General features: G+C 43.9%; 1 protein-coding gene across 4 annotated transcripts; it reads right to left on the bottom strand.

Annotated features, from left to right (window-relative positions):
• Positions 1 to 32,632: 32,632 nt before the first annotated feature.
• Positions 32,633 to 140,009, bottom strand: LOC145357098 (putative G-protein coupled receptor 139). Of its 4 annotated transcripts, none has more exons than XR_013889250.1 (3): positions 139,862 to 139,992; positions 136,674 to 137,250; positions 32,633 to 32,784 (listed from the first exon to the last, which is right to left on the bottom strand). XR_013889250.1 is itself a non-coding variant. In XM_080210215.1 (3 exons), exons 2-3 carry the CDS (start codon positions 136,846 to 136,848, stop codon positions 132,891 to 132,893), a joined length of 1,086 nt encoding a protein of 361 aa, XP_080066341.1. In that variant the 5' UTR covers positions 136,849 to 137,250; positions 139,932 to 140,009; the 3' UTR covers positions 128,345 to 132,890. The 4 variants fall into 4 exon arrangements, 3 of the variants coding, with proteins under 3 accessions (XP_080066341.1, XP_080066339.1, XP_080066342.1); XM_080210215.1 differs by lacking the exon at positions 32,633 to 32,784 and adding an exon at positions 128,345 to 133,801 and having other exon boundaries at positions 139,932 to 140,009; XM_080210213.1 differs by lacking the exon at positions 32,633 to 32,784 and adding an exon at positions 128,345 to 133,801.
• Positions 140,010 to 144,179: the final 4,170 nt, after the last annotated feature.

Here is a 144,179-nt window from a genome sequence, read left to right as displayed (position 1 = left end):
CACCTGCTCCTCATAACCCTTAATTCCCTTGTCTATCAGAAATCTATCTACTTGTGAGTTAAATATATCCAACGAGGTAGCCTCCACCACTTCAGTGGGCAGAGAATTCCAGAGATTCACCACCTTTTGAGTGAAGAAGTTCCTCCTCAACTCTGTTCTAAACTGCCTCCCCCCTTATTTTGAGGCTGTGCCCTCTAGTTCTGGTTTTCTTTCTAAGCAGAAAGAATCTCTCTACCTTGACCTAATCTAGTCCCTTCATCATCTTGTAAGTCTCTATAAGATCTCCCCTCAGCCTTCTGAACTCCAACGAGTACAGGCCCAGTCTATTTAATTTCTCCTCATAAGCCAACCTCCTCATCTCCAGTATCAGCCTGGTGAACCTTCTCTGTACTCCCTCCAAGGCCAATATATCCTTTCGCAAATAAGGGCACCAAAACGGCACACAGTACTCCCTTCCCCCACTTCAACAGGCATTGCCTTTCCAGTCACAAACAGACAAGGACATTCGGTCATCCATTTCACATTGTTGAAATAAGAGAATTTGCAATGAAATGTGAGGTAATGCATTTTAGAAGGTCTAATATGATAGGAAATATACAGTAAATGGCAGAAACCTTAACAGTATTGATAGGGAAAGCGATCTGGGTGTACAGATACACAGGTCACTGAAAGTGGCAATGCAGGTGGAGAAGGTAATCAAGAAGGCATACAGCATGCTTACCTTCATTGGCCGGGGCATTGAGTTTAAAAAGTCATGTTGCAGCTTTATAGAGCTTTAGGCCACGCTTGGGATATAGTGTTCAATTCTGGTCACCACATTACCAAAGGATGTGGAGGCATGGGAGAGGATACAGAAAAGATTTACCAGGATGTCGCCTGGTATGGAGGGCATTAACTATGAGGAGAGGTTGGAGAAACTTGGTTTGTTCTCACTGGAATGATGGAGGTTGAGGGGCAACCTGGCAGAAGTCCACAAGATTGAGAGGCATGGACAGACTGGATAGTCAGAAGCTTTTTCCCAGGGTGGAAGAGTCAATTACTAGGGGGAACAGGTTCAAGGTGCGAGGGGCAAGGTTTAAAGGAGATGTACGAGGCAGATTTTTCACACAGAGAGTAGTGGGTGCCTGAAAGTTGTTGCCAGGTGAGGTAATGGAAGCGTATACAGTAGTGACTTTTAAGGGGCATCTTGACAAATACATGAATAGGATGGCAATAGAGGGATATGGTCCCCGGAAGGATAGGGAGTTTTAGTTCAGACTTGGAGGCTGAAGGGCCTGTTCCTATGCTATAATTTTCTTTGTTCTTTGAAATAGAAAGGAATTTTCTTCAGGGTAATGTCATAGATCTTGTATGCAGTCAGAAATGTACTTGGGGCCAGGTCCATTTACTTAGGCCTCTATTGCTTTACTCATCCATCAACATTTCTGATTCATTTAAGGATTGGGTGCATGAGCTGTGATAACGAGGTCAATCCTACCACAGTTTCCTCAACAACACTGGGCCATTGGGGTGCCTGAGGAATAGACCATTGAAAGCTTTCCAGCTGTAAGGAGCCAGGCTCTTGCACTGCAATTCATTCAAAGAGATTGAATCTGGGACAGAAACTGGCCCATTTAACAAAGGCAGCAAATGTTTCATTCCCTCTGGGCACCCGACTACTGCAGTGTGCATCAATTCCAAATTTCCTGTGTTTCGTGCCCAGTGATCCCAGTAATGGAATTAGCACCGACTCCATGCAGTCACATATGTCTAATCCCAGGAATTGGGACGGATCAACTCCACATTCATGTGGCGACCAAAGCTCTGCCTTTCCCAGAATCTGCACCCCCTTCAATCAAAATGATTCCCAAGTAAATTTCAGGAAAAGTCCTTCAACCACAGGGAACTGTGTGAGCTTATACCATTTTATGCTGTCACCTCCAATGTTAAACATGCTGGAGGTTATTTTAACATGGACATTAACACAAATGATCCTCAACTTCCATACTTGTAATTTTCAGTCCAGTTCACTCCCACCTTAGACAGGAAACACTGAGCTCCATTGTCACACATGTGACAAGAATGCCAGGAACCGCAAGAAAATACGTACTGTGGATCAGTCAATTGATGGTTTTGGTGTCATTTTTGACATAAATGTAGGCAGGAATGTCACTAGCCTGCTTTCTGTAATAGAGAATACACAATAAGTGTCAGATACAATAGGAATTAGAAGGATCACTCACTCCCTCACTGTTGATTTGTCATTGTCCCACCCAGCACTTGTGAGAAGATTGTTTGGATGATTATCGACTGTGAATCAATCAGGAAATGAAGATTCATTTTGTTTCCCAGTTGACCATGGGAAAGCTGTGTGTAGTGAATTTGAGTGGGTGTGGTGACCAATCGTGAGAGGGTGAGGATGGGCATTTGGAGGCTGGCAGTCATGTGATGGAACCTCCAGGAATACGTTCCAGTGACTGTGTGTCATTGTAATGTTAAGGTGCTTGGCACTGCAAGGGTTAACATGGCACTCGAGGATAGATCCATGCACAGTAAGATTTAAAGAGTTATACAGTAATAGACTGAGAGAACAATCTGGAAAGAACACTTTGGAAAGGACCAACGTGCATGGAGCAGCACCACACATCCCTGGGTTATAGCTGGGATCTGTACGTAGTTAAATGTTAACAACAAATGGTTCATGTTTAAACATAAGTCTCAAGATTTCCTCACTGGAACATCAAACAAACGCATAATGCAACATGATAAGTAACAGAGTTTTGACAAGTTATGGCTACATCTCACAGGCTCCATGTATAATCTCTGTAATAATAAATCAGTGTGGCAATTGACATTAAAATAGTCAGAAAGTGATCCACTTTGCTGACCAGATATAAATCACACATTTGACGAATTCAACCAGGATAAGAATACGGTGAAACTACAACAAAAGGTCATCAGAAATAGCAGCAGCGATAGACCCATTCGGCTTCTTGAGTCTGCTCCACCATTTGATAAGATCATGATGATCTATTGCAGCCTCAACTCTACTTTCCTTTCTATCCCCATTTGCCCTTTGACTCCTTTGGCAATCAAAGGTCTGTCCAATTCAACCCTAAATATATTAATGAGCCAACCTCCACTGCTCACTGGTGAAGACAATTCTGTACACTAACACACTTAGAAAAGAAGTTCCTCTTCATCTCCATCTTAAATGGAAGAGTCTTACTTTGAAACTATGCTAGATTCTAGATTACCTAAACAGCTTCTCAGCATCTACCCTGTCTTGCTGTTCCAGAATTCTCCTTGTCTCAATAAATCATAGAATCATAGAACCTACAGTGCAGAAAGAGGCCCTTTGACCCATCGAGTCTGCACCAAACACAATCCCACCCAGGCCCTACCCCCATATCCCAACATATTATACCCACTAATCTCTCTGACCTACACATCCCTGGACACTAAGGGGCAATTTTTTTAGCATGGCCAATCAACCTAACCCGCACATCTTTGGACTGTGGGAGGAAACCCGAGTACCTGGAGGAAACCCACACAGACACGAGGAGAACGCGCAAACTCCACACAGATAGTGACCTGAGCCGGGAATCGAATCCTGGAGCTGTGAAGCAGCAGTGTTAACCACTGTGCTACTGTGCCGCCCCTCTCATTTCATAAAGTCACCTCTCATTTCTCCAAACTCCTGTGAGAATTGACTCAAACTGTTTAACCTTTCCTCATTAAGACAGCCCGTCCCTCCCTGGAACTGGCTGAATAAATCTTCTCTGATCTGCTTCCAATGTAAATATATCCCTCCTCAAGTAGAGTGACCAAAACAGCACGCAGTCTTCTCGGTGTAGTTTCAACAATGACCTGCATAGTTGCAGCAAGGTTTCTCTACTTATATATACCATTTTCTTTCCAATAAAAGGCAACATTCTGTTTTCCTTCTTAATCACCTGCTGTAGCTGCATGCTGATTTTTTTGTGATACACATAGAAAGACACAAAGATCACACTGCACCACAACATTCCTCACACTCTCCATTTAAATCATCCTCTGCTTTTTTACTCTTCCTGTCAAAGGTTTTCAGTGCGCTCCCTATGGTGCATTTTGCACTGGCAAAGGCAGCCCACTGTTGGCCAGTGACAGGATCTTCCAGTCCTTCCACCTTTGTTCACATTCTCTGCTACTGGGGAATCCGTGGCTGGAGGTTCGCCTTCAATGGGACTGGAAGCGCCCACCGGGGAATGTCGGAAAAATTTTGCCAAAGTGGACAACCTGATATTTTCCTAAATTTCAATATTCCAATATTCTTCCCACTCATTTAACATATATCCATACCTTGCTTTTGACTCTTTGTTTCCTCCCCACAGCTTGTTTTCCCATTACAGTTATTATCAGCAAATTTGGATACAAAGCAGTTCGTCCCTGCATCCAAGGCAAAAATATAGGCACTAATCCCAGTGGCATTCAACTAGTTACATTATCTCAAAATGATCTCATTATCCTGGCTCTCAGTCCCCTGTTAACTGGACTGTCAGCTATCCATTCTAATATTTTAATCCCAACACCATAGTCGGGATTCTCCCAAAACAATGACAGTTAAGAAGGTTTTCTAGGATTGCAATTGGATCTTGATCAATTGGGCCAGTGGGCTGATAAATGGCAGATGGAGTTTAATTTAGATAGATGTGAGGTGATGCATTTTGGTGGATCAAACTGGGGCATAACTTACTCAGTCAATGGTAGGGCATTAGGGAGAGTTATAGAAGAAAGCAAACTTGGGGCACAGGTTCATAGCTCATTGAAAATGAAGTCACAGGTGGACAGAATGGTGAAGAAGGCATTGGCATGCTTGGTTTCATTGGTCAGTATATTGAATCAAGGAGCTTGAATGTCTTGTTGAAGTTGTACAAGATATTGCTAAGGCCACACGTGGAATGCTGTGTACTGTTCTGGTCCCCTTTTGTAGAAAGGATATTATTGAATGAGAGAGTGCAGAAACAATTTACTCAGATGCTACCAGGGCTTGATGGCTTGAGTTATAAGGAGAGGCAAGATAGACTGGGACCTTTTTCTCCAGAATATAGAAGGCTTAGGGGTGATCTTACAAAGGTCTGCAAAATAATGAGGGGCATAGATCAGCTAGATAGTCAATATATTTTCCAAAATGTAAAGTAGTCTATAACTAGAGGTCATACATTTAAGATGGGAGGTGAGAGATACCAAAGAGTCCAGAGGGGCAATTTTTTCACACAGAGTGTGGTGAGTGTCTGAAGCGAGCTGCCAGAGGCAATAATAAAGGCAAGCACAATTTTGTCTTTTAAAAAACATTTAGACAGTTGCATGGGTAAGATGGAAATAGAGGGATATGGGTCAAATGTGGGCAATTGAGACTAGCTTAGTAGTTAAAAAAGGGCAGCATTTATAAGTTGTGCCGAAGGGCCTGTTTCCATGCTGTAAACCTCTATGACTCTATACAAAAACCATTTTAAAGGATAAAATATTCCCTGCTGGTTGGGTTGCAAATTCTTTAGGACTCTCTTGGTCTCAGAAAATGAAGACTTAACTTCTAGAGCCTACTGCAAACAACTATGGACCAATAAAAAAGCATTAGTTTCCTCTCCTTTGAACTCTGTTACTTCTAAGCAGTGATTAGAAATGTGATTATTGATCCGATAATCACTTATCATCCAATCAGGGCACGAAATATTTCTCACTGCCTAATTGATAGTGGGAATTTGGTGTGTCCCGAGGGTAATGAGTTTGGCTATTATTGATTGGAATGTGGGAATGGGTGGACAGTTTGGGAGATCATTTGAAGACACCTCCAGGAATACATTCAGTTGGAATTTGACCAGATGGATAAGTTTACAAAGACACCGAGCTTTATAAAACTGAGCCATACACATCAGGAAAGCCCATGTTTGATCAGTGATGTGAGCTGACTACACTGACTCCAGCAAGTACAGCTGTGCTGACCTTGCTGCTCCTGTGCTGGGAACAGGATAACATCAGGCTTGTTTCTGTAATGCATCTACCGACCTAAAAACCTGAGATCTATGGATCAGTTTAAATCATTACTGATAGTCCTAAATTGCTTGCAGTGGCTTACTATCCAGGCTCACATTGGAAGGAATGATATATCAGAGCCATGGAGCAAATGATGATCCCAGAACCATTTCAGGCCTACAGAACAGGCATAGAGAAAATTGAGAGGGAAACAAAGGAAAGGCAATCAATTTCCAAAAAAAATTGTTACAATTATGTAGTTAATCATCTTATCTTTTAGGACTGTATCTTTTGGTTTATAAGATTATTATAATTTGGAATTGAAGGTTTAATTGTAGGGTAGATGAAATGTGACATATGCTGCAGCCTGTTTTATAGTAACCCTGGGTGGCTTCATTGTCAGAGATGAGAGGAAGACTCAGATTGTTTTACTGAGCCTGAGGTACAAGGTATTAATGTTTGGAGATAACAATGCTAGATTCTAATAAACAGAATGCTGACATTCAGTTTAAAGACAGAGTTCCCAAGGAGTTAGTTGAGGCTGGAAGGTTTTCCTAGCTTGGAGCTCGTGAAAGATATCATTGTGTTACCCTCATAGTGAAAAATAATTTTGGGATCAGAAGCTACCTGGTGGAGAGAGTAAAAAAAGAAGCAACCCATTGGAAACTGTGAATGATTAAACACTATTTGGTATCAGAACTATAATTCCATGGAGAGTGTGATATGTGAAAAATAACAAGGAATTGTGTATTGCTACAGTTTAAAGTATAATTGCCAATGTAAGAAAATAATATTGAGAAAATGGTGTTTTTTCATCATATAAGAAATGTTGACATGCTCAGGGCAGCAATTGTGTTTTTCATTTTCCCAGACACGAACAATTATCCTCTTCGCATTGCTGCTCATTTCCAATATGCATTTATTCTCTTTTCAAATTCCCTGATCTATTCTTAAATATCAGTGTCTTCTTCAATCACATGCTGCAGACTCACAAACCTCTGTTCTATCATATTCTATTATCTTTCCAGAAAACACAGAACATCCACAGCTTCTCTCTGTCCTTACCCATTTTCTATAAGTTTATAAAGTTTATTATCTAGTGCCACAAGTAGGCTTATAAACACTGCAATGAAGTTGCTGTGGAAATCCCCTAGTTGCCACAGTCTGGTGCCTGTTCAGGTACACTGAGAGAGAATATAGCATGGCCAATGCACCTACCCAGCACGTCTTTCAGACTGTGGGAGGGAACTGGAGCACCCGAGGAAACCTATGCAGACACAGAGAGAATGTGCAAACTCCACACAGACAGTGACTGAAGCTGGGAATTGAATCTGGGTTCCTGGCACTGTGAGGTAGTAGCACGAACCACTGTGCCCCACCTTCCGTGTCGCCCATGCTATTGGTGAAACTGCACCTCCCACCCCAAATCCGTCTGTTCTGAATACTGACTCAACTTTCCACTAATCAGAATATTATCACAAAATGTAAGAGCTCACAGTTAGGGCACTGAATCCATCTGCTATTAACTTGTGAATTTTCTCATCTGATCGATATTCCCTTGTGAATTCTTTTGGTCCCCACAATTATTTCCTGTGTCTCCTATTTTATTGTCTGCAAATTTAGAAAGCTTTCAATCGCACTTCTTTTGTGAGCTTTTTAGAAGGCAGAGAGTCTTTACTCAGATGCGCCACTCATTGTAGAAGATCATCTGTCATTCTCTGTAACCATAGTTTAGGTTTGGTTTTTGGGTCAGTCTCGATGATGGTGTATCGCTTGGTGGTGCTGGCAATGTTCATATTGCCCAAGGGTTAGGCTGAAAACACAGTGAGTAACATCAGCTGGGAATTGCAATGGCTCCGCAATACAGAATTCTATCTGCTGCTGGACATAAGGCTATGCTTTGATAGAAAACAATTGGACTGAATGAAGGAGTAGGAAAGAAAATTTGTTTGAATGCAGACAGCAATCTGTGGAGAGGTTTTAGAGAAATTTGCAGATAGTTCAGTGATGTTGAAAAGAGAAGAAATGTGATCTGAGTATGCATTGAGATAAGGACAATTACTTGAGTCTGGGAATAGCAACAAGAGAGCAGTAATTTTTTTTTATTCATTCGTGGGACATGGGCATCACTGGTGGGCCAGTGTTTATTGCCCAACCTTAGTTGCTGGAGGATAGTTGAGAGCCAACCACATCGCTGAGCCTCTGGAGTCATGTATAGTCCAGGCCAGGTAAGGACGGCAGATTTCCTTCTCTAAAGAACATTAGTGAACCAGGGTTTTTCCAACAATTGACAGTGGTTTCATGATCATCAGTAGATTCTTAATTCCAGATATTTTTATTGAATTGAAATTGCACCATCTATCATGGCTGGATTTGAACCCGGGTCCACAGAACATTAGCTAGATGAATAGTCTCGGATAATACAACTAGGTTGTACTATTGGGATAAAGGTAATTATATGGTTGAAGTGAGTGAGGGAGGATTATCTTTTGGAATGCCCCAGAGGCTGGTTTCTAGATCTCTGTGTGTCTAGTTCAAAACAGATAAAAATAATGTTTGATTTACTTCCAGAAAATAATGTGGGTCAAAGAACCAACATGAGAGGAGAACAATTGGGAAATATACATCATTATATTCAATGTATAAGTGGTACTTGCAGGATGCTGGACCTGTTAATCCACAGATCTGTAAGATTGAAGTTAATTAGTGTCGCTGATGAGACACAAAGGAAAATATTAATATATATCTCTGTCAACCGGGCCACTCGACAATGTATTTTTTTTTATTTTTTTTAAAAATAGAAAAGGCATAAAAGATATTGTTCAAAAGGTTTTTTTCAGTCCAGAAAAGTTAATGGTGAAATATAAGATTGGGAATGGCTAGTGTACTCTCCAACAGCTGGCTGTGTTCACTGCTTTGTGAACTGAAGCAATTATTTGAAAATAATTTGTATTTTTCACTATAAATAACTTGCTATTAAATAATTAAAATGCATGATTATGCTTTCAATTTTTTTGTGATGACCCAAGGTCTTGTTTTGGTACACACCTTTGTCAGTCCTTTTAGTGTAACGTTTTAACAAGGGGACTCCAAGCTTGACAGAGCTGAGGGCCTCACCAAGTCTAAATCTGGCACTACTACTGACAGACAAGCTGGGGATCACGGCAAATATTGACACCTTCTGCAATGATGCCTTATCCACAGTGATCACTGTAAATACTGACATACTTCCCAATCATTATTGTAAATGCAGACACACTCGCAATGATTAGGATAAATACTTGCACACTCCCCAGTGATCACTGTACATGCTAACACAATTCCCAATAATTACTATAAACGCAGACACACTCTAAAATGATTCCTGTACTAACATACACAGTCCCCAATGATCACTGAAAATAGTGACATACTCCCCAATGTTCACTCTAAATACTGACGTACTCCCCAATGATCACTGTAAATAGTGACACACTCCCCAGTGATCACTCTAAATACTGACATACTCCCCAGTGAACACTGTAAATAGTGACACACTCCCCAGTAATCACTGTAAGTGCTGACACACTCCCCAATGATCAATCTAAACACTGACACACTCCCCAATGATCACTGTAATTACTGACACACTCCCAGGTGATCACTGTAAATACTGACACACTCCCCAATGATCACTGTAATTACTGACATACTCCCCAGTGAACACTGTAAATAGTGACACACTCCCCAGTAATCACTGTAAGTGCTGACACACTCCCCAATGATCAATCTAAACACTGACACACTCCCCAATGATCACTGTAAATACGGACACACTCCCCAGTGATCACCGTAAATAGTGACACACTCCCCAATGATCACTGTAAATAGTGACACACTCCCCAGTGATCACTGTAAATACTGACACACTCCCCAGTGATCACTGTAAATACTGACACACTCCCCAGTGATCACTGTAAATACTGACACACTCCCCAGTGATCACTGTAAATACTGACACACTCCCCAGTGATCACTGAAAATACTGACACACTCCCCACTGATCACTGTAAATACTGACACACTCCCCAGTGATCACTGAAAATACTGACACACTCCCCACTGATCACTGTAAATACTGACACACTCCCCAATGATCACTGTAAATAGTGACACACTCCCCAGTGATCACTGTAAATACTGACACACTCCCCAGTGATCACTGTAAATACTGACACACTCCCCAGTGATCACTGTAAATACTGACACACTCCCCAGTGATCACTGTAAATACTGACACACTCCCCAGTGATCACTGAAAATACTGACACACTCCCCAGTGATCACTGTAAATACTGACACACTCCCCACAGATCACTGTAAATACTGACACACTCCGCAGTGATCACTGTAAATAATGACACACTCCCCAGTGATCACTGTAAATACTGACACACTCCCCAGTGATCACTGTAAATACTGACACACTTCCCAGTGATCACTGTAAATACTGACACACTCCACAATGATCACTGTAAATATTGACACACTCCCCAGTGATCACTGTAAATACTGACACACTCCCCAGTGATCACTGTAAATACTGACACACTTCCCAGTGATCACTGTAAATACTGACACACTCCACAATGATCACTGTAAATATTGACACACTCCCCAGTGATCACTGTAAATACTGACACACTCCCCAGTGATCACTGTAAATACTGACACACTCCCCAGTGATCCCTGTAAATACTGACACACTCCCCAGTGATCACTGTAAATACTGACACACTTCCCAGTGATCACTGTAAATACTGACACACTCCCCACTGATCACTGTAAATACTGACACACTCCCCAGTGATCACTGTAAATACTGACACACTCCCCACTGATCACTGTAAATACTGACACACTCCCCAGTGATCACTGTAAATAATGACACACTCCCCAGTGATCACTGTAAATACTGACACACTCCCCAGTGATCACTGTAAATACTGACACACTTCCCAGTGATCACTGTAAATACTGACACACTCCACAATGATCACTGTAAATATTGACACACTCCCCAGTGATCACTGTAAATACTGACACACTCCCCAGTGATCACTGTAAATACTGACACACTTCCCAGTGATCACTGTAAATACTGACACACTCCACAATGATCACTGTAAATATTGACACACTCCCCAGTGATCACTGTAAATACTGACACACTCCCCAGTGATCACTGTAAATACTGACACACTCCCCAGTGATCCCTGTAAATACTGACACACTCCCCAGTGATCACTGTAAATACTGACACACTTCCCAGTGATCACTGTAAATACTGACACACTCCCCAGTGATCACTGTAAATACTGACACACTCCCCACTGATCACTGTAAATACTGACACACTCCCCAGTGATCACTGTAAATACTGACACACTCCCCACTGATCACTGTAAATACTGACACACTCCCCAGTGATCACTGTAAATACTGACACACTTCCCAGTGATCACTGTAAATACTGACACACTCCCCACTGATCACTGTAAATACTGACACACTCCCCAGTGATCACTGTAAATACTGACACACTCCCCACTGATCACTGTAAATACTGACACACTCCCCAGTGATCACTGTAAATACTGACACACTCCCCACTGATCACTGTAAATACTGACACACTCCCCAGTGATCACTGTAAATACTGACACACTCCCCACTGATCACTGTAAATACTGACACACTCCCCAGTGATCACTGTAAATACTGACACACTTCCCAGTGATCACTGTAAATACTGACACACTCCCCAGTGATCACTGTAAATACTGACACACTCCCCACTGATCACTGTAAATACTGACACACTCCCCAGTGATCACTGTAAATACTGACACACTTCCCAGTGATCACTGTAAATACTGACACACTCCCCACTGATCACTGTAAATACTGAAACACTCCCCACTGATCCCTGTAAATACTGACACACTCCCCAGTGATCACTGTAAATACTGACACACTTCCCATTGATCACTGTAAATACTGACACACTCCCCAGTGATCACTGTAAATACTGACACACTCCCGAGTGATCACTGTAAACACTGACACACTTCCCAGTGATTACTGTAAATACTGACACACTCCCCACTGATCACTGTAAATACTGACACACTCCCCAGTGATCACTGTAAATACTGACACACTCCCCAATGATCACTGTAAATACTGACGCACTCCCCAGTGATCACTGTAAATACTGACACAAACCCAGTGATCACTGTAAATACTGATACACTCCCCAGTGATCACTGTAAATATTGACACAAACCCAGTGATCACTGTAAATATAGACACACTCCCCAGTGATCACTGTAAATAGTGACACACTCCCCAATGATCACTGTAAATAATGACACTCTCCCCAATGATCACATGTAAATAGTTACACACTCTCCCTGATCACTGTAAATACTGACACACTCTCCCTGATCACTGTAAATACTGACACACTCTCCCTGATCACTGTAAATACTGACACATTCCCCAGTGATCACTGTAAATATAGACTCACTCCCCAGTGATCACTGTAAATACTGACACATTCCCCAGTGATCACTGTATATACTGACATACTCTCCCTGATCACTGTAAACACTAACACACTTCTCCTAATCAATGTAACACTGATGCCATCCCCCTGATCACTGCAAATACTGACACACTCCCTAATGTTCACTCTCAGTACACTCGGGTTCTCCAATGATCTTGATAAATAAAGACACAGTCCCAATGGTCTCTGAAAAGCTCGCTGTGTCCAATACTGTCGCAATAGTATCGGTGGAGTGAGCTTACACTGCTTTAAAAGCAGTTCAACGTAAATCTCGTATTCACACCACACAACATGTTAAACAAACAATCCGCTGCAGCAAGGCAAATAGCAACCGCCTTGTGTCTCTCCAATGGTGCACACAAACACATCTGAGCAAATTCGTACCAAATGCCAAATCCGGAAAAAAAAACTAACAAATCAAAGTATCTGGTGAAGGTTTATCGAACTGCAACCTCCAGTCTAATTCTTCTGTCTTTCACCACACAGTTACTGCTCAACCTGCTGACAAGTAACAGTTACCCCCAGCCCCATTCCCCAGTCTCCAGTGACCGGCCTCACTCCCCTGCCCCACTCCCCAGCCCCTGCCGGGGTCAACTCACAAACAGGTTCCCTAGTATTTAAAGTACGGATGAAGACCACATGGGAAAAAAAGAACACCTGAGTGATCGGGAAATGCTGCAACACTGGAGTCTCACCAGCTTTGGAAAGTGATGACGCCCATGCATACCTGGTATCATTCTCTGATACTGGAAAAGTCATCAAAGACTCGAACATAAATTCACTGCACAAAATCAGCAATGTGAGTGCATGCTACAAACCAAAACATAATTGAAAATTGTCCTATTTAAATTGCATTAACCCCACAAAACGGTCCAGATATTTATCTGACTGTATTTGATTTTGTCCGACTGTCAGTGTGGATGCAAGGAAAGTGAACTTACTGTAGGCAATTTTCCATCAAGAATTAGACAGAAAGCAAATGACAATCATTCCATCATGTTTGGAATACTTTGCCAGATCTGAGAGGGAGGTATATGGAAATGGAAGTAAATCAGATACCCCCAGTCCCAGATGAAGAGTCTGCAAATTCGTTTTGAGAAACTGAATCCAAGCAGATTGAAGGATGAATTACCTGATTGAGAACAACCGACACAAACAGTACTCAGAGAAAACATTTCCCTGGATCAGGAACCAGGAGCACTCCACACTGATAATTTATTAATCACGGTGAAAAACAATTCTCACAACTGAAAATGTTAACTGCACGTTGAATGACGTGGTTTCAATTATACGGTGAAAGGTCCACTGAACTTTCTTCCAAATGGCTGATATTTAATTAACTCTAACTTTCCCACCTTTGAAGCACCTGCTGAGAAGGGGCGGGATGTTGCTGAATGCAATCCGCTTAGGTCTCCATGGTGGCAGCTCTCTGATTCTCTCCCAATTTAACACACACACAAACACACAACACATACACACACAACTCAAATACATACACAGACCATACAATAGTCAGTTTCTGTCCAGCTAAAGTTTAAAATGTATTTATCAGTGTCACAGGTAGGCTTACATGAACACTGCAATGAAGCGACTGTGAAAATGCCTAAGTTGCCATATTCCGGCACCTGTTCAGGAACACTAAGGGAGATTTTAGCGTGACAGATACACCGAACCAGCACGTCTTTCAAACTGTGGGAGGTAACCACACCTGGAGGAAACCCACACAGACACAGTGAGAATGTGTAGATGCTGCACAGACAGTGACTCGAACCCGGGTCCCTGGCCCGCCTGCCCATCCATCCATCCGCCGCCAGCCATCCATCCATTTACCCATCCATCATCCGCGCCTATCCATCTGTCCATCCATCCACCCATCCAACCATCTGTCCGTCCGTCCATCCACCATCCAGCTTACCAATAGCATTAAACATGAAATTGTTAAGTGCCACAGACACCGAGAAAATTTAATCTTGCAGTACAGATTAGGCTTTAAAGGTTGGTAATGTCTAAAGTTTATGTATTAGTGTCACAATTAGTCACACTGCAATGATGTTACTGTGAAAATCAGTTAGTCGCCACACTCCAGCGCCTGTTTGAGGGATAAATTATCATGGCCAACGCACCTAACCAGCACATCTTTCGGACTATGGGAGGAAACTAGAGCACCCGGAGGAAACCCATGCAGATATGAAGAAAACGTGAAGACTCTGCACAGACAGTGACCCAAGCCGGGAGTCGAACCCGGGTCCCTGGTGTTATGAGGCAGCATTGCTCACAGCTGGGCCTCAAAACACCAAAGTTCCCCAGGGTCACATTTCAGGGCAACTCCAAAGATTTCTGGACAAACCCTTCCGGAAGATCCCATGTAATGTTTTGATGGCAAATGCGCATCAGGCATAACTTTGTCAGGACAATTGCACTCGGCTGCAAAGCATCCGACAGAAGCGACTGAAGTGGCTAACTTCGAGTGTTCAGTCAGTTTAATTCTGATAGTTACTCTGAAAGAGTTAGAAGAAAAAAATCTAATCACTACATAGAAACATAGAAAAACTACAGCACAAACAGGCCCTTCAGCCCACAAGTTGCGCCAAGCATATCCCTACCTACTAGGCTTACCTATAACCTTCTATCTTACAAAGTTCCATGTGCTTATCCAAAAGTCTCTTAAAAGACCTTATCGAATCCATCTCCACCACCACCGAACTCAGCCGATTCCACTCACCCACCACCCTCTGAGTGAAAAACTTACCCCTGACATCTCCTCTGTACCTACTCCCTAGCACCCTAAACCTGTGTCCTTTTGTGGCAACCATTTCAGCCCTGGGAAAAAGCCTCTGAGAATCCACCTGATCAATACCTCTCAACATTTTATACACCTCTATCAGTTTACCCTCATCCTTCGTCTCTCCAAAGAGAAAAGAACGAGCTGTCTCAACCTATCCTCATAAACCATGCCACACAATCTGGGCAACATCCTTGTACATCTCCTCTATGGCTTCCACATCCTTTCTGTAATGAGGCAACCAGAACTGAGCACAGTACTCCAAGTGGGGTCTGACCAGAGTCTTATACAGTTGCAGCATTATCTCCCGACTCCTAAACTCAATTCCTCGATTGATGAATGCTAGTACACCACACGCCTTCTTAACCACAGCCTCTACCTGCGAAGCTGCTTTGAGCGTGAATCTAAATCTAATCTAAATTTAAAAATCCAGACTAATCTAAAAAAAAATCTAAGCACCCAGACCCAGCTTCTATAGGGACATCCCAGACAAAATCAACTGCAACCCACCCCAAGGAGAAGCATCAGAGCACCGCTGATATAAACCCCAGACACTTTAAATTGCAGCTTGTTTACTCTCCCACCACGCTGCCCCACCCGCACAAGTGCACTGAGGTTGCGTTGTCCAAACCAATAACCATTGCCATCGAGAATGACAACTGAAGTTGCCGAGAGAGATGAGAATCACCTGCAGATTCCCATCGTAGCCTCTCTGTACTCTAAGTCGGGAATATAGCACTGTCTCTTCACCGCACCTGGTTCAAAATCATGGATCCCATCCCTAACAGCTCTGTTGGTGGACCAGGAAGGACCCTGCTCACTGCCACCATCTTATCGGAAATTTGAAATGGGAAATAAATGCTAACCGAACCACAGACTTTGAACTCCATTATGTAATATCTTTAAAATTTCCAGAGACACGCAGGTATTAAACGTGAAGAAATTCATCTTTCCCCATTCCACATCCAAATATCAAGAGTGACCGATTTGTGCTGTGTTGTCAGTTTTAGGTCCAATTGTCACAGGTAATGCTGAATGCTACGGAGCTGCACACTGTCAGTAACTAACTAGGCCATCTCAGAGGGACCCACCTTGCTATAGTTCTGAACTCACCTGCAGATCAGGCCAGGACAGGCAGCAGATTTCCTTCCCTAAAGATCATTCATTAACCGGTCATTGATTTACTTTAAATATGGAACGGAAATCTCCCTGTGCACAAATTTCCCCCACCATCCTCCTAGCAGAGCTAAACTTAACACCCACCAAACAATTTTGATCAGTGTTCAGATCAATTATGATGTTTTTTTTATGATGTTTAGCTCTTTGAGAAACAAGAGTTAGCGAACAGTCTTGCAATCATGGTGAAATCTCCAGCTCTGACCCATGCAGAGAACCCTCTCATTCTGAGTGTCGTGGTGTGGTCTGGTTCTCTCTAAGTTGTACAATCATGAAGTCTGATCATTAATTTCACTGAGGTGATATTATTGGATTGTTCTCAGCCTCCTCAATGCACATATCTATTTAAACATATTGTGTTTACTTGGTAATGCTCAGAACAGTGAAATTAATACAATTGTATCAGCAGCTAGTTTGAGAGCATGAGGGATTCATAGAACCTTAGTTAGGCCACACTTGGAACAAAGTGTTCAATTCTAATCGCCACACTACCTGAACGATGTGGAGGCTCTGGAGAGGGTACAGAAAAGATTTACCAGGATGTTGCCTGATATGGAGGGCATAGCTATGAGGAGAGGTCAGAGAAAATTGGTTTGTTCTCACTGGAATGACGGAGGTTGAGGGGGTGACCTGAAAGAAGCCTACAAGATAATGAGAGGCATGGAGGGAGTGGATTGTCATAAGCTTTTTCCAAGGGTCGAAGAATCAATTACTAGGGGCCATAGTTTAAAGTGTAAGAGGCAAGGTTTAAAGGAGGTGTCCGAGATAAGGTTTTTAGTGACTTTCAAGGTGTATCTTGTCAAATAAATGAAAAGGATGGAAATAGAGGGATATGGTCCCCGGAAGGATAGGTGGTTTTAGTTAACTCGGACAGCATGGTCAGTGCAGGTGTGGAACAGAAGGGCCTGTTCCTGTAATTTACTTTGTTGTCTGTTGTTTGATGAATGCTTTGTTTTAAAACAAACAATTGCTTGGTTCTTTCCCTGAGAAAACCTCCACATGATGGTCTGAGAATCAGATGATCTTCTGTGGGATTGCTTTGAGTCATTGAGTCATAGACGTTGACAGGATGGAAATAGGCCCTTCGGCCCAACTTGTCCATGCCACCCTTTTTTTAAACCCCTAAACTAATCCCAATTGCCTGCTTTTGGCCCATATCCCTCTATACCCATTTTACCCTGTAAATACTCAGTCAGTGGACTGAGCCACATGTAGTGTGGCTCTTCCAAGCCTGCATCAATGTTTCAAAAATAACTTCAGTTAAGAATCACGTGAAAAAGTGCAATGTTCCAGTGGCGGTGGAACATGACTCCAGGGTTTCAAGCTGCACTGGATTCTGTAATACTGAGTTCACACAGAATCATAGAATTATAAAAACCCTACAGTACAGAAAGAAGCCATTTGGCCCATCAAGTCTGCACCGACCACAATTCCACCCAGGCCCTAACCCCATATCCCTACATATTTACCTGCTATTCCAACTAACTTTGCATCTCAGGACACTAAGGGGCAATTTTATTTTTTAGCAGGGCCAATCAACCTAACCAGCTCATCTTTGGACTGTGGGAGGAAACCGAGCACCCGGAGGAAACCCACGCAGACATGAGGAGAAACTCCATACAGTCAGTGACCCAAGCTGGGAATTGAACGCAGGTCCCTGGATCTGTGAAGTAGCAGTGCTAACCACTGTGCTACCTTGCACCCCTGTGACAAGAATTGGGGCTGGGAGGCGTGCGTAGAAGGATCTGACAGAGGACTTGGGAGCCATTTAAGGAGGGCTTAGGGAATTGGATGGGACTTTGAGGGATTTAACTGAGTAAGTCCTGTCCTGACCTGTGGTGTGTGGCCAGACGGGCCACATAAGATGGTGATTTACAAAGTATGCTGGGATAATTGGCCAAGACAGTAAGAAGTCTCACAACACCAGGTTCAAGTCCAACCAATTTATTTGATAGTAAACCCACAAGCTTTCGGGGTTTGCCCCTTCATCAGGTGAGTGGGGAGTTCTGGCCTCAGACGCAGATAGTGTGACATGAACCCAAGATCCCTGTTGAGACCGTCCTCATGTATGCGGAACTTGGCTATCAGTCTCTGCTCAGCGACTCTGCGCTGTCGTGTGTCGTGAAGGCCATCTTGGAGAATGCTTACCCGAAGATCAGAGGCCGAACGCCCGTGACTGCTGAAGTGTTTGCCAACATGAAGGGAACGCTCTTGCCTAGTGATTATCAAGCGATCTTCATTCATCCATTGTTGTAGCGTCTGCATGGTCTCCCCAATGTACCATGCTTCGGGACATCCTTTCTTGCAGCATATTAGGTAGACAAGTTGGCCAAGTTGCTAGAGTATGTACCATGTACCTAGTGGATGGTGTTCTCACGTGTGATGATGGCATCCATGTCAATGACCCGGCATGTCTTGCAGAGGTTGCTGTGACAGGGTTGTGTGGTGTCGTGGTCACTGTTCTCCTGAGGCTGGGTAGTTTGCTGCAAACAATGGTCTGTTTGAGGTTGTGCGGTTGGTTGAAGGCAAGAAGTGGGGGTGTGGGGATGGCCCCGGTGAGATGTTCGTCTTCATCAATGATATGCTGAAGACTTCGGAGAAGATGTCATAGCTTCTCTGCTCCAGGGAAGTACTGGACAACGAAGGGTACTCTGTCCACCGTGTTGGTGAGTGAGTCTGTTTGTGTGTGTGTGTGTATGTGAGAGTGTTTGTGTGTGAGTATGTTTGAGTGTGAGTCCATTTGTGTGTGTGTGTGTGTGTGTGTGTGTGTGTGTGTGTGTGTGTGTGTGTGTGTGTGTGTGAGTGTGTGTGTGTGTGTGTGCTTGTGTGCGAGTGAGTTTGTATGTGCGTGTGCAAGCGTGTGTGACTGTGTTTGTGTGTGCGTGTGTTTATGTGAGTATGTGTGTGCATGAATGCATGTGTGTGTGCGTGTGTGTGTTTGTGTGTGAGTGTGTGTGTGCGTGTTTGTGTGTGAGTGTGTGTCTGAGTATAAATGTATGTGTGTGAGTGTGTTTGTGTATCTGAGTGTATGCAACACTGACTGTGGGTAAGAGAATTAAGATGTTTGTGGATGGAAGGAAGAGAGTGTGCATATGTATTTTTTGTGAGGCAGAGAGCGAGTGGGGTAAATGGGTAATGGAGAGGGAGCTGGGGTCAGGGATGGAGAGACAGGGGAGAGAGAAGAGATGGGACAAAGAAGGGAGAGATGGATTATTCCGGGGGCTCAGCTCTGACGAAGGGTCATCTAGACTCAAAACATTGAAGCTATTCTTTCCCCACAGATGATTTCAGACCTGCTGAGTTTTTTTCAGGATTTTCCGTTGTCATACCTCTCACAGTATCTGCTTCTCCGTCATCATGCTGTCACTCCCTCCTCCTCTGTCCTTCTCTCTGCTTCCTTACTTTATACTTTGAGTCTCTCAGAATTTTCCTCTCTCGCTCTTATTCATTCATTTTCCCAGGTTCTCAACCTACTTAACTTCAGCCCATATCACGTTGTCTCTATTTCTCTCCCTCTCTCGCTCCACATCCCAACCCCCGTTTTTCTCCCATGATGTGGAGATTCCAGAGTTGGACTGGGGTGGGCGCAGGTTAAAGTCCAACAGGTTTATTTGGAATCAGGAGCTTTTGGACAATGCTCCTTTATCAAGACTCACCTGATACAGGAGCAGCGCTTGGAAAGTTCATGATTCCAAACGAACCCGTTGGATTTTGAACTAAAATTGTGAAACTTCTTACTGTTTCCCTCCCAGGGTAAGGTTGTATATCAGATGTATGGGGCTGGTATCAGCTGGTGCCTGTGCATTACTCATCACAGTTGAACCCACGTTTCTACTGTTCTTAGAGGTGATGTGTTTATATGTGCTGCAGGGTCTGAACTTTCTGATGTGTCCCAATGTTTCTGCATGTTTTCTCAGTTTGAGATTCATTAGATTCAAGGGTAATTTTTTTTTTGCAGGCTCTGTGCCTCATTTAGAATATTGCTTCCGGTCATTGCACTGCCAGAAGGAAATGAAGGCGGTACAGAAGAGGTTTACCATGATGTTGCCTGGTCTGGAGGGTAATGGCTAGGAGGAGAGATTGGATAAACTCAGTTTGTTTTAACTGGAACAATGGAGTTGAGGGGTGACCTGAAAGAGGTTTACAAGATTATGGTGTGGACAGAGTGGATAGTCAGATACTCTTTCCAAGTGTAGAAAAGTCAACTACTAGGGGACATAGGTTTAAGGTGCATGGGGAAAAGTTTAGAGAAGATATGCAGGGCGAGATTTTTACACAGAGACTGGTGAATGTCTGGTATGCACTGCCCATGGAGGTGGTGGGAGCACCAACGATAATGGCATTTAAGGAGAAACTAGACGAATATTTGAATAGAATGGGAATGGAAGGATATGGACTCTGTAAGTGCACACAGTTTTTGTTTAGGCAGACACCATGTTCGGAACAGATTTGGAGGGCCAAAGACTTTCTCTTGTGTGTACTTTTCTTTTTTCTTTGTTAAATAGTTCCAGATTATTGATGAACAGAATCTTGCAATTTATGCTCACCCAAAACCCACTTAAATCAGATAATTGACTATCCATATTTAAAGAGCACAGAGAGAGAGGGAGTCACTAACAATTCAAATTCACTTACTGAAATAGTCACAGATATTACTGAAACCATCTGAGATCTCGAGATGGGACTGATGGTGTTTGAATGGACAGCATCTTTCCACTTACTTTAATTGAAAATTTCATTGGCATTTTTCAGTGCTTGGAAAGAATTAACTCTATCTAAAGATAAATACTATCTATCACTGAACTCAATTTCGTAATCTGTTTATTCATATATTTTAAAAAATCTTCAAACCATGTTGCTACCTCAGTCCCTGAGGTAATTCTGCAGTGTATAAATTAAAGGCTTTGGGAATGTGTAACCTCAGAGTTTAACACAGAGAGATTGCCAGCAGCACGAAGAAGCGCATCACTTCACACTGAAGATGCTGCATCCAATTCAGATAGCTGAGAAAATATTCTGCACAATCATTGCCGTTATTGGTGTTCCTGGTAAGTGACTTTAACCATTGAGGTGGTGTAAATCTGTGTCTGAGCGGCTGTCTGATTTTAAACTCTGAATGAAAATGCTCCATGTTGATCTCATTGTCACTGTTATACAGACTCCAGATATGTGATGTCATTCATTTAAATCAAATGTCTATAAATGTCTTTATGCTGTTAATCTTTTTGCCCATTGACAATGAGCCTCTATGTAACTGACGGGCTCACTGATCAATGAAGATATTGCATTTGGTAAAATCATGTGTAATGTTAGATTGGACCTCAGTGAAGATGATCTCTCTGAAAGAGCATTTAGTGGGAATAAGAACAAAATCAAACATTGAGTGTGGATCACTAACCAGGGCAGAATATCTGACACCTTTGAACAAGTACGACAGCATCTATTTTTCAGTGTACACTTGTACTAATTGTGGTTCATTCACTAGAGTGGAATATCTGACCAAAGTATCCATCTGTTCCGGGCACAATCTGTTATTTGTCCATGTGGAATTGACTTGTGTTTGGGAAAGGAACTGGACTGAAGTTAGTTGGTTCTAATCTGAAATATATATATATATATTAAATTGATGAGCGAGATCTCCAACTGATGGATCTGTCTCTTTTAAGTTTGGTAAAACTCAAAGAGTTGCCTTTCTTTTAATGAAGTTTGTTGGTCCGTGTATGATGTGAAATTTCTCCACAGCTCTTTTTTCCTATCGAAAAGAAACAGGTGTCATCTATTTCCTGATGTAAGCAAACTAACAACAACTGTGCAATATTCCATGTTTTACTTTCCAAAAAATTGTGATTTGTTCACATTTTGATTAATTGAAAATGAATTGCAATGTACCTTTCCAGTTTGTTAATTTTTTTTAAGCTCTGTTGCTGCTTCAAATGAGTTGTGAATCTGATCATCCAAACCTTCAATTCCTTGAAAGCATTCAGAGACTTTGCCGAGTGATTGGGGAACATGTATTATTGTATTAATCATATTCTTCCGCTGTGGTCACTTTCACTCTCAGTTAATATTTGTTTGTGCATTTTGAAATTATCATTTTGCTTCCTGATTCCATCTTGTTGATGTAAATGGTGAAGAAAAGTGACCTCAGCGCTGATCCTTGTGGAAATCCATTTCCCATCCTCCAACAATCAGAGTAAATCCCTTTAACTCATACTCCTTGTATTCCATCTCTCTAGCCAATTTGTTGTTTATTTTGCTGTTTGTCTTCTAATTCCACTTGCTCTGAGATTACTCATGAGTCTGTTGAGTCTTAACTTACTCAAGGCATTGAGAAGCTCAAAATGTCTGACATCGATCATATTAATCTAATCTATCATTCGTAATAATTGCTAAAATAATTCAATGGAATCTGTCAAGAAGGATGGTAATTTTGGAATACGTGCTGCCTCCTCTTTATCATAGTCTGTGTTACTTGATGCTTCTTTTCTCCTATAGAGTTGGTTCAATTATTTTCGTTCATACTTTTGAGATTGTGACTGGACGATTGTTCTTTGGAATTTTGTTTATTTTCTGATTAAGATTCAAGGATATCATTAACTGTCTATTGCTTTCCAATCCTGTGCTTAACTTCTGATGATCAGATGGTGAAGAAAGTAGACACGATAATCATTTTTATTAGCCGTGGTATAGAAGATAGGAACCAGGAGGATATGATGGAGCTGTGGAAAATGCTCATTGAGCCTCAGCCAGAGCATTGTGAGGAATTCTGGTGGCCTCACTAGAAGAAGGATGTGATTGCTCTGGAAAGGACGCAGGCAAGATTCACCAGGATATTGCATGGGCTGGAGTGTTTCTGCAATGATTCGAGGTTGGTGCGGCTCAGTTTGCTTTCCTTAGAGCAAAGAACACTGAACGATGGACTTCATTGAGGTGTACAAAATAATGAGGGACACAGAAAGCATAGTTAACAATGAAGGTGGTGGAGGCAGGATGCATCACATCCTTTAAAAAGTACCTGGATGAGCATTTGGTACAGCATAACATTCAAGGCTATGGGCCAAGTGCTGGCAAGTGGGATTAGGTGAGTAGGTCAGGGCTTTTCATGCATCGGTGCAGACTCAATGGACCGAAGGGCACTGCAGTATTCTGTGATTCTGTGAACATTGGTGAAGCCACATTTTGAATACTGAGTGTGGTTCTGGTCACAACATTCCCGGAAAGATGTGATTGCAGTAGAGGGGAGGCAAGGAGGATTCAACAGGATTCTGCCTGGAATGGGAAATTTCAGTTATGAAGAGAGATTGAGTTGATATGGGTTGTTTTCATTGGAGCAGAGAAGACTGAGAGGCGACTTGATCAACAAGTACAAGATTATTCAAGACACGGACAGAGTGGACAAGGAGCAGCTGTTCCCCTTTGTTGAAGAATAAGACACGAGTGGACGTAGGGGCAAGGTGAGAGTCAGAGGTTTATGGGGATGAGGAAAAATATTTTTACCCAGAGAGTGGTGATGGTCTGGAACGCACTGCTGGGAGGGTGGTGGAGCTGGGTTAGCTCACATACTTTAAAAAGTACCTTGATGAGCACGTGGCACATCATAACATTCAGGGCAATGGGCCAAGTGCTGGCAGATGGGATTAGGTGCGAGTTCAGATTTTTCTCATGTGTCGGTGCAGATTCCATGGACAGAAGGGCCCCCTTTGCACTGCTCAACTCTCATTTTCAGTTTGGGAAGGGGTTGTTGATTCATTTGTAACACTTTTTAAATCCTCCCAGGATTTTACTCCATAACTCAGACTACCTGAGAGGGTGTGATTGGAGCTGTGATTACACACTGGGGATCCACACATCCTGCCTCTCTTTCTCAAATCCTCTCCCTTTATCACCACCTTTGCTTTGACCTTGCACAACCCTGGGTTTCCCCCTGTCTCTCTGTAACCCCCTCTTTCCCTTCTCTACATCTGCCAATGTCTCTCCCAATAATTGTAAATTTGGATGTTCTTATCTAGTTCCTAGTCCCTGCACCCAGCCCCCATCACCTCAAAATACATCCATCACTTCTAGCTTCTTTTCTCTGTCCATATCTCTGCTTATTTTCCTCTCACTTATGTGCTATATGTTAAAGTGAGTGATGCAATATTTCTGACCTCCATTGCCAAAAACCACAAATCACATCGCTGTGAGGGGATGGAAAGAACCACATTATCTGAGGGTCTCCTGTTAGGAGATGCAGCTCCCAGTCTCTGGAGAATAGTCTCAGTCAGAGCCCCTGGGATTTCTGATTTACACAAATCAATCAATAAATAAACAAATTAATTAAATCAATTAAATAAACAAACAAACACATAAATAAATACATAAATACATACTGGGAGATTAATTTAAAAAAAAGTCTATCGAGGAATGGACACAGCTTGTTCCCAGTTCAAGAGGGGGCTTTATTCTTTCTGTCACTGAAGGGACATGTATCCAAGCTCAGTGTACACGTGGTATTGATGGGCTGCTGGGGAGGATTGCACCCCTTGTCCTCTCTGGATATCATCATATTGTTGTACATGGGATCTTGCTCTGATTAAAAGCCACACAATAAAAACTGGAGAAAGAGAGAGAGATGTTAGAGGGAGATACACAGAAAAGGAGAGAAAGCGAGGGAGAGAGAGATAAATGCTGGAGAGACAGAGAGATATCGGGAGAAACAGTAAGAGAGAGAGAGATGTTGGAGAGGGATAGGCAGATGAGTTGAGGAAGCAAGAATCATGTTGAAGAATGGAAAAAGATTGGATGGGAAAGAAATCTAGATAAAGGAGAAGAAAACTGGAGAGAGAGGAAGAGGGTGTGAGAGACAGATACATGAAGAAAAGGGGTAAATGTAGAGAGGAAGAGGAAGAGAAGACTGGAAGGAGAGACCGACATAACAAGGTATCTGGAAAATAGAATCAGAAAAAGGCAGAGGGGAGAGACAGAATGGGGAAGAAATTTGAAGAGGGAAATATAAATAGAATAATTCAGAATTGACATCCAACTCCATCAATCCAGGAAAGTGCTCAGTCCGTGGTAGGCTCTGATAAATGGGTGCAGGAAGGGATGGCAGATCTAATTGCCAATCTCTGGTATATTTCTGTCCACGTTGGCTCTTATTGGAAACCTGCCCGGTCTGAGTTATTCCTCTAAAACAGATCAAATGAGAAATCCAACCTCACATCAATGTGTGAATGATCAGAATATGTAGACTGATTCCATCAAAGTGAGAGATGCATAATCCACACCTTCCAGTCCCACAGCCCATCCTTAACCAGCGGTGTTACATTGGTTACTTTCTAGTCTGCAATGTTGATCTCCAACACGTCTCCTCCAACAACACCGCCACCCCGGATTGAGACTGAAAACCTCTCCTTACTGTCGGTGCACACATCGAGAATGTTTATTCACTAATTTCCTGGCTCTTATCTCTTTTTCTCTGACAGCTAATTTATACACTGCAGAATCACCTCAGGGACATTCAGATAGCAACATGGCTTGAAGTTTTTCTTAGTATTTGAATAAACAGATTATGACAGTGATGGAAAATATCTATCTTTAGATAGAGTTTATTGATTACATTCATTAACTAATAATAAAGAGGAAAGATCTTGTCCACTCAAACACCATTAGTCCCATCTTTCGATCTCAGCTTGTTTCAGCGATATCTACCACTGGACTGTGACCATTCAGTAACTAAGTTCCCATTGTTTACATGACTCACTCTGAGTTTTTTAAATGAGGGCATTCAGTTGTGTGATTTTTGTCGGTTAGGGGTTAGAATAAATTGCAAAATTCAATATCTCGAACAGTTTGACCTGCAAAGAAAATAGTTTACCTGAATCTAATGCAGCTCCTCAAACTGAGAAGACATTTGGAAACAATGGGACATCTCCTAAAATTCAGACCCTGCAGCAGATACAAACACATCACGTCTTGGAGCACTACATGTGCATATTGAACTGTGACAAGTAATGCACAGGCACCAACTGATTCTGGCCCCATATCTCCTATACAACCTTATATTGGGAGAGAAATGTGCCGATATAAGGAGAGGGAGAGAGAGGGTGACAACCTGTGAATGTGGAAGAGATTATAAGGGATCCTGCAGCATTGGCAAAACACATCCTCTCTAAATTCATTTAAAAAATCTTGTTACAATCAGACATGGAGTGGGAGAATAGGGGAATTATTTCACTCCTCCTCACGTAGTCATAAATTTAAGAGCATGAAAAAGAACAGGAATAGGCCATTTGGCTTCTCAAGCTAGCTCTATCATTCAATCAGGTCCGGTCATCATCTTAACTGTACTTTCCCTGTTGGATCCACATGTTTCTCAATTCTGTGATTGTCCAAACATCTATTGATTTCAGTATTGAATATATTCAACAACTGAGTATCCATCACCCTCAGGAAGAGAGTGCCACTGATTCATAAATCTGAGTGAAGAAATTCCTCATCTCATCCTAAACAGTTGACACCTTATCTTGAGACTGGCTCCAGCAGTTCGAGAATCTTCAATCGGGGAAACTTTCTCTCAGCAACTATATTGTCTATCTCTCTAGGATTGAATATGTATTAATAAGATCGTCTCTTATTCTTCTAATCTCAAGAGAACAGAGGTGCTGAGTGGAATTTTACGGCCTCGCTCAATCTGAGACTGGAAAATCCCGTCCGAGATCAACAGACCTCCCCATTGTCCATCCATTGCCTGCTCCTATTCCTGTGCTGGGTGGGAGGTAGAATTCCAGCAACAATTTCTTCTCAGAGGGCATCCCTTTAATCATAGAAATCCACCTCATGAGCCTTCATTGCGAACCTTCTGAGGCAACAGTATCCTTCCTTAATTAAAGTGAACAAATATATTATTTTCTAATCTTTCCCGCAAAGGGAATAATTTCCTATTTTCCCTCATGAAACTTCATTTTCCATCTTTTTGCCCACTCACCAAACCAATCCGTATTCCTTTGAGTCTCTTTAATCATCCTCACAGCTGGTTTTCTCATCTAGATTTGTATCACCATCAAATTAAGAGAGATTACAGTTGATTCCTTCATGTGTGCAATTGATCTAGATCACAATATAACTGAGGCTAAAGACCTGATCCTTTTGACACTGAGAGATGATAACCCAGCAACCTATATTCCTAGTCTCTGTTTGCTTTCTGATAAGCAATCTTCAATCCGAGCTGATATATTAATTACAATCTCATAACATTCAATCTTGTGTATCAACCTCTAGTTTGGTATCTTATTGAAAGTCTTTTCAATCCTAACTATACTTTATTAAATAGTTCACCTTTGTCACCTTGCTGATTACACCCTCAAAACACTTGACTGCGAGTCAAGTTGGAATGCAAGTCTTTACAGGTAATCAAGTCTTAAGTGTTATGCAAGTCTGAAAGGTCCTTTAGGACTTGATTACCTGTAAAGACTCTCATTCCAACCATTATTGTGTAAATTGAGTTTGACTTTCTATGCCCTGTTTGTGAACTGAAATCCCGCTCACCTGATGAAGGAGCAGTGCTCCAAATGCTAGTGGATTTTGCTACCAAATAAACCTGTTGAATTTTAACCTGGTGTTGTGAGACTGCTTACTCTATTTTGTAATCAGTAGCGTTAGAAAGCTCTCAGTCGTGCTTCTGCGATGAGCCTGATGGGAGATGGAGCAGACTTGTCCAACCATTTCACATGGACAGCCACACTTTAATTTCCTTCTCACTCATGGGGCAGTTGTGCAATTTTGGTCAGCTAAGGTTTGTCACAATATTAAACCTGAGTGTAAGAGGGAGATCAATGTCAAAGCAATATAGTCATTTTTTAGAAAGAATAATTAATTAAAATGACCATTACTGTTAAATTCTTTCCTACTGAGGGGTATCCTCAAGAACTCACTCCACAGACAGGCATTTGGTAACACAGATATTTACTGCAGTCTTACTCATTCCGCACTCCAAGCTATAACGACCCACTCAGAGCGGTTCCCAGGCAGATCACACCAAACCCAGGGTCATCTGACCCATTCCCTTAAAGGGGCTACACCCCAACATACAACCCAATTATAAAGTGCAAAATATCAGAGTTAACCAATAACCTTTTCGCTTAAGAAGCAGAGCCAGAGAGAGAGAGACCAGGCCTCAAGTCCTGGTCACCAGGGAAGGGGTGGGGCTGGGACCCAGCTAAGTAGTTGGGTTTAAGTAACACTGACCTTCCCTTCCCCTCTTGTGGTGCACACTGAGTGAAACACATGAAAGCCTTTCATTAATGGGACACCATACATATAACAGCCACATCTCCTTAACTGTGGCCCAAATGTCATATTCCTGGGTGTTCATGTTGAAAAGCAGAGGCTGTGATGTCAAAGCAGTGACTTCTACAGTTGTACACACAGTGTTAGTTACAAGGGCAGCAGATACATGGGAACACCACCACCTGCAGGTTCCCCTCTAAGCCACTCACCGTCCGGGCTTGGAAATACATCGTCATTTCTTCACAGTCGTTGGGTCAAAATCCTGGAATTCCTTCCCTAACGGCATTGTGGGTCAGCCCACAGGACTGCAGCAATTCCAGAAGGAAGCTCACCACCACCTTCTCAAGGGGCAACTGGGGATGGGCAAGAAATGCTGGCCAGGCAGTGATGTCCCATGAATGAATAAAAAAAAACATTTCCATGTTCCAGCACAAGTCATGGGTTCCAATGGCTTCTCAAGGTGGTGTTCCTAATTTCTCAGATTTAACTGAATTGTGGCACTAACATGCCTGAGGGCTCCTTAGTCCAACATTGCACACCTTTCGTTATATCTTCAGAATGGCAACCAGAGACTAGTGCTGTTCCACAGGGGTCAGTGTTGGAACCACAACTTTTCCCTATATACAGTAATGAGCTGGAAGATGTGCAATGATGCACAGCAGCTACAGCTTCCTCCTGATATTTTCCAGCTTTCTCCAGTAACATTGGATCCCATTGTTCCTGTGGGCAACATTCCTACCCTCCCCCTGAGCCCATTACCATTGATGTGTCCATGCTCCCTGTAGACCTCATCCCTTCCCCTCTAGAGGCTGCGTGCATGGTCACCTACAGAGGGGACCCTCAAGACAGTCTCACATACATTGTCCCCACACAAAAATCAAAGAACAAAGAAAAGTACAGCACAGGAACAGACCCTCAGCCCTCCAAGCCTGTGCCAGTCATGATGCCCTCATTAAAAACACCTTTCATTATATTTTCACCAAGTAAGGGCTGCCTCCTATAACCATAACCATCCCATCTACAGACCAGAGCAAAGGCGGAAGAAACAGAAAGGGCCTGAACACCAAGCTGTGCATTATCCCAATTGAACATACAGGTTTGCCCCTCCCTGAGAACTATAACTGAGAAAACAGCGGTGAGGGAACAGACCCAATTCCTCACCAGGTGCAGACTGCCCACTGAGATCCAGTCAAGTCAGGGGTCAAATATCATGCACAGAAAATTCCAGAAAGTCACGGGGAACCTGAGTGTTCTGTTGGCCATGGGGGTTCGTCAATAGCTATCCCCATGAGCCTTGTAGAATACGAGCTTCCCTCTTAGGAGAATGGACGTTCACCCAATCGGGAGGGAGCAGTGAGGGGGTGGGTTTAAAACCAGCTGGTTCGGCTCAGGCCGGCAAAGTCCTTTGGGGCTGACCTCTATACTGCAGCTGGACCTTGCAGACAGACCTTGCATTCATCTTGATCATGGCTGATCTTCAGATTCAATATCCTGACCCCCACCCACCTTCCACCCATATCCCTTGATCCTTTTAGCCCAAGAACTGTATCTAATTTCTTCTTGAAATCAGACAGAGTTTTGGCGTCAACTACATTTTGTGGTAGTGAATTCCATACATTCCCCTCTCTCTGGATGAAGAAATTTCTCCTCACCTCAGTTCTAAAATGGTTTACCCTTTATCCTCAAATTATATCCCTTAGTTCTGGGCTCCCCCACCATTGGGAACATTCTTTCTAAATCTAAACCTGTTAGAATTTTACAAGTTTCTATGAGATCCCTTCTCACTCTCCTAAACTCCAGTCAATATAATCCTCACCTGTCATAATGACCCTGAAACAGAAAGAAATCCCACAACACCAGCTTAAAGTCCAAACAGGTTTATTTGTAGCAAAAGTCGCAAGCTTTCGGAACAGCCTGTCCCTTCGTCAGGTGGCTGGGAGTAGGATTGAGGGTGTTGTGGGATTTCTTTCTGCTTTACCCCAGCCCAACATCATGATGACCTTGTCCACTGCAGTTGGAGGATACTGTGCTCCACTCCCATCTTTACCATCACCTTGTTGCCCACTTGTGGTTCTCTTGATTTTGCAGCTTGCTGATCTCTCTCCAAATCCGGCACTGCCTGTCAGCCTCTAACTTCTTTCTTCATCAAATGTTATTATTTACTCAATTCTCCCACTTACTCTCCAATTCTGCCTCTAAATGGCCTTGCATTGGCTCCCCCCCTCTATGATTCCTTCAGTTAGTTGGTTAGCTTGACCCGTTATTAGCTTGATGAGACTAATGGAAGTGTAAGATCAATCTGTATGTGTTGCCAACGTCCTCTGGGATGACGCTGGTGATGTTTTATTATGTTTGTTGCCTCCCCAGGGTTGCACTGCGCATATGTAACACATTGCTGGCAAAATTGGGTAGTTTCTGTTCCGATTCCCTTCCACCACCAGCCCATTAAATCTGACACTTTGTTCTATTTGGTGTGCCTTGTCCCGTGGTAAATCTCTTGTAAGTCTTCTGCTACTTCTTGGGGCAACCACTTTCCCTTCTTTCCTCCACACTCCTTCACTATTTGGAGATTCTGTCACTTTATCTTCTCTTGCCTTTGAGTGGGGCTATCTGTGCACAGAAAAGTCCACCAGCTTCCTCTTCACATGATTTGTGTTTAATTCTGTTAATATTAACTTGAATGTGGCCTCTTGAATAATTAGATTGATGTTCCTCTGTGCCTGACACTCCACACGTTCAGATTTCCTCACTCAACATCATTCAAAATATCATGAAAATATTCTCCATTTATCATGAGAGCGCTCTCTCTGCTGCCAATCCTGTACAGTAAGAAGTCTCACAACACCAGGTTTAAGTCTAACAGGTGCCAAGCCTGTACTGCAGGGGGTGCGCTAGAGTGCTCTCCTCTGGTGGGGTGCCTGTACTGCAGGGGAGGGAGAGTTAGAGTGCCCTCCACTGGTGCCAAGCCTCGATGTGGAGATGCCGGCGTTGGACTGGGATAAACACAGTAAGAAGTCTCACAACACCATGTTAAAGTCCAACAGGTTTATTTGGTAGGACAAGCTTTCGAAGCATTGCTCCTTCATCAGATGAGTGGGAGTTGTGTTCACAAACAGGGCTTATACAGACACAAACTCAATTTAATGGATGGAATGTGAGTCTTTACAGGTAATCAAGTCTTAAAGGTACAGACAATGTGAGTGGAGGGAGGGCCAAGCACAAGTTAAAGAGATGTGTATTGTCTCCAACTAGAGCAGTTAATGAGATTTTGCAAACCCAGGCAAGTCGTCGGGGGTTACAGATAGTGCGACATGAACCCAAGATCCCGGCTGAGGCCGTCCTCATGTGTGCGGAACTTGGCTATCAGTCTCTGCTCAGTGACTCTGTGTTGTTGTGTGTCGTGAAGGCTGCCTTGGAGAATGCTTACCCAAATATCAGAGGCTGAATGCCTTTAACTGCTGACGTGTTCCCTGACAGGAAGGGGACACCTCTGCCTGGTGATTGTCGAGCAATGTCCATTCATCCGTTGTCGTAGTGTCTGCATGGTCTCCCCAGTGTACCATGCTTCGGGACATCCTTTCCAGCAGGGTGTCAGGTAGACAATGTTGGCCGAGTTGCAAGAGTATGTACCGTGTACCGGGTGGATGATGTTCTCATGTGAGATGCTGGCATTTCTGTCGATGATCCGGCATGTCTTGCAGAGGTTGCTGTGGCAGGGTTGTGTGATATTGTGGTCACTGTTCTCCTGAAGGCTGGGTAGTTTGCTGCGAACAATGGTCTGTTTGATGTTGAGAGGTTGTTTGAAGATAAGTAGTCTCCCGCCATCAATATTTGTTCCAATTTATCATCATTCAACTTGTCTTTCTCTCTCTGTGTTTTCAGCTGTCGTTCAAACTTTCCGTGACCTTGTATGGCTGTGTCCCCAGTGTACGGTGACTGTATGCCAGGCGCTACCAGGCTGCGAGGAGAACATTCAAGACAGTGAGGTATGTTAACAGGAATGTGATAACAGTTTGTGTTTATAGTGGCCTGCGCGGGCTTTTCACTTTTTACCTGAAATGTCCCAAGTTAAAAACCTTAGCCAGTCTCAGCCAGATTAATGCATTTGATTTTGTTGTCCCCACGCTGGGGTAAAGTGTGTGGCTGAGATGGAAACACTGAGCCAGAATTCCCACAGCTGTTCAACCCATGCCCGTGCCTTTTAGAATCATGTGGATATCGGACAAGACTTAGATCTGGGTTATCCCCATGGTCATATAGCTTACCAATACACGGTGGACTCAGACAAATAATTGAATAGCATTTAGATGGATTGCTACAGAAAAGCTTGGCCCTTGGAGACTTGCAGGATTTGAAGTAAAGCTTTAGAGAATGGTTCTTTTCCAAACAAATTAACTAAAGCCTCGTCTCTGTTCTTCCCTCTACCCCCCTCCCCTCTCCAACCAGGGGAAGCAGTCCCTGGTGGCACAGTGGTTAGCACTGCTGCCTCTCAACGCCAGGGAACCGGGTTCAATTCAAGCCTTGGGTCACTATCTGTGTAGAGACTGCACATTCTCCCCATGTCTGCATGGGTTCCCTTCGTGTGCTCCAGTTTCCTCCCACAATCCAAAGCTTTGTGGGTTAGGTTGATTGGCCATGCTAAATTACCCCTTAGTGTCACATGGATTAGCAGGGTAAATATGAGGGGTTACAGGAATAGGGCTGAGGTGAGTCTGCAGCCAGTGTGGATTCGATGGGCTGAATGGCTTCCTTCTGCACTGTGGGGATTCTATGATACTAAGATGTTGGAGGAATAGAGTAATTCCAGTGTTTGCCCGTCTCCTGGAACTGCAGAAATGATTAATCTTGTAACATAGTCTTGAAATGTTTTGATGTGGTGAAGTATTTTATAAATACAACAGTTTTATTTTTGAAGTACAAGACATATTGGTGAAGCTAATTAATAGCCAGGAAACATTTCAATGAAGTTCTAAGCGGGTTTAGTCCAAGGAACTCCAGCTATTAGGAGTTTGCGTTTACAAGAAAACTTCCTCTTCTGAACCGATAGTTCATTTCTCAGCCGCATTTCACTTGATGTTCCAACGCATTATATTTGACTAACTTTTTATAAAGGAAAAGAAAGCATGAAATTTTAGCAAGTGAGCAGCAGTGAAGTGTTGCTTAATCTGAATTGGTGAGATTGGTTAATGGATAAGTGTTAACCGGGTTATCAGGTGTACTCCCCTGCCCTTTGCCTAAGCAGGCAGCATACTCTGCTTAATGTCTCTCTCAAAGTATGGCATCTCCAACAATACATCACTCCCTACTGCTGTGCAGAAGATTCTGTGCTCAACACAAGACTTAAATTTTCAACCCTCTGACTTGGAGATAGGAGTCCTATCGCTGAGCTGACAGAACTTGGCTTGTACAGATGGACATCTAGCTTCTTCTCCTTGGGTAGCTTTGTAGCTAAATGCATGACTCAGCGTGGACTAAATAGACTCATGATTTGCCAGTTTAATTCTCAATTTGTACGGGGACAACCACCTGATTACTCCTAGGGTAAGGTTGAAAAAGTTGTACGAAACAGCTGGGCCTGATCAAAAATTCAACAACTATCCTCCAACTGTTCTGGAAGGGCTTAGGAGTGTCATTGTGCGAGGACAGAATTGGGCTCAGCTACAATGTCTTCCACAGTCTCCACCCGAGCACCCTGTTTGAAGTAATGCATGAACCGTGCTGGAGAACAGTTGGGTTCAAGGGAGTTGAGAACAAACTGTTTCGTTCCAGCTATTTTCTGAACCATATTTTTAAAGGGACTTTCCCTTTTTCCCCCTAGCAGTTGGAGAAAGTACCAAGTTTGGTCAATATTAAACTAGTGTTTGCTGGTACATTAGATTTCTTATATAGGCTTTAGAGCTTGTTCATTGTGGCCAATCTTTATGTTTAACTTTCATCAGATTCCAGTTGGATCCACGACAATAGTATTGGTTTTGCACTGATCCAGCAGAGGCGACAGAGGGACTTCACTGGAACGTTCTGGGAGAAATCGGCAGAAGTCCCACTGAGAAGTGGGAAGCGGAAGATCTGGTGTCCAGGAGGGCACTGTGAGGAGGTAAAAGCAAAGTGTTGTCTTACTCTGCTGCAGTGGTAGAGGATAGAAGGGAAAGAGCTGATTAGAAAGGTGGGATTAGTAATAATTTTATTACTTGTAGTCTGGGGTAATTTCTGTGCTTCATATTCAGTAGTAATGTGGAGCGAGAAAGAAGGGCCCGAGAGAATTGGATGTAATCTGAAATAAAACATCGGGAAAGCTATAATCTGATCTAAATCTGCACTAAATTTAAAAGCTAACTAAGTAGAGATGGCTGGACAGGCGATGAGGGAGTTGGTAGATCCCATTGTGAGCTGCCGGGATCACTTCTGCAGCAAGTATTGACAGCTCGAGGAACTCCAGCTCAGAGTTGCTGAGCTGGAGTCTGAGCTTCAGACACTACGGCACATCCGGGAGGGAGAGAGTTATCTGGACAATTTGCTTCAGGAGTATTAATGGGAGATTTCAACATGCAGCTGGACTGGGAAAATCAAGTTGGTGGTGGATCGCAAGAAAAAGAAATTGGGGAATATCTATGGGAGGTTTTTCTTGAGCAGCTTGTGTTAGAGCCCACTAGGGAACAGGCAATTCTGGATCAGGTGATGTGTAATGAGGCAGACTTGATCAGGGAAGTTAAGGTGAAGGAATCCCTAGGGGACAGTGACCACAATGTGATAGAATTCGTCTTGCAGTTTGAGAGGGAGATGTTGGAATCGGATATAACGGTGCTACAATTGAGTAAAGGAAACTACAGGGTTGTGAAGGAGGAGCTGGCTAGACTTGATTGGAAAGGGAGCTGAGCAGGAAAGACTGTGGGACAACAGTGGCAGGAATTTTTGGGATAATTCAAAAGGTACAATGTAAATTCATTCCAAGGAAGAGGAAGCATGTTAAGGGGAAGACGAGGCAACCATGGCTGACAAGGGAAGTCAGGGATCGCATAAAAGTAAAGGAAAGAGCATAGTGAGGAATAGTGGAAAGCCAGAGGATTGGGAAGGCTTTAAAAGCAAACAGAGGACAACTAAAAGACAATAAGGGTGGAGCAGATGAAATATGAGTGTAAGCGAGCTAGTAACGTAAGATTGCAAGAGTTTTTTTTAGATTATAGAAGGTAAAAGGGAGGTAAGAATGGACCTTGGACCACTGGAAAATGAGGCTGGAGAAGTAGTAGTGGGGGACAAAGAAATGGCAGAGGAACTGAACGGGTATTTTGTGTCACTCTTTACAGTAGAAGACACCAGTAACATGCAGAACTTCAAGAGAATCAGGGGGCAGAGGTCAATGTAATGGCCATCACTAAGGAGAAGGTGCTAGGGAAGCTGAAAAGTCTGAGTGTGGATTAATTACTCAGACTGGATGGACTTCACCCCAGGGTTCTGATAGAGATAAGCTGAGGAGATTGTGGAGGCATTGGTGATGATCTTTCAGGAATCATTTGAGACAGGGAAGGTTCCGGAGAACTGGAAAAAGGCTGAAGTAATACCCCTGGTTACAAAGGGAGGGGGGCAGAAGATGGGAAATTGTGGGTCACTTGGAAATGCATGGTAAAATAGGACTGAGTCAGCACGACTTTGTTAAAGGGAGGTCGTGTCTGACAAATCTGTATGAATTCTTTGAGGCGTTAACAAAGAAGTTAAACAAAGGAGAGCCAGTGGATGTGATTTATTTGGATTTCCAGAAAGCCTTTAACAAAGTGCCTTTCAGGAGGCTGCTAAATAAGCTCAGAGCCAATGATGTTAGAAGATAGAAGATTGACTGACAGAATGCAGAGAGTGGGGATAAGGGGGTCATTTTCAGGATGGTAACCGGAGACTAGTGCTGTTCCACAGGGGTCAGTGTTGGAACCACAACTTTTCACTATATACATTACTGAACCGGAAGATCGAACTGAGGGCACGGCTGCTAAATTTGCAGATGATACAAAGATATGTCGAGGGACAGGTAGCGTTGAGGAAGTGGGGAGGCTGCAGTATGATTTGGACAGGTTAGGAGAGTGGGCAAAGAAGTGGCAGATGGAATACAATGTGGGAAAGTGTGAGGTTATGCACTTTGGAAGGAAGAATAGTGGTGTAGCCTTTTTTTTAAATGGGGAATGTCTTCAGAAATCTGAAACACAAAGGAATTGGGAGTCCTGGTTCAGGATGCTTAAAGTTAACATTCAGCTTCAGTTGGCAGTTAGGAAGGCAAACTCAAAGTTAGCCTTCATTTCTGGAGGGCAAGGATGCAAGAGCAGGGATGTACTGCTGAGGCTGTATAAGGCTCTGGTCAGACCCCATTTGTAATATTGTGAGCAGTTTTGGGTCCCATACCTAAGGTAGAATGTGTAGGCCTTGGAGGGTGTCTAGAGGAGGTTCACAAGAATGATCCCAAGGATTAAGGGTTTGTCATATGAGGGACAGTTGAGAAGTCTGGGTCTATACTCGATGGGGTTTAGAAGGATGAGGGAGGAATCTAATTGAAACTTACAGAATACTGAGAGACCGAGATAGAGTGGACATGAGAGAGTGTTTCCACTAGTGGGAGAGACTAGAACTCAAGGGTACAACCTCAAAGGAAGGAGTGCTCCTTTCAAACAGAGATGAGGAGAAGTTTCTTCAGCCAGAGGGTGGTGAATCTGTGAAACTCATCGTTACAGAGGGCTGTGGAGGGCTGGTCATTGAGTATCTTTAAGACAGAGATAGGTTCTTGATCAATAAGGTGATCAAGAGTTACAGGGAGAAGGCAGGAGAATGGGGATGAGAATCTTATCAGCCATGATTGAATGGCGAAGAAGACTCAATGGGCCGAATGGCCTAATTCTGCTCCTATATCTTATGGTCTTGCATTCTGTGTATTGACGATCGCCGTGAAGGTCTATGCCATTTGCAATATGGAGCCTTTTCCAAAAGAAACTGGTCAGCAAGTGAGGCAATTCGTTAGTTCCCTGGTCACAGACCACCTGATGTGGAATGTTGTACCGACCAGCAGTGCATCCATTTGTTTGGACCTCTGCCAAAATCCCTGTCCAGAAACCTGACCACTTCTTGCTTTCAAACAACCGCACAACCTCAAACAGACCATTGTCCGCAGCAAACTGCCCAGCCTCAGGAGAACAGTAACCATGACACCACACAACCCTGTCACAGCAACCTCTACAAGGCATGCCGGATCATCGACATGGATATCATCATCTCACGTGAGAACACCATCCACCAGGTACACGGTACATACTCTTGCAATTGGGCCCACGTTGTCTACCTGATATGGTGCAGGAAAGGATGTCCCAAGGCATGGAACATTGGGGAGACCATGCAGACGCTACGACAGTGGATGAATGAACACCGTTGGACAAGACTCTTCTCTTCCTGTTGGGGAACACTTCAGCAGTCACAGGCATTCGGCCTCTGATCTTCGGGTAAGCATTCTCCAAGGCAGCCTTCATGACGCACGACAGTGCAGAGTCGCTGAGCAGAGACTGATAGCCAAGTTCCGCACACATGAGGACGGCCTCATCCGGGATCTTGGGTTGATGTCACACTATCTGTAACCCCCACAACTTTCCTGGGTTGCAAAATCTCACTAACTGTCCTGTCTGGAGACAAATCACATCTCTTTAACCTGTGCTAAACCGTCTCTCCACTCACATTGTCTGTATCTTTGAGACTTGGTTACCTGTAAAGACTCTCATTCCAACCATTATTTTGTAAATTAAGTTTGTGTCTTTATTTGTCCTGTTTGTGAATGGAACTCCCACTCACCTGACGAAGGAGCAGCAACTGCTCCAAAAGCTGGTGGATTTTGCTACCAAATAAACCTGTTGGACTTTAACCTGGTGTTTTGAGACTTCTTACTGTGTTTATCCCAGTCCAACACTGGCATCTCCACATCATACAAGCCTGACATCAACAATTCAGCTTCATGGATCACTGATATTTTTCACTGTCAGAGTCACCCATTGAAAGCCACACCAAGGGACAGATTGTGATCTGTCTGTGAACACTGCTCGCAGTCTTACCGTCTGGGACACAATTGTCCTACCAAGATTCTTTAAGAGCCAGCCCATTTGGTACTGTGTTATTGAACATACTTGTGTTCAGGTTGGTCCCATAATGTGTGTGCACTTTATCTTTTAATTGTAGGAACAGGAAGGAACAGGACAGGAAGAGCTAATTCAAGTTTTACTCTTCTGGTCAATGCAACAGATGAATGACCTGCCCTGACTTCCAATTAAACTTTGCAATTGATGAAGAAGTTATGTTAAGGTGGCACAATTGAAACTTATCATGCTACTGTGTAGACCATCCTTTACTTGGAAATGTGGAATACAAAATGCTAGAAGTGGACGGCTGGTCTCGGCCTGAGGAATGAGAAAGGTGCAAAAAAGTGATTGGTCCCAGTATCCCAGTAAAGGGTCTCAAAAGGGGAAACTTGGGTGAATAAAGCATTTCATCTGTATGAATGGCCAGCCACAGAGGGCCTCATTGTTGAATAAATTATTGTCAATAAGAAACTGAAAGGCAAGGTCACCCTGTAAGTTTACCCATTGAGAAGCTAAGCCACCCAGAACAGTTCTGAGACAACAACTGGGATGACCCCACTGAGTGTCAGTGCATCAAGGTCTAAGGAGATGAAAAATAATCCGGTATTTTCACTCCTGATCATTGTTCGGGGATGCTGGAAGTTGCAACGATGAGCAATTTTTTTTAAAGTTTAAAGATTAAAGTTTATTTATTAGTGTCACAAGTAAGTTTATATAGTCAACATAAGCAAAGCATCACTTGTGCTTTAAAGAGAATTTTGAGGAGGATAGGACAAAAGAGCTTGCTTTTGTCATTAGGATTGTCACTTCCCATATTTCTTAGAACTTCACATTTGAATCCCTAATCTGCTTCCTGCTCCTAATTATCCTGCTCGCTCAGCATGTAATCTCAATGTTTTCCAGACACACTGACTGCGTGCAGAATAGAGCTCAATCTGGAAACAGTCTTCTTAAACACATCAAAAAATCTATTGTACTTGCCTACTATCATTTCCCTTTTCATATCAAACATCTCCCTTTTCCGAGCAAGCAGAAGACAATATGGTATGCTCAAAAATGTGTAATTGTGAAGTACCCATTTATACACCCACTGACCTCATGTATTAACAACTGTTTGCTACGTCACTCAGTCTCTGCTGGGTTGAAGACTTCCAGATCGTGCCAGTGGATCGTCACGCTTTCTCATGTCTACGTCTGAATTCCTCCAGGAGTCTTTCAGTGCAACGACTTCTTTGCATACCTTTGCTGCCTGTCGTTCTGCCAGGCTCCACATCTAGTTAATTATTTTCAACACCCACTTTGTTTTAACAACTATGGGAAAGGGGATCATTATTTCCTTTACGTGGTATCTTTGCCTCATTTTGAAATGTGTTTGTTCAGGTCTTGCACAGCCAAACCTCAATACAATCTAATTATCTTGACCCTGTTTCTTGTTTGTTATCTATCCATGCCAATATATAACTGCAACAACTTATGCTCTTATCTTGTGTACTAACGTTTTACGTTCACAAGCTTCATGCTTGTAACCAGAAGCTGGAACATATTTGGATTTCCAGAAGGCATTTGATAAGCTGCCACATAATGGGGAACAGAGAGTCAGAACCATTAGATAATTGCAGTTGGCAAACTATACCTTGTTGAATGCCATTGGGATTAGTGCCTACATTTTAGCATTCTACGACCTAGATTGCAGCCAAATTTGCTGGTGATAAGTACAAAAATCAGAAAACAGGCTGGGAGGAGGATACAAGTGCTCTAGAAACAGAATTTAGATATGTTAACTGAGTGGGAAGAATGTTGGAAGGTGGTGAATAATGTGGGAAAATGTCAGGTTGTCCACTTTGCCCAAATCTTTCCAGCCGTGTCTGTCGGTGTACTCTCCCATTCTGTCCACTAACAGCTGAAGATGTATTTATGTTTTGCAGGAATTGGGAATTACAAGATTTTAAGGTTTTGAATTGTCAGGTTTGTTCAGATAAATTGACCCATTCTGCTCCAAGCTGGATGGATTTTTTTGTAGCAGCGAACTGCAAATGGAACAAGATTTGCAGTAGCTTCAAGATATTTGAGAATTTATTTGCATTTGAGCCCTGGATTGGGCAGCAAGGGCAGTCAGAATAAATGAACCAATTACCGTGCTGGTAGAAATAATCTTGTACACAAAACACACTCAGGCGCAAATTCTGAAAACGGGAAGGTTGAAAATGGTGTTGGATGTAAGGCTGGCTCAATGGGAAAGCCTGCTCCTGCCAGTAAATGGGCTGATTACTATAGTTAGAGATGAGGGAAATAACCCAGTGGGGTCGGTGAACATTGAAGGAAAGGACCATTATGTGATGTGCAGCTGAGATGTGAGGAAGCGAACAGGGTAATAGAAGAGCCATTATAGGGGATCTGATGTGACCCTGTTTGTCAAAGGGTTACAGTAGAGTTAAAGGAGAGCCAAGAACAGGATGGGCAATAGTTGAATGGGGTAGGGCAGAATTAAAGGTGAGATTTATTTGATGGATAATGAGAACAACAACGGTGATCTTTTAAAAACGGACATTTAAAGGGATTCTGAAAAAAAAACGTGCACTTTAGGTGGTAGCAATGGATGCAGGAACAACATTTTTTAAAGAAGAGATAAGATAGGCATCAACGGACATCTGAAAGCCAACAACATTTGGGACAGTTCTGACACAGGAAAGTGTGCTGTTAGCAAGCTGCCTGAAAAATGATGCGACTTAAGGCACAGAATAAGCAATCAAGGTAAGTCACTGCTTGGAATCAAATAGAAAGATTTGATTCTGTCTTAAAGGTGTTATGAAGCAAACTGAATACGATGAAGTAATTGAGGGTGGAAGATAGAGATGGGAAATTAAACAGCAGATGGGAATTGGGATATTGAGTGCAGTTCAGTTCATCAGGATATTTTGATTTGGCACTGATGTACATTCTAGAAAAAGGAAAGTATAGATTGGCTAGTAAACTGATAGTTTTCTCTTGGTGATATTTGCTTACTTGTCTATGTTTATTAAAGAACAAAGTTTGACACCCTAAACAACCGAGGCATCGGGACCATACGTGCAGAGATGAGCAAAGACTTCAAAATCTGTTGATAAGATTGTCTGAGAGTCAAGAAGGTGTTGGCATAATATTGAGGTACTGCATAAATGTTCAGATGAGTTACATACAATGTAACTAATAGATCCATTCAAGAGTTTGGAAATGCTTGCTATTATATATTTAAGAACACATCTCAAACATTCACTCTACTTGACAAACAACATGGTATGAAATGTTAAATGGGGCCAAAGGGATTAAGTCCCCAGCACACACTCAACAGAGAAACCAATTTCAAGACAATTGGGACAGAATAAGAAATAACTCAGTAACTGTCAGAAAAAAAACGAGCAAAATTACAGTGAAAGAGTAAATAATTTGGATGGAAAGAATTAAGCAGCAAATAAATCTTGCAAAGAATATCCATGAGATGAATACAGATAAATGGAGGATATTTTCAGTCTATGCACAATATTTTAAATGATATTGAGTTAGGAAACTGCTAGTGGGGAGTGTCAGGCAGAAAGGAACATTAATCTAATCATTCAAGAGACCACATTCAAGTCGATATTAACAAAATTTAACACAAATCATGTGAAGAGGAAGCTGGTGTCTAAACAACAAGGTAGATCTCCCTGTGCACAGATAGCCCCACTCAAGAGCAAGAGAAGATAAAGTGATTGAGAATAAAAAATAAGACAAGAGTGACAGAATCTTCAGATAGTGAAGGAGTGTGGAGGAAAGAAGGGAAAGTTGTTGCCCTAAGGAGTACCAAAAGACTTAGAAGGGATTTACCACGGGACAAAGCATACCAGACAGAACAACGTGTCAGATTTAATGGGCCGGTGGTGGAAGGGAATCGGAACAGAAACTACCCAATTTTGCCAGCAATGTGTTACGTATGCGCAGTGCAACCCTGGGGAGGCAACAATCATAAAAAAAATCACCAGTTTCATCCCAGAGGACCTTGGCAACACATACAGATTGATCTTACACTTCCATTAGTCTCATCAAGCTAATAACGGGTCAAGCTAACCAACTAACTGAAGGAATCATAGAGGGACAACAATCCTGCCCAGGCTCTAACCCCAACGTATTTACCCTGCTAATCTCCCTGACATAAGGGGCAATTTACCATAGCCAATCAACCGAACCCAAACATCTTTGGACTGTGGCAGGAAACTGGAGCACCCGGAAGAAACCCACACAGACACGGGAAGGACATGCAGACTCCACGCAGACAATGACCTGTGAGGCAGCAGTGCCAACCACTGTGCCGCCCATACAATATGTAAAATGTTAATGGATATAAATCGCTTTGTCATTTTACTGCTCGCTTTTCCAAAGAAATGTGGTCATCAGTCAAAGCTGTGGTTAACACTTTAGTTGCTGATCTACATTTGTGACCAGGTGGAAGGCCCTGGGATATGCTCCACTGAATCCTCCACCCTCCGGGGATTGAGGGACTTGCTCCTGGGAATAAATGTAGTTCAGCAACTGAAGTGTTAACCGCAGCTCTGACTGATGACTACATTTCTTGGAAAAAGGAGCAGTGACTTAATCAGCTTTAATTACAAAACACCTTTCCTCAGAAACAAACTGGCCCCCCCATACAGACGTCACTGCCCCCCTCCCCATGCAGACATCGCTGCCCCCTCTCACCATATAGATATTGCTTCCCGTCCTCCCCATGCAGACATCGCTGCCCCCTTCCCCGTACACACATTGCTACCCCCTCCCCCATACAGACATCGCAGCTTCTCTCCCCATACAACAAAGCTGTTCCCCTCCCCCATACAAATATCTCTGTCCCCCTCCTCCACATAGACATTGCTGCCCCCCTCCCCCACACACAGACATGGTTGCCTGCTCACCCCATGGATCTGGATAATGTGGGTACCCCATCTCTCCATTCCTTGAACATACTGAGCTCACTACTGCCCTGCAGAGAACTTGCTTTGTGCTGACATGCACAACCCCAGCTTGTGAGCATTCCCTCTCTTGAATGGGTTCCCTGAGTATAACACCCACCTCCAGATACAGCAGCTTATCAATTAGGAGCCCTGATATTGCACCCCTTTTGGACACAAGAGCCTGTTGAATGGCAGCCAATCAGCACCCCGAGGGATGTATGGCACTCAATTGAAAACAGCCATCAAAATTTCTCAAGGATTTGTTGCCACCTGGTCCTTGAGGAGCCGAATTCACTGCACCTGTACCAGCCACAGCTGTATATAACCTGCAGGAATGGACACACAGCCAGTCACGCCACAAAGTTGTCTTCAAGGAAAGCAGCCTCCAGATTCAATGAAGCCGATCAGGAGAGCTTATTTGCTGCCGTGGTTAGTTGAACCCAACTACTTAGCTGGGTCCCAGCCCCACTCCTTCCCTGGTGATCCGAACTTGGGACCTGGTCTCTCTCTCTCTGGCTCCGCTTCTTAAGCGAAAAGGTTATTGGTTAACTCTGATATTTTGCACTTTATAATTGGGGTCTATGTTGGGGTGTAGCCCCTTTAAGGGAATGGGTCAGATGACCCTAGTTTTGGTGTGATCTGCCAGGGAACCGCTCTGACTGGGTCGTTATAGCCTGGAGTGCGGAATGAGTAAGACTGCAGTAAATATCTGTGTTAACAAAAGCCTGTCTGTGGAGTGAGTTCTTGAGGATACCCCTCAGTAATAAAGCATTTAACAGTAATGGTCATTTTTATTAATTATTCTTTCTAAAAAATGACTACATTGCTTTGACATTGATCTCCCTTTTACACTCAGGTTTAATATTGTGACAAACCTTATCTGACCAAAATTGCTCAACCGCCCCATGGATGAGAAGGAAATTAAAGTCTGGCTGTCCATGTGAAATGGTTGGACAAGTCTGCTCCATCTCCCATCAGGCTCATCGCAGAAGCACGACTGAGACCTTTCTAACGTTATTGATTACAAAATAGGAGTAAGAAGTCACACAGCACCAGGTTAAAATTCAACAGGTTTATTTGGTAGCAAAAGCCACTAGCTTTTGGAGCACTGCTCCTTCATCAGGTGAATGGGATTTCAGTTCACAAACAGGGCATATGAAGTCACAAACTCAATTTACAAAATAATGGTTGGAATGTGAGTCTTCACAGGTAATCAAATCTTTAAGGACTTTTAAGACTTGAGTAACCTTTAAGACTTGATTACCTACAAAGACTCTCATTCCAACTATTATTTTGTAAATTGAGCTTGTGTATTTATATGCCCTGTTTGTGAGGTGCTGATATTTTGTGGTAAAATCAAAGAATTGGATGTTACAACAGAGGTTAGCAGTCTGTAGCACGGACCACTCAGTGATCGAAGGCGACACCAACATTTATTTGGGTTGAATAGAGAATGTAGTTAAATGGGAACTGAGCAGCCATAGGATGTGGACAATTGCTCAACTCTGGAATAAACACCACTCGGTGATATAATCAGCCCGTTTTGTATCGTTACTTTAGCCACATTTTATGGATGGATTATATTTTGTGGACAAACAGTTGAAATACATTCGCTCGAACTTCAAGAGATAAGGAATTTCATTCTCATAATAAATATTGATCAGCAGATAAAATGTTGACACAGCTGCACTGATAACAATTCCTTGGGAAAAGGGAGCGGCAAAACACAAAAATAATTTGTGAGATTTAATAAAAGTCGACTCTTTTTGGGAAGTTAAGTCCAGACACGGGTTCAATAGTTTTTTCAGAAACAGCATCAAGGATGCAAAAAATATTGTTTACTTTCACAATGGACAGATTATACACACACGGCACAAAAAAATTCTAAGTGTTGAATTCACGTGAAAATCAGAGTAACTCATGCTGTTTTTTTCAGTGGGATTTCAGAGAAGAATCTCCCACACACTCTGCACTCGCATGAATTGTGCTAAAAATCAGGGGGTGGGGCCTATTCCTGCCCGGGAGGCCGGCAGCATAGTGCTGAGTGGGCCATTGCGCATGTACCGATCAGCTCATGCACAATGGCCCCTGTCTGCTGGTCTCCCGATTGCTGGTCAGCCCCACGACCCCTGCAATGCTGGCCCTCTCTCCCACTCCAATAGCCCGATCGATCCACCTCCCAAGCGTGCCGATGCTCAGCCCTTGCTCCCACACTGCCAGACAGTGCTGGGGACACAGGCTGGCACTGTCAAGGTGCCAATGCACACAGCACTGCCCCTTCACCTGACCCTCTGGGGGGGGCAATTGCTCCCCCTTCACTCCCAAGGGGTTGGTCCACCAGCTTCCCGAACGTAGGGAGCTGTCATAATCCCCGCTGGAATGAAATACTCCTGACGAGGAGGTGAGCTAGCGGGTCTGGATCTTTCAGTCCCAGGACAGCTAATAGCATTTAAATTACAGAGAAATGAAAATTAATATAAATTTTGCAGCTCCGGCCTATTTCCAGTGCGGAGCCGACGGTGCCAGAAATCTGCTAACAAATCAGTGCAACAGGATGGGAGAATTCCCCCCACCGTCTCCACATCAACAAACCTGCAGCATTTTTAACATTACAAAATGCGATTTGCGCCAGCAGGATTCCCCAGAGCGATTACCCTGCTACCCCCCGACCCCTCCGCAGGGGAGATGAGGAAGGGTGTGGGAGGGTGAGTGTTGGTGTCCCTTGAAGTGGCAGTGAGTGAGCTCCTTGTGGGTGTGTGATGGGTTTGTGAGTGTGTGAATTGAGAGTTAGGGTGGCACTGTGGCACAGTGGTTAGTACCGCTGCCTCACAGTGCCAGGTACTGAGTTCGAGTCCAGTCTTGAGTGACTGTCTGTGAAGAGTTTGCACGTTCTCCCCGTGTCTGCATCAGTTTTCTCCGGGTGCTCTGGTCCGACAAGTGTCCTGGTAAGGAGTGCAGGTTTGGTATGTTGGCCATGCTAAATTGCCCCTTTGTGCTCAGAGACTTGTAAATTAGGTGGATTTGCTGGGGAAATTTCATGAGGTGATGGCTCGGGGTTGATGGGTGAATGCCAGGGTGTGATTCTCTTCAGGGTGGGGTGTGGGGAAATGCCTGGATGGATGCAAAAGTTTCTGAGAGTTGGTGCAGACTTGATGGGCCAAATGGCCTCCTTCTGCACTGTCAGGATTCTATGGTTCCATAATGAGATGAGTTGCTTACCCTGGCAGGGCGGAGGAGATCATTCATCCTCTCCTGCACTGGATAACCCTCCCCCTCTGTAGGGAGCTGGTGGTCACCAGCGCTGCCACCATGTAGGGTTGGGAAATGTGCTTCAGAGTCTCCTCCCGGTCTAGAGGCACAAGATGAGGCAATACCCCTCCAGGGCATCCAGCAGTCTGTCAAGGGATGTCTGTGTGAATCTTGCTTCTCAGCAATCATTCCTTACCTGGGACCATGGACAAGTGGCTGGGTTGTGCTGGGGTGACCTTTTAATGGACCGGCCCACTGATTGAAGTGCTCAGCTGGAAACAGGGTGGGCAAATCAGAGTTAAACTCAATTTCAAATAGTGGCTTTCAAGATAAATGGAATACTTTCATTCTTCACTTGTGCTGAGGGGAACCTGGTCTCTCTCTCTCTCTCTGGCTCTGCTTCTTAAGCAAAAAGGTTATTGGTTAACTGTGATATTTTGCACTTTATAATTGGGGTCTATGTTGGGGTGTAGCCCCTTTAAGGGAATGGGTCAGATGACCCTAGTTTTGGTGTGATCTACCTGGGAACCGCTCTGAGTGGGTCGTTATAGCCTGGAGTGCGGAATGAGTAAGACTGCAGTCAATATCTGTGTGAACAAAAGCCTGTCTGTGGAGTGAGTTCTTGAGGATACCCCTCAGTAGGAAAGAATTTAACAGTAATGGCCATTTTTATTAATTATTCTTTCTAATAAAATGACTACATTGCTTTGACATTGATCTCCCTTTTACACTCAGGTTTAATATTGTGACAAACCTTATCTTGCCAAAATTGCTCAACCACCCCATGGATGAGAAGGAAATTAAAGTGTGGCTGTCCATGTGAAATGTTTGGACAAGTCTGCTCCATCTCCTATCAGGGTCATTGCAGAAGCACGATTGAGAGCTTTCTAACGTTACTGATTACAAAATATGAGTAAGCAGTCTCACAACACCAGGTTAAAATTCAACAGGTTCATTTGTTAGCAAAAGCCACAAACTTTTGGAGTGCTGCTCCTTCATCAGGTGAATGGGATTTCAGTTCACAAACAGGGCATATAAAGTCAAACTCAATTTACAAAATAATGGTTGGAATGCGAGTCTTTACAGGTAATCAAGTTTTAAAGGACTTTTAAGACTTGAGTAACTTCTAAGACTTGAGAAACAGCTGAGGAGGTGCTGATATTTTGTGGTAAAATCAGAGAATTGGATGTTAGAATAGGGGGTTAGGAGTCTGTAGCACCGACACCGACATTTAGTTGGGTTGAAAAGAGAATGAAGTTAAATGGGAACTGAACAGCCATAGGATGTGGACAATTGCTCAACTCTGGAATAAACACCAACACAGACTCGGTGATCTAATCAGCCCGTTTTGTGTCATTATTTTAGCCACATTTCATGGATGGATTATATTTTGTGGACAAACAGTTGAAATACATTTGGTCGAACTTCAAGAGATTAGGAATTTCATTCTGATAATAAATATTAATCAGCAGCTAAAATGTTGACACAGCTGCACTGATAACAATTCCTTGGGAAAAGGGAGCGGCAAAACACAGAAATAATTTGTGAGATTTAATAAAAGCCCACTCTTTTTGGGAAGTTAAGTCTAGACACGGATTCAATAGTTTTTTCGTAAGCAGCGTCAAGGATGCAAAAAATATTGTTTACTTTCACAATGGACAGATTATACACACACGGCACAAAAAAATTCTAAGTGTTGAATTCACGTGAAAATCAGAGTAACTCATGCTGTTTTTTTCAGTGGGATTTCAGAGAAGAATCTCCCACACACTCTGCACTCGCGTGAATTGTGCTAAAAATCAGGGGGTGGGGCCTATTCCTGCCCGGGAGGCCGGCAGCATAGTGCTGAGTGGGCCATTGCGCATGTACCGATCAGCTCATGCACAATGGCCCCTGTCTGCTGGTCTCCCGATTGCTGGTCAGCCCCACGACCCCTGCAATGCTGGCCCTCTCTCCCACTCCAATAGCCCGATCGATCCACCTCCCAAGCGTGCCGATGCTCAGCCCTTGCTCCCACACTGCCAGACAGTGCTGGGGACACAGTCTGGCACTGTCAAGGTGCCAATGCTCACAGCACTGCCCCTTCACCTGACCCTCTGGGGGGGGCAATTGCTCCCCCTTCACTCCCAAGGGGTTGGTCCACCAGCTTCCCGAACGTAGGGAGCTGTCATAATCCCCGCTGGAATGAAATACTCCTGACGAGGAGGTGAGCTAGCGGGTCTGGATCTTTCAGTCCCAGGACAGCTAATAGCATTTAAATTACAGAGAAATGAAAATTAATATAAATTTTGCAGCTCCGGCCTATTTCCAGTGCGGAGCCGACGGTGCCAGAAATCTGCTAACAAATCAGTGCAACAGGATGGGAGAATTCCCCCCACCGTCTCCACATCAACAAACCTGCAGCATTTTTAACATTACAAAATGCGATTTGCGCCAGCAGGATTCCCCAGAGCGATTACCCTGCTACCCCCCGACCCCTCCGCAGGGGAGATGAGGAAGGGTGTGGGAGGGTGAGTGTTGGTGTCCCTTGAAGTGGCAGTGAGTGAGCTCCTTGTGGGTGTGTGATGGGTTTGTGAGTGTGTGAATTGAGAGTTAGGGTGGCACGGTGGCACAGTGGTTAGTACCGCTGCCTCACAGTGCCAGGTACTGAGTTCGATTCCAGTCTTGAGTGACTGTCTGTGAAGAGTTTGCACGTTCTCCCCGTGTCTGCATCAGTTTTCTCTGGGTGCTCTGGTCCGACAAGTGTCCTGGTAAGAAGTGCAGGTTTGGTATATTGGCCATGCTAAATTGCCCCTTTGTGCTCAAAGACTTGTAAATTAGGTGGATTAGCCGTGGAAATTACATGCAGTGATGGCTCAGGGTTGATGGGTGAATGCCAGGGTGGGATTCTCTCCTGGGGGGGTGTGGGGGGAAATGCCTGGATGGATGCAAAAGTTTCTGAGAGTTGGTGCAGACTTGATGGGCCAAATGGCCTCCTTCTGCACTGTCAGGATTCTATGGTTCCATAATGAGATGAGTTGCTTACCCTGGCAGGGCGGAGGAGATCATTCATCCTCTCCTGCACTGGATAACCCTCCCCCTCTGCAGGGAGCTGGTGGTCACCAGCGCTGCCACCATGTAGGGTTGGGAAATGTGCTTCAGAGTCTCCTCCCTGTCTGGAGGCACAAGATGAGGCAATACCCCTCCAGGGCATCCAGCAGTCTGTCAAGGGATGTCTGTGTGAATCTTCCTTCTCAGCAACCATTCCATACCTGGGACCATGGACAAGTGGCTGGGTTGTGCTGGGGTGACCTTTTAATGGACCGGCCCACTGATTGAAGTGCTCAGCTGGAAATAGGGTGGGCAAATCAGAGTTAAACTCAATTTCAAATACTGGCTTTCAAGATAAATGGAATACTCTCATTCTTCACCTGTGCTGCAGCATTCAGTTGATAATGAGAAATGACCTCCTTTCCTTTCCGCTAAACTCCACTGACAAGGTGGGTTAGGTGGACGGAAAAATAAGAGTGCAGGAGTCAGAGCCAAGCGTCACTTATGGAAGAAAGAAGGATTTGGCCGTCTCTTCTTCCATTCTCTCCAGTTGTTGTTTTTGAACCAATAAGGGGAATGGCACCAAGAAATTAGTGGCAACCTTAAGGACCTATTGGCTCTGGAAGTTATAATGGACACCCTCTGCAGATTGGATAAACCATGGAGATCCCTGCATATAGAACAAAGAACAAACAAAGCACAAAGAACAACCCAGCCCGGGAAACAGGCCCTTCTGCCCAACGAGCCCACGCCGCCATCTTAACACCACCAGTCTCCCCCTCCACCCATGACCCTTATCTAATGTTTAATGGCCATCCACATTGAGGGAAACTAATTTAGGGACAATTTATTACTGCCAATCAGCCTAATAGCTCATTTTTGGGGTGTGGGAGGAAACCGGAGCACCCGGAGAAAACCCACGCAAGCACGGGGAGAATGCGCAAACTCCCACAGACACCTGCCCAAATCCATGTGTCTGCACAGCAATCAGTGCTGGTCACTGAGCTGTCGTCTTGCCCAGTATCTGGTCCAGTTTAAGCACACACTAACGACATGAAGCACTAGGCCAATCTCGAACAACCAAGAGCAGCCCAAGTACGACCCATCGCGTGTATACCCCTCGTTGGACACAAGGCGGACCGACTTAAAACCTGTGAATGAAAAGAGAAAACAATATTATTATTGTACCATATCCATTTACCTTACCAGGGACGCCCCAATGCTAATGACCCTTATTTCAAACAATCTCCTATATCCACCCATCTCCAACCCACTCATGTGCCTGTCTAAGTTACTCTTAAACAACTCTAGCGTGCTTGCCTCCACCACCTTACTTGGCAGAGCATTCCATACCCCCACTACCCTCTGTGTGAAAAACCTCCCTCTAATATCTGTGTTATACCTCTCCCCCCTCACCTTAAGCCCATGTCCCCTTGTCCTGTGTGTCTCTATCATAGGAAATAGCTTACCTCTGTTTACTCTATCTATACCCTTCATAATCTTATATACCTCTATTAGATCCCCCCTCAGTCGACGTCTTTCAAGGGAAGAGAGCCCCAATTTATTCAATCTTTCCTCATACCCCAGTCCTTCCATACCAGGCAACATCCTGGTAAACCTCCTCTGCACTCTCTCCAGAGTCTCCACATCCTTCCGGTAGTAAGGTGACCAGAACTGGACACAGTACTCCAAATGCGGCCTAACCAACGTTCTGTACAACTGCAACATTAGACTCCAGCTCTTGTATTCTATACCCCTTCCTATAAAGGCTAACATACCATAGGCTTTCTTCACCACACTCTCCACTTGTACTGCCACCTTCAAAGACTTGTGCACTTGCACCCCCCGGTCTCGCTGCGATTCTATACTCCTTATGGGCTTACCCTTTTTCATATCACTCGCCCATACATTATTCTGGCCAAAATGCATCACCTCACATTTATCCGGATTAAACTCCATTTGCCAGGTATCTGCCCAATATACCAGCCTATCAATGTCCCATTGTATTGCCAGACACTGCTCCTCACTGCCTACCAATCCAGCCATCTTGGTGTCATCAGCCAATTTGCTGATCACACCACTTACTCCCTCTTCCAAATCATTTATATACACTACAAAGAGGAGGTCCCAGTACTGAGCCCTGCGGCACACCACTAGTAAAAAGTCTGACAACACCAGGTTTACTGTGTTTGCCCCAGTCCAACACCGGCACATCCACATCATGCACACCACTAGTGACAGACCTCCAGCTAGAAAAGGACCCCTCCACTACTACTCTCTGTCTCCTCTTTGCAAGCTAGTTCTCAACCCATCTAGATACCTGGCCACGTATCCCATGAGCTTTAATCTTCTCTACCAACTTACCATGAGGGACTTTGTCAAACGCCTTACTGAAATCCATATAGACGACATCAACGGCTCGTCCTTCGTCGACTGTTTTTATCACCTCCTCAAAAAATTCTACCAGATTTGTAAGGCAAGTCTTCCCCTTTACAAAGCCATGCTGCGTATCCTTAATCAGATCGCAACGCTCCAAGTGCGCATACATCCTATCCTTAAGAATCCTCTCCATCAACTTACCTACCACTGACGTTAAGCTCACCGGCCTATAGTTACCCGGGCTATCCCTCCTACCCTTTTTAAACAACAGTACCACGTTAGCTATCCTCCAGTCCTCTGGGACCTCACCTGTGTCCAAAGAAGAGACAAAGATTCGCGTCAGAGGCCCAGCAATCTCATCCCTCGCCTCTCTAAGCAACCTAGGATAAATGCAATCAGGCCCCGGAGATTTATCGGTCTTAATGCCCTCTAAAAGCCCTAACACTTCTTCCCTCGTAATCAATAGATCTTTCAATCGGTCTACCGCTCCCTCAATGACCGTACTAGACATCAAGCCCCTCTCCTTCGTGAATACCGACGCAAAGTATTCATTCAGGATCTCCCCCATTCCCTCAGCCTCTAAGCACAATTCCCCTCGTCTGTCCCTGAAAGGACTGATTTTACCCCTAGCTACCCTTTTGCTCCTAAGATAGGAGTAAAACGCCTTTGGATTCTGCTTAATCTTACCTGCCAAAGCCATCTCATGCCCCCTTTTTGCTCTCCTAACTCCCCTTTTGAGATCCCTCCTACTCTCTCTGTACTCCTCCAACGCTCTTTCCGTTCCCAGCTGCTTGGATCTGACATACGCCTCTTGTTTCTTCCTAACCAGGTCTTCTATATCTCTAGTAATCCACGGCTCTCTAATCCTACCTTTCCCATCCTTCCTCCTAACCGGCACATGCTTTTCCTGCACCCATTGCAGTTTTCCCTTGAAAGACTCCCACATGCCTAACGTGGTCTTGCCCTCCAAAAGCCTATCCCAGTCTGTATCCCTAAGCTCCTGCCTAATCCGGCTGTATCTAGCCTTCCCCCAATTTAGCACCCTCCCCTTAGGACAGCTCTCATCTTTTTCCATTCGTATCCTAAAGTAGACAGAGTTGTGGTCACTATTAGCCACATGTTCACCTACCGCAACCTCAACCACCTGACCCGGCTCATTGCCCAGGACTAAATCCAGCATAGCCCCCTATCTAGGCGGGCTATCTACATACTGCTGCAAGGACCCTTCCAATACACATCTTACGAATTCCTCCCCGTCCGAACCCCCAGCTCTAGGCACCTTCCAATCCACCCCAGGGAAATTAAAATCTCCCACTACAACTACCCTGTTCTTCCTACACTTATCCAAAATGTCTCTACATATACCCTCTTCCACTGCCCGCGGGCTGTCGGGCGGCCTATAGGACACTTCTAGCATCGTAATGGCTCCCTTCCTATTCCTCAACTCCACCCACAGAGACTCAATTTCCAACCCCTCTATGTTATCCTCCCTCTGCACCGCTGTGATCTGCTCCCTAACTAAGAGCGCCACTCCCCCTCCTCTCTTCAACCCTCCTCTGTCACACCTAAAACACTTATACCCAGGAATATTTAGCTGCCAGTCCTGCCCTTCCTTTAACCACGTCTCTGTCACTGCCACCACATCTAAATTCCTCACGAACATTAAGGCCTTAAGTTCATCCGTCTTACCCGTCACACTCCTCGCATTAAAACAGATGCACTGAAGACCCTCAGGCCCACTCGATCCTCCTTCTGGGAGATTTTCCCATCATCTAGACTTGCCCTGACCTCCAACTCACTCCCACTCCCAGTGCCTGAGCTGTCTGTCTGTCAGCCTGGGATAAATGCCATCAGGCCCCGGAGCTTTATCAGTTTTTATGCTACCTAAAAACCCTAACACTTCCTCCCTTGGAATGGATATTTCCTTCAACTGATCTACAGCTCCCTCCAAGACATCACAAGACACCAAGCCTCTCTCCTTCGTGAATACCGATGCAAAGTATTCATTCAGGTTCTCCCCCATTCCCTCAGACTAAATGCATAGTTCCCCTCCTTTGTCCCTAAGAGGACCAATTTTCCCTCTAACCACCCTCTTGTTCCTAATATAAGAGTAAAATGCCTTTGGATTTTCCTTAATCCTATCAGCCAAAGCCATTTCATGCCCCCTTTTTGCCCTTCTAACTCCCCTTTTAAGCTCCCTCCTGCTGTCTCTATACTCCTCCAGCGCACTCTCCATTCCCAGTTATTTAGACCTAACATATGCCGCTCTCTTCTTCCTGACCAAGTCCTCAATACCCCCTGTAATCCACGGCTCTCTAATCCTGCCTTTCCCATCCTTCCTCTTTACCGGCACATGTCGTTCCTGCAACATTATCAGTTTGCCCTTGAAAGCCTCCCACTTGCCAACCGTGGACTTACACACTAACAACCTCTCCCAATCAGTGTCCTTCAGCTTCTTCCTAATCCGGCTATAGCTCACCTTCCCCAGTTCAGCACCCTCCCCTTCGGACAGCACTCATCCTTTTCCATTTTTATCCTAAAGTAGACAGACTTGTGGTCAGTGTTAGTCACATGTTCGCCTACTGCAACCTCAACCACCTGCCCCGGCTCATTACCCAACACTAAATCCAGTATAGCCCCCTCCCTAGTCGGGCTAGTTACATACTGCTCCAAGGACACAGCACACATTTTACAAATTCCTCCCCATCCGTACCCCCAGCTCTAGGCACCTTCCAATCCACTCCAGGAAGATTAAAGTCACTCACTACAACCACCCTATTCTTTCTGCACCTATCTAAAATGTCTTTACAAATACCTTCCTCCACTGACCTCGGGCTGTTGGGTGACCTATAGTATTCCCCTCGCATAGTAATCGCTCCCTTCCTATTCCTCAACTCCACCCACAGCGACTCAATCCCTAACTCCTCCATATTGTCCTCCCTCTGCACTGCTGTGATGCGCTCCTTAACTAACAACGCCACCCCACCACCTCTCTTCAACCCTCCTCTGTCACACCTAAAACACTTATACCCAGGAATATTCAGCTGCCAGTCCTGCCCTTCCTTTAACCACGTCTCCGTCACTGCCACCACATCTAAATTCCTCACGAACATCAAGGCCCTAAGCTCATCCGTTTTACCCGTTACACTCCTCGCATTGAAACAGATGCAATCCAACCCTCCAGACCCGCTCGGATCCTCATTTCCCCTGATATTATTCCTTTCACCCAAACCTACCCTGTCACCCAACTCCCTCCCGATCCCAGTGCCTGATGAGCTATCAGTCTCATTCTCATCCCCACCCCCCCTCCCTATTAGTTTAAACCCTGCCGAAACACTCCAGCTAACCCCCCCAGCTAGGATATTTGTCCCCCTCCCATTCAAATGTTCCCCATCCCTCCTGTACAGGTGCCCTTCTCTCACAAATACTTCCCAGTGATCGACAAAAGTGAAGCCCTCTACCTTGCACCAATCCCTCAGCCACACATTCAGCTGCATGATCTCATTATTCCTAGCCCTGCTGGTACTAGGCAGCAGACCAGAGAATGCCACCCTGGAGGCCCTGCTCTTCAGCTTGGCCCCAAACTCCCTAAATTGCCTGCGTACATCCCCCCTACTCTGTCTTCCTAAGTTCTTTTCTCCTATGTGTATAATTACTTCAGCCTGTGTCCCCTCACCCTTCAAAATTCCCTCTATCCTCTCTGATACATCCTGTACCCCTGCTCCAGGGAGGCAGATTATCATCCTGGAGTCACGCTTTTGCCCACAGAACCGCCTGTCAATTCCTTTGACCCTCCCATCCCCCACCACTATCTCATTGCCAGCCCCCTTCCTTCCCTCTGAGTCATTCTGGCCCTCCTGTCTTTCCTTTTGTACTCCTGTCGATGCCTTTTGGGGGGCCACTGGGGTGGTCTTTGGACCAGGACTATTCTTCTTCTTCTTCTTCCCCCTCCTAACAGTTACCCACCCATCCTGTCCCCCAGGCCCTGGGACCTCCACCTGTTCATGGTTCATAGCCATTAACTCCTCATTCTCCCGAACCAGAAATGCATCCTCTAAACGCAGCTCCAGTTGCCTGACCCGGGCCCTCAAACGCTGCAGCTCTAAACACTAGACGCAGATGTGGGCCTTCAGGAGACGTGATGCCTCCAAGAACTCCCACATGTTGCACCTGACACAGCTAAAGCGCCTCCCCATAGCCCCTGCCATGTCCTGACCTCCCTTGGAATTATATGTACCGAAATGCAACACAGGAAAGATGGAACCAGCAACTCACCTTGCCCATGCCTGCTCTCGCCTAAGCCCAGCGAGCCAAAGCCCTTATAGCTCTCACTCAGCTCCCACTCACTCCGCTGCCCGCTGTCTATTACTGCCTTCTTTGTATATCCCCCGCTCTCCCTTCCCAACTAGCCCCTAGCCTGACTTCCACTACGGAAATAAAAAGTACTCACAGAAACCTCGTGAACCAGAAATGCAGTCAAAACCTTCCAAAGTAAAATCAAACACTCACCACAGCCACCAGGTACACTGCTCCGGAGAACAATCATTCTCAACCCCTGAAAATGGACTGTGGTCATGGTGGGCATGAGTCACTGAGAAAAGATCCCTCTTAACCCAGTCTGGCAGGCAGAGGACATAATGGTCAATAGTTACTGTAAACTCCAAACTACAACAGTCCAAAACCATCATCGATTGGCAAAGGGGGGTCAGAGTATCAGAGTCATTCCCATAAGTCAATCTCTTTAACAATCTTGCAGAACATTTGACAAAGCTTTGAATTTAAATTAATAAAACTGAATTGGATTGATTTAAAATACTGAGTTTACCTCAAGGACAGGAGCAGATTGAGGTTATTGACTAATGTCATTCAACTACTAAGTTATTAATGCAGCTGAACCCAACTTTTCCACTTCCACGGTTAATCGAGTGTCAGGCTGTCACTCCAGAGAGAATTTTAACATCACCCGCCACTCAGGAAATCCACAATTTTTGTTACAAAGCCTGAGGTGGAAGGAGATGTCTTTTTGATGTACAGCAATAGAGACTGAAGCTCAGCTCGGGGTCAGACTCGATGACAAGACTGTCAGCATTCTGGCTCAAAGTGACCATGGAGCAGAATGGAACAAGAACAAAGGAGGCTGGAGAAACTCAGCAGGTCTCCTGATAGAGGCTGCTGGACCTGCTGAGTTTTTCTCCAGTCCTCTTCTCCTTTCAGATTCCTTGCTTTAAGGAACAGAATGGAATTGATGGTGAGTTCACAGAGTTTGTGGTGGGGTTGAAGGTAAAAATTTTGGTCTTCTCAGTGTTTAACTGAAATAAATTGCAGCTTATCAAGGATTGGATATTGGACTCATTACCTGACTGTACACAGCAAATCTCCAAAGCTGGTCAGCTGTCATACTGGTTAGATAGATTCTGCCTGACTTATCACCACATTCTTAAACAGAAATTCCAGAATGGTGATAAACATTGGCCTTGCCAGCAACACCCATTCTCTGTAAAATTGATCAAAAATAATGTTGAAATTCCAAGTAACTGTACTGTGATTGGCTGAAAGACTAATCCTATTGCTAGTTTGAAACATATAAAACCAGAGATGGTGAGCCTCAGTCTGCACATCAGACAGGAATCCAGAGCCAAAGCATCGCAGCAACACTTCCAGGAGCCAGGTAAGAGTCAAATAATTACTACTTTCTGAAGCATCTCTTCACAATCAGAGTTCAGCTTGCCATAAGATGTGAAATTGCCATCTCCCACATCAGACGTCTGTCAAATACAACACTGCTGGTCGATCTGGCTCCAAAGAGTTTGTGAAAGGGGAAAGTGGCACATTTCCCCTGCCTTCACATGGAAATCCCTTTTTTTTAAACCCCTAATCAGCCTGACTCTTTTATCACCCTTTTATTATTTATCTGCTAATAGAAGAGTTTGGATTCACTTTAATGTGAGCTGCCAGTATCTTTTCCTGCTTTCTCCATGCTTTTCTCATTAGTATTTTCACTCCCCCCGCCTCTCTCCCGGTCGGTGGGATTGTGTTCAGTGCAGACTCGAAGGGCCTCTTTCTGCACTCGAGGATCCTATGATTTTTTTTACTGGCCCCAGATTGCATGCAGCCGATTCTTGCAGATCAACCTTCAATTTCTGAGACTTAAGAATATTCCTGAAGAGTTTGCAACCCTACTATCAGGGAGCATTTTAGATTTTAAAACTGCATTTGTATCTGATGGTAACTTTCTATTCTCCTTTACAGGCTAGCAGAATGGGAAACACTACCTATGTCTTTTACAACAATTTCCATCGTTCTATGCCCACAAGTGACCCACAAACACGCTCTATCAAGGCTGACCCAACGTAAGTATGTCTGGAACATTTAGCTTGGTCCATATCATTGTTTCAAAGTTCACAGCTCCAGGGATCTGGATTCAATTCCTGGCTTCGGTCACCGTCTGCACCTTTTCCCACTGTGTCTGCATGGGAATTCTCTGGGTGCTCCAGTTTCCTCCCACAGTCTAAGAGATGTGCTGGTTAGGTTGAATGACCATGCTAAATTGCTCCTTATTGTCCAAAAATGTGCAGGTTGGGTGGATTGACCATGCTAGATTGCTCCTTACTGTCCTGGGATGCAACAATTAGAGGGACTAGTGGGGTAAATATGTGGGATTTTGAGGTTAGGACCAGGGTGGGATTGCTGTCAGTGCAGACACGATGGGCCACATAGCCTCCTTTTGCACTGTAGGGATTCTATGTTAAAAACAAAGGGTTATTTCAGCTTCATGTGTTGGAACCAGAAGCTGGAGTATATTTTGTTTTCGAAAAGGCTTTTGAGGTGCTGCCACATAAAAAAGTTACCATACTAAGCTATTATTATATTGGCATGGATAGCTGATTGTTTAACTAACAGGGAACAGAGAGTTAGGATAATGAGGCTATTCTGAGAATGGCAATCGTAATTAATGGATTGCCACTGGGATCAGTACCAACTATAACATCAAAAGTGGCCCAATATAAAGCATTACGAAGGTTGACCTAGGGTAAGTATGTTCTATACATTTAGCTTCAGTGTAGTTTCATCCTTTGAAGTGAATAGTAATTGACAAGGTGCAAGTCAAGCTTCGTATGTTCAATTTTCACTGTATCCTTGTCCAGACAGAATTCTTTAAATTAATGATTTATGACAGCAGCAAAACAGATTGCTTGCTGATTTATTTCATGACAAATGATAGAATGTTTTTTGATTTTGCGGAGTTGCACAGATATTAGACCTGGGACTCCTTTATCTAGCAGCTACTTTCCATTCAAGATCTTGCAGGACTGTAGTTATGGGGAAAAAAAATCACAAAGTTTGTTCCAACGAGTTTTAATGTTACTCAGCAGAAACAGGAAATTGCTGATTAAGTATTAACTATGTTCTACATTTAAGGGAAAGTTTATCTTCAATATGTTGTCAGTATAACATTTGGTTTTGCAGGATATGACAAGTGATAAGAATTGCATCCTATGTGAAGCTCACTGAGAAAGTGTTTATATTAAGATACTGAGCTCTGAATAAAGGCAGATTTCCGTCTAAGTGACTGAAAGAAATTCAACAAAATAGAGCATTGAGCGATTCTCTCCAAAAAAATCTTAACGGCCCAACAGACAGGAATAGGAGGGTTTTTTCCACTCATTTTTGGGCGGGCTTAGTTGAATCAATCTCCAGCAGTCTGTGCATCACAGTGTGCCATAGAGGGACGACTGGAGAGACTGTCATCAGTGCACTGAGTGGGCCATTGCGCATGTGTCGATCTGTCAATGGTGAATTCAGTGCATGAGCACTGGCAATCCATCACCGGCCTCTTGATTGCCAGTATTCAATTGCTTCCCTGGACCATGTCCCTGATTGGCAGCCTTTGTGGCCCTCCTGACCAGTAGCCACCATGACCACCCGCCCCAATGCCCAGCCTGAAACTCCCCATATCCATCCTCCTCCCTCCCTCTCCAACCAATTGTTAATGCAAAGTGCCCATCAGGTACCCCTTTCCTCACAATCTTAGTAGGCCCCACCCCCTCAGGACCCACCCCCTTGACATTGACCAACATCCAGTGGGCAGTGCCAGGATGCCCAGTGGGCAGTGCCAGGAGGACAGCACTCGAGCAGTGCAGCAGGCTGGAAGAATTGCCCTCATTATGTAACTTTGAGACCATATCTGAGACCAACTAACTAGTACTGTCCATGTAAATTCCAGGTTCAATTCCTTATCAATGTCAAGCTGCTTGATCTTAATTCGGGTTAAAATATGAAACACATAATTCACCTTCATGGGCTAATTGGGGAGCAGAGATTAGAATGTACTATAGAGTCCATGGGCATCATTTTCTCCATTGAGTCAGGTATAAATGTCAGCATGGACAATTAGTGTCCACAAGCAACATAGTAAAGGAGCTGTCACCACTGTTTTTAGACAATATTCATAGAAATGAATGTTCCAGCACTGATCAATGATTAGCCAGCCAGACTAAGAGCCCGGGCTGATTTTATTCTGCTCCCAGCACTGTTACAGCAAGGACAGTTTTTACACCCTTACACAGTTCTGTATTGCTGAGGTCAATCAAACCAATCAGTTTGACACTTTCATAAATATATCCACCAGATGCATTTGTCAACAATAGTGGAAACGCATTCCTGGAGGTTCCACTGCGTGACTGCCAGCTTCTACAAGATTGATCTTCAGTTCGACAAATCTCAGGACAGTCCCAGAGGGTTAGCAACCCTACAACCAGGGAATGAGTGATCCTTCTAATTTCTATTGTATCTGACACTTATTGTGTATTCTCTATTACAGAAAGCAGGCTGGTGACATTCCTGCCCACATTTATGTCAAAAATGACACCAAGACCATTACGCTGACTGAACCACAGTAAGTATTTTCTTCCAGTTCCTGGCCTTCTTTCCCCTCCTGAAACAATATTGAACAGCACTGAGTAAAATACACTGCTCACATTGGCTCAGAGTCAGACAGACCACTTCTCCAGTTCAGTTCCCTGTCTGCACTCTGCTATCCAATCTCAGCCAGGGCAGTAGGACACGGAGCTCAGTGTTTCCTGTCTAAGGTGGGAGTGAACTGTACGGAAAATTACAAGTGTGGAAGTTGAGCAGACTTGGATCAATTGTATTAATACCCATGTTAAAATAATCTCCGGCATGTTTAACATCGGAGATGACAACATAACATTGTATAAGCTCACACAGTTCCCCATCTTTGAAGGACTTTGAAGGAACAAAGAACAAAGAAAATTACAGCACAGGAACAGGCCCTTTGCCCTCCAAACCTGCACCGACCATGCTGCCCGACTTAACTAAAACCCTCTATCCTTCCAGGGACCATACCCCTCTATTCCCATCCTATTCATGTACTTTGTCAAAACACCCCTTAAAAGTCACTACCGTATCCTCTTCCACTACGTCTCCCAGCAATGAGTTCCAGGCACCCACTACTCTCTGAGTAAAAAATCTGCCTTGTACATCTCCTTTAAACCCTGCAAATCACACATTAAACCCATAGTAACTGACTCTTCCACCCTGGGAAAACGCTTCTGATTATCTACTTTATCCATGCCTCTCATAATCTTGTAGACTTATATCAGGTCTCCTCTCAACTTCCGTTGCTCCAGTGAGAACAAACCAAGTTTAAAGAAACATAGAACATAGAACATTACAGCGCAGAACAGGCCCTTCGGCCCACGATGTTGCGCCGACCAGTTACAAAACAATGACCCACTAACCTAAACCAACCCCTTTTCGTCCATAAACCTATCCACGGATCTCTTAAACGCCCCCAAACTAGGTGCATTTACAACCGCAGCAGGCAGGGCATTCCATTCCCTCACCACCCTCTGGGTAAAGAACCTACCCCTGACATCCGTCCTATAACTACCCCCCCTTAATTTAAAGCCATGCCCCCTCGTGCTAGATTTCTCCATCAGAGGAAAAAGGCTATTACTATCCATCGTATCTAAACCTCTAATCATCTTATATGTTTCAATAAGATCCCCTCTTAGCCGCCTTCTTTCCAGCGAAAACAACCCCAAATCCCTCAGCCTCTCCTCATAGGACCTCCCCTCCATACCAGGCAACATCCTGGTAAACCTCCTCTGCACCCTCTCCAAAGCCTCCACATCCTTCCTGTAATGTGGGGACCAGAACTGCACACAGTACTCCAAGTGCGGCCGCACCAGAGTTGTGTACAGTTGCAACATGACACTGCGACTCCTAAATTCAATCCCCCTACCAATAAACGCCAAGACACCGTATGCCTTCTTAACAACCTTATCTACTTGACTCCCAACTTTCAGGGATCTATGTACACATACACCTAGATCCCTCTGCTCATCCACACTATTCAAAGTCCTCCCGTTAGCCCTATACTCGACACATCTGTTATTCCTACCAAAGTGAATTACCTCACACTTCTCCGCATTAAACTCCATCCGCCACCTCTCGGCCCAGCTCTGCAACCTGTCTAAGTCTTCCTGCAAACTATGACACCCTTCATCACTATCTACCACACCTCCGACTTTGGTGTCATCAGCAAATTTACTAATCCACCCAACTATACCCTCATCCAGATCATTAATAAAAATTACAAACAGCAGTGGCCCCAAAACAGATCCCTGAGGCACACCACTCGTAACCGAACTCCATGATGAATATTTACCATCAACCACCACCCTCTGTCTCCTATCCGCTAGCCAATTCCTGATCCAATTCCCTAGATCACCCCCAATCCCATACATCTGCATTTTCTGCAGAAGCCTACCATGGTGAACCTTATCAAACGCCTTACTAAAATCCATATACACCACGTCCACTGCCTTACCCCCATCCACCTCTTTGGTCACTTTCTCAAAAAACTCAATAAGGTTAGTAAGGCACGACCTACCCGCCACAAAACCATGCTGACTATCTCCAATCAATTCATTACTCTCCAAATAACTATAAATCCTATCCCGAATAATTTTTTCTAAAACCTTGCCCACAACAGAAGTGAGACTCACCGGTCTATAATTCCCAGGGAAGTCTCTGTTCCCCTTCTTAAACAATGGGACAACATTCGCTAACCTCCAATCTTCCGGTACTATACCAGAGGCCAACGACGACCTGAAGATCAGAGCCAGAGGCTCAGCAATCACTTCTCTTGCCTCCCAGAGAATCCTGGGGTAAATCCCATCCGGACCAGGGGACTTATCTATTTTCAGACCCTCCAGAATATCTAGCACATCCTCCTTATCAACTGCAACACTGTCAATTCTACTCCCCTGCAACCCAGTGTCCTCCTCAGCTATATCCATGTCCCCCTGCGTGAACACCGAAGAGAAATATTGGTTCAATGCCTCTCCAATCTCCTCCGGTTCCACACATAACTTCCCTCTGCTGTCTATAACTGGCCCTAATCTTGCCCTAACCAACCTTCTGTTCTTGACATACCTATAGAACGCCTTAGGATTCTCCTTAACCCTATCAGCCAAAGTCTTCTCATGTCCTCTTTTAGCCCTTCTTAGCTCACTCTTCAACTCCCTCCTAGCCAATCTAAAGTTTTCGAGTGCACTACCCGAGCCCTCACGTCTCATCCGAACATAAGCCTCCTTTTTCCTCTTAACCAACGAAAAAACTTTTTTGGTGCACCACGGTTCCCTAGCCCTACCAATTCCTCCTTGCCTGACAGGGACATACCTATCACGGACTCGCAGTAGCTGCTCCTTGAAAAAACTCCACATTTCAGACGTTCCCAGTCCCTGTAATCTCCTAGTCCAACCTATGCTTCCTAATTCTCTCCTAATAGCCTCATAATTACCCTTCCCCCAGCTAAAACCACTAGCCCGAGGTTCATGCCTATCCCTTTCCATCACTAAGGTGAACGTAACCGAATTGTGGTCACTATCACCAAAATGCACACCAACTTCCAAGTCTAGCACCTGGTCTGGCTCATTTCCCAGCACCAAATCCAATATAGCCTCACCTCTAGTTGGCCTATCGACATACTGAGTCAAAAAACCTTCCTGCACGCTTTGCACAAAAACTGACCCCTCTAACGAGCTAGAGCTATAGCAATTCCAATCAATATTAGTAAAGTTAAAATCCCCCATAACAATTACCCTATTACTATCACTCCTAACCAGGATCGTCTCCGCAATCCTTTCCTCAACCTCTCTAGAACTTTTAGGAGGTCTATAAAAGACTCCCAACAGGGTGACCTCTCCTCTCCTATTTCTAATCTCCGCCCATACTACCTCAACAGACAAGTCCTCATCAAACTTCCTCTCTGACACTGTGATACAGTCCCTGACCAATAATTCTACCCCTCCCCCCCTCCTACCTCCTTCTCTACTCCGACTAAAACATTTGAACCCCGGGACCTGCAGCAACCATTCCTGCCCCTGTTCTATCCATGTCTCTGAAATGGCCACAACATCGAAGTCCCAGGTACTGATCCACGCTGCAAGTTCATCCACTTTATTGCGAATACTCCTCGCATTAAAGTATACGCATTTCAAACCCTGCTCCACCCCACCCCTGCGATGCTGTGCATTGCAGTCCCCATCTATGCCCCCCTCACTTTCAACCCCTCTACTCAGGATCCCACCCCCCCCTCCGAATCAGTTTAAACCTCCCTGCATAGCCTTAGCAAATTTAGCCCCCAGGATATTGGTCCCCCTCTGATTCAGGTGTAGACCATCCCTCTTATAGAGGTCCCACCTTCCCCAGAATGAGCCCCAATTGCTCAAGTACCTGAACCCCTCCCTCCTGCACCAACCCCTCAGCCACGAGTTCAAACTTTCCCTCTCTCTATTCCTCTCTAAACTATCCCGTGGCACAGGCAAGAGTCCGGAGATAACCACTCTGTCTGACTTGGCCTTTAGCTTCCACCCCAACTCCATAAATCTCTGCTTAATATCCCCTTCCCTTAACCTCCCTATGTCATGTGTCCCCACATGAACTATAACTTGGGGTTGATCTCCCTCTCCCTTAAGAGTCCTGAATACCCTTTCTGATACATCCCGGACCCCAGCCCCTGGTAGGCAACACACCAGCCCTGAGTCCCTACCTTTACTTCCAACTCTCTTATCTGTCCCTTTAACTGTGGAGTCCCCAATCACGAGGCCCAATCTTTTACATCCCCTAACCACCTGAGCTTTCACACTAGGCTCACCCCCAGCAGCCTGCTCCCTTTGGCTATCCCCAGTTGATTCCTCCTCAACTGTAGCCTCCAGGACCGAAAACCTATTTTGGAGGGGAACAGCCCCAGGGGATTGTCCCCCCGATTGCTTCTTTCCCCTCTTCCTGGCAGTGACCCAAGACTCATTTCTAGGAGTGACAATCTCCTTATAACTCCTATCAATTTCCACCTCCGCCTCCCGAATTATGCGGAGTTCCTCTAACTCCACCTCCAGCTCCTTTACACGCTCCTCCAGAAGCTGCAATCTAACACACTTCCTACAAGTAAAATCACCTGAAACACTACTAGATTCCCTCACCACATACATCCCACAGGAGATGCAGCTTACTGCCTGAACTGCCATCCCTGAAGCAATTACCAGCAGAAAAATAAAAAATATAATAAAAAAAAATTCCCCACACTTATAATTAGGTTAGAGGAGGTGGGAGGGTGGGATTCTCTACTAGTGTAGAGGATCGGGTCTCCTCATAATTAATGCCCTCCATACCAGGCAGCATCCTGATGAATCTCTCCAAAGCCTCCACATCCTTCTGGTTGTGTGGCATCCAGAATTGAACACTATATTCCAAGTGCGGCCGAACTAAGGTTCTATAAAACTGCAACATGACTTGCCAATTTTTAAACTCAGTACCCTGGTCAATGTAGGGAAACAAACCATCAGCCTTATTGACTACCTTCTCCACCTGCATTATCACTTTCAGTGACCTGTGTACCTGTACACCTAGATCCCTTTGCCTATCAATACTCTGCCATTTACTGTATATTTTCTATCTGTATTAGACCTTCCAAAATGCACTACCTCACATTTATCCGGATTAAACACCATCTGCCATCTCTACGCCCAAGTGTCCAATTGATCTATATCCTGTCTATCCTCTGATGGTCCTCATTGCTATCTGCAAATCCACTAACCTTTGTGCCGTCCACAAACTTACTAATCAATCCATTTACATTTTCCTCCAAATTATTTACATATATTACAACAGCAAAGTTCCCAGCACTGATCCCTGAAGAACACCAAATGTCACAGCCCTACATTCAGAAATGCACCCTTCCACTGCTACCCTCTGTCTTCTTTGACCGAGTAAGATGTCTGACAACACCAGGTTTAAGTCCAACCAATTTATTTGATAGTATGCTCACAAGCTTTCGAGGTTTGCCCCTTCTTCAGGTGAATGGAGAGTTCTGGCCTCAGACAGAGCATATAACAGCACAGACAGTTTACAGATTAGAATGCAAGTCTTTACAACTAACCTGCTATTCAAGTCTTAAAGAGGCCGACAATGTGAGTGGAAGGTGCACTGATCACAGGTTAAAGAGATGTGTATTGTCTCCAGACAGTACAGCAAGTGAGGTTTTGCAAACCCAGGCAAGTCATGGGGGTTACAGATAGTGGGACATGAACCCAAGATCCCTGTTGAGACCGTCCTTGGCTATCAGTCTCTGCTCAGCGACTCTGCGCTGTCATGTGTCGTAAAGGCCGCCTTGGAGAATGCTTACCCGAAGGTACATCTCTTTAACTTGTGCTCAATGCTCCTTCCACTCACATTGTCAGCCTCTTCAAAACTTGAATAGCAGGTTAGTTGTAAATACTCGCATTCTAATCAGTAATTTGTAAACTGTCTGTGCTGTTATATGCTCTGTCTGAGGCCAGAACTCTCCATTCACCTGATGAAGGGGCAAACGTCAAGCTTGTGAATTTACTATCAAATAAATTGGTTGGACTTAAACCTGGTGTTGTCAGACTTCTTACCGTGTTTACCCCAGTCCAACACCGGCATCTCCACATCATGACTTCTTTGACCGAGCCAGTTTTATGTCAACCTTGCCAGCTCACCTCTGATTCCATGCGACTTCACAGTCTGCCTTATCAAAGGCCTGAATGAAGTCCGTGTAGATAATATCCACTGCCCCACCCTCATCAATCATCTTCATCACTTCCTCGAAAAACTCAATCAAGTTTGTGAGACATGACCTCCCCTCCACAAAACCGTGTTGCCTCTCACTTATACGTCCACTTATTTCCAAGTGGGAATAAATCCTGTCTATCTAATCCTGTTTAACTTGGGAATTGTTGATTGATGGGGCTGGGGATTCTGGGAAAGGCAGAGCTTCAGTCACCCACGAATGTGGAGCGGATCCATCCCAATTCCTGGGATTGGACATACATGACTGCGTGGAATTGATGCTAATTCATTACTGGGATCACTGGGCACAAAACACAGAAATTCAGAATCGGTGCACACTGAAGTAGTGGGGTATCCAGAGGGAATGCTTCCTTTGTTAAGTGGGCCAGTTTCTGTCCCAGAATCAATCTCTTTGAATGATTGGTAGTGCAAGAGCCTGGCCTCTTACAATTGGAAAGCCTTCAATGGCCTATTCCTCAGGCACCCCAGTGGCCCAGTGTTGTTGAGGAAACTACGGGAGAATTGACCTCATTTCCACAGCTCATGCACCCAATCCCCAAATGAGTCAGAAATGTTAATGGATGAGTAAAGCGATGGAGGCCCAAGTAAATGGGCTTTGCCTCAAGTACCTCCCTTACTGCATACAAGATCAATGACATGATGATGAAAAAAATTCCGTTCTATTTTATTATGAATTCTCTTATTTCAACAATGTTAAATCGTTGAATGAATGTCCTTGTTCGTAGGCTTTTTATTGTGACTGGAAAGGCAATGTCACCACTGGAGCCTGTTGAAATGGGGGAAGAGAAGAAAATTACTTTCACAGAAAGTCCAGATGGAGGTTGTGCAGGGCTTATCAGCTACCAGTGTGGTGATGAGCAACTGGTGGTACTCTTCAACAAACCACCCATCTTCAGTGATTCAGACCCTCCAGTGTGTATCTTGAGCATTCGAGAAAGCAAAATAACACTGGATGACAGCCTGTACCAAGCCATGCTCCAGAAGAAGGAAAATGATGGCATGTTTAACAAGAAATCAATCAGAGAAATGGAGCACTTGCAGATCCTGGAGACAGAAGGCCTGAGAGTCACTGTTATGTTAGAGGATCCTGTTTCCCTTGCTTTAACCGTAACAAATAAGAAAAGCGAATAACCAGTCTCATTAATCTTAGGGTCACTCAAATGTTAACAGTCAGTGCACTGTCTTATTAGTTCAGACCCTTAATAAACATTTACCAGAGATATATGTGATTGTGCTTGCGTATTTACTGTGAAGTTTCGATGGTGTGTTAGAATCTAAGGGCTAAATGTTTTTCTTTGAAAGCGCTAAGACACGACATTCCATATTTTCTGATGTCTTTCCAGTTTTAATTTGATTGAGTCCAACATTGCTCATACACACATTTCCCTTTTTGAAAAATTACCCAATGTTGCTTGGGACAAGCCAGACACAAATTATAACAGAATTATTTTGGAATCTTTGACATCCACTGAATTGATTGAATAGCTCATCTGAAAGGCGAGATCTCCAACAGAACAGCATTCCCTCAGCAGTGTACACAGTAACTGCCGAGAGTTTGTGTTCAATCATCTTGAGTTTCACTTGAACCCACAATGTTCTGACACAGAGACATCATATATCAACTGAGTAACATCAGACACATTATTATATATATTTCAACATCCAGAACTTCCACCCAGTGATGTAAAGTTCTGGCCTGTTGGAATTACAAGAATTTAAAGTGCACTTACCCGCTCTGGAAAACGTTGTTGAATCCTCCACTGGCCGGGGTTGGATGTGTTTGGAGCCTGCAGCCACCAAAGGCCCCTGTGCAAGGCAACTCCAGTGAACTTAGGGAAGTCATGCCCCCTTTTATACTACACTGACTGCCAGAAAGCAGGTTAGTTTATAGGGCCCATGAACCTGACAGGCGAGAGAGAAGGTAAATGTCCAGGTAGGTGCATGGATTTGAGTGGTCCAGATGTGAGGAGTTCAGGTTGGGTCCATTCCTGGGCTTCAGGGTGCCTGTGTCCTTGTTGGAATCATATTAGGGGAGGAGTGACCGCCCCCTAGTTGGGACATCCTGTTAGGCTGAGGGGATGGGGTCGCATTGTAGAGGGGGTGGTTGCCGGGGATTTGCTTAGTCATGGTGTGGAGTTCCAGAATTAAATCTTCACTCTGTCAGGATATTATTGGTTAAAACTGGCAGAAGCATCCAAAGTAAGTGATCTAAATTGTTTATCAGATGGTTCTGAGAGCATCCCAAATATCTAAAGGAAGGTAGCACGTCCAGACAAATGCTACATAAAGCCTTATCTGGGAAAATCCAAGTGAGATTCTCAGTGCACCTTTGGGGTACTCCCCAAATGCAATATTGGGGAGCCAGTAAATTACAGCTTAATGTTATCCAGGAACAAAAGCAAATATAACTCAGGTATTGGAGTAAATTAGAATTTTAGGCACTTGGAAATGGAATACAATTGTCAGGTATAGTCCATTGCCAACAAGAGAGGATCTAGTCTTTGTCTCTTGACACTTAATGGCATTACTATTGTAGAATCCCCACTATCAACATCCTGGGAGTTACCATTGGTCAGAAACTGAACTGGACTAGCCATTTACATACATATTTACATATGGATACTCTTCTAGTCATGACTGGAATACAATTCAGGGCAACAGAGCCCCTCTTTGATCAAATGGCAGCATCATTAAAAAAGTTTTTCTGGAAACAACCCTTCTCTGCCACCTTGTTCAATGCAGATCGGAATGCCATAGTGCCCAGAACAGAGAAGTCAATGGTGACTCAAACGCCTGTCAGACCAAATGGTACAGGAAGGCCTTTAAACAGAGACAGTTACGTTGATAACAGATCTAGTGTTGAAAACAGTTATAACCAATTTGAAAATGGGGAAATGGGATACTGATAAAAGCCATTTAAATCAAAGGAATGCTAGGGGGATTGTGAATTGCTGTTTCCAGTGTGGTTTCCCATACCACTACATTGTGAACTGCCCGAAAAGAAGAAATTGTGTCTTTGAAACCACATGTGACACACGTGGAAACTAACAATGATGAGGATAAAGACCAGGAAGGCATTGTTCTGGTGGCAGAAAAGTTGAGTCGTAAAATGAACAGCCTAATGATAGACTCTTTCAACAGTGCTGTTTTAGATAGTGGATGTACATCCATTGTCTGCAGCCAAGATTAGCTACATTGTTTATTTAGAGTCTCCTGATTATAAAGACTAAAAGAAAGTAAAAGAACATGATAGTTCCACCTGCTTTAGATTTGGAGATGACAACACTCTAACATCCTCCAAAAGGGTGATACTTCCCTGTAAGATTGCAGGAATCAGTTTATTTATAGCAACATAAGCTGTTTCCAGTGATATACTTTTGTTGTTAGGCAGGCCTGCAATGAAGAAAGGTCAGATGGCCATCAACTTGAAACAGGATAAAGCTGTGGTGTTTGGGAAAACTGTGAACCTACATTTTACAAGATCTGGCCATTATTGTCTGCCTTTAAGTGAACAGAAATTATCAGGCCAAAGGATTCATGAGGCATTAATGTCACAAACAGATAACAGCATGCTGGACAAAAAGAAGATGATTCTGAAACTCCATAAGCAGTTTGCTTATCCAGCACCACAGAGACTGTGAGCACTGATGCAAGATGCAGGTCTGCTGGACAAAGGATATAATGATCTCATAGAACAAATACCAGACCAGTGTGAAATTAGTATAAAATATAGAAGGACACCTCCCCATCCAGTTGTGAGTCTACCATTAGCAAGAGATTTCAATGATATAGTGGCAATGGATCTAAAGGTATGGGACAAGGACATAGGCATCTATCTTTTGCAATTTGTGGACATGGCCACCCGGTTTAGCGTATCCACGGTGGTTTATAGCGAAGATAAAAAGACCATTATAGATAAAATTACGACCACTGGATTCAAACAGGATTGGGGGCACTGTCTCAATTTTTGACAGACAATGGGGGTGAACTCACAAATGATGAGTTTCAAGATATGTGCAAAAATTTAAATCTTGCAATAATGCACACTGCAGCAGAGAGCCCATTCAGCAATGACCTCTGTGAAAGGAATCACATAGTTATAGATGACATGCTGCATAAAATTTTGGTGGATCAAGTGGGATGTAAATTGCCGCTTGCATTAACATGAGGAGTGCGTGCGAAAAATTCATTACAAGTGGTAGGGGGGCTATAGCCCATATCAGTTGGTATACAGGAGAAATCCAAAGTTGCCATCAGTATTAACAGATGCTCCCCCAGTGCTAGAAGGAACAAGCATTTGCTCCATGTTTTCTGAAGAACTGAATGCTATGCATGCAGAGAGAAAGGCCTTCATTCAGGCTGAGGTTTCAGAACGGATAAGAAGGGCCCTAAGGAATTGCATAAGACCATTGGGGTTATACTTTGAGAAAGGAGGTAGAGTCCATTATAAAAGAGAAGGCAAAACAGAGTGGAAAGGGCCCAGAAAGTAATAGGAACAGACAGCAAGGTAGTTAGTACAACATGGTAACCGGACAGTGCAAACCCACTCTTCGAGAGTAGTTGGACTTGGGTATGAGTATGGAGCATCTGAGCAAGATGCAGAAGTGCACATACCCTGAGTTATTATGATGAGCAGAGGGAATCTGATGATCAACAAAGTACCAGTGAAGCAGGGGATAAAGCTGCTACTTCAAAGGTTCAGCTACCCAGTAGGCACAGTGGTATCATACATACCCAAAGGCTCAAGGGACTAGAGGGAGGCTACTATAATTGGGGAAACAGGAAAGGCTCAGGAAAGTACAAACACTGGCTCAGCATACAAGAATGAGGACAGAATTCAAAGCTATAGATTGGAAAAATGGGGTGGAGTGGACAGATGGAAACAAAACGAGACCTGAAGATGAGATAGCAAGACTTTGTGAACCCAGGAATAAGTCATGAATCTGTGACCAAAGCCTGACAGAAACAGATAGGGCAGTAGAGGCCAGAGTTTAATGAGGCAGGCTAGGAATCAAACCAATGACAGGAATAGGAGCAGAAGCCCCCATAATAAGGGAATATTGACAGCTGCAAACAAAATGGAGCTCATGGAAGTAAGGGAGGCCAAACAAAGGGAGTTGGACAGTTGGAAGGAGTTTGGGGTGTAAACAAAGGTACCAGATGAAAGGCAGCCTGCTTTATCCCATAGGTGGGTTTGCACAGAGAAAGTTTTACAAGATGGACCGTATAAAGTGAAAGCCAGATTAGTAGTTTGTAGGTATGAGGAACATTTGGATGGGAGAGACATTAGGGTTGATTCACCCACAGCAGGAAAAGTGACACTGAATTTTTTTATTTTGCTGTTCTAGCATCTCATAATTGGATCTGTATATCAATTGACATCAAAGCAGCACTTCTGCAGAGTGAAAAATTTCAAAGAAAAGTTTTTTGAGGCCACCCAAAGGAGCAGGTCATACACAGGGACATTTGTGGAAATTAAATAAATGTGTATATAGGTTGACTGACGCATCAAGGGTTTGGTATTTTACTATGATCAATATAACTGAAGACTGGTGCATCCAGCTAAAAGCAGATCAAGCAATGTTTTACTGAAAACGAAAGGAAAATTAGGTGGAATTTTTATAATGCATTTGGATGATTTCCTATGGGATGACACAGAAGAATTGGAAAAATGGATAAGTAAGAAGCTGAAAACAGAATTTGAAGTAGGGAGTCAAGCAGATGGCGTTCTTCATAAGAACATAAGAAATAAGAGCAGGAGTAGGCCATCTAGCCCTTCGAGCCTGCCCCGCCATTCAATAAGATCTTGGCTGATCTGAAGTGGATCAGTTCCACCTTCCCACCTGCTCCTCATAACCCTTAATTCCCTTGTCTATCAGAAATCTATCTACCCGTGACTTAAATATATTCAACGAGGTAGCCTCCACCACTTCAGTGGGCAGAGAATTCCAGAGATTCACCACCTTTTGAGTGAAGAAGTTCCTCCTCAACTCTGTTCTAAACTGCCTCCCCCCTTATTTTGAGGCTGTGCCCTCTAGTTCTGGTTTTCTTTCTAAGCAGAAAGAATCACTCTACCTCGACCTAATCTAGTCCCTTCATCATCTTGTAAGTCTCTATAAGATCTCCCCTCAGCCTTCTAAACTCCAACGAGTACAGGCCCAGTCTATTTAATCTCTCCTCATAAGCCAACCTCCTCATCTCCAGTATCAGCCTGGTGAACCTTCTCTGTACTCCCTCCAAGGCCAATATATCCTTTCGCAAATAAGGGCACCAAAACGGCACACAGTACTCCCTTCCCCCACTTCAACAGGCATTGCCTTTCCAGTCACAAACAGACAAGGACATTCGGTCATCCATTTCACATTGTTGAAATAAGAGAATTTGCAATGAAATGTGAGGTAATGCATTTTAGAAGATCTAATATGATAGGAAATATACAGTAGATGGCAGAAACCTTAACAGTATTGATAGGGAAAGCAATCTGGGTGTACAGATACACAGGTCACTGAAAGTGGCAATGCAGGTGGAGAAGGTAATCAAGAAGGCATACAGCATGCTTACCTTCATTGGCCGGGGCATTGAGTTTAAAAAGTCATGTTGCAGCTTTATAGAGCTTTAGGCCACGCTTGGGATATAGTGTTCAATTCTGGTCACCACATTACCAAAGGATGTGGAGGCTTTGGAAAGGATACAGAAAAGATTTACCAGGATGTCGCCTGGTATGGAGGGCATTAACTATGAGGAGAGGTTGGAGAAACTTGGTTGGTTCTCACTGGAATGATGGAGGTTGAGGGGCAACCTGGCAGAAGTCTACAAGATTGAGAGGCATGGACAGACTGGATAGTCAGAAGCTTTTTCCCAGGGTGGAAGAGTCAATTACTAGGGGAAACAGGTTCAAGGTGCGAGGGGCAAGGTTTAAAGGAGATGTACGAGGCAGATTTTTCACACAGAGAGTAGTGGGTGCCTGAAAATTGTTGCCAGGTGAGGTAATGGAAGCGTATACAGTAGTGACTTTTAAGGGGCATCTTGACAAATACATGAATAGGATGGCAATAGAGGGATATGGTCCCCGGAAGGATAGGGAGTTTTAGTTCAGACTTGGAGGCTGAAGGGCCTGTTCCTATGCTATAATTTTCTTTGTTCTTTGAAATAGAAAGGAATTTTCTTCAGGGTAATGTCATAGATCTTGTATGCAGTCAGAAATGTACTTGGGGCCAGGTCCATTTACTTAGGCCTCTATCGCTTTACTCATCCATCAACATTTCTGATTCATTTAAGGATTGGGTGCATGAGCCGTGATAACGAGGTCAATCCTACCACAGTTTCCTCAACAACACTGGGCCATTGGGGTGCCTGAGGAATAGACCATTGAAAGCTTTCCAGCTGTAAGGAGCCAGGCTCTTGCACTGCAATTCATTCAAAGAGATTGAATCTGGGACAGAAACTGGCCCATTTAACAAAGGCAGCAAATGTTTCATTCCCTCTGGGCACCCGACTACTGCAGTGTGCATCAATTCCAAATTTCCTGTGTTTCGTGCCCAGTGATCCCAGTAATGGAATTAGCACCGACTCCATGCAGTCACATATGTCTAATCCCAGGAATTGGGACGGATCAACTCCACATTCATGTGGCGACCAAAGCTCTGCCTTTCCCAGAATCTGCACCCCCTTCAATCAAAATGATTCCCAAGTAAATTTCAGGAAAAGTCCTTCAACCACAGGGAACTGTGTGAGCTTATACCATTTTATGCTGTCACCTCCAATGTTAAACATGCTGGAGGTTATTTTAACATAGACATTAACACAAATGATCCTCAACTTCCATACTTGTAATTTTCAGTCCAGTTCACTCCCACCTTAGACAGGAAACACTGAGCTCCATTGTCACACATGTGACAAGAATGCCAGGAACCGGAAGAAAATACGTACTGTGGATCAGTCAATTGATGGTTTTGGTGTCATTTTTGACATAAATGTAGGCAGGAATGTCACTAGCCTGCTTTCTGTAATAGAGAATACACAATAAGTGTCAGATACAATAGGAATTAGAAGGATCACTCACTCCCTCACTGTTGATTTGTCATTGTCCCACCCAGCACTTGTGAGAAGATTGTTTGGATGATTATCGACTGTGAATCAATCAGGAAATGAAGATTCATTTTGTTTCCCAGTTGACCATGGGAAAGCTGTGTGTAGTGAATTTGAGTGGGTGTGGTGACCAATCGTGAGAGGGTGAGGATGGGCATTTGGAGGCTGGCAGTCATGTGATGGAACCTCCAGGAATACGTTCCAGTGACTGTGTGTCATTGTAATGTTAAGGTGCTTGGCACTGCAAGGGTTAACATGGCACTCGAGGATAGATCCATGCACAGTAAGATTTAAAGAGTTATACGGTAATAGACTGAGAGAACAATCTGGAAAGAACACTTTGGAAAGGACCAACGTGCATGGAGCAGCACCACACATCCCTGGGTTATAGCTGGGATCTGTACGTAGTTAAATGTTAACAACAAATGGTTCATGTTTAAACATAAGTCTCAAGATTTCCTCACTGGAACATCAAACAAACGCATAATGCAACATGATGAGTAACAGAGTTTTGACAAGTTATGGCTACATCTCACAGGCTCCATGTATAATCTCTGTAATAATAAATCAGTGTGGCAATTGACATTAAAATAGTCAGAAAGTGATCCACTTTGCTGACCAGATATAAATCACACACTTGACGAATTCAACCAGGTTAAGAATACGGTGAAACTACAACAAAAGGTCATCAGAAATAGCAGCAGCGATAGACCCATTCGGCTTCTTGAGTCTGCTCCACCATTTGATAAGATCATGATGATCTATTGCAGCCTCAACTCTACTTTCCTTTCTATCCCCATTTGCCCTTTGACTCCTTTGGCAATCAAAGGTCTGTCCAATTCAACCCTAAATATATTAATGAGCCAACCTCCACTGCTCACTGGTGAAGACAATTCCGTACACTAACACACTTAGAAAAGAAGTTCCTCTTCATCTCCATCTTAAATGGAAGAGTCTTACTTTGAAACTATGCTAGATTCTAGATTACCTAAACAGCTTCTCAGCATCTACCCTGTCTTGCTGTTCCAGAATTCTCCTTGTCTCAATAAATCATAGAATCATAGAACCTACAGTGCAGAAAGAGGCCCTTTGACCCATCGAGTCTGCACCAAACACAATCCCACCCAGGCCCTACCCCCATATCCCAACATATTATACCCACTAATCTCTCTGACCTACACATCCCTGGACACTAAGGGGCAATTTTTTTAGCATGGCCAATCAACCTAATCCGCACATCTTTGGACTGTGGGAGGAAACCCGAGTACCTGGAGGAAACCCACACAGACACGAGGAGAACGCGCAAACTCCACACAGATAGTGACCTGAGCCGGGAATCGAATCCTGGAGCTGTGAAGCAGCAGTGCTAACCACTGTGCTACTGTGCCGCCCCTCTCATTTCATAAAGTCACCTCTCATTTCTCCAAACTCCTGTGAGAATTGACTCAAACTGTTTAACCTTTCCTCATTAAGACAGCCCGTCCCTCCCTGGAACTGGCTGAATAAATCTTCTCTGATCTGCTTCCAATGTAAATATATCCCTCCTCAAGTAGAGTGACCAAAACAGCACGCAGTCTTCTCGGTGTAGTTTCAACAATGACCTACATAGTTGCAGCAAGGTTTCTCTACTTATATATACCATTTTCTTTCCAATAAAAGGCAACATTCTGTTTTCCTTCTTAATCACCTGCTGTAGCTGCATGCTGATTTTTTTGTGATACACATAGAAAGACACAAAGATCACACTGCACCACAACATTCCTCACACTCTCCATTTAAATCATCCTCTGCTTTTTTACTCTTCCTGTCAAAGGTTTTCAGTGCGCTCCCTATGGTGCATTTTGCACTGGCAAAGGCAGCCCACTGTTGGCCAGTGACAGGATCTTCCAGTCCTTCCACCTTTGTTCACATTCTCTGCTACTGGGGAATCCGTGGCTGGAGGTTCGCCTTCAATGGGACTGGAAGCGCCCACCGGGGAATGTCGGAAAAATTTTGCCAAAGTGGACAACCTGATATTTTCCTAAATTTCAATATTCCAATATTCTTCCCACTCATTTAACATATATCCATACCTTGCTTTTGACTCTTTGTTTCCTCCCCACAGCTTGTTTTCCCATTACAGTTATTATCAGCAAATTTGGATACAAAGCAGTTCGTCCCTGCATCCAAGGCAAAAATATAGGCACTAATCCCAGTGGCATTCAACTAGTTACATTATCTCAAAATGATCTCATTATCCTGGCTCTCAGTCCCCTGTTAACTGGACCGTCAGCTATCCATTCTAATATTTTAATCCCAACACCATAGAACATAGAACATAGAACATAGAACATTACAGCGCAGAACAGGCCCTTCGGCCCACGATGTTGCGCCGACCAGTTACAAAAACAATGACCCACTAGCCTATACCAATCCCTTTTCGTCCATAAACCTATCCAGAGATCTCTTAAACGCCCCCAAACTAGACGCATCTACAACTGCAGCAGGCAGGGCATTCCAATCCCTCACCACCCGCTGGGTAAAGAACCTACCCCTGACATCCGTCCTGTAGCTACCCCCCCTTAATTTAAAGTCATGCCCCCTCGTGCTAGCTTTCTCCATCCGAGGAAAAAGGCTATCACTATCCACCCTATCTAAACCCCTAATCATCTTATATGTTTCAATAAGATCCCCTCTTAGCCGCCTTCTTCCCAACGAAAACAACCCTAGATCCCTCAGTCTCTCCTCATAGGACCTCCCCACCATACCAGGCAACATCCTAGTAAACCTCCTCTGCACCCTCTCCAACGCCTCCACATCCTTCTTGTAATGCGGGGACCAGAACTGCACACAGTACTCCAAGTGCGGCCGCACTAGAGTAGTGTACAGTTGCAACATTACACTGCGACTCCTAAATTCAATCCCCCTACCAATAAACGCCAAGACACCGTACGCCTTCTTGACAACCTTATCTACTTGATTCCCAACTTTCAGGGATCTATGTACACACACACCTAGATCCCTCTGTTCATCCACACTATTCAAAGTCCTCCCGTTAGCCCTATACTCGACACATCTGTTGCTCCTACCAAAGTGAATTACCTCACACTTCTCCGCATTAAATTCCATCCGCCACCTCTCGGCCCAGCTCTGCAACCTATCTAAGTCTCCCTGCAGACTATGACACCCTTCCTCACAATCTACCACACCTCCAACTTTGGTGTCATCAGCAAATTTACTAATCCACCCAACTATACCCTCATCCAGATCATTAATAAAAATTACAAACAACAGTGGCCCCAAAACAGATCCCTGAGGCACACCACTCGTAACTGCACTCCATGATGAATATTTACCATCCACCACCACCCTCTGTCTCCTATCTGATAGCCAATTCCTGATCCAACTTCCTAGATTACCCACAATCCCATACATCTGCATTTTCTGCAGAAGCCTACCATGGTGAACCTTATCGAACGCCTTACTAAAATCCATGTATACCACGTCAACTGCCTTACCCCCATCCACCTCTTTGGTCACCTTCTCAAAAAACTCAATAAGGTTAGTAAGGCACGACCTACCTGCTACAAAACCATGCTGACTATTTCTAATCAATTCATTACACTCCAAATAACTATAAATCCTATCCCTAATAATTTTTTCTAAAACCTTGCCCACAACAGAAGTAAGACTCACCGGTCTATAATTCCCGGCAAAGTCTCTGTTCCCCTTCTTAAACAATGGGACAACATTCGCTATCCTCCAATCCTCCGGGACTACACCAGAGACCAATGACGACCTGAAGATCTGAGCCAGAGGCTCTGCAATCACCTCTCTAGCCTCCCAGAGAATCCTAGGGTAGATCCCATCCGGACCAGGGGACTTATCTATTTTCAGCCCCTCAAGAATTTCCAGCACATCCTCTTTATCAACCGTAATACTTTCTATTTTACACCCCTGCGACCCAATGTCCTCCTCAGCTATATTCATGTCCCCCTGCGTGAACAGGGTCGGGATTCTCCCAAAACAACGACAGTTAAGAAGGTTTTCTAGGATTGCAATTGGATCTTGATCAATTGGGCCAGTGGGCTGATAAATGGCAGGTGGAGTTTAATTTAGATAGATGTGAGGTGATGCATTTTAGTGGATCAAACTGGGGCATAACTTACTCAGTTAATGGTAGGGCATTAGGGAGAGTTATAGAAGAAAGCAAACTTGGGGTACAGGTTCATAGCTCATTGAAAATGAAGTCACAGGTGGACAGAATGGTGAAGAAGGCATTGGCGTGCTTGGTTTCATTGGTCAGTATATTGAATCAAGGAGCTTGAATGTCTTGTTGAAGTTGTACAAGATATTGCTAAGGCCACACGTGGAATGCTGTGTACTGTTCTGGTCCCCTTTTGTAGAAAGGATATTATTGAATGAGAGAGTGCAGAAACAATTTACTCAGATGCTACCAGGGCTTGATGGCTTGAGTTATAAGGAGAGGCAAGATAGACTGGGACCTTTTTCTCCAGAATATAGAAGGCTTAGGGGTGATCTTACAAAGGTCTGCAAAATAATGAGGGGCATAGATCAGCTAGATAGTCAATATATTTTCCAAAATGTAAAGTAGTCTATAACTAGAGGTCATACATTTAAGATGGGAGGTGAGAGATACCAAAGAGTCCAGAGGGGCAATTTTTTCACACAGAGTGTGGTGAGTGTCTGAAGCGAGCTGCCAGAGGCAATAATAAAGGCAAGTATAATTTTGTCTTTTAAAAAACATTTAGACAGTTGCATGGGTAAGATGGATATAGAGGGATATGGGTCAAATGTGGGCAATTGAGACTAGCTTAGTAGTTAAAAAAGGGCAGCATTTATAAGTTGTGCCGAAGGGCCTGTTTCCATGCTGTAAACCTCTATGACTCTATACAAAAACCATTTTAAAGGATAAAATATTCCCTGCTGGTTGGGTTGCAAATTCTTTAGGACTCTCTTGGTCTCAGAAAATGAAGACTTAACTTCTAGAGCCTACTGCAAACAACTATGGACCAATAAAAAAGCATTAGTTTCCTCTCCTTTGAACTCTGTTACTTCTAAGCAGTGATTAGAAATGTGATTATTGATCCGATAATCACTTATCATCCAATCAGGGCACGAAATATTTCTCACTGCCTAATTGATAGTGGGAATTTGGTGTGTCCCGAGGGTAATGAGTTTGGCTATTATTGATTGGAATGTGGGAATGGGTGGACAGTTTGGGAGATCATTTGAAGACACCTCCAGGAATACATTCAGTTGGAATTTGACCAGATGGATAAGTTTACAAAGACACTGAGCTGTATAAAACTGAGCCATACACATCAGGAAAGCCCATGTTTGATCAGTGATGTGAGCTGACTACACTGACTCCAGCAAGTACAGCTGTGCTGACCTTGCTGCTCCTGTGCTGGGAACAGGATAACATCAGGCTTGTTTCTGTAATGCATCTACCGACCTAAAAACCTGAGATCTATGGATCAGTTTAAATCATTACTGATAGTCCTAAATTGCTTGCAGTGGCTTACTATCCAGGCTCACATTGGAAGGAATGATATATCAGAGCCATGGAGCAAATGATGATCCCAGAACCATTTCAGGCCTACAGAACAGGCATAGAGAAAATTGAGAGGGAAACAAAGGAAAGGCAATCAATTTCCAAAAAAAATTGTTACAATTATGTAGTTAATCATCTTATCTTTTAGGACTGTATCTTTTGGTTTATAAGATTATTATAATTTGGAATTGAAGGTTTAATTGTAGGGTAGATGAAATGTGACATATGCTGCAGCCTGTTTTATAGTAACCCTGGGTGGCTTCATTGTCAGAGATGAGAGGAAGACTCAGATTGTTTTACTGAGCCTGAGGTACAAGGTATTAATGTTTGGAGATAACAATGCTAGATTCTAATAAACAGAATGCTGACATTCAGTTTAAAGACAGAGTTCCCAAGGAGTTAGTTGAGGCTGGAAGGTTTTCCTAGCTTGGAGCTCGTGAAAGATATCATTGTGTTACCCTCATAGTGAAAAATAATTTTGGGATCAGAAGCTACCTGGTGGAGAGAGTAAAAAAAGAAGCAACCCATTGGAAACTGTGAATGATTAAACACTATTTGGTATCAGAACTATAATTCCATGGAGAGTGTGATATGTGAAAAATAACAAGGAATTGTGTATTGCTACAGTTTAAAGTATAATTGCCAATGTAAGAAAATAATATTGAGAAAATGGTGTTTTTTCATCATATAAGAAATGTTGACATGCTCAGGGCAGCAATTGTGTTTTTCATTTTCCCAGACACGAACAATTATCCTCTTCGCATAGCTGCTCATTTCCAATATGCATTTATTCTCTTTTCAAATTCCCTGATCTATTCTTAAATATCAGTGTCTTCTTCAATCACATGCTGCAGACTCACAAACCTCTGTTCTAATATCATATTCTATTATCTTTCCAGAAAACACAGAACATCCACAGCTTCTCTCTGTCCTTACCCATTTTCTATAAGTTTATAAAGTTTATTATCTAGTGCCACAAGTAGGCTTATAAACACTGCAATGAAGTTGCTGTAGAAATCCCCTAGTTGCCACAGTCTGGTGCCTGTTCAGGTACACTGAGAGAGAATTTAGCATGGCCAATGCACCTACCCAGCACGTCTTTCAGACTGTGGGAGGGAACTGGAGCACCCGAGGAAACCTATGCAGACACAGAGAGAATGTGCAAACTCCACACAGACAGTGACTGAAGCTGGGAATTGAATCCGGGTTCCTGGCACTGTGAGGTAGTAGCACGAACCACTGTGCCCCCCCTTCCGTGTCGCCCATGCTATTGGTGAAACTGCACCTCCCACCCCAAATCCGTCTGTTCTGAATACTGACTTAACTTTCCACTAATCAGAATATTATCACAAAATGTAAGAGCTCACAGTTAGGGCACTGAATCCATCTGCTATTAACTTGTGAATTTTCTCATCTGATCGATATTCCCTTGTGAATTCTTTTGGTCCCCACAATTATTTTCTGTGTCTCCTATTTTATTGTCTGCAAATTTAGAAAGCTTTCAATCGCACTTCTTTTGTGACTTTTTAGAAGGCAGAGAGTCTTTACTCAGATGCGCCACTCATTGTAGAAGATCATCTGTCATTCTCTGTAACCATAGTTTAGGTTTGGTTTTTGGGTCAGTCTCGATGATGGTGTATCGCTTGGTGGTGCTGGCAATGTTCATATTGCCCAAGGGTTAGGCTGAAAACATAGTGAGTAACATCAGCTGGGAATTGCAATGGCTCCGCAATACAGAATTCTATCTGCTGCTGGACATAAGGCTATGCTTCGATAGAAAACAATTGGACTGAATGAAGGAGTAGGAAAGAAAATTTGTTTGAATGCAGACAGCAATCTGTGGAGAGGTTTTAGAGAAATTTGCAGATAGTTCAGTGATGTTGAAAAGAGAAGAAATGTGATCTGAGTATGCATTGAGATAAGGACAATTACTTGAGTCTGGGAATAGCAACAAGAGAGCAGTAATTTTTTTTATTCATTCGTGGGACATGGGCATCACTGGTGGGCCAGTGTTTATTGCCCAACCTTAGTTGCTGGAGGATAGTTGAGAGTCAACCACATCGCTGAGCCTCTGGAGTCATGTATAGTCCAGGCCAGGTAAGGACGGCAGATTTCCTTCTCTAAAGAACATTAGTGAACCAGGGTTTTTCCAACAATTGACAGTGGTTTCATGATCATCAGTAGATTCTTAATTCCAGATATTTTTATTGAATTGAAATTGCACAATCTATCATGGCTGGATTTGAACCCGGGTCCACAGAACATTAGCTAGATGAATAGTCTCGGATAATACAACTAGGTTGTACTATTGGGATAAAGGTAATTATATGGTTGAAGTGAGTGAGGGAGGATTATCTTTTGGAATGCCCCAGAGGCTGGTTTCTAGATCTCTGTGTGTCTAGTTCAAAACAGATAAAAATAATGTTTGATTTACTTCCAGAAAATAATGTGGGTCAAAGAACCAACATGAGAGGAGAACAATTGGGAAATATACATCATTATATTCAATGTATAAGTGGTACTTGCAGGATGCTGGACCTGTTAATCCACAGATCTGTAAGATTGAAGTTAATTAGTGTCGCTGATGAGACACAAAGGAAAATATTAATATATATCTGTGTCAACCGGGCCACTCGACAATGTATTTTTTTTATTTTTTTAAAAATAGAAAAGGCATAAAAGATATTGTTCAAAAGGTTTTTTTCAGTCCAGAAAAGTTAATGGTGAAATATAAGATTGGGAATGGCTAGTGTACTCTCCAACAGCTGGCTGTGTTCACTGCTTTGTGAACTGAAGCAATTATTTGAAAATAATTTGTATTTTTCACTATAAATAACTTGCTATTAAATAATTAAAATGCATGATTATGCTTTCAATTTTTTTGTGATGACCCAAGGTCTTGTTTTGGTACACACCTTTGTCAGTCCTTTTGGTGTAACGTTTTAACAAGGGGACTCCAAGCTTGACAGAGCTGAGGGCCTCACCAAGTCTAAATCTGGCACTACTACTGACAGACAAGCTGGGGATCACGGCAAATATTGACACTTTCTGCAATGATGCCTTATCCACAGTGATCACTGTAAATACTGACATACTTCCCAATCATTATTGTAAATGCAGACACACTCGCAATGATTAGGATAAATACTTGCACACTCCCCAGTGATCACTGTAAATGCTAACACAATTCCCAATAATTACTATAAACGCAGACACACTCTAAAATGATTCCTGTACTAACATACACAGTCCCCAATGATCACTGAAAATAGTGACATACTCCCCAATGTTCACTCTAAATACTGACACACTCTCCAATGATCACTGTAAATAGTGACACACTCCCCAGTGATCACTCTAAATACTGACATACTCCCCAGTGAACACTGTAAATAGTGACACGCTCCCCAGTAATCACTGTAAGTGCTGACACACTCCCCAATGATCAATCTAAACACTGACACACTCCCCAATGATCACTGTAAATACTGACACACTCCCCAATGATCACTGTAAATACTGACACACTCCCCAGTGATCACTGTAAATACTGACACACTCCCCAATGATCACTGTAATTACTGACGTACTCCCCAGTGAACACTGTAAATAGTGACACACTCCCCAGTAATCACTGTAAATACTGACACACTCCCCAATGATCAATCTAAACACTGACACACTCCCCAATGATCACTGTAAATACTGACACACTCCCCAGTGATCACTGAAAATAGTGACACACTCCCCAGTAATCACTGTAAGTGCTGACACACTCCCCAATGATCAATCTAAACACTGACACACTCCCCAATGATCACTGTAAACACGGACACACTCCCCAGTGATCACTGTAAATACTGACACACTCCCCAGTGATCACTGAAAATACTGACACACTCCCCAGTGATCACTGTAAATACTGACACACTCCCCAGTGATCACTGAAAATACTGACACACTCCCCAGTGATCACTGTAAATACTGACACACTCCCCAGTGATCACTGTAAATACTGACACACTCCCCAGTGATCACTGTAAATACTGACACACTCCCCAGTGATCACTGTAAATACTGACACACTCCCCAGTGATCACTGTAAATACTGACACACTCCCCAGTGATCACTGTAAATACTGACACACTCCCCAGTGATCACTGTAAATACTGACACACTTCCCAGTGATCACTGTAAATACTGACACACTCCCCAGTGATCACTGTAAATACTGACACACTCCCCAATGATCACTGTAAATACTGACACACTCCCCACTGATCACTGTAAATACTGACACACTCCCCAATGATCACTGTAAATACTGACACACTCCCCAATGATCACTGTAAATACTGACACACTCCCCAGTGATCACTGTAAATACTGACACACTTCCCAGTGATCACTGTAAATACTGACACACTCCCCAGTGATCACTGTAAATAATGACACTCTCCCCAATGATCACATGTAAATAGTTACACACTCTCCCTGATCACTGTAAATACTGACACACTCTCCCTGATCACTGTAAATACTGACACACTCTCCCTGATCACTGTAAATACTGACACATTCCCCAGTGATCACTGTAAATATAGACTCACTCCCCAGTGATCACTGTAAATACTGACACATTCCCCAGTGATCACTGTATATACTGACATACTCTCCCTGATCACTGTAAACACTAACACACTTCTCCTAATCAATGTAACACTGATGCCATCCCCCTGATCACTGCAAATACTGACACACTCCCTAATGTTCACTCTCAGTACACTCGGGTTCTCCAATGATCTTGATAAATAAAGACACAGTCCCAATGGTCTCTGAAAAGCTCGCTGTGTCCAATACTGTCGCAATAGTATCGGTGGAGTGAGCTTACACTGCTTTAAAAGCAGTTCAACGTAAATCTCGTATTCACACCACACAACATGTTAAACAAACAATCCGCTGCAGCAAGGCAAATAGCAACCGCCTTGTGTCTCTCCAATGGTGCACACAAACACATCTGAGCAAATTCGTACCAAATGCCAAATCCGGAAAAAAAAACTAACAAATCAAAGTATCTGGTGAAGGTTTATCGAACTGCAACCTCCAGTCTAATTCTTCTGTCTTTCACCACACAGTTACTGCTCAACCTGCTGACAAGTAACAGTTACCCCCAGCCCCATTCCCCAGTCTCCAGTGACCGGCCTCACTCCCCTGCCCTACTCCCCAGCCCCTGCCGGGGTCAACTCACAAACAGGTTCCCTAGTATTTAAAGTACGGATGAAGACCACATGGGAAAAAAAGAACACCTGAGTGATCGGGAAATGCTGCAACACTGGAGTCTCACCAGCTTTGGAAAGTGATGACGCCCATGCATACCTGGTATCATTCTCTGATACTGGAAAAGTCATCAAAGACTCGAACATAAATTCACTGCACAAAATCAGCAATGTGAGTGCATGCTACAAACCAAAACATAATTGAAAATTGTCCTATTTAAATTGCATTAACCCCACAAAACGGTCCAGATATTTATCTGACTGTATTTGATTTTGTCCGACTGTCAGTGTGGATGCAAGGAAAGTGAACTTACTGTAGGCAATTTTCCATCAAGAATTAGACAGAAAGCAAATGACAATCATTCCATCATGTTTGGAATACTTTGCCAGATCTGAGAGGGAGATATATGGAAATGGAAGTAAATCAGATACCCCCAGTCCCAGATGAAGAGTCTGCAAATTCGTTTTGAGAAACTGAATCCAAGCAGATTGAAGGATGAATTACCTGATTGAGAACAACCGACACAAACAGTACTCAGAGAAAACATTTCCCTGGATCAGGAACCAGGAGCACTCCACACTGATAATTTATTAATCACGGTGAAAAACAATTCTCACAACTGAAAATGTTAACTGCACGTTGAATGACGTGGTTTCAATTATACGGTGAAAGGTCCACTGAACTTTCTTCCAAATGGCTGATATTTAATTAACTCTAACTTTCCCACCTTTGAAGCACCTGCTGAGAAGGGGCGGGATGTTGCTGAATGCAATCCGCTTAGGTCTCCATGGTGGCAGCTCTCTGATTCTCTCCCAATTTAACACACACACAAACACACAACACATACACACACAACTCAAATACATACACAGACCATACAATAGTCAGTTTCTGTCCAGCTAAAGTTTAAAATGTATTTATCAGTGTCACAGGTAGGCTTACATTAACACTGCAATGAAGCGACTGTGAAAATGCCTAAGTTGCCATATTCCGGCACCTGTTTGGGAACACTAAGGGAGATTTTAGCGTGACAGATACACCGAACCAGCACGTCTTTCAAACTGTGGGAGGTAACCACACCTGGAGGAAACCCACACAGACACAGTGAGAATGTGTAGATGCTGCACAGACAGTGACTCGAACCCGGGTCCCTGGCCCGCCTGCCCATCCATCCATCCGCCGCCAGCCATCCATCCATTTACCCATCCATCATCCGCGCCTATCCATCTGTCCATCCATCCACCCATCCAACCATCTGTCCATCCGTCCATCCACCATCCAGCTTACCAATAGCATTAAACATGAAATTGTTAAGTGCCACAGACACCGAGTAAATTTAATCTTGCAGTACAGATTAGGCTTTAAAGGTTGGTAATGTCTAAAGTTTATGTATTAGTGTCACAATTAGTCACACTGCAATGATGTTACTGTGAAAATCAGTTAGTCGCCACACTCCAGCGCCTGTTTGAGGGATAAATTATCATGGCCAACGCACCTAACCAGCACATCTTTCGGACTATGGGAGGAAACCAGAGCACCCGGAGGAAACCCATGCAGGTATGAAGAAAACGTGAAGACTCTGCACAGACAGTGACCCAAGCCGGGAGTCGAACCCGGGTCCCTGGTGTTATGAGGCAGCATTGCTCACAGCTGGGCCTCAAAACACCAAAGTTCCCCAGGGTCACATTTCAGGGCAACTCCAAAGATTTCTGGACAAACCCTTCCGGAAGATCCCATGTAATGTTTTGATGGCAAATGCGCATCAGGCATAACTTTGTCAGGACAATTGCACTCGGCTGCAAAGCATCCGACAGAAGCGACTGAAGTGGCTAACTTCGAGTGTTCAGTCAGTTTAATTCTGATAGTTACTCTGAAAGAGTTAGAAGAAAAAAATCTAATCACTACATAGAAACATAGAAAAACTACAGCACAAACAGGCCCTTCGGCCCACAAGTTGCGCCAAGCATATCCCTACCTACTAGGCTTACCTATAACCTTCTATCTTACAAAGTTCCATGTGCTTATCCAAAAGTCTCTTAAAAGACCTTATCGAATCCACCTCCACCACCACCGAACTCAGCCGATTCCACTCACCCACCACCTTCTGAGTGAAAAACTTACCCCTGACATCTCCTCTGTACCTACTCCCTAGCACCCTAAACCTGTGTCCTTTTGTGGCAACCATTTCAGCCCTGGGAAAAAGCCTCTGAGAATCCACCTGATCAATACCTCTCAACATTTTATACACCTCTATCAGTTTACCCTCATCCTTCGTCTCTCCAAAGAGAAAAGAACGAGCTGTCTCAACCTATCCTCATAAACCATGCCACACAATCTGGGCAACATCCTTGTACATCTCCTCTATGGCTTCCACATCCTTTCTGTAATGAGGCAACCAGAACTGAGCACAGTACTCCAAGTGGGGTCTGACCAGAGTCTTATACAGTTGCAGCATTATCTCCCGACTCCTAAACTCAATTCCTCGATTGATGAATGCTAGTACACCACACGCCTTCTTAACCACAGCCTCTACCTGCGAAGCTGCTTTGAGCGTGAATCTAAATCTAATCTAAATTTAAAAATCCAGACTAATCTAAAAAAAAATCTAAGCACCCAGACCCAGCTTCTATAGGGACATCCCAGACAAAATCAACTGCAACCCACCCCAAGGAGAAGCATCAGAGCACCGCTGATATAAACCCCAGACACTTTAAATTGCAGCTTGTCTACTCTCCCACCACGCTGCCCCACCCGCACAAGTGCACTGAGGTTGCGTTGTCCAAACCAATAACCATTGCCATCGAGAATGACAACTGAAGTTGCCGAGAGAGATGAGAATCACCTGCAGATTCCCATCGTAGCCTCTCTGTACTCTAAGTCGGGAATATAGCACTGTCTCTTCACCACACCTGGTTCAAAATCATGGATCCCATCCCTAACAGCTCTGTTGGTGGACCAGGAAGGACCCTGCTCACTGCCACCATCTTATCGGAAATTTGAAATGGGAAATAAATGCTAACCGAACCACAGACCCATTATGTAATATCTTTAAAATTTCCAGAGACACGCAGGTATTAAACGTGAAGAAATTCATCTTTCCCCATTCCACATCCAAATATCAAGAGTGACCGATTTGTGCTGTGTTGTCAGTTTTAGGTCCAATTGTCACAGGTAATGCTGAATGCTACGGAGCTGCACACTGTCAGTAACTAACTAGGCCATCTCAGAGGGACCCACCTTGCTATAGTTCTGAACTCACCTGCAGATCAGGCCAGGACAGGCAGCAGATTTCCTTCCCTAAAGATCATTCATTAACCGGTCATTGATTTACTTTAAATATGGAACGGAAATCTCCCTGTGCACAAATTTCCCCCACCATCCTCCTAGCAGAGCTAAACTTAACACCCACCAAACAATTTTGATCAGTGTTCAGATCAATTATGATGTTTTTTTTTCTGCAGTAGCTCTTTGAGAAACAAGAGTTAGCGAACAGTCTTGCAATCATAGTGAAATCTCCAGCTCTGACCCATGCAGAGAACCCTCTCATTCTGAGTGTCGTGGTGTGGTCTGGTTCTCTCTAAGTTGTACAATCATGAAGTCTGATCATTAATTTCACTGAGGTGATATTATTGGATTGTTCTCAGCCTCCTCAATGCACATATCTATTTAAACATATTGTGTTTACTTGGTAATGCTCAGAACAGTGAAATTAATACAATTGTATCAGCAGCTAGTTTGAGAGCATGAGGGATTCGTAGAACCTTAGTTAGGCCACACTTGGAACAAAGTGTTCAATTCTAATCGCCACACTACCTGAACGATGTGGAGGCTCTGGAGAGGGTACAGAAAAGATTTACCAGGATGTTGCCTGATATGGAGGGCATAGCTATGAGGAGATGTCAGAGAAAATTGGTTTGTTCTCACTGGAATGACGGAGGTTGAGGGGGTGACCTGAAAGAAGCCTACAAGATAATGAGAGGCATGGAGGGAGTGGATAGTCATAAGCTTTTTCCAAGGGTCGAAGAATCAATTACTAGGGGCCATAGTTTAAAGTGCAAGAGGCAAGGTTTAAAGGAGGTGTCCGAGATAAGGTTTTTAGTGACTTTCAAGGGGTATCTTGTCAAATAAATGAAAAGGATGGAAATAGAGGGATATGGTCCCCGGAAGGATAGGTGGTTTTAGTTAACTCGGACAGCATGGTCAGTGCAGGTGTGGAACAGAAGGGCCTGTTCCTGTAATTTACTTTGTTGTCTGTTGTTTGCTGAATGCTTTGTTTTAAAACAAACAATTGCTTGGTTCTTTCCCTGAGAAAACCTCCACATGATGGTCTGAGAATCAGATGATCTTCTGTGGGATTGCTTTGAGTCATTGAGTCATAGACGTTTACAGGATGGAAATAGGCCCTTCGGCCCAACTTGTCCATGCCACCCTTTTTTTAAACCCCTAAACTAATCCCAATTGCCTGCTTTTGGCCCATATCCCTCTATACCCATTTTACCCTGTAAATACTCAGTCAGTGGACTGAGCCACATGTAGTGTGGCTCTTCCAAGCCTGCATCAATGTTTCAAAAATAACTTCAGTTAAGAATCACGTGAAAAAGTGCAATGTTCCAGTGGCGGTGGAACATGACTCCAGGGTTTCAAGCTGCACTGGATTCTGTAATACTGAGTTCACACAGAATCATAGAATTATAAAAACCCTACAGTACAGAAAGAAGCCATTTGGCCCATCAAGTCTGCACCGACCACAATTCCACCCAGGCCCTAACCCCATATCCCTACATATTTACCTGCTATTCCAACTAACTTTGCATCTCAGGACACTAAGGGGCAATTTTATTTTTTAGCAGGGCCAATCAACCTAACCAGCTCATCTTTGGACTGTGGGAGGAAACCGAGCACCCGGAGGAAACCTGCGCAGACATGAGGAGAAACTCCATACAGTCAGTGACCCAAGCTGGGAATTGAACGCAGGTCCCTGGATCTGTGAAGTAGCAGTGCTAACCACTGTGCTACCTTGCACCCCTGTGACAAGAATTGGGGCTGGGAGGCATGCGTAGAAGGATCTGACAGAGGACTTGGGAGCCATTTAAGGAGGGCTTAGGGATTTGGATGGGACTTTGAGGGATTTAACTGAGTAAGTCCTGTCCTGACCTGTGGTGTGTGGCCAGACGGGCCACATAAGATGGTGATTTACAAAGTATGCTGGGATAATTGGCCAAGACAGTAAGAAGTCTCACAACACCAGGTTCAAGTCCAACCAATTTATTTGATAGTAAACCCACAAGCTTTCGGGGTTTGCCCCTTCATCAGGTGAGTGGGGAGTTCTGGCCTCAGACACAGATAGTGTGACATGAACCCAAGATCCCTGTTGAGACCGTCCTCATGTGTGCGGAACTTGGCTATCAGTCTCTGTTCAGCGACTCTGCGCTGTCGTGTATCGTGAAGGCCATCTTGGAGAATGCTTACCCGAAGATCAGAGGCCGAACGCCCGTGACTGCTGAAGTGTTTGCCAACATGAAGGGAACGCTCTTGCCAAGTGATTGTCAAGCGATCTTCATTCATCCATTGTTGTAGCGTCTGCATGGTCTCCCCAATGTACCATGCTTCGGGACATCCTTTCCTGCAGCATATTAGGTCGACAAGTTGGCCAAGTTGCTAGAGTATGTACCATGTACCTAGTGGATGGTGTTCTCACGTGTGATGATGGCATCCATGTCAATGATCCGGCATGTCTTGCAGAGGTTGCTGTGACAGGGTTGTGTGGTGTCGTGGTCACTGTTCTCCTGAGGCTGGGTAGTTTGCTGCAAACAATGGTCTGTTTGAGGTTGTGCGGTTGGTTGAAGGCAAGAAGTGGGGGTGTGGGGATGGCCCCGGTGAGATGTTCGTCTTCATCAATGATATGCTGAAGACTTCGGAGAAGATGTCATAGCTTCTCTGCTCCAGGGAAGTACTGGACAACGAAGGGTACTCTGTCCACCGTGTTGGTGAGTGAGTCTGTTTGTGTGTGTGTGTGTATGTGAGAGTGTTTGTGTGTGAGTATGTTTGAGTGTGAGTCCATTTGTGTGTGTGTGTGTGTGTGTGTGTGTGTGAGTGTGTGTGTGTGTGTGTGCTTGTGTGCGAGTGAGTTTGTATGTGCGTGTGCAAGTGTGTGTGACTGTGTTTGTGTGTGCGTGTGTTTATGTGAGTATGTGTGTGCATGAATGCATGTGTGTGTGCGTGTGTGTGTTTGTGTGTGAGTGTGTGTGTGCGTGTTTGTGTGTGAGTGTGTGTCTGAGTATAAATGTATGTGTGTGAGTGTGTTTGTGTATCTGAGTGTATGCAACACTGACTGTGGGTAAGAGAATTAAGATGTTTGTGGATGGAAGGAAGAGAGTGTGCATATGTATTTTTTGTGAGGCAGAGAACGAGTGGGGTAAATGGGTAATGGAGAGGGAGCTGGGGTCAGGGATGGAGAGACAGGGGAGAGAGAAGAGATGGGACAAAGAAGGGAGAGATGGATTATTCCGGGGGCTCAGCTCTGACGAAGGGTCATCTAGACTCAAAACATTGAAGCTATTCTTTCCCCACAGATGATTTCAGACCTGCTGAGTTTTTTTCAGGATTTTCCGTTGTCATACCTCTCACAGTATCTGCTTCTCCGTCATCATGCTGTCACTCCCTCCTCCTCTGTCCTTCTCTCTGCTTCCTTACTTTATACTTTGAGTCTCTCAGAATTTTCCTCTCTCGCTCTTATTCATTCATTTTCCCAGGTTCTCAACCTACTTAACTTCAGCCCATATCACGTTGTCTCTATTTCTCTCCCTCTCTCGCTCCACATCCCAACCCCCGTTTTTCTCCCATGATGTGGAGATTCCAGAGTTGGACTGGGGTGGGCGCAGGTTAAAGTCCAACAGGTTTATTTGGAATCAGGAGCTTTTGGACAATGCTCCTTTATCAAGACTCACCTGATACAGGAGCAGCGCTTGGAAAGTTCATGATTCCAAACGAACCCGTTGGATTTTGAACTAAAATTGTGAAACTTCTTACTGTATCCCTCCCAGGGTAAGGTTGTATATCAGATGTATGGGGCTGGTATCAGCTGGTGCCTGTGCATTACTCATCACAGTTGAACCCACGTTTCTACTGTTCTTAGAGGTGATGTGTTTATATGTGCTGCAGGGTCTGAACTTTCTGATGTGTCCCAATGTTTCTGCATGTTTTCTCAGTTTGAGATTCATTAGATTCAAGGGTAATTTTTTTTTTGCAGGCTCTGTGCCTCATTTAGAATATTGCTTCCGGTCATTGCACTGCCAGAAGGAAATGAAGGCGGTACAGAAGAGGTTTACCATGATGTTGCCTGGTCTGGAGGGTAATGGCTAGGAGGAGAGATTGGATAAACTCAGTTTGTTTTAACTGGAACAATGGAGTTGAGGGGTGACCTGAAAGAGGTTTACAAGATTATGGTGTGGACAGAGTGGATAGTCAGATACTCTTTCCAAGTGTAGAAAAGTCAACTACTAGGGGACATAGGTTTAAGGTGCATGGGGAAAAGTTTAGAGAAGATATGCAGGGCGAGATTTTTACACAGAGACTGGTGAATGTCTGGTATGCACTGCCCATGGAGGTGGTGGGAGCACCAACGATAATGGCATTTAAGGAGAAACTAGACGAATATTTGAATAGAATGGGAATGGAAGGATATGGACTCTGTAAGTGCACACAGTTTTTGTTTAGGCAGACACCATGTTCGGAACAGATTTGGAGGGCCAAAGACTTTCTCTTGTGTGTACTTTTCTTTTTTCTTTGTTAAATAGTTCCAGATTATTGATGAACAGAATCTTGCAATTTATGCTCACCCAAAACCCACTTAAATCAGATAATTGACTATCCATATTTAAAGAGCACAGAGAGAGAGGGAGTCACTAACAATTCAAATTCACTTACTGAAATAGTCACAGATATTACTGAAACCATCTGAGATCTCGAGATGGGACTGATGGTGTTTGAATGGACAGCATCTTTCCACTTACTTTAATTGAAAATTTCATTGGCATTTTTCAGTGCTTGGAAAGAATTAACTCTATCTAAAGATAAATACTATCTATTACTGAACTCAATTTCGTAATCTGTTTATTCATATATTTTAAAAAATCTTCAAACCATGTTGCTACCTCAGTCCCTGAGGTAATTCTGCAGTGTATAAATTAAAGGCTTTGGGAATGTGTAACCTCAGAGTTTAACACAGAGAGATTGCCAGCAGCACGAAGAAGCGCATCACTTCACACTGAAGATGCTGCATCCAATTCAGATAGCTGAGAAAATATTCTGCACAATCATTGCCGTTATTGGTGTTCCTGGTAAGTGACTTTAACCATTGAGGTGGTGTAAATCTGTGTCTGAGCGGCTGTCTGATTTTAAACTCTGAATGAAAATGCTCCATGTTGATCTCATTGTCACTGTTATACAGACTCCAGATATGTGATGTCATTCATTTAAATCAAATGTCTATAAATGTCTTTATGCTGTTAATCTTTTTGCCCATTGACAATGAGCCTCTATGTAACTGACGGGCTCACTGATCAATGAAGATATTGCATTTGGTAAAATCATGTGTAATGTTAGATTGGACCTCAGTGAAGATGATCTCTCTGAAAGAGCATTTAGTGGGAAAAGAACAAAATCAAACATTGAGTGTGGATCACTAACCAGGGCAGAATATCTGACACCTTTGAACAAGTACGACAGCATCTATTTTTCAGTGTACACTTGTACTAATTGTGGTTCATTCACTAGAGTGGAATATCTGACCAAAGTATCCATCTGTTCCGGGCACAATCTGTTATTTGTCCATGTGGAGTTGACTTGTGTTTGGGAAAGGAACTGGACTGAAGTTAGTTGGTTCTAATCTGAAATATATATATATATTAAATTGATGAGCGAGATCTCCAACTGATGGATCTGTCTCTTTTAAGTTTGGTAAAACTCAAAGAGTTGCCTTTCTTTTAATGAAGTTTGTTGGTCCGTGTATGATGTGAAATTTCTCCACAGCTCTTTTTTCCTATTGAAAAGAAACAGGTGTCATCTATTTCCTGATGTAAGCAAACTAACAACAACTGTGCAATATTCCATGTTTTACTTTCCAAAAAATTGTGATTTGTTCACATTTTGATTAATTGAAAATGAATTGCAATGTACCTTTCCAGTTTGTTAATTTTTTTTAAGCTCTGTTGCTGCTTCAAATGAGTTGTGAATCTGATCATCCAAACCTTCAATTCCTTGAAAGCATTCAGAGACTTTGCCGAGTGATTGGGGAACATGTATTATTGTATTAATCATATTCTTCCGCTGTGGTCACTTTCACTCTCAGTTAATATTTGTTTGTGCATTTTGAAATTATCATTTTGCTTCCTGATTCCATCTTGTTGATGTAAATGGTGAAGAAAAGTGACCTCAGCGCTGATCCTTGTGGAAATCCATTTCCCATCCTCCAACAATCAGAGTAAATCCCTTTAACTCATACTCCTTGTATTCCATCTCTCTAGCCAATTTGTTGTTTATTTTGCTGTTTGTCTTCTAATTCCACTTGCTCTGAGATTACTCATGAGTCTGTTGAGTCTTAACTTACTCAAGGCATTGAGAAGCTCAAAATGTCTGACATCGATCATATTAATCTAATCTATCATTCGTAATAATTGCTAAAATAATTCAATGGAATCTGTCAAGAAGGATGGTAATTTTGGAATACGTGCTGCCTCCTCTTTATCATAGTCTGTGTTACTTGATGCTTCTTTTCTCCTATAGAGTTGGTTCAATTATTTTCGTTCATACTTTTGAGATTGTGACTGGACGATTGTTCTTTGGAATTTTGTTTATTTTCTGATTAAGATTCAAGGATATCATTAACTGTCTATTGCTTTCCAATCCTGTGCTTAACTTCTGATGATCAGATGGTGAAGAAAGTAGACACGATAATCATTTTTATTAGCCGTGGTATAGAAGATAGGAACCAGGAGGATATGATGGAGCTGTGGAAAATGCTCATTGAGCCTCAGCCAGAGCATTGTGAGGAATTCTGGTGGCCTCACTAGAAGAAGGATGTGATTGCTCTGGAAAGGACGCAGGCAAGATTCACCAGGATATTGCATGGGCTGGAGTGTTTCTGCAATGATTCGAGGTTGGTGCGGCTCAGTTTGCTTTCCTTAGAGCAAAGAACACTGAACGATGGACTTCATTGAGGTGTACAAAACAATGAGGGACACAGAAAGCATAGTTAACAATGAAGGTGGTGGAGGCAGGATGCATCACATCCTTTAAAAAGTACCTGGATGAGCATTTGGTATAGCATAACATTCAAGGCTATGGGCCAAGTGCTGGCAAGTGGGATTAGGTGAGTAGGTCAGGGCCTTTCATGCATCGGTGCAGACTCGATGGACCGAAGGGCACTGCAGTATTCTGTGATTCTGTGAACATTGGTGAAGCCACATTTTGAATACTGAGTGTGGTTCTGGTCGCAACATTCCCGGAAAGATGTGATTGCAGTAGAGGGGAGGCAAAGAGGATTCAACAGGATTCTGCCTGGAATGGGAAATTTCAGTTATGAAGAGAGATTGAGTTGATATGGGTTGTTTTCATTGGAGCAGAGAAGACTGAGAGGCGACTTGATCAACAAGTACAAGATTATTCAAGACACGGACAGAGTGGACAAGGAGCAGCTGTTCCCCTTTGTTGAAGAATAAGACACGAGTGGACGTAGGGGCAAGGTGAGAGTCAGAGGTTTATGGGGATGAGGAAAAATATTTTTACCCAGAGAGTGGTGATGGTCTGGAACGCACTGCTGGGAGGGTGGTGGAGCTGGGTTAGCTCACATACTTTAAAAAGTACCTTGATGAGCACGTGGCACATCATAACATTCAGGGCAATGGGCCAAGTGCTGGCAGATGGGATTAGGTGCGAGTTCAGATTTTTCTCATGTGTCGGTGCAGATTCCATGGACAGAAGGGCCCCCTTTGCACTGCTCAACTCTCATTTTCAGTTTGGGAAGGGGTTGTTGATTCATTTGTAAAGCTTTTTAAATCCTCCCAGGATTTTACTCCATAACTCAGACTACCTGAGAGGGTGTGATTGGAGCTGTGATTACACACTGGGGATCCACACATCCTGCCTCTCTTTCTCAAATCCTCTCCCTTTATCACCACCTTTGCTTTGACCTTGCACAACCCTGGGTTTCCCCCTGTCTCTCTGTAACCCCCTCTTTCCCTTCTCTACATCTGCCAATGTCTCTCCCAATAATTGTAAATTTGGATGTTCTTATCTAGTTCCTAGTCCCTGCACCCAGCCCCCATCACCTCAAAATACATTCATCACTTCTAACTTCTTTTCTCTGTCCATATCTCTGCTTATTTTCCTCTCACTTATGTACTATATGTTAAAGTGACCGATGCAATATTTCTGACCTCCATTGCCAAAAACCACAAATCACATCGCTGTGAGGGGATGGAAAGAACCACATTATCTGAGGGTCTCCTGTTAGGAGATGCAGCTCCCAGTCTCTGGAGAATAGTCTCAGTCAGAGCCCCTGGGATTTCTGATTTACACAAATCAATCAATAAATAAACAAATTAATTAAATCAATTAAATAAACAAACAAACACATAAATAAATACATAAATACATACTGGGAGATTAATTTTAAAAAAAGTCTATCGAGGAATGGACACAGCTTGTTCCCAGTTCAAGAGGGGGCTTTATTCTTTCTGTCACTGAAGGGACATGTATCCAAGCTCAGTGTACACGTGGTATTGATGGGCTGCTGGGGAGGATTGCACCCCTTGTCCTCTCTGGATATCATCATATTGTTGTACATGGGATCTTGCTCTGATTAAAAGCCACACAATAAAAACTGGAGAAAGAGAGAGAGATGTTAGAGGGAGATACACAGAAAAGGAGAGAAAGCGAGGGAGAGAGAGATAAATGCTGGAGAGACAGAGAGATATCGGGAGAAACAGTAAGAGAGAGAGAGATGTTGGAGAGGGATAGGCAGATGAGTTGAGGAAGCAAGAATCATGTTGAAGAATGGAAAAAGATTGGATGGGAAAGAAATCTAGATAAAGGGGAAGAAAACTGGAGAAAGAGGAAGAGGGTGTGAGAGACAGATACATGAAGAAAAGGGGTAAATGTAGAGAGGAAGAGGAAGAGAAGACTGGAAGGAGAGACCGACATAACAAGGTATCTGGAAAATAGAATCAGAAAAAGGCAGAGGGGAGAGACAGAATGGGGAAGAAATTTGAAGAGGGAAATATAAATAGAATAATTCAGAATTGACATCCAACTCCATCAATCCAGGAAAGTGCTCAGTCCGTGGTAGGCTCTGATAAATGGGTGCAGGAAGGGATGGCAGATCTAATTGCCAATCTCTGGTATATTTCTGTCCACGTTGGCTCTTATTGGAAACCTGCCCGGTCTGAGTTATTCCTCTAAAAGAGATCAAATGAGAAATCCACCCTCACATCAATGTGTGAATGATCAGAATATGTAGACTGATTCCATCAAAGTGAGAGATGCATAATCCACACCTTCCAGTCCCACAGCCCATCCTTAACCAGCGGTGTTACATTGGTTACTTTCTAGTCTGCAATGTTAATCTCCAACACATCTCCTCCAACAACACCGCCACCCCGGATTGAGACTGAAAACCTCTCCTTACTGTCGGTGCACACATCGAGAATGTTTATTCACTAATTTCCTGGCTCTTATCTCTTTTTCTCTGACAGCTAATTTACTGGGGATTGTGATCCTGTGTTGGGGAAAGTGTGGCCTCTCCACCTGCACCACTCGCTACCTGGTAGCCATGGCAGCAGCGGATCTACTGTTCATCATCCTTAAACCCATTCTCAGCATGATTTTTGGCTATTATTTCCCAAGGAATTTCCTAGACCTCACCTCTGTGTGTCGCATTCTTGAAGTCCTGCTGTTTGCAGTCAGAGACTGTTCTGTCTGGTTTACTGTCACTTTCTCCTTTGATCGATTTGTGGCCATTCGCTGCCAGAAACTGAAAATTAAATATTGCACTGGAAAAACTGCTGCTGTGGTTCTGACAACAACTGGCATCCTGCTCTCTGTGAAAAACATACCGGTGTACTTTATGTACGAACCTCGGCGGATAATCAACAATGTCCAGTGGAAGTGTAAGACAAAAACAAGTGTTTTCACTGATCCTGGCTGGGTTCTATTTGCCTGGTTTGATCAGGTTTTAACCCCATTGCTCCCATTTGGTTTAATCCTGTTGATTAATGCTTTGACAGTCAGTCACATTTTAGTGACAAGTCGAGTCCGGAAAGGACTGAGGGCTCAGGGTCAGGGAGAGAATCACAGAGACCCTGAGATGGAGAGCAGAAGGAAGTCAATGATTTTACTCTTCAGCATATCCGGGGCTTTCATTCTCCTCTGGGCAGTGTCTGTTATATATTTTTTCTATTCGACAGGATTAACTTACCTCACTCTTCCTGAATGGATACTTCAACAAGTAGGAATAATGCTGCGGGATATAAATTGCTGCACAAACACATTTATTTATGTGGTGACTCAATCCAAATTCAGGGAACAGATCAGAATTGCGGTGAAATATCCGGTTACATCAATTATTCAATTAGTGAAGAAACAAATCTGACTGACAGCCAATCACAGAGCGGGATCATCAACCAACCACCTCAGCCAATCAGATACTGGATTGCTAACTGACCATCTCAGCCAATGAGAGACTGGATTGCTAACTAACCACCTTAGCCAATCAATGACTGGATTGTTAACTGAACATCTCAGCCAATCAGAGACTGGATTGTTATTTGACCATCTCAGCCAATGAGTTACTGGATTGTTATCTGACCGCCTCAGTTAATCAGATACTGGATTGCTAACTGACAACCTCAGCCAATCAGAGGCCAGACCATCTACTAACCATATCAGCCAATCAGAAATGTTACTCACTTCCTGACAGCCCAGTTGGCCAATGACTGGTCTCTGCATTTTGACTGACAGTGGATGAGACTGGGCTTTCTGACAGTCAGCCCTGTCAGTCATTCAGGGCACCAGCAGCTAACAGCCCACCCCATAACAAGTCTGGGAGCTCAATTTGCTGAGTGACAGTTTCTCCAACCAATCAGGAAGCTAGTCTGTATCAGTGTTTGTTCATATCTGTGTGTATCTGTCTATCAATGTTTCTGTGTCTATTAGTGTCTATCAGCATGTATCAGGGTAGATATCACTGTGTATCAGAGTATCTATCAGCGTGTATCAGGGTGTATATCAGTGTGTATAAGGGTGTATAAGGGTGTATATCAGTGTGTATCACAGTCTCTATCAGTGTGTATCAGGGCATATATCAGTGTGTATCAGAGTGTCTATCAGAGTGTATCAAAGTATCTATCAGTGTGTAACAGGGTGTATATCAGTGTGTATCAGGATGTGTATCAGGGTGTATATCAGTGTGTATCAGAGTATCTATCAGTGTGCATCAGGGTGAATATCAGTGTGCATCAGGGTGTATATCAGAGTGTCTATCAGTGTGTATCAGGATGTCTATCAGTGTGTATCGGGTGCATATCAGTGTGTATCAGGGTGTATATCAGTGTGTATCAGGATGTCTATTAGTGTGTATCAAGGTGTCTATCAGAATGTCTATCAGTGTGTATCAGAGTGAATATCAGTGTGTATCAGGGTGTATATTAGTGTGTATCAGAGTGTATATCAGTGTGTATCAGAGTGTATGAGGGTGTATATCAGTGTGTCTATCAGTGTGTATCAGAGTATATATCAATGTGTATCAGGATGTATATCAGTGTGTATCAGGGTGTACATCAGTGTGTATCAGAGTGTATGAGGGTGTACATCAGTGTGTCTATCAGTGTGTATCAGAGTATATATCAATGTGTATCAGGATGTATATCAGTGTGTATCAGGGTGTACATCAGTGTGTATCAGAGTGTATGAGGGTGTACATCAGTGTGTATCAGAGTGTATGAGGGTGTATATCAGTGTGTATCAGAGTGTATGAGGGTGTATATCAGTGTGTATCAGGGTGTATATCAGTGTGTATCAGGATGTCTATCTCTGTGTATCAGGGAGTATATCAGTGTGTATCAGTGTGTCTATGAGTGTGTATCAGGATGTCTATCAGTGTGTATCAGAGTGTATATCAGTGTGTATCAGTGTGTATCAGGGTGTATATCAGTGTGTATCAGTGTGTCTATCAGTGTGTATCAGGGTGTATATCAGTGTGTATCAGGGTGTATATCAGTGTGTATCAGAGTGTCTATCACTGTGTGTCAGAGTGTCTATCAGTGTGTATCAGGGTGTATATCAGTTGTATCAGGGTGTATATTAGTGTGTATCAGGGTGTATATCAGTGTATATCAGTGTGTGTATCAGTGTGTATCAGAGTGTATATCAGTGTGTATCAGGATGTCTATCAGTGTATATCAGTGTGTGTATCAGTGTGTATCAGAGTGTATATCAGTGTGTATCAGGGTGTGTATCAGAGTGTCTATCAGTGTGTCTATCAGTGTATATCAGTGTGTCTATCAATGTGTATCAAAGTGTACATCAGGGTGTATATCAGTGTGTATCAGGGTGTATATCAGTGTGTATCGGTGTGTCTATCAGTGTGTATCAGAGTGTCTATCGGTGTGTATCAGTGCGTCTATCAGTGTGTATCAGGGTGTATATCAGTGTGTATCAGAGTGTATATCAGTGTGTATCAGGGTGTATATCAGTGTGTATCAGGGTGTATATTAGTGTGTACCAAACTGTATATCAGTGTGTATCAGGGTGTACATCAGTGTGTATCAGAGTGTATGAGGGTGTATATCAGTGTGTATCAGTGTGTCTATCAGTGTGTATCAGAGTGTATGAGGGTGTATATCAGTGTGTATCAGGGTGTATATCAGTGTGTATCAGGATGTCTATCAGTGTGTATCAGGGTGCATATCAGTGTGTATCAGGATGTCTATCAGTGTGTATCAGAGCGTATATCAGTGTCTATCAGTGTGTATTAGGGTGTATATCAGTGTGTATCAGGGTGTCTATCAGTGTGTATCAGAGTGTATATCAGTGTGTATCAGGGTGTATATCAGTGTGTATCAGGGTGTATATGAGTGTGTATCAGTGTGTCTATCAATGTGTATCAGGGTGTATATCAGTGTGTATCAGAGTGTATATCAGTGTGTATCGGTGTGTCTATCAGTGTGTATCAGAGTGTCTATCGGTGTGTATCAGAGTGTATATCAGTGTGTATCAGGGTGTGTATCAGAGTGTCTATCAGTGTGTCTATCAGTGTATATCAGTGTGTCTATCAGTGTGTATCAGAGTGTATATCAGTGTGTATCAGGATGTCTATCAGAGTATATCAGTGTGTCTATCAGTGTGTATCAGGGTGTATATCAATGTGTATCAAAGTGTATATCAGGGTGTATATCAGTGTTTATCAGAGTGTCTATCGGCGTCTATCAGTGTGTCTATCAGTGTGTATCAGTGTGTCTATCAGTGTGTATCAGAGTGTATATCAGTGTGTATCAGGGTGTGTATCAGAGTGTCTATCAGTGTGTCTATCAGTGTATATCAGTGTGTCTATCAGTGTGTATCAGAGTGTATATCAGTGTGTCTATCAGTGTATATCAGTGTGTCTATCAGTGTGTATCAGAGTGTATATCAGTGTGTCTATCAGTGTGTATCAGGGTGTATATCAACGTGTATCAAACTGTATATCAGGGTGTCTATCAGTGTGTATCGGTGTATCTATCAGTGTGTATCAGAGTGTATATCAGTGTGTATCAGGGTGTATTTCAGTGTGTATCAAGGTGTGTATCAGGGTGTATTTCAGTGTGTATCAAGGTGTATATCAGTGTGTATCAGGGTGTATATCAGAGTGTATCAGGGCATATATCACAGTGTATCAGGGTGTCTATCATTGTGTATATATGTGTGTATGTGCATCAGTATGTATCTGTGCATGTATCGGTATATAGATATTATCTACGCTTATATATATATATACATACAATATATATTAGTGTGTATCTGTGCATGTGTGTGTGTATGTTGTCCCAAACATGGAAATTTTCCTGCAGTCCTCTGAATGGTTAAGCTCCCTCTTGAAGCTGAGCCAAGCTCTTTTACAAAAACATGGCAGCATCTGTAAGGAGAGAAAAGAGCTGACGTTTTGAATCCAGATGATCCTGTGTCAAAGTTAAAAGGCATAGAAAGTGGGAGATATTTATACCTCAGGCTGAGGGAATGAAAGATGAAACAGGGGAAAGGCTGCTAATGGCAGAGAATAGAAGGTGTGAATGACCAAATAGCAGAGAAGCTGAAATCAGAGGGTAAGCTGTGACAAATGAAGATGCGGGAGGAGGGTGGCGAGAGATAAAATAGAGCAAAATGGTGAGAAACAATAAGGAAAAGGGGGATAAAATAGGGCTGCTTCCAGTTCAAGCAGTAATTGCCTCCCAGGCCGCATTGCCATCAGCCCCCCTGGATCTGCGTCCTCCTGGGGGAGGAAGAAGGTGTCCCGCATCACCTCTGCTGCATCCAGCAGCCTCCCCCGGTCACATTCACTGATCTGGGTGCTGGTCATTTTGTCATCATTTTCCTGAACTGCCTGACTGCCTGTCCATGCTTGGGGTTGTTATGGAGCTGTCCTTGTTATGGCAGATCCAGCAAGTTCCATGCAGTTTGCTTGTTAGCACTGAGGGGAAGGCAAGTGAGCACTTACAGGTGTGCTGATGGGGAGGAGGTGTGGGGGAGATAGATCATTACCTCAATGGCTGGGGACAGGGGAGAGAGACAGGGAGGTGTCACATAGACATTGGAGTCTGGAGGTGATGGGGGCCTTGTGAGGGAGAGTCCGGAGTGGGGGAGAGGGCGAAAAGGGGAAATCACTCTGCCTGAGGTGGGGTGGAGGGAGAAGGGGATCACTCTGCCTGAGATCAATGAGAGGGAGAAGGGGTGAGGGGGCACTGCCACTCTGCCTGAGATCGGTGAGAGGGAGAAGGCGCGGGGTGGGGGTCACTGCCACTCTGCCTGAGATCAGTGAGGGGGACAGGGGTGGGGGCGCTGCCACTCTGCCTGAGTTCGGTGGGGTGCAGGGGATCATGATTGGTCTAGGTTGGGGGTTGAGGGGGATGAGTGGGGGTCAATAATTTTGGGTGGAGGCAATGCCCATGGGGGCCAGTGGGAGGCATTATGCAGCCTGGGATCTGGAGCGGAGCAGCATTCTATCATTTTTTTTCTGTGCTTGCACAGTCAGAGGCACCGATCGGAGCTGCAGGGTTTCAAGCGCATCAAGCCCAGCGCACAGGATTCTGCAGTGAGATTCAGAATTGCTGCTGTTTTTGCAGGTAGAGTGCGTGCGGGGTGGGGGGTGGGGCGGAGGGCTCAAAATGGGCCCAGAAAACAAATTTGAAGCACTTCCAGTTTCAAGTCCACCCAGCACTTAGAACGAAAATGGTAAAATAGTGGCCAGTGTGTGTGTGTGAATTTGCTGAGTGTATTTGTGTGAGTGTGACTCAGTATAAGTGTTTGTGCAAGTGAGTATATGTGACTGTGTGTGTGTGTGAAAATGTGAATGTGTTGAGTATTAGTGCTGTGTGTGTATGAGTGAGAGAGTGAGTGTGCGTGTGTTTGAGTGTGAGTCTGTGTGTGTGTGTGTGTGTGAGTATGAATGTGTGTATGTGTGTGTTTGTGAGTCTGTTTGTGTGTGTGTATGTGTGAGTGTGTTAGTGTGTTTGTGTGTGTACATGTGTGTGTTTGAGTATGAGTCCATTTGTGTGTGTTATTCATGCGTGAGGATGTGTGTGAGTGTATGTGTGTGTGTTAGTATGTTTGTGTGTGTGTATGTACGTGTTTCTGTCTGACTGTATGTCTGAGTATGAATGTATGTGTGTGATTGTGGGGAAGGGGAGGGGGAAGAGATGGGACAAAGGTGGAAGAGATGGATTATGGAGGAAGCTCAGCTCTGATGAAGGGTCATCTAGGCTCAAAATGTTGACTCTATTCTTTCCCCACAGGTGATTTCAGACCTGCTGAGTTTTTTTCCAGCATTTTCTGTTTTTGATACCTCCCTCACTATCTGCTTCCACATCATCATGCCCTCACTCCCTCCTCCTCTGTCTTTCTCTTTCTTTATACTTTTTCTCTCTCAGAATTTTCCTCTGTCGCTCTTATTCATTCATTTTCCCAGGTTCTCAACCTACTTAACTTCAGCCCATATCACGTTGTCTCTATTTCTCTCTCTCTCTCACTTCACATCCTAACCCCCATTTCTCTCCCATGATGTGGAGATTCCAGAGTTGGACTGGGGTGGGCGCAGGTTAAAGTCCAACAGGTTTATTTGGAATCATGAGCTTTCGGAGAATACTCCTTTATCAAGACTCACCTGATAAAGGAGCAGCGCTTGGAAAATTCATGATTCCAAATAGATCCGTTGGATTTTGAACTAAAATTGTGAAACTTCTTACTGTTTCCCTCCCAGGGTAAGGTTGTATATCAGATGTGTGGGGCTGGTATCAGCTGGTGCCTGTGCATTACTCTTCACAGTTGAACCATTTTTCTAAGAGGTGATGTGTTTGTGTCTGCTGCAGGGCTGAACTTTCTGATGTGTCCCATTGTTTCTGAATGTTTTCTCAGTTTGAGGAGCTGCATTAGATTCAAGGGTAATTGTTTTTTTTTGCAGGCTCTGTGCCTCATTTAGAATATTGTGTAACACTTCTGGTCATCGCACTGCCAGAAGGAAGTGGAGACGGTACAGAAGAGGTTTACCAGGATGTTGCCTGGTCTGGAGGGTAATGGCTAGGTGGAGAGATTGGATAAACTCCGTTTGTTTTAATTGGAGTTGAGGGGCGACCTGAAAGAGGTTTACAAGATTATGGTGTGGACAGAGTGGATAGTCAGATGTTCTTTCCGAGGGTAGAAAAGGAAAGTACTAGGGGACATAGGTTTAAGGTGCATTGGGAAACATTTAGACAAGATATGCAAGGCAAGTTTTTTTCACAGAGGCTGGTGAATGTCTAGTACACACTGCCCAGGGAGGTGGTGGGAGCAGCAACGCTAGTGGCATTTAAGGGGAAACTAGACGATTACATAAAGAGGATGGGAATGGAAGGATATGGATTCTGTAAATGGATGCAGTTTTATTTTACGCAGGCACCATGATTGGCACATGCTTGGAAGCCATAGGACTTGTTCCTGTGTACACTTTCCTTTGTTCTTTGTTAAATAGTTCCAGCTTATTGATGATCAGAACCTTGCAATTTATGTTCACCCAAAACCCACTTAAATCAGATAATTGATTTAAAGAGCACAGAGAGAGAGGGAGTCACTAACAATTCAAATTCAATCACTGAAATGTCACAGTCTAGTGACAGATATCACTGAAGCAATCTGAGATCTTGTGATGGGACTGATGGTGTTTTAATAGACAGCATCTTTCCACTTGCTTTAACTGAAAATTTGATTGGCATTTTTCAATGTTGGGAAAGAGTTAACTCTATCTAAAGATAAATATTATCTATCACTGAACTCAATTTTGTAATCTGCTAGTTCATATATTTTAAAAAAATTCAAACCATGTTGCAACCTCAATCCTTGAGGTGATTCTGCAGTGTAGAAATTAAAGGCTTTGGGAATGTGTAATCTCAGAGTTTATGAGTGCAATTGAAATCAATTAAATAAACAAACAAACACACACATAAATAAGTACATAAACACAAACTGGGAGAATCAAAAAAAAGTCCATCAAGGAATGGACATAGCTTGTTCCCAGTTGAAGGGGGGACTTTATTCTCTCTGTTACTGAAGGGACATGTATCCAAGCTCAGTGTACACATGGTGTTGATGGGCTGCTGGGGAGGATTGCACCCCTTGTCCTCTCCAAATATCATTATATTGCTGTAAATGGGATCTTGCTCTGATTAAAAGCCACACAATAATAACTGGAGAGAGAAAGAGAGATGTTGGAGGGAGATACACAGAGAAGGGGAGAAAGTGAGGGAGGGAGAGATAATTATGGAGAGAGATAGATATTGGGAGAAACAGTCAAATAGAGACAGAGGTTAGACAGAGACAGGCAGATGAGGGGAGAAAGCTAGAATCAGATTGAAGAATGGAAAGTGATTGGATGGGAGAGAAATCTGGAGAAAGGGAAGAAAACTGGAGAGACAGGAAGAGGGTATGAGAGATAGATACATGAAGAAAAGGGATAAAGTAGAGGAAGAGAAGACTAGAAAAAGAGACAGACATAGCAAGGTATCTGGGAAATAAAATCAAAAAAGGGGGAGGGGGGTGAGAGACAGAATGGGGAAGAAATTTGAAGAGGGAAATATAAATAGAATTATTCAGAATTGACATCCAACTCCAGCAGTCCAGGAAAGTGCTCAGTCCGTGGTAGGCTCTGATAAATGGGTGCAGGAAGGGATGGCAGATCCAATTGCCAACCTCTGGTATATTTCTGTCCAGGTTGGATCTAATTGGAAAACCTGCCCGGTCTGAGATATTCCTCTAGAACAGATCAAACGAGAAATCCAACCTCACATCAATATGTGAATGATCAGAATATGTAGACTGATTCCATCAAAGTGAGAGATGCATAATCCACACCTTCCAGTCCCACAGCCCATCCTTAACCAGTGGTGTTACATTGGTTGTTTGCCAGTCTGCAATGTTAATCTCCAACACATCTCCTCCAACAACACCGCCACCCCAGATTGAGACTGAAAACCTCTCCTTACTGTTGGTTCGCACATGGAGAATGTTTACTCACTAATTTCCTGACTCATCTCTTTTTCTCTGACAGTTAATTTACTGGGAATTGTGATCCTGTGTTGGGGAAAGTGTGGCCTCTCCACCTGCACCACTCGCTACCTGGTAGCCATGGCAGCAGCAGATCTACTGTTCATCATCCTTAACCACATTCTCAGCAAGATAAATTATTATTATTTCCCATGGAATTTCCTGGACCTCACCTCTGTGTGTCGTGTTCATGACATCCTGCTGTTTGCAGTCAGAGACTGTTCAGTCTGGTTCACTGTCACTTTCTCCTTTGATCGATTTGTGGCCATTCACTGCCAGAAACTGAAAACTAAATATTGCACCGGGAAAACTGCGGCTGTGGTTCTGACAACAACTGGCATCCTGCTTTCTGTGAAAAACATACCGGTGTACTTTATGTATGAACCTTTGTGGATAATCAGCAATATCCAGTGGGCATGTAAGACAAAGACATGTGTTTTAACTGATCTTGGCTGGGTTCTATTTGCCTGGTTTGATCAGATTTTAACCCCATTGCTCCCATTTGGTTTAATCCTGTTGATTAACGCTTTGACAGTCAGTCACATTTTAGTGACCAGTCGAGTCCGGAAGGGACTGAGGGCTCAGGGTCAGGGAGAGAATCACAAAGACCCCGAAATGGAGAGCAGAAAGAAGTCAATGATTTTACTCTTCAGCATATCCGGAGCTTTCATTCTCCTCTGGGCAGTGTCTGTTATATATTTTATCTATTCAACAGGATTAATTGACCTCACTCTTCCTGAAATGATATTTCAACAAGTTGGAATAATACTGCGGGATATAAATTGCTGCACAAAAACATTTATTTACATGGTGACTCAATCCAAGTTCAGGGAGCGGATCAGAATTGCGGTGAAATATCCGGTTACATCAATTATCCAATCAATGAAGAAACAAAACTGACTGACAGCCAATCACAGAGCGGGATCACTGACAGCCTCAGCCAATCAGATACTGGATTGCTAACTGACTGCCTCAGCCAATCAGAAACCAGAGCATCTACTGCCCAAATCAGCCAATCAGAATTACCACTCACTTCCTGACAGCCCAGTCTACCAATGACTGATCTCTGCACTTTGACTGACAGTGGATGAACCAATCATAGACTGGGCTGAATGACTGTCAGCCAATCAGGACACCAGCAGCTAATGGCCAGCACCACCCCCCCACCTCCCCACACCCCCGCACCCCAATAAAAAGTCTGGGAGCTCAATTTGCTGAGTAACAGACGCTTCAACCAATCAGGAAGCTAGTCTGTATCAGTGTTTGTTCATATCTGTGTGTATCTGTGTATCAATGTTTGTGTGTCTATCAGAGTCTATCAGAGTGTACATCAGTTTGCATCAGGGTGTGTATCAGTGTGTACCAGAGTGTATCAGGCTGTATATCAGTGTGTATGTATGTGCATCATTGTGTATCTGTGTGTGTATAAGTGTGTATATATACTATATTATATGTATACATAAATATTCTATGCATATAATATATATTAGTGTGTATCTGTGCATGTGTGTGTGTATGTTGTCCCAAATTTGGAGATTTCTCATCAGTCCTGTGAGTGATTAAACTCCCTCTTGAAGATGAGCCAAGCTCTTTTAAAAACATGGCAGCATCTCTAAGGAGAGAAAAAAAACTGATGTTGCGAGTCCAGATGACCCTTTCTCAAATTTTTGAGCTTTGACAAAGGGTCATCTGGACTTGAAACATCAGCTCTTCTCTCTCCTTACTGATGCTGTCAGACCTGCTGAGATTTTCCAGCGTTTCCTCTTTTAGTTTCAGATTTGAGCATCCGCAGTAGTTTCCTTTTGTCCTTTTCAAAACATAATCCATTAACGCACAGAGATGTCACAGGCACTGATACACACAGAGTAAGACAAGGAGACAGAGAGAGAGAGCGGGGCAGAGAGAGTGAGAGAAACACTGAGAGGGACACAGAGTGGGAGAACACAGAGAGAGAGGCAAACAGAGACAGGCAGACAAAGAAAGGCAGACCAAGAGAGTGAAAGAGAGTGACAGAGAGGGTGACACAGAGAGACAGAGACAGATTGAGAACAGTGAAATCCATACCCACCCCCTCCTAGGAATTTGAGTGATGAAATTTTGAACTTCTAAAACTAGCTTGATTTGTATCAGTTTTCCAACCAGTTGATCACTTAGAATTTTTTTTTGGAGAATCGCCCCCAGGACTTGTTCCAGCTAGATAGTCAACATCTTTTCCCAAAGTTAGGGGAGTCTCAAACTCGAGGCATCATTTAAGGTGAGAGGGGAGAGATACGAAAGGGTCCAGAGAGGGCAATTTTTTCACACACTGGATGTAACTCAGCCATCCTTCGGAGCTGCTGCTCATGGTGAGGATCCCCTGCCCCACACTTTCCACTGCGGACACCAGCCTTGCAGTATAGGCCTGAGAACCACACAAGACAGGACTCCTTCCAGCACCCTCACAGTCAGTCCAGTGTGGCCGTCAGCCCCTCCTGCATTCCTTGGCTCTGTTGCTGTATCTTCAGCAGCTGAGGGAGAAGTGATCTCAGAGGCCCTGTATGTAGCCTGGGCCAGCTGAATCCTCCCCTCCAGCAGGCCTCCGCAAGCCACTGACCTCGGAGGTTCCCTCCTCCACCCGATGTACATTATCAGATGTGTCGTGTGTACCAGAGAGTGACCCAGAAGCCTCATCATTAACTGGACCCACTGACATGTCAGCGTCTGGAATGGTGAGTTATGAGGTGGAAGCTGACGCTAAAATGGTGCCACCCTCAGAAGTCCCTTCACCCACTTCCTCTGAGGACTCATCCGAGCTATCCTGATCCTGGGTAGGGGCCTGTAGTCCAGAAGTCCCAGGGCATCTGGTTATGTCCCTGCAACACAGGACACAAGGTTAAGTGCAGAGAGGGAGAGGAATTGGGATGCAAAACACGTGATTTGCATTTCTTCATTGAACATAGAACAAACTGCAAAGAAAATTACATCACAGGAACAAGCCCTTCGGCCCTCCAGACTGCCCATCTGATTTGTAACCCCCCTACCCTTCTGGGGACCACACGCCTCTATTCCCATCCCAACCATGTATCTTTAAAACGCTTATTAAAGGTCACCCTCGTTTTTGCCTCCTTGACCTCCCCCGGCAGTGAGTTCCAGGCATCCACCACCCTCTGCGTAAAACATTTCCCCTCACAACTAAAATCCATGCCCCTTAGACATTGCCTCAGAGTGGAGGAATGACAGATGCTCATGTCTTGACGGCAGTCTGACCATGCTGTCATTGATAGCCCACATCTCCCCTTCCCTTAAGAGCTCCAGCGCCCACTCCCTAAAGGGGGTGTTGGGCCGGAAGTTTGATCCAGAGAAAAACGTAGCGGGTCTGATTAGTAAGTTTACAGATGACACGAGGATTTGTGGAGCTGCTGGCAATGCCGGGAATTGTCAGAGGATACAACAGGATAGATTTCAGACTTGGGCACAGAAATGGCAGCTGGAGTTTAATCCATTATTAATCATAATGTGAGATGATGCATTTTGGTGGATCAAGTTCAGATGTGAATTATACTGTAAATGATAGAACCCTTAGGAGTATTTACATATAAAGGGGTCTGGGCATGCAGGTCCATAGTTCCCTAAAAGTGGCAACACAAGTAACCAAGATGATTAACAAAGCATATGGCATGCTTACCTTCATCGGAGGAGGCATTTAATACGAATTGGGAAATCATGTTGCAGCTATATAGATCCTTAGTTAGGCTGCATTTGGTGTACTGCAAGCAGTTCTGGTTGCCACACTGCTAGAAGTGTGTGGAAGCTTTGGAGAGAGTGCAAGGAAATGGTAGAACCATTAGGAATATTGACAGGCAGAGAGATCTGGGTGCACATGTCCACTGATCACTGAAAGTGGCAACTCAGGCGGATAAGGTAATCAAGAAGGCATACGGCATGTTTGCCTTCATCAGTTGGGACATTGAGTATAAGAATTCGCAGGTCATGCTGCCGCTGTACAGAAGCTTAGTTAGGCCTCATTTAGAATATTGTGTACAATTCTAGTCGCCACACTACCAGAAGGATGTGGATGTTTTGGAGGGGGTACAGAAGAGGTTTATCAGGATGTTACCTGATCTGGAGAAGATTAGCTATGACGAGACGTTGGATAAACTCTGGTTTGTTCTCATTGGAACAGCAGAAGTTGAGGGGTCACCTGAAAGAGGTTTACAAGATTATGAGTGGCATGGACTGAGTGGATAATCTGATGCTCTTTCCTAGCATAAAAATTTTAAGTACTAGGGGACATAGGTTTAAGGTGCATGGGGAAAGGTTTAGAGGAGATGTGCGAGGCAGACTTTTTTTTTACACAGATGGTGACAAATGTCTGGAATGTGCTGGTTGGGGTGGTGGTGGGAGCAGGCACAATAGCAGCATTTAAGGGGCAACTCAACTAATACACGATTAGGATGGGAATGAAAAGATAGGGGCTCTGTAAGTGCATATGGTTTTAGTTTAGGCAGGCATCATGATCGGTGCAGGCTTGGAGGGCTGAAGGGCCTGATCCTGTGCTGTACTTTTCTTTGTAGCACTAAAGTTCACCACGATGTTGCCTGGTCTCAAGGGTGTATGAGGACAGGTTAAGTATTCTAGGATTGCTTTCACTGGAAAGACGGAGACAGAGTGGTTTACAAAATGATGACAGGCATAGACAAGATGGATAATCAGATGCATTTTCCCCAGGGTGGAAGTGTTCATTACAAGGGGGCACAGGTTCATTGTGAGGGGGGAAGGTTTAAGGAAGATGTGCGAGTGAAGTTTTTCACGCAGAGTGATGGGTGCCTAGAACACACTGACAGAGGAGATGGTGGAAGCAGGCACATTAGCAACATTTAAGAGGCATCTGAATGGATACTAGAATAGGGGGGAAATAAAGGGATACGGACCGAGTAAGGACAGAAGGTTTTTTGTTTAGATTAATTCGGGAACTGGCAAATGGAATTTAATGTTGGCAAGTGCGAGGTGGTCCACTTTGGTAAGAATAATGGTAGGAAGGATTATTACTTACGTGGAGAAAAACTGCAGCAGGCGATAGTGCAGAGGGACCTCGGGGTCCTTGTGCATGAGTCGCAAAAACCCAGCTTGCAGGTACAGCAGGTGGTCAGGAAGGCAAATGGGATGCTGGCCTTCATAGCGAGGGGGATTGAATATAAAAGTAGGGAGGTCTTGCTGCGGCTGTATAGGGCATTGGTGTGGCCGCAGCTGGAGTACTGTGTGCAGTTTTGGTGTTCTTATGTTCTTATAATCGGCACAGGCTTCAAGGACAGAAGGGCCTGTTTCTGTGCTGTTCACTTTGTTCTTTGTTCTGATAAATAAACTTTTAAAACTTAAACTTTAGTAAGTCTGCAATTCTGTGTTTATTCATAGTTGAGTAATCCAACATGGATAAATATGAGGTTGTATTTTTTGACAGAAGAACAGGTCATTTTTTTATAGGGAAGGTGCATGTTCCTTTGGGCCAAAGGAACAAAGCAATCGCAGTGTACAAACTACAACAACCATTAAAAGTTGCACCAAAGGCAAAATGGCGTTGGAGTGAGGCGACTTCTTGCAAGCTGTGCCCAGCATACCCCTCTAATTCTTTTTAATAAACGCAAATTACTGTGGATGCTGGAATCTGAAACCAAAAGAGAAAATGCTAGAAAATTTCAGCAGGTCTGGCAGCATCTGTGAGGAGAGAAAAGAGCTGACATTTTGAGTTCAGATCATCTTTTGTCAAAGCAAAAAGACATAGGAAGTGGGAGATGTTTATACAGCAGGGCGAGGGTGTCAGAGATCCTTGGGTATCAGCAATCCTAGCACACTCAGTCAACTCTTAATACAAATAGCGCCGGACACCATGTATCCAATGCAAGGTCTTTAATTACATGTGCAGAAGGAGAGCTCCTTCCGTCTACTGGGATGACTGGAGCAGTTCTGAAATTACAGAGAAACAGCTCATCCGTTCAATTACTGAAGATCAGGAACAAGGGATTTTTCACATCTTTCATTGGCATACATATTTGCCAATTAAATGCCAGACTTTCAACCTTTCTCATTCGATGACTTCTGTCAATCCTTTATTTGAATAGCATATCCCCATACCCTTTGGTATTTGTTATGGAAAAGATCTGGCCCTGTTCACCCTCTGATGAAGGCCAAAAAGCAAAACGTTATGGGGGCCTACAAAGAATAGCATAGTCTGGCTCCTTTCGAAGGTCAGTAAGCTGATAAACATTTTCCACTACTGTACAGAGAAGGCATGAAATGTTTAATTTGAATATTTAACTTCTGCACAATTTAACTTCCAAATTATGAAACTTCAATCTGAACATTTTAACTGCCACACTTTCCCCTTTTTGCCCTGTGACCCACTTATGCATCCTCCATGATTTCTATGTCTATGCGCATCAGTTTTCTAAATTCTTCTTCGGTCGGTTCATAGACTGGGAGGACTGGAAGGCACTGGGGTGGTGGGCTGTGGAGAAAAAAAATGAGGGCGACAGAAAGAACGGATACAGCAAGAGACAAGCTGAATAATTACGAACAAGGCAATGAGCAAGGCTAGGCTCATAAGATATTTGAGGAGGGCATTAAAACAAATCCCCAAATCACCAGCCAAGCTTAGGGAGCCAGCTCCACCAGTCAAAGGATTTATTCTGAGCAACTGAGTGCAAAAGACATGCCTGCTCCTGAATACAATGTATATCTGTCTCAACCCCATGATCCTCATTAACAGAAAAACAGCATGCGTCATTGATTGCCATGCACACTCCCCCCAATGCTGCTAGCAGAAGATCAAGGACCATGTGGTTCTGCAGCACCAATTATTTTCATCGTAGTGGAAATATTAATCATAACCTTTTCTAATTACAAAGAACAAAGAACAACACATAACAGGAAACAGGCCCTTCAGCCCAACAAGCCCACGCCGCCATTTTAACATTGTGAGTGCCCTCTTCTACCTATGACCTTTGTCTACGTCTACTGGACTCCACAATAAAGGAACCATAACCAGATTGAGGGACAGCTAATTTAGGGACAATTTGTTAACACTAATCAGCCTAAGAGCACGTTTTTGGGGTGTGGGAGGAAACCGGAGCACCCGGAGAAAACCCACACGAGCACAGGGAGAATGTGCAAACTTCCACAGACACTGGCCCAAATCCATGTATCTGAACAGCAAACAGTGATAGTCACTGAACTGTCATGTTGCCCATCAGCTGGTCCAGTTTAAGCGTATACTAACGACGTGAAGCACTAGGCAACTCTCGAAGCAACATCCAAGAGCAGCCCTCGCACGAATCTGGGACACCGAAGTGTGGGAGGAGGGCTTGGACAAACTGGTGGAAGCCAGTGTTACAGGTGGCTAGTGGGTTTGGAACAGACCGTTCCTGATGCTACACAAACCCTACATGGTTGTAGTGGGAATGAACAAATAGGTGCTTGACCTCAAAGGCCTCAGGGATCATGTGACCTATGGTGCAGGTGCTGGCCCAATTGATGCGTAGGGTCTTGCAAATATTTACAGTAAGGTCAGGATGAAATTTAAATGTTCCTATCACAAAATTGCTAAATTTGTATGTCTCAAATTCTATGCTAAAGAGAACAGTGGGGTCAAGGGTTACATAGAAGGCAGCTGATCAGATTTTAAATACAGCCCTCAAAATGCTCGGCAAGTGAAAACTGCAATTGTATCACAAACCCTCTCCCCCAAATATGATGCTCAATATTGAAAGACGGGAAGCCATTTGACTTTTGCCATTTGCCTAAAATAAATGATTTCTTACTGTAATTGTTAAAGCATTGTCTTTTCTGTAACAGCAGTTAGAAACCTCTGTTTACACGAGATGTTCACACATGAAAAAGATAAAATTACATACATCAAATGCAAGAATTAAAGTAATCAGCAAAGTAAATTTAAATTACAATTTCATAAAGCCTACAGTATTACTGACAGGAAAATAAAGACAGACTTCGCTGGCAAAGAGAAACTACATTCCAAAACAATACTGAGTATTGATAACGACACAGCAAAACTGAAGCTTCACAAGGTCAAGAAAATCAAAACAAGCAAAAAAGTCACATCATAGGAATAACATTTCATAGCAAATTATGCAAGTAAATTCTGCAGTATATTAAACAGCAGTCACATATTGACATTTATTGCTAAATTAAATGCCGGTGCATGGTGTAGGGAGTTGTTGGGGGTGCAGATGGTGGGAGAGGCGGGGATGGAATGGTTGAATACAGTCTGGATATGGTCTTGGGACCAGTGTCCCTGGAGGCCATAGGTGAAACAGGCACTTGTGTCGCTGCCTTGGCGAGCTGATTGCCTTATCCCCAGCTTGCATCCTCCATCCCTGCCCCAGCTGGCCGGCTTATAATACATGATCTATAACTTCACTTCTTGATTTTGGCTTTTAGTATTGGAGCTGACATTCAGTGTTGGAGGTCTCTAATAAGCTTGGGTAAGTCCTATCTTCCCTCCCATCCAACACAAGTCATGGCAAACATGTTCTTCAGCTCAGGATACAACCCCAGTACAATATTTACTAGCGCTGACATTCCAGCATTTTGAAATATACCCAAATATTTCATGAACACTGAGCAAAACTTCTCCATGTAACACATCCTTATCAGGTTCCTGTACCATGTTATATATCCTTTGCCAATGTACGTTTAGAGTTTGGACTATAAAAACCGCCTAAGATAAAAAGGCCTATGGGAACTAAGGGTATTCCCTTGGGGGGGGGCTCATGTGCCTTCCCTGATGAATTTCTCATGATCAAAGAGGGGATCTGTTCTATCCTGCTGGCTTGATGTGGGTATGCCGGCGTTGGACTGGCGTAAACACAGTAAAAAGTCTGACAACACCAGGTTTTAGTCCAACCTATTTATTTGATAATATTCTCACAAGCTTTCGAGGGGTTACCCTCTTCGTCAGGTGAATGGAGAGTTCTGGCCTCAGACAGAGCATATAAAGCACAGACAGTTTAGAGATTACTGATTAAAATGCGAATCCTTACACCTAACCTGCTGTTCAAGACCTGTTCAAGATCCTGCTGGCTGGCATAGGACACGGTTACACAGACAAAGACTGACTCACACGCACAATAAAACAGGATATCAAAGGACTAAAACACTTACAATACCAGCAGAGTAAAACCTTCTGATCCAGACTGCCACCATGCAGTATAAAAGCAAAACAATCAGAATCAGTTTGGAATTAGAAAAAGCAATCAAATTGGTACCGTAGTTTTCGGGGGACTCGAACTTTGGGAAAATGTTCCTATACAGAGGATCCAACCCTTATGCTGCACCCTCAGAGGGCTCAAACCACTGTTGCATACCCTGCTAAGTGTTCACACAGGACAATGTGTATGTTCCCCCAGTCAAGATGGCTCAATGCCCAAAATCAGGCAGCCGCGGTCTCCGAGCAGTTGGTCAGCGAGGCACCTTCCCGTGTCGACATTCCGGGATTTGCAATCTTGGTGGAACCTCCAAAAACGGACAGAGATCCTTGGGTACCAGCAACCTTTGGCACACTTAGTCAACTCTTACAAACAATGCTGGACACCATGCATCCAATGCAAGGTCTTTGATTACTTGTGCACAAGGAGAACTCGTCCCCTGTCCTTCACTGAAATGGTTGGAATGGTTCTGACATTACAGAAAAACAACTCAGCAGTTATAGTCAATCACAGCAAATCAGGAAGAAGTATTTTGTTCACGTTTTTCATTGACATACATATTTGGCAATTAAATCCTGGCTTTTAACCCTTTATCATTCGATGAAAAATTGACTTCTGCTAATCGTTCATTTGTATAGCATATCCCCATATCTCACCTTTGGTATTTGTTATGGAAAAATCCAGTCTTGCTCACCCTCTGGTGAAGTTCTAAAAGCAGAATATTATAAGGCCTATGAAAAAGATTATCCTGAAAGCATATCGGCTCCCTTGAAAGTCTGCAACTGATAACATTCTCACAAGCAGTTACAGAGAAGACATGATTTTTTTAAAATCTGAGCATTTTAACTTCCACACTCCTGAAAGACATGCTGGTTAAGTGCATTGGCCGTGCTAAGTTCTCCTTCAGTGTACCTGAACAGGCATCTGCAGTGTTAATGTAAGCTTCCTTGTGACAATAAATAATCTTTAAATTAAACCTTCATAACTGTGCTTATCCTGTGCACATTGGCATACCTATTTCCAATCCCCATGTTGGGGCTTCCGAGCTTCTGGTAAAATCATAGCCATTATCTTCAACAACACCACAAACTGTATTCCCAAACCACTGATCATCCCATGTCCCTCCCGAGCTCCTCTGGGAATCCTGTGATTTTGACTTGTCCCATCATCACTTTGTCATTTAATCACTCTAGTAATTCCAGTTTGTCCTTCCTTTGTTTCTTCCCCAGCCACCCACCGTTGCCACTTCAAACCTAACATTTCCCAGTTCCAATGAAAGCTCAAACTTTAACCTTGTTTCTTCCTTCACAAATATTTACCTAACCAACTGAGCATTTTCATTATATTCTATTGATGTTTCATTTTCAGCATTGAGTATTTCCTCATTCTATAGCAATGCAAGTTGTGCTTTTACAATGTCTCATACTGTACATTATTATTTTTAATTGTATTATTTAAAACACTGGGAATTCCATTTATTTTTCTGTCTCTGATATCCAGTCTGTGCAGTGAGACTCCCAACTCCACTCTCAGTACAAACCACTCACTGAGAATTCTGGACCTGGATTCAAATTTATTTCATTTTTAGCGTTTCTTGGTATTTTAATACATAATTTGGTCTGAAACCTCCAAGCAGTGGCTGTAGCCGTTCATGAACATGATTCGAACCTGAAACTGCTGCATATTCCCCTCAGGATCTTCAGCGCAGCAACCCCAGAGCACAGTATAGTCCCAGAAGAAGAATGAGGTTAACTCAGAGGCTTATCAGGTCAGGAGAGATTGGGTTCTTGGGAGGTTTGATAAGCTTTGTTAAATGGGGTAGTGGGCAGAGATAGTCGGACTGGTGTGGTGTAGTTGAGATGAATCGGGGGGGGGGGGGGGGTAAGTCAGGTTGTGGGAGATGTTGTATGCTAGTCAATGGTGGCTATTTAGAGACTCTGCTGTGGAAACAATCAGGTTTTAGGCCAGACAGTGCACTGCGTAACATTATCTGTCTATGTATCCAAAAAAGTCGTGTGGATCTGTCTCAAGTCGCTAACTCAGAGTCAGACACTTTCACACAGGGTCGCAGGCAGCAAGGGAAGTCCCAGACATGTGTAAACCTTTGGAATAATTCCTAGGTAGATCCATGCATCAGGGCATCCATAGGGTCCCAATGTTCATCCTCAGTTATGTGGCTGGTCTCCGGCAATCCAACAACCCAAAGATATGTCCCATTAACTCCAATCTTCTGTTATTCACACTGTTGTTTGACCTGTTTATTTCCTGTTTCATCTTTCATCTGTTTCAGGTGGTTCAGTAATGAGTTCAGTCCAAATGGAAAGAAATATCTGAAGTCGCTGCAGGAATCCAGAGTAGGACTGAGTGTGAAAGCGTGAACGTTTCAATTTATAATCATTGCTGCTCTGACTCTCTGGATATTTCTGTGTATTAACATTGCTGCTCTCATTCTCTGAATATTTTCTGATTTCCTATCCCTCTTCTTTAAGCGGCCAAGCGCCAGGTTGAAATCCGGTTGGCTGAGCTGAGTAAGTGTCATCTCCCTTGCAGCATCAGAGGCCCAGGGTTACGAGAGTCAGCCACCCAGCTATCACAGAGCTGCTACTGTAGGATACCCAGGCTGAATGTTCCCCAGGGGGCCACTGGGAAAATGTACAGGCAGGAAGAAGCCAGGGAAGGGCTCAGTCTGGCCACAGTGCGACATTGACAATTACACTCAGTATTCCTGTGTTTGGGGGTAAAGAATACAGGGTTCCTGCTCAGTATCAGTGTTCAATCACCATACTGGGAAATGAATCTGATGTGGGTTCAGGATGGGGACAAGGTCTGTTCAGCTGGGATAAATCCCACTAGCCACTGGGGACAAACACCCACTGAATGGGCTGACCATATCTGGTTGGGGAGGTTTCAGTGGATCGTATAACTGGGGAACTGGACTGAGCGCTCAATGTTTTACTATCTTCCCTCAATAAAATAGCCAGGAAACTGAAAATTGAGCCAACTTGACCTGACTCACTCTCAATAGACTCAATTCACAGCAATGCTTTGCTGCCACGTCTGTTCCAGCCTGAGCAGAGGCAAAACACCCTCAATTCAAGCAAATCTTCATCAGACTTCAGATACCAGGAATAAGAAGCAATTTGTAATCAGCGATGTGCAGATTAGAACAACAAGCTTGCACAAGAAAGCTGAGCTGATATTAGATATCACCTGGGAGCACAGACTGACTGATCAAGAGGGAGAGTTAAGACTCTGTGATTTAATGTAAAAAATCACAACTCGCTATACAATAATGAGGAATTGATACATATATAGTGGAAAGAACAGGTAACAGGATGCAAATAAATTGCTATAAGTTTTCATGTACATCAGTAACGTATCCACTGGTGCCCCAATTACCGCTCATCACCACAAATTGTGGCTAACAACCTTTTACTCATTGCATTACTGAGCACCTCATTAATTGTACCTGATTAATGTTGTTCGGTGACTCTGTCTACAACTACTTTTATTGGTTATTTGTGTACTCAATGCTAAAGTTATGATGATTATTTTGTTGAGTCAATTAAGCATTACCGGCAGATGACTTGCTGTCTGTCTTGTTCTTTGAAGATTTGACAGGCAGAGTTAATTCATTCACTCAGGAGCTTGTGGGGATTTGAATTGAGGGATGGTGAAGTTAACTCAGACTGAATGGGAACTGAATATCAGGCAATTCAGGTGAACAATATTATTCACTTTTAAACAAAGGCTGAAAGGCGAAATTCAGTCAAGACCACCACTGTCAGAATAGCTGTCACTTTATCCTATTTGGGACAGTGGGAGTAGATTTCATTGAGTCCTGAGCTGAGACTGGGGGAGGATTTCTGTCACTGATGTTCCCCAGTAGAAGACCTCCTTGTGCTGCTCACTTGAAGGATCCATCTTCCACATGTTTGAATTCCAGGAAACCCCTCATGCATTGTTCACACAGCTCTGACCCAGTGATATCTCCCCTGTGAAGGAGAATCATCAGAGAATAAAATCTCATGCTGTCAGGGAACTGGTTTGATAAGTAGTAACTGAATCCCAGAGTGGAGATCCATTGTCTGTAGATAGGTAGGTGTGGGTAAATTTCCCACTTGCTCAAATATGAAACTTGTTTTTGACAAAAGTTTTGTTTCTATATTGCAGGTGACAGATACTCAGTGTTTTTGTTGTAAACCTATTCGGATTGGCGGTTGGTGACTAGTGGGGTGCCCCAGGGGTCGGTGCTGGGGCCTCAGCTATTTACCATTTATATAGATGATCTGGAGGAGGGAACCGAGTGCAGGGTGTCGAAATTTGCTGATGACACCAAGATTGGGGGAAAGGCAAATTGTGCGGAGGGTGTGGAGAGTCTGCAGAAGGATCTAGATAGGCTGGGCGAATGGGCCAGGAAATGGCAAATGGAATTTAATGTTGGCAAGTGTGAGGTGGTCCACTTTGGTAGGAAGAATGGTAGGAAGGACTATTACTTACGTGGCGAAAAACTGCAGCAGGCGACGGTGCAGAGGGACCTCGGGGTCCTTGTGCATGAGTCGCAAAAACCCAGCTTGCAGGTGCAGCAGGTGGTCAGGAAGGCGAATGGGATGCTGGCCTTCATAGCGAGGGGGATTGAATATAAAAGTAGGGAGGTCTTGCTGCAGCTGTATAGGGCATTGGTGAGGCCGCAGCTGGAGTACTGTGTGCAGTTTTGGGCGCCGCACCTGCGCAAGGATATTTTGGCCCTGGAGGGAGTGCAGAGGAGGTTTACTAGGCTGATACCGGAGTTGAGGGGATTGAGCTATGAGGAGAGGCTGAATAAACTAGGCTTGTACTCGTTAGAGTTTAGAAGAATGAGGGGAGATCTCATTGAGACGTATAAGATGATGAATGGGATGGATAGGATAGAGGTGGAGAGACTCTTCCCGCTCAAAAAAGACAGTAGGACTAGGGGGCACAGCCTCAAGATAAAGGGGGGGTGGTTTAGAACGGAGTTGAGGAGGAGCTTCTTCACTCAAAGGGTGGTGAATCTCTGGAATTCTCTGCCCGTTGAAGTGGTGGAGGCTGCCTCGCTAAATATTTTTAAGAAGCGGGTTGATGGGTTCTTGATAAGAGAGGGGATTAAGGGTTATGGGGAGAGGGCGGGAAAGTGGAACTGAGCCACGACAGATCAGCCATGATCTTATTGAATGGCGGGGCAGGCTCGAAGGGCTAGATGGCCTACTCCTGCTCCTATTTCTTATGTTCTTATGTTCTTAAACCTGGTTTTGAGTTAATCCACACCCTGATCTCTGTTTGTCAGTGCTTGAGCCCAGAACCTTGGAGTATAATCTGTGTTCTGACTTTAGTTTAGACAATGTGTTCCAAATCTTATTACTTTCTCAAGGGACAACACAGATGACAATAGCTTTGCTAATTCCAGGAATAAAACCAGCTAATGATTCATTTTTTAAAATATTTTTCATGCTGGAGTTGAGGTCTCACCGAGTCCAAACAATTTAGGGATATTGTGTTATCTGATACAATCAGGAGGCAGTGGACATGCTAATGCTCTTTTCACTACAGAATAGCTAAGTAATGAGCTGAGGCAAACATTCAAAATGATGAAAGTTTCTGAATAGTTAGAAGCAGAGGTGTTTACACCCATAGAAGAGACCAAATCCCGTAGAAGTGAATGTAAAGCTTAAACAGTAAATCCAGTAAGAAATTCAGGACCAATTTCCTTTTTAATATATTTGTGGGACATGGGTGCCACAGGCTGGCCAGTATTTATCGCCCATCCTCAGTTGCCAAAGGGCAGTTCAGGGTCAACAACATTACTGTGGTTCTGGAGTGGCATGTAGGCCCGACCAGGTAAGGACAGCAGATTTTCTTCCCTAAAGAACATCAGTGAACCAGATGGGTTTTTCCAACAATTGACAATGGTTTCATTGTCATCAGCAGATTTCTGATTTCAGATATCCACCAGGGCAAATTTGAACTCAATTTTTTTTTAAGTCAGGAAATTAAGAGGCCACTGATGACTATGAAACAATTGTCAAAAAAGCCTGCCTGGTTCACCAATATCCTTTTAAAGAAATCTGCTGCACTCATCTGGTCTGTCCTGCATGTGACTCCACAGCAAAGTGGTTGACTCGCAACTGCAGTCCAAGGGCAACTAGCAATGGGTAAAAGATGCTGGTCAGCCAGTGACACTGATGTCCCACAAATGAGTTAAAAAAGCATTGTTAATAAAGTTCATTTATTTCTATGCAAAGAAGATATGCCAGAGACAAATCAGCAAATTAGCTATGAAGATGCTTGGGTAAATATAAGAACTATTCTCTGCCACCAAACTCATGATGCACTGACCACTAAATAGGACAACTGCACAACACAAATGTGCCACAGTGCTTAGCACTTCTGACTCTCAGCGCCAGGGACCTGAGTTCAACTCCTGTCTCAGGTGATTGTAGAGTTTACACTTCTCCCTACGTCTGTGTGGATTTTCCTGCAGGTGCTCCGATATTCTCCCACAGTCCAAATAAATGAAGGTTATGTGGATTGGCTATGGTAAGTTTCCCTTTTATATCCTAAAATGTGTGGTGTATATGGATAATCCATGATAGGGAGGGACAGGGTTGGGAGGTTATTAGTATTTCTTCCACAGGTGGAAGATGTGCAGGTTAGGTGGAGTAGCTAGGATTAAAGTGCGGTTTTACGAGAGGTGGGCCTAGATAAGGTGCTACTTTGGAGACTTCATGCAGACTGGATTGGAGTATTGAAAGTATTGAACATCCAATGGTCCAGAACAAAGCCGAGGGAGATTCCCTATCCAGTACAGTCTGTTAACATAAAATGCAAGGTCACGTGCTTACAACAGCTCTGGACAGCCACCAAAACAACAGCTGTTTACTCGGTGCATGCATTACATTTCAGCATCTGGAAATAAGTGGCCATGAATCAAAGGTGAAAGTGACGATGGAGCAGACGGAAAAGTCAGTGAGAGTAAAAAGCTTGGATGATGAGATGTAAAAAAACATGAAATTAAATTGATCCTGATAAATGCTACGTGCCTCAGGATTAGGTATGGAAAACAATACGAGTTGACCTGCCAATGCCATGGCCACAAGTGAAAGAGTGAGTCATTTAGAAAGACCACAATTGCTTTGAGAAAGGATGATAATCAACGTTAACCAGAAAGAAGCAAAATGAGCAAAAATTAAATATGTACCAGACTTGCTCAGAATTATCAACGTTTTTGCCATCCCATTCACTATTGCAATTTTCAACTGATCCACTGAGGTCTGAATTGATTCTAGCTGTGAGAACAAATTTGGAGAGGTTGAGTGGTTGGGGCTGGGGTGCTAGGGCGAGTACTGAGTTCACTGTTAGCAAACCTCAGGAGAACCCAGCATTTAATAAGGTTAATGGGGTGGTTAAGATAAGGAATTATGATAAAGTGGTGTGCACGAAAGGTGATCCAGGTTGCTGAGGAACCAGGGACGATAGTGGAGCTGGGTTTGGGCGAGTTCTATTTTCAGGCAAGGTCTGGGAGAGCTGGATTGCTGAGACAGATAGGGTTCATGGAAATCTCAAAGCGACGAGGATTGGGCCTTCCAATGCAGCTGTATTTCAGGTTGACATCATGGGCCATTTGGGTGAACCTGGCGGATTTGCTGTGATAGCTGGGGGAGAATGGTGGGGAGGGCAGACACTGAGAAACAGACACACTAATGGCAGAGCTAGATATCAAATGGTGCGAGCAGAATGAATGGAGCACAGGGTTCTGGAACTGTCCACTGGGTGTTGGGTGATCGGAGAAGGTGGGGATCATCTTAGTCATTTTTTTGAATCAGACTAAAGCGAAAAGCTGAGAGCAGCAGTGGTGGAACTGATGGTGAGTGGGGAATGGTGAATGGCAGGGGATATACCTGGGCATGGTGGAAATCTAGGGAGGTTGACAGGGTAGAGATGCATATATTGATAAGTGGCGATTCACAAGATGGAGGAATGCACATTGACCTGGACAATCAGCAGAGATGTTGGGACGCAGGAATGTTGGGATGGTGGGAGGTGACTGGGATCCTGGAGCAACAGAAGGGAAGAGTATTGTTTAGGGTAAAGCTGGCATTGCAGGTAGACATGGAGGCAGTGAGCCCTGGGAGAAAAGCTGGCCGAGATCCCAGGTGAAAACCCATGGCAGGACCGAGTGTTGACATGGGGTGCTGGAGTGATGGGCAGGAGCAGGCGGCGATGGCATGGGAGCTTCAGAGGAAAAATAATATGGATGCCCAGCACTCAGGTGCAAAAGCGAATTAGCTAGGAGACAAGGTATGGTAGGTATGGCCGCGGGTGTTGACTGAGTTATGGGTGTTGCTGTGGGGGTACAGGGTTTAGGAAAGGGTTGGTGCCACTTTCTGGGGGAAGTGTAGCCGTGGTAATGGGAGGAAGAGTGCTGACAGGAGGGGCTGTGATGAAGGAAATAAGCAATCAATCTATTTGAAGAAATTTAGGGACTGGCATTTGTTCTTGGAAGGAGCTGGATTTGATGGAGACCCAGGCAGGCAGTGGCAGGGATGGAGAGCTAATTTCCTGAGAGGGCAGGGTTGTAATGGGAAGGGGCAAAAGTGACCAAAGTTCTTTAGAACTGTGGCCAGACGTGCTGCAAAAGCTGGGGAAGCGGTGATGGTGAACATTCAGGAGTTTTGCTGGGTGGATCCTGAGGTGATTTGAGTTTGAACTGACCTTGGCAGAAGCAGTTCACGATGAGGTGGTGGCCAGAACAGAGGAACCAAGCGTGGGTATCAGTGATTGTGGATGGGTGTCAGTGAGGGTGGGTGACAGTGAGTGCCATAACACTTCTGTTCAAACTAATATGGGTTTAAACTAATATGGAGGGGGGTGGGGAGGAGACAGATAGCTCAGTAGGCACTGGGAGTGGGAGTGAGTTGGGTGACAGGGTAAGTCTAAATGAGAGGAAAATCTCCCAGGAGAAGGAGGATCCAAGTGGGCCTGAGGGTTTTCAGTGCATCTGTTTTAATGTGAGGAGTGTGACGGGTAAGACGCATGAACTTAAGGCCTTAATGTTCGTGAGGAATTTAGATGTAGTGGCAGTGACGGAGATGTAGTTAAAGGAAGGGCAGAACTGGCAGCTAAATATTCCTGGGTATAAGTGTTTCAGGCACGACAGGGGAGGGTCGAAAAGAGGGGGAGTGGCGCTCTTAGTTAGGGAGCACATCACGGCAGTGCGGAGGGAGGATAACATAGAGGGGTTGGGAATTGAGTCTTTGTGGGTGGAGTTGACGAATAGGAAGGGAGCCATTACTATGCCAGGGCTGTACTACAGACCGCCCGACAGCCCGCGGGCAGTGGAAGAGGGTATATGTAGAGACATTTTGGATAAGTGTAGGAAGAACAGGGTAGTTGTAGTGGGAGATTTTAATCTCCCTGGGGTGGATTGGAAGGTGCCTAGAGCTGGGGGTTCAGACGGGGAGGAATTCGTAAGATGTGTATTGGAAGGGTCCTTGGAGCAGTATGTAGATAGCCCGACTAGATAGGGGGCTATGCTGGATTTAGTCCTGGGCAATGAGCCTGGGTCAGGTGGTTGAGGTTGCAGTAGTTGAACATGTGGCTAACAGTGACCACAACTCTGTCTACTTTAGGATACGAACAGAAAAAGATGAGTGCTGTCCTAAGGGGAGGGTGCTAAATTGGGGGAAGGCTAGATACAGCCGGATTAGGCAGGAGCTTAGGGATACAGACTGGGATACGTTGTTGGAGGGCAAGTCCACGTTAGGCATGTGGGAGTCTTTCAAGGGAAAACTGAAATGGATGCAGGAAAGGCATGTGCTGGTTAGGAGGAAGGATGGGAAAGGTAGGATTAGAGAGCCGTGGATTACTAGAGATATAGAGGACCTGGTCAGGAAGAAACAAGAGGCGTATGTCAGTTCTAAGCAACTGGGGACGGAGAGAGCGTTGGAGGAGTACAGACAGAGTAGGAGGGATCTCAAAAGGGGAGTTAGGAGAGCAAAAAGGGGGCACGAAATGGCTTTGGCAGGTAGGATTAAGGAAAATCCAAAGGCGTTTTACTCCTATGTTAGGAGCAAAAGGGTGGCTAGGGGAAAAAAAATCGGTCCCCTCAGGGACAGACGAGGGGAATTGTGCTTAGAGACTTAGGGAATGGGGGAGATCCTGAATGAAAACTTTGCGTCGGTATTCACGAAGGAGAGGGGCTTGATGTCTGGTACGGTCATCGAGGGCGCTGTAGACCGATTGAAGGAACTATCAATTACTAAGGAAGTAGTGTTAGGGCTTTTAGGTAGCATTAAAACTGATAAATCTCCAAGGCCTGATGGCATTTATCCTAGGCTGCTTAGGGAGGCGAGAGATGAGATTGCTGGGCCTCTGACGCAAATCTTTGTCTCTTCTTTGGACACAGGTGAGGTCCCAGGGGACTGGAGGATAGCGAACCTGGTACCGTTGTTTTAAAAGGGTAGGAGGGAAAACCCTAGTAACTATAGGCTGGTGAGTTTGACATCAGTGGTAGGCAAGTTGATGGAGAGGATTCTTAGGGATAGGATGTATGAGCACTTAGAGCATTGCGATCTGATTAAGGATACGCAGCGTGGCTTTGTAAAATGGAAGTCTTGCCTTACGAATCTGGTAGAATTTTTTGAGGATATAACAAAAACGGTCAATGAAGGACGAGCCGTTGATGTCATCTATATGGATTTCAGTAAGGCATTTCACAAAGTCCCTCATGGTAAGTTGGTAGAAAAGATTAAGGCTCATGGGATACGAGGCCAGGTATCTAGATGGGTTGAGAACTGGCTTGCTAAGAGGAGACAGAGACTAGTAGTGGAGGGGTCCTTTTCTAGCTGGAGGTCTGTCACTAGTGGTGTGCCACAGGGCTCAGTACTGGGACTTCTTTTCTTTGTAGTATATATAAATGACTTGGAAGAGGGAGTAAGTGGTGTGATCAGCAAATTTGCCGATGACACTAAGATGGCTGGATTGGCAGGCAGTGAGGAGCAGTGTCTGGCAATACAATGGGACATTGATAGGCTGGTATATTGAGCAGATTTATGGCAAATGGAGTTTAATCCGGATAAATGTGAGGTGATGCATTTTGGCTGGAATAATGTAGGGGGAGTTATACGATAAAGGGTAAGCCCATAAAGAGTATAGAAACGCAGCGGGACCTGGTGGTGCAAGTGCACAAGTCTTTGAATGTGGCAGTACAAGTGGAGAAGGTTGTGAAGAAAGCCTATGGTATGTTAGCCTTTATAGGAAGGGGTACAGAATATAAGAGCTGGAGTCTAATGTTGCAGTTGTATAGAACGTTGGTTAGGCTGCATTTGGAATACTGCGTCCAGTTCTAGTCGCCTTACTACCGGAAGGATGTGGAGACTCTGGAGAGAGTGCAGAGGTTTACCAGGATGTTGCCTGGTATGGAAGGACTGGATTATGAGGGAAGATTGAGCAAACTGGGGCTGTTTTCCCTTGAAAGACGGTGACTGAGGGGGGGTCTAATAGAGGTATATAAGATTATGAAGGGTATAGATAAACAGAGGTAAGCTATTTCCTATGTTAGAGATGCACAGTAGGAGGGGCCATGGGCTTAAGGTCAGGGGGGAGGTATAACACAGATATTAGAGGGAGGTTTTTCACACAGAGGGTAGTGGGGGTATGGAATGCTCTGCCAAGGTGGTGGAAGCAGGCATGGTGGTGTTGTTTAAGAGTAACTTAGACAGGCACGAGTGGGTTGGAGATGGGAGGATATAGGAGACTGGTTTAAATAAGGCTCATTAGCATTGGGACGTCCCTGGTAATGTAAAAGGATGTGGTATAATACTAATGATTATTCTCTTTTAATTCACAGGTTTTAAGTCAGTCCACCTTGTTGTCCAACGAGGGGCATACATACACGCGATGGTCGTACTTGGGCTGCTCTTGAATGTTTGAGTGGCCTAGTGCTTCATGTTGTTAGTGTGTGCTTAACTGGACCAGATGCTGGGCAATACAACAGCTCAGTGACTAATACTGTTTACTATGCAGACACATGGATTTGGGCCAGTGTCTGTGGGAGTTTGCGCATTCTCCCCGTGCTTGCGTGGGTTTTCTCCGGGTGCTCCGGTTTCCTCCCACACCCCAAAGATGTGCTATTAGGCTGATTGGAAGTAATAAATTGTCCCTAAATTAGTTTCCCTCAATGTGGATTGCCATAAAACAATAGATAAGGGGCATGGGTGGAGGGGGGTACTGGTAATGTTAAAATGGCGGCACAGGCTCGTTGGGCTGAAGGGCCTGTTTCCTGGGCTGTTTTGTTCTTTGTATTTACCGGGTTACTCAAACTTCCCCGCACTCTTGGAGCAACCTAATATTAATCAGTGCAAAACGAGTCTTATTACTGGGAAATCAGCTCAAACAGTCATCATGGGCCCCTTTGTTTTGTCTTTATAACATGTTGGCCCTCTTGAAATTGTTGCAACTTTTTATCTTGTTAACAGTGAACTCAGCTTTCCATAGAATCCCTGCAGTGTGGAAAAAGGCTCTTCAGCCCATGAGTCTGCACCAACTCTTTGAAACATCATCTTACCCAGGCCCACCTCTGGCTTATTCCGTAATCCCACACATTTACCACGACTAATCCACCTGGCCTCCAAATCTTTGGACACCGTGGGACACTTTGGCATGGCCACTCCACCTAACGACACATCTTTGGACTGTGGGAGGAAACTGGAGCACCCAAGGAAACCCATGCAGAAATGAGTAGAACCTTCTTACCTGACGCTGTGAGGCAGCAGTGCATCATGCGTGGCCCCAGGATTTTACTAGTACTTGAGAGTGTAATGAACTCCTGTTTATTTTCCCATGTTTTCTGCCACATCGTTAAACAGCAGTGTATCTGCACCAAAGCTTATATTTCAAAAACAAGTACAATTGAAAGAACGTATCTTCCAGTATTTCACAGGAAACTTATTACACATAACGTGGCACCCTCACATATTGGCGGATTAGGTCACATGATGAGTTGTTTGGATGAAAAGAAAGTAGTAACGATCAACTTTAAGTGAGTTAGGTGGAGTTGGTGTGCAGTGGAAAAGTCACATCACTTACCTAAAGGCCCGCAATTACACTGGTTGCTGGTTCGAATAGCACCACAAAGCTGACAGAAGGTTCATTCAATTGTCAAATCTAGAATTCAATGCTAGTTTAACTCTGACAACAAAGCCATTGCCATAAAAATAATTATCTGATCATCAAATATACTTGATGGAAGGAAATGTCACTTCAGTACCTGTTTGGCATAAGTGTGACTCCAAATCAGTAACAATATGAATGGTTCTTAATTGCCCCGAAATGGCCTAGCAAGATATTCAAACCATTACAAAATCTGGAAAGCACGGGACGAACGGGCCACAGACAAGAACTTTCGTCCAGTGATGCAATGACACACGTTACTGTTGACTCTGGTAACTTCTCATTATTAACATTTTGATTCTTCCACCACATTTGGTACAGCTATTCCACATCCTGATATGTTCATACTCACAGGATTTTTACGATGCAGACAATGTGCTTGACAATACCATCACCCTCCATGATTACACCACGTGCTGGTGGCAGTCTTCATCCAACTGAGGTGGTACAACAATGGCAAACACACTGGACAGAGTTGCCCTGGGAATCTACACAATTGTCCCAAGAACCCACAGTCTCACTGCATCATGTAAAATATGAGAAAGGATTCCTATTGCTTATTCACTCCTACTGTAAGCAACCTCAGTTCGTGAACCAGTATGCCTCCTCATGGAACGTCACCTGGAGGAAGCACTCAGCGTGACAAGGACACATCAGTCTGGGTTGTGCGTTTCAATGCATAAAAGCAAATTACTGCGAATCCTGGAATTTGAAACAAAGGGTCATCTGGACTCGAAACGTCAGCTCTTTTTCTCCCTATAGATGCTGCCAGACCTGCTAAGATTTTCCAGCATTTTATCTTTTGGTTGTGTATTTAAATGTCTATTACCAAGAGAGACTTGATTGCACCACTGCAGAAAAAGCTGGCAGAGTAATATTAGACAGGGCTGCTGATCTTTTTCTTCCTGCAGCAGGTAGTGAGGGAACCAAGAAGAGGATAAAGTTCCATCATTATCAATCGAATTAATCAAATGCAACAGCCAAAGAAATTATTGATGGATGTGGCAGAAGCAAACTCTTGTAAAGGCAAAGTTTTATCTTTATATATCCTCCTTCTATTTCTATTTTGTTGTCTATTTCTCCCCCTCTGTGCCTTTCTCCCACTTTTTCAATTTTTTCCTCTTTCTCTGGCTCAATTATTTCTCTCCTTCTGCCACATATTCTGTCCCTGCATGACTGTAACTTTTACTTTATTTGCATTGTCATTGTGTCTCAAACCTTAGAAGAGAGTTTCAAGTCCAACTGATCCTCCATTCCCCTTTAAACCTCTCCACCATCCCCCTGCCATTTTCTCCATTTTGTCTGTGAATGGACTCCCTACTCCCCTGCTACATCACCTGTTACTTTCGGCCTGAGCCTGTGGACTGACTCTGTGCAGTCCACCTCTGTGGACTCCTTTCCTCTGGCTATCCTCATGTCCTTCCTGACCCCTCCATCTGGTACTCAATGGAGAATGCTGCTCAGTTTTACTGATTATCCCAATTAATCAGATCTCTGTATTTGGGTTACATGGAGATAACTTGACAAATAATAAAACAGCCAGAAACCTACAGCTGTTGGGAATGCAAAGGTGGAACAAACCAGTCAGGGACTTCATCCAGCTCCAAATCTCCAGCACATTGTAGATTTATCTCAGGAAACCTTCAGCTGGGATGAAGCCAAAATTCTGTTGTGCTTTTCATTAGTGGAGTTCAAAAATTAAACTTAACTGAAAGCTAGGAGTTATCCAATTCGGTAACTGAAGGTGTATCCCTGTCCAAAAGGTTAGAGTGAGCGTGAGAAGTACAATAAGATTGCTTGATGAAAGGGGAGCTATATGGAAGTTCAGGCTCACTGTCAAATCAGGAGAGTCATCCAATAATGAACAAGGTGACCAACAATTCAAATGGATTGATCCTAGAGGAGAACTTGCATAAGGGAGAAAGATGATGGAGATATGAACCATTAAATGTGATAGATGGTTCAATGTCCAGGGGCTTGCTAAATTTCCCAATCACACTTGTTGATTTAATTTTATTACTTGAGCAAGATTCTAATTGCCCAAGAAAGAATATGAGATGACATGCGAAAATGTCAAAAACTCAGTGGTTCAGTTTTTCCTGTCATGAATGGGTTTAACAGTTGCAAGAAAAGGATTTTTCAGCACATTTTTTAACTGCTGTCTGAACTTAGACTGTGTCACAGCATAAATTGCAGTGTTTGTGCAGCAACTCAAGAGCTGCAGCATGAAGCCTAATTCTTGAACAAAATAATGTAGATAAATAGACCTGTAACCCAAATGATACATCCGTCTCCATATGGAAAACACCATTAACATTGACCATAACAGGATGAAGTTAGCCGAGACAACAAACAGTAAAATCATGGATTTTCTTCGGCTCTCAATCTCTGGGTCCCGGGAACTCTCCCCACTTTTGTGAGCCAGCAATCTTGTTCGGGCTCTGTTGGTCACTAAAATGTGTCTGATGGTGACAGCATTGAGCACCAGAATAAGGAGAAATGGGACACACGGTGTTAAAATGTGATGCAGAAATTCAATTGTAACCCACACTGCAGAATCTTCAACATCCTTTGTTACAGCACAAAACCAAGGTTCGTTCCCCAACCAATACAAGCCTGTCAACATAAAATACCAGAAAATGTTCTTGCAGCAGCTTAGCACAGTCTCTGTCCCCAAAACCACAACTGCCGTTTTCTCGGTACAATATTTACTTTTCAGCTTCTGGCAGCAAATGGCAACAAATCTATCAAAGGTGAAAGTGACAGTGAACCAGACAGAGCAGTCAGTTGCTGCATAAAGCAGCACTGCATGGATATTACACACATGGACATACCGAAGGAAATAAAACTCTTCTGAATAAACAATCGGAATGTGTCTCAGTATCAAGTCGAGAACAATGACGAGCAGATCCGCTGTTGCCATAGCCACCAGGTAATAAGTGACACATTTGGAGAGACCACATTTTTGGCGAGATAGGATTGCAATCGTCACTAAATTAACTGTTAGGAAGAGAAAAACACAATTAATTCATAGATCTACTTGCAGAAAACAAACCAGTTATCAGCGTGATTGGAAAGGTACGAAAAATTTCAAAACGTTTTCAGGATTTGCCACACATCAGCAGATATTCCTAAGGTGAGAAGCTGAGTAATTTGTGCGTTTCTTCTCTGGAGGTTAGAAGCATGGAAGGCAATGGGATTCAAACATGCAGGATTATGAAGGGACTTGACAGGATCCACAATGATTGGGTGTTTTTTTTTTAGAAGTGCAAAACACATGGACACATTCTTCATTAAAGTAACCAATCATATCTGAGAAAAGGAAAAGGAAAAAACTTCATCAAGCATTGTGAATTGTTGGCGCTCTCCACTCCAGGATGCAACAGGTTCTCCATGCTTGAATATACTTATGGATGTCAGAGAAAGATGTCTCGGGGTGTCTCAGGGAATTAATGCCCAAGTCTAGTTGAAGACAATTATCAATAACAATCGTCATTCATGGTGGTAAAGGCTTGACCATCTAAGTAGCCTACTCCACATCATCAGTTTTCTGTTTCTTGTGAAGGCCCCTTGAGATTCTCAAGTCTGTGTGTGATATATGAGGGTTTTGGGAGGGGGTGATTAGGGGGTCGGTGGTCATTCAGGCCCTAGATGTACTTAATACGAACCAGTTCAAAATGTTAGATGAATTGGCCATGTTAAATTTTTCCTTAGTGTCCAACTGTACTAGGTTCGATGGATTAGCAAACACAGGGCTATGGGGGTAGGTCGGGCTGGGGCAGATGCTCTTTCAGAGCAGGTGGGCCCATGTCCTCCCTCATACTGTATGGATTCTAATACAAGAGTTGAAATGTGCCCACTCAACACACTGAATAGGTCTGGACAGAACACGGATGAAGTCCGTTACTCCAAACTCCTGTCTGTGGGATCAGGTGGAGGCCATTCTGTGCCTCAATTCTTTGACAGGGAAGCAAGGTTGGTATCTAACCAAACGAATGTCTTACATATAAACAGCAAAATCATTCAACCTCTCAAGCATGAGAACTGCAACCATAAGGAGCCATTCTATTCACTGAGACAATATCACTGGTATAGGTGGAAAAGGGAAAGTTTGTGATTTTCATAGAAATCATAGAAACCCTACAGTACAGAAGGAGTCCATTCGGCCTATCAAGTCTGCACCGACCACATCCCACTGAGGCCCTACTCTAACCTAGGCATCTATGGTCAATTTTAGCATGGCCAATCAACCTAACCCAACACATCTTTGGATTGTGGGAGGAAACCGGAGCACCCGGAGGAAACCCACGCAGATACAAGGAGAACATGCAAACTCCACACAGACAGTGTGGAATCGGACCATTTTGGGTCAGTATAATTTTAGTTTGCAAGAATGGCAAGTTGTCTTGTTGAAACATAAGATACACTGACAGTAAAGTACAGGGTAATGCTGAAATGTTGCTTTTCCTTCGGTGATTTTTTTTAATCAGGGGACACGGCTTGAGATTAAAAGTGTTCCATATAAAATGGGGATCAGGAGATTGTCTTCTAAGGGCTCTGAATACCTCCAGAGAGCTTTTGAGGCAATGGGTAGGGGGAATTGAAGATGAGGAACAAGATGCTGCATCAGATCTGAAAGAAAGACTGGGCAGATTAGAGGAACCAGATTGCACACTGCGGCACCCAATTCACAAGAATTGAAAAGAAACAGGAGGACTTTACTGTCGTTTCTCACCATGATTTCCTCACAGGAAAAGGAGGAAACAATTTGTCCACTTCAGTCCAAAACGCAGGAACAGTGGGAGGGAATCAGCCCATGTGCCCGTTACACAAGAATAAAATGCCCCTGCAGCCTGATGCATAGGAAGAGGAAGAGGCTATTCAACCACATGACACTGTTACACAGGCAGAGAAACAGTGTTTCAGAATACTCTGCTGCCTTTGTTCAAACTGTTCCTCAAATGATCGACTCAGGTACAGTTCAGTTACAGCCCTCGTACACAATTCGCAGTTGGATCACCACGTCCTGTGTTATGCATGTAAACAGCAGTGCAGCAAAACTGTGAGAAAACAAGTCAAAACATGTTCGCTAACTTCCCCACAACAGAGCGAAGACAAACGCACCAGACTTGAACGTGGCATGAGTGTATCTTTTAATCAGCACGGAGGGAGTTTCTGATTTTGCTGACTAAATGCAAGTAGCACATGTACAAGAAAACAGAAAAGGTGGTGGCAGGAAAGAATCACACTGCCGGTCGAGACTGCTTAGTCAATGTGATCACAGCTGATCCCGACCTTGAACTTTCCCTCTCGATCTCCTTATCATAAGAGACCAAACTGATGTTTCTTCCAGAAATATACTCAGTAATGAACCATCCACGACCCAGTCCATTATGCAAATGAGCTTCCCATCCATTGACATTGTCTACACTCCCTGCTGTCTCGGAACAGCAGCCAACATAATCAAGGACAGCACACACCCCGGACATACTATTTTCCATCTTCTTCCTTGTATCTATCTTGCGTCCCATTGATATAAAAGTCTGAGAACACGCACCAACTGACTCAAGAACCACACCTTCCCTGCTGCCACTAGACTTTTGAATAGACCTACCTCACATTAAGTTAATCTTTCTTTACACCCTAGCTGTGATTGTAACACTGCATTCTGCACTGTCTCACTTCCTTCTCTATGAACGGTATGTTTTGTCTGTGTAACACACAAAAACGATATTTTTCATTTCATCCCAATAGATGTGACAATAATAAATCAAATCAAAACCCCCTGGTGGCAGCAAAGTGAATCAATGGACAGGCACAGAGCAAGCTGGTTTTCCCAGCACAACAACATAGTTGTTTAAAACAAACTCACCAGGGACACCAACAATCGCCAGAATTGGAAAGTAGCCTGCTTGAATTACATGAAATAAGTATTCCATCCGCCATATTAATGGTATCCAGTCTTGAGAAAGCCAATAAAGACCATGATATAAGCGTCTGTCCGTTATGGTAACATTAAAATATACTGTTCTGAGATACTGATCCATAGATTTAATATTGAAATGTATTGTTCTCAGATTCTGATATATCCTCTTCTTCCTTTCCTTCTCTGGAGCTGGTTATCCTTGCTGATATTGGAATTGATGTTCCCATTGACATTGAGAGATAACATATTGAAAGGAGTGCCTTATTAATAGAAGATGAAAATCCTCCAGTGACGCAATTAGGATCCACAGTGACTGATATTAAGTACAGTCTCTGAACAAACAGCTTAACTCCTTCCACTCCAACCCTGTTTATGTCATAATGACGTGGCACTTTTATTGGGTGGGGTGTGCGACTGCTGCTCACCGTGGGAATGTCGCCAACAACAGTGGCATTGTCCATAAACTTTTAGTCTTCCTTGGATAAGGAAGTAGTATCCAAGGGAAAATTGTGAATGCTCCAATCTGTTTATTAAAGGAGAAAAATACAAAGGCTGTAATAACAGTAGTCAGTATAACATCATTTGTGCATCCAAATCTCCAGACAATAATCAAGGGCAGAAGTACATGTTACACTGGTAGTAAAATGATCAGGGCATGGATATTATAATGGGAAATTGTATCAGTTGAGTGTCATGGAATTCATTGTTCAAGTTGATGAGGGAATGAGCTTTGTTATCATGCATATATAGAAAGAGTGATCAAATTGTAATTTATTGGCATTATTTTGCAACTGAAACCTAAGCTTAAAATGGATATTGACTGCACGGATTTGATATAGGTGAAGCAAGAGAAAGCATGGATAAGTGCTGAATTATGGGTCTTCAGGATGGAGGGAAGTATAGCATGGTGAACCCAGCAGTCAGTATTGTTTGTCATTTATATTCATGATTTGGATGAGAATTTAGGAGAAAAGGTTAGTAAATCTGCAGATGACACCAAGATTGGTGGCATAGCAAACAGCAAGGAGGGTTATCGAGGATTGCAATGGGATCGTGATCAATTGGGCCAGTGGGCTGATGAATGGCAGTTGGAGCTTAATTTAGATGTGTGCGAGGTGAGGCATTTTGGTAGCTCGAATCAGGACAGGACTTAGTTAATGGTAGGGGTTGGGGAGAGTTATAGAGCAAAGAGATCTAGGGGTACAGGTTCATAGCTCCTTGAAAGTGGAGTCACAGGTGGACAGAGTGGTGAAGAAGGCATTTGGCATGCTTAATTTCATTGGTCAGAACACTGAATACAGGAGTTGAGACGTCTTGTTGAAGTTACACAACACATTGGTAAGGCCATACTTAGAATACTGTGTACAGTTCTGGTCACTTTATTATAGAAAGGATATTATTAAACTAGAAAGAGTGCAAAAAAGATTTATAGGATGCTACAGGGACTTGATGGTTTGAGTTAAAAGGAGAGGCTGGATAGACTGGGACTTTTTCCTCTGGAGCATAGGAGATTTGGGGTGATTTTATAGAGGTCTAGAAAATAACGAGGGGCATTGATCAGGATGATAGTCAATATCTTTTCTCAAAGGTTGGGGAATCTAAAACTAGAGGGCATAGGTTTAAGGTGAGAGGGGAGAGATACAAAAGGATTCAGAGGGGTAATTTTTTTCACATAGAGGGTGGTGAATAACTGAAACAAGCTGTCAGAAGTAGTAGTAGAGGCAGGTGCAATTTTTCTTTTAAAAAGCATTTAGACAGTTAAATGGATAAGATGGGTAGAGGGGGATACGTGCCAAAACGGCAACTGGGACTAGCTTAGTGGTTAAAAACAAAGGGATAGCAAGGACAAATTGGGCCAAAAGGTTTGTTTCCATGCTGTAAACTTCTATGACTCTAAGTCTAAAAGTCTTATAGTACGTATAAGTAACATCTGCTGCTAGATCAATTATATAATTTCAACACTTTCAGCAAGAGAAAGAAGAGAATTATTAACAGTGAGGAGGATTATTATCAACCTGAGGGAGAAAGGGACCGCTTCATGAAATGGACAGGTATGGGGCAAATTGCCTTATTTCACGGATATCTAAAATGAGGGGAAAGCAAAGAGGCACAGAAGGAGCCTTTTCGAGTCTGTTCATCTCTTGAAGGACAAGTAATACTCTTGGAGAGAAGACAGTGGAACAGAAATGGCAGAGTTTTTGAGGGTTATTTGGAAGGCACAACAGAAATTCATCCCAATGAGGAGGAAAAATGCCAACAGTAGAAATCTCTCACCCATTTTCAAATGTCAATTTCAGCTTCTCAAATTCACCCCCATCTATCTCACTCTCCTCTCCATAAGGCCATAAGACTCAGGAACAGAATTAGGCCATTCGGCCCATTGAGTCTGCTCTGCCAGTCAATTAGGGCTGATATTCTTCTCATCCCCATTCTCCTGCCTTTTCCCCTTAACGCCCTATTTAATCAAGAACTTATCTATCTCTGTCTTAGAGGCACTCAATGGCCTGACCTCCATACCCTTCTGTGGCAAAGAGTTCCACAGATTCACCACCCTCTGGCTGAAGAAATTCCTCCTCATCTCTGTTTTAAAGGATCATCCCTTCAGCCTGAGACTGTGCCCTCTGGTTCTAGTTTTTCCTACCGGTGGAAACATCCTCTCCATGTCCACTCTATCCAGGCTTCGCAGTATCCTGTAAGTTTCAATAAGATCCCCTCATCCTTCTAAACTCCAACGAGTACAGAGGACCGTTGCCGTGATGTCACCATGAACCTCTCACCCATTTTTAATTAAAAAAGGAAAAAGTGTGTTCAGCAAAGTGAGAGAAATTCTGAGCAGGACACCCCATCAGGAGTGGAACCGAAATTAAGTAAAATACATATTTTTATAAAGATGCCGGCAGCAGAACTGTGCGTGGACACTGTATTTGCACGCTAAGTCTCTACATCGAAGGGTTGTATTTGCACGCTAAATCTCTACATCGAAGGTTTGTATTTGCACGGTAAATCTCCGCATGTAGGAAATGTATTTAAACGGTTATCTCCATGTCCATGCGCTGTATTTACACAATAAATCTCTATTTTAATTCTGAAGCTGAATGTTGAAGTGGAGACATTTCCGCTATTTAAATTCTTACCATTTTTCACAAACTCGGCCTTCCAGCCACTGGGAAACCGCCGGATACACAATGAGAAACGGCAGCGTACCTGCGCGCAATGGGAAGCGGGCCGCATGCTCCCGGAATAGGGTCCACGCAGGCGCACTCGGGACTTCATCTCCTGTTTTCCAGCTCGCCAACTGGTCAATTCCCGGTTACGTGCAGTAATCAGGCACTTACGTCAGACCCTCCATCAGCCGCGCGCGGAAACCGTTTAACGGTCGCGCCGCGAGCCGCTGCGCGCGTCACCGAGTAGGCGGGACCTCACTGCACCCGCATTCTCCATTGGTCCATTCCGTTGTCCGTCAGGTGAACAAAGCCAATAGGAACTCGTTCCAGCAGAATGATTGACAGCCAGCGTAGGTTGACTCGGGCAGTTCGTCATGAAGCAGCAACTTGCTGTGGATTCACTGCCACTGGGGACATTCCCAGCAGGCAAGAGGCGACAGCAGTGGTGCCTTCTGTCCCAAAGAGCAGCATACACATCATCCCACTTCCCTTTCCATTTGGGCAGCACCACAAAACAGCTTCTTGTTATTTCATTAGCAGCATCCCCGGTGCTCCTGTTTCATCATCTTTCCTCTTAATGATGGTGGAATGAGGTTCTCAGAGTCCAGAATAAACATCCAGCAACACACACAACTCCCAGGTTCCGCACATTTACCGCTGTAAAATTGGGTGCTTTCTACTCCCTCTCAGGACAAGCTCCACAACCTGCTTCAGAACCGAATCGTTCCGGTGGCTTTCTGTACCTGTTTAGCAGTTACCGGAACTCCATCTTCTTGTGTGAAATACATTATCTTCAGATTCCAGCCAGGAACATCTTTATCTCCAGGCCAAGTCAGCCTCGACAGAGCATCCACATTGCCGTGTTTCTCTGACTGATGGTACCGGCTCTTGTAGGTTTCTACTGATATCACCAACACCTACCTCTGCAATTGAGCTGCTGCCATGGACGGTATCCTAGTGTACAGTCCAAAATGGATATAAGAAATTATAAGGAATTAGAAGAGGGAATTGGCAATTCAACCCTTTGAGCCCACTCGATCATTCAACGTCTTCATGATAGAGCTTTCAATTTCTTGACATAAATACGATGCGTAACCCTTCTTTGTCCACCCGAGCATATTTTTCCTCAGCATTCGTCAATAATCTAGAAGCAAACACTATAGATCTTTCCTCCCTGTTTGGCATAATGTGAGACAGGACAGCTCCAACCCCAAAAAGCAAGGCATTGCATGCATAAGAACATAAGAAATAGGAGCACGAGTAGGTCATCTAGCCCTTCGAGCCTGCCCCACCATTCAATAAGATCATGGCTGATCTGTTGTGGCTCAGTTCCACATTCCCGCCCTCTCCCCATAACCCTTAATCCCCTTGCTTATCAAAAACCCATCAATCTGCATCTTAAAAATATTTAGCAAGGCAGCCTCCACCACTTCAACGGGCAGAGAATTCCAGAGATTCACCACCCTTTGAGTGAAGAAGTTCCTCCTCAACTCCGTTCTAAACCGCCCCCCCTTTATCTTGAGGCTGTGCCCCCTAGTCCTACTGTCCTTTCTGAGCGGGAAGAGTCTCTCCACCTCTATCCTATTCATCCCATTCATCATCTTATATGTCTCAATGAGATCTCCCCTCATTCTTCTAAACTCTAACGAGTACAAGCCTAGTTTATTCAGCCTCTCCTCATAGCTCAACCCCCTCAACTCTGGTATCAGCCTAGTAAACATCCTCTGCACTCCCTCCAAGGCCAAAATATCCTTGCGTAAGTGCGGCGACCAAAACTGCACACAGTACTCCAGCTGCGGCCTCACCAATGCCCTATACAGCTGCAGCAAGACCTCCCAACTTTTATATTCAATTCCCCCTTGCTATGAAGGCTAGCATCCCATTCGCTTTCCTGACCTGCAGGCTGGGTTTTTGTGACTCATGCACAAGGACCCCGAGGTCCCTCTGCACCGTCGCCTGCTGCAGTTTTTCGCCCCGTAAGTAATAGTCCTTCCTACCATTATTCCTACCAAAGTGGACCACCTCGCACTTGCCAACATTAAATTCCATTTGCCACTTCCAGGCCCATTCGCCCAGCCTATCTAGATCCTTCTGCAGACTCTCCACACCCTCCGCGCAATTTGCTGTTCCACCAATCTTGGTGTCATCAGCAAATTTCGACACCATACACTCGGTTCCCTCCTCCAGATCATCTATATAAATGGTAAATAGCTGAGGCCCCAGCACCGACCCCTGGGGCACTCCACTAGTCACCAACCGCCAATCCGAATAGCACCCATTAACCCCCAAGCTGCAGCAGTAATTTTAGCTTAAAGTGAACTAGCATTGCCGACTTGCTGCACTGCCAGGGAAGCCTTCTCATATTCTTTTGTCCACTTCCACAACTGTCCTTTTTCCAGCAACTGGAACATCAGTTTCAGCTATGTCACCAGATCCAGAATGAGCTTGCCATAGCAATTGTCAAGACTCAAAAACAATGTTAATTGGGACACACAATCTGATCTTGAGGCTTTCATGATGGCCTCCATCTGAGGCTCCTTGTATAATCCACTGTCATCAATTACATGACCCAGGTATTCAATGGAGTTATTGAAGAACTCACATTTCTCCCCTCGCACTTGCCAACATTAAATGCCATTTGCCAGTTCCTGGCCCATTCGCCCAGCCTATCTAGATCCTTCTGCAGACTCTCCACACCCTCCACGCAATTTGCTGTTCCACCAATCTTGGTGTCATCTATATAAATGGCTTCAAGCCTTACAAACTGCTCTAACTCACTAAATTCCACCTGCATCTACAAATTTCCCTATCCCTCTGATCTCCACCAGCCCCTTCAACCCAGCCATCTCAGTGCATCCCTCCAGTCCCTACAACCCTATCTATCTCTGTACCCTCCTCCAGCACCTACAACCCTCTGTAGCTCTGTACCCTCTTCCAGCAGTTGCAACCCTCCCTAGCTCTGTATCCTCTTCCAGCAACTACAACATTGCTGATCACAATAACCTCCAATCCATACAAAGCTCTCCACTACAACACTCTGTGTAACTTCCTCCATCACTAATAATGTTCCCTATCTCTGTAATCTCCTCCTCACATTTAATCCTTCCTATTTCAATAACTGCCTCCGTTCACACAACCCTCCCTATCTCTGTATTCTCCTTCATCTCCTATAGTGTCTGCCTTCTCAGTCAGCTCTTCCAGCCTTTCCATTCCTCTTTGTCTCTGTAACCTCTATAAATGAGTCAGCTCTTCCAGCTCCTACAACCATTCATATCCTAATAATTTCCTTCATACCCTGCAACTATTGGTAATTCAGTGGCCTCTGTTGCTAAAACCCTTCCATCCACCGCCACTCTCCTCCGCCTGGCTATTTCATCCCCCTATCCTGACCTTTTCTCCCCCTTTTTCTCAATTTTATCTCTTTCCCCCCTCCCCAACATCTTTATCTGTCACAGCTTACCCTCTGATTCCAGCTTCTCTGCCGTTTGGACATTCATACCTTCTATTCTGTCTATGGACTGCCATTAGCAGCCTTTCCCCTTGTTTTTGTGATGATGACTCATCTTTCATTTAAATAGCTCCCACTTCCTGTGCCTTCTAGCTTTGACAAAGGGTAATCTGGACTCAAAGTGTCAGCTCTTTTCTCTCCTTACAGATGCTGCCAGACCTGCTGACATTTTCTCTTTTGGTGCTAAAACCCTCCCTTTTGTAACCTCAAGCAGCCCTTAAAATCCTTACTTCTCAATATCTCCTCCAGCCTCTTCATCCGTCTTTGACTTTGGAACCTTCAGTCATCTCAAAATGAATGCTAACATTGCATTTCCCTTCCTAACTGCCGACTCAACCTGCAAGTTAACCTTAAGAGAATCCGGAACTCTGACTTCCAAGTCCTTTTGCGCTTCCGATTTCTGAATTCTCTCCCATTTAGAAAATAGTGTATACCTCTATTCTTCCTACCAAAAAGAATAACCTCACACTTTCCCACATTATATTCCATTTGCCACTCCTCTGCCTTCTTTGCTAACCTGTCCAAATCCATCTGCAGCCTCCCGCCTCTTCAATACTACTTGTCCCTCCATCATCTTTGAATCATCTGCAAACTTCGCCCCCATACTCTCAGTTCCTTCATCTAGCTCATTGATGTATAAAATGAAAAGTTGTGGTCCCAAACCTGAGCCCTGTGAAGTTCCACTACTCACCAGCTGTCATCTTGAAATGGACCACTTTATCCCCACTCTCTCTTTCTGTCTGCTGCGCATCAGCCAATTTTCTATCCCTGCCAGTACCT

The sequence above is a fragment of the Carcharhinus amblyrhynchos genome, chromosome 22, assembly GCF_965287045.1.
Source record: "Carcharhinus amblyrhynchos chromosome 22, sCarAmb.v2.hapA, whole genome shotgun sequence".
NCBI classification, from domain to species: Eukaryota; Metazoa; Chordata; class Chondrichthyes; order Carcharhiniformes; family Carcharhinidae; genus Carcharhinus; species Carcharhinus amblyrhynchos.
The sequence above is the reverse complement of the archived record's forward strand: the minus strand, read 5'-3'. Positions and strand labels throughout refer to the sequence as shown.

Bases quoted from the DNA above. Each gene is read 5' to 3' on its own strand.
- LOC145357098 (XM_080210215.1), bottom strand. From the start codon at position 136,848: ATGGATCAGTATCTCAGAACAGTATATTTTAATGTTACCATAACGGAC. The intron at 133,802-136,673 runs GTGAGTTTGTTT...TCTTCCTAACAG, and splicing joins GGCGATTGTTGGTGTCCCTG to TTAATTTAGTGACGATTGCA.